At 35.5% G+C, this 144,179-nt stretch overlaps 3 protein-coding genes and 3 long non-coding RNA genes across 9 annotated transcripts in view; 3 read left to right on the top strand and 3 right to left on the bottom strand.

Moving 5' to 3' along the window:
• LOC129923654 (uncharacterized) overlaps positions 1–207 on the bottom strand; it is an 8,100-nt gene extending 7,893 nt beyond the window's left edge. Inside the window, exon 1 of the long non-coding RNA XR_008775648.1 lies at positions 1–207. This exon is cut by the window's left edge and continues 589 nt beyond it. This is a non-coding gene — a long non-coding RNA (uncharacterized LOC129923654).
• A 49,702-nt stretch (positions 208–49,909) lies between these two features.
• LOC129923716 (uncharacterized) lies at positions 49,910–50,989 on the top strand. Its single transcript, XM_056016179.1, has one exon. It carries the CDS (start codon positions 49,910–49,912, stop codon positions 50,987–50,989), a length of 1,080 nt encoding a protein of 359 aa, XP_055872154.1.
• Positions 50,990–52,178: 1,189 nt separating this feature from the next.
• On the top strand, positions 52,179–52,775 carry LOC129923715 (uncharacterized protein K02A2.6-like). Its single transcript, XM_056016178.1, has one exon. It carries the CDS (start codon positions 52,179–52,181, stop codon positions 52,773–52,775), a length of 597 nt encoding a protein of 198 aa, XP_055872153.1.
• A 14,048-nt stretch (positions 52,776–66,823) lies between these two features.
• LOC129923647 (probable phosphorylase b kinase regulatory subunit beta) lies at positions 66,824–84,556 on the bottom strand. The gene is made up of 7 exons (XM_056015657.1): positions 84,395–84,556; positions 77,630–77,782; positions 75,057–75,201; positions 74,515–74,565; positions 74,104–74,265; positions 69,074–69,180; positions 66,824–68,510 (listed from the first exon to the last, which is right to left on the bottom strand). Exons 2-6 carry the CDS (start codon positions 77,664–77,666, stop codon positions 69,177–69,179), a joined length of 399 nt encoding a protein of 132 aa, XP_055871632.1. The 5' UTR covers positions 77,667–77,782; positions 84,395–84,556; the 3' UTR covers positions 66,824–68,510; positions 69,074–69,176.
• A 475-nt stretch (positions 84,557–85,031) lies between these two features.
• Positions 85,032–105,646, top strand: LOC129923651 (uncharacterized). Of its 4 annotated transcripts, none has more exons than XR_008775643.1 (8): positions 85,032–85,154; positions 95,868–96,035; positions 96,812–96,982; positions 97,188–97,333; positions 98,381–98,469; positions 98,787–99,026; positions 104,282–104,413; positions 104,547–105,645. It is a non-coding gene; the product is annotated as an uncharacterized LOC129923651 (long non-coding RNA). The 4 variants fall into 4 exon arrangements; XR_008775642.1 differs by lacking the exon at positions 85,032–85,154 and adding an exon at positions 94,349–94,567 and having other exon boundaries at positions 98,349–98,469; positions 104,547–105,646; XR_008775644.1 differs by lacking the exon at positions 85,032–85,154 and adding an exon at positions 94,349–94,567 and having other exon boundaries at positions 97,188–97,343; positions 104,547–105,646.
• A 1,429-nt stretch (positions 105,647–107,075) lies between these two features.
• Positions 107,076–112,407, bottom strand: LOC129923655 (uncharacterized). The gene is made up of 4 exons (XR_008775649.1): positions 112,359–112,407; positions 111,022–111,324; positions 109,473–110,030; positions 107,076–109,348 (listed from the first exon to the last, which is right to left on the bottom strand). It is a non-coding gene; the product is annotated as an uncharacterized LOC129923655 (long non-coding RNA).
• Between the last annotated feature and the right edge of the window lie 31,772 nt (positions 112,408–144,179).

The raw sequence follows: 144,179 nt of genomic DNA, 5'->3' as shown, positions 1-144,179 counted from the left end.
TCTCACTGTGCATCCCCCTTAAATACGCAGAAGTCCGATTTTAAAGATCCATCCCCCAAAAAAAAGCACAAGCCGATTTCAAATAGCCACTACAAATAACAAACAGGTCGATTCAAAACAGAAACTACGAATAATGTTCATATATGAAAAATGCACAAGTCTATTCAATCAGCCACCCCCAAAAGAGTAGAAGTTGATTCTAAATAACCACAAAAAAAAAAAAAAAAACATAGGTCCGATTCAAAACAGTCATTACAAAAATGTCGATTCCGAAAAAGCAATCACAAAAAAAAAATAAATGGATTACAAACAACAATTAATTTAAGAAATTTCTTGATTCGAAGACAAGCCTTATTAAGTCCTTAATTAAGATCATTCCGGAAATACCAAAAATAAAATACAAAAGCTTTAAAGCAAGCCTGCAGATTATCACTATAGGTTGTTCCAAGATTTCGAATCTGTCAACAACTGTTCTTACTAAGCATCTAGGAGGTAAAAAGAACCTGTGCAAGAAATTTCTTTTTAATAGGTGCGACAATGTAAGAGATTTCTTGGTTTTCGAAGACAAGCTTTATAATTTCCTTATTAAGTTGATTGGGAAATATCAAAAATAAAATACATAGCTTTCATAGCAAGCCTACGGTTTTTCGCAAATGGTGGTCCTAACGTTTTGATTCTTTCGAAACCCGTTCTTAGTAAGCATCTAGGAGTTAAAAGAAACCTGTGTACGAAATTTCACGTAAATAGAAGCGACAGTTTAAGAGATATCTTGATTTTCAAAGACAAGTCTTATAATCTCCTAATATTTATTTATAGTTGATTTGGGAAATACCAATAATAAAATACAAAGCTTTGATAGCAAGCCTGTGGTTTTTCGCAAATTGTGGTCCCAACGTTTTTATTCTATCGAAACCCGTTCTTAGTAAGCATCTAGGAGGTAAAAGGAACATGTGTACTAAATCTCACTTGAATAGAAGCGACAGTTTAAGAGATATCTTGATTTTCGGAGACAAGCCTTATAATTTCCTTATTAAGTTGTTTTGGAAATACCAATAATAAAATACAAAGCTTTGATAGCAAGCCTGTGGTTTTTCGCAAATTGTGGTCCCAACGTTTTTATTCTATCGAAACCCGTTCTTAGTAAGCATCTAGGAGGTAAAAGGAACATGTGTACTAAATCTCACTTGAATAGAAGCGACAGTTTAAGAGATATCTTGATTTTCGGAGACAAGCCTTATAATTTCCTTATTAAGTTGTTTTGGAAATACCAATAATAAAATACAAAGCTTTGATAGCAAGCCTGTGGTTTTTCGCAAATTGTGGTCCCAACGTTTTGATTCTATCGAAACCCGTTCTTAGTAAGCATCTAGGAGGTAAAAGGAACCTGTGTACTAAATCTCACTTGAATAGAAGCGACAGTTTAAGAGATATCTTGATTTTCGTAGACAAGCCTTATAATTTCCTTATTAAGTTGATTTGGGAATACCAATAATAAAATACAAAGCTTTGATAGCAAGCCTGTGGTTTTTCGCAAATTGTGGTCCCAACGTTTTTATTCTATCGAAACCCGTTCTTAGTAAGCATCTAGGAGGTAAAAGGAACCTGTGTACTAAATCTCACTTGAATAGAAGCGACAGTTTAAGAGATATCTTGATTTTCGTAGACAAGCCTTATAATTTCCTTATTAAGTTGTTTTGGAAATACCAATAATAAAATACAAAGCTTTGATAGCAAGCCTGTTGTTTTTCGCAAATTGTGGTCCCAACGTTTTTATTCTATCGAAACCCGTTCTTAATAAGCATCTAGGAGGTAAAAGAAACCTGTGTACGAAATTTCACGTAAATAGAAGCGACAGTTTAAGAGATATCTTGATCTTCGAAGACAAGTCTTATAATCTCCTAATATTTATTTATAGTTGATTTGGGAAATACCAATAATAAAATACAAAGCTTTGATAGCAAGCCTGTGGTTTTTCGCAAATTGTGGTCCCAACGTTTTTATTCTATCGAAACCCGTTCTTAGTAAGCATCTAGGAGGTAAAAGGAACATGTGTACTAAATCTCACTTGAATAGAAGCGACAGTTTAAGAGATATCTTGATTTTCGTAGACAAGCCTTATAATTTCCTTATTAAGTTGTTTTGGAAATACCAATAATAAAATACAAAGCTTTGATAGCAAGCCTGTTGTTTTTCGCAAATTGTGGTCCCAACGTTTTTATTCTATCGAAACCCGTTCTTAATAAGCATCTAGGAGGTAAAAGAAACCTGTGTACGAAATTTCACGTAAATAGAAGCGACAGTTTAAGAGATATCTTGATCTTCGAAGACAAGTCTTATAATCTCCTAATATTTATTTATAGTTGATTTGGGAAATACCAATAATAAAATACAAAGCTTTGATAGCAAGCCTGTGGTTTTTCGCAAATTGTGGTCCCAACGTTTTGATTCTATCGAAACCCGTTCTTAGTAAGCATCTAGGAGGTAAAAGGAACCTGTGTACTAAATCTCACTTGGATAGAAGCGACAGTTTAAGAGATATCTTGATTTTCGGAGACAAGCCTTATAATTTCCTTATTAAGTTGTTTTGGAAATACCAATAATAAAATACAAAGCTTTGATAGCAAGCCTGTGGTTTTTCGCAAATTGTGGTCCCAACGTTTTGATTCTATCGAAACCCGTTCTTAGTAAGCATCTAGGAGGTAAAAGAAACCTGTGTACGAAATTTCAAATAAATAGAAGCGACAGTTTAAGAGATATCTTGATTTTCAAAGACAAGTCTTATAATCTCCTAATATTTATTTATAGTTGATTTGGGAAATACCAATAATAAAATACAAAGCTTTGATAGCAAGCCTGTGGTTTTTCGCAAATTGTGGTCCCAACGTTTTGATTCTATCGAAACCCGTTCTTAGTAAGCATCTAGGAGGTAAAAGGAACCTGTGTACTAAATCTCACTTGAATAGAAGCGACAGTTTAAGAGATATCTTGATTTTCGGAGACAAGCCTTATAATTTCCTTATTAAGTTGATTTGGGAAATACCAATAATAAAATACAAAGCTTTGATAACAAGCCTGTGGTTTTTTGCAAATTGTGGTCCCAACGTTTTTATTCTATCGAAACCCGTTCTTAGTAAGCATCTAGGAGGTAAAAGAAACATGTGTACTAAATTTCACTTGAATAGAAGCGACAGTTTAAGAGATATTTTGATTTTCGGAGACAAGCCTTATAATTTCCTTATTAAGTTGTTTTGGAAATACCAATAATAAAATACAAAGCTTTGATAGCAAGCCTGTGGTTTTTCGCAAATTGTGGTCCCAACGTTTTGATTCTATCGAAACCCGTTCTTAGTAAGCATCTAGGAGGTAAAAGGAACCTGTGTACTAGATTTCACTTGAATAGAAGCGACAGTTTAAGAGATATCTTGATTTTCAAAGACAAGTCTTATAATCTCCTAATATTTATTTATAGCTGATTTGGGAAATACCAATAATAAAATACAAAGCTTTGATAGCAAGCCTGTGGTTTTTCGCAAATTGTGGTCCCAACGTTTTGATTCTATTGAAACCCGTTCTTAGTAAGCATCTAGGAGGTAAAAGGAACCTGTGTACTAAATCTCACTTGAATAGAAGCGACAGTTTAAGAGATATCTTGATTTTCAGAGACAAGCCTTATAATTTCCTTATTAAGTTGATTTGGGAAATACCAACAATAAAATACAAAGCTTTGATAACAAGCCTGTGGTTTTTCGCAAATTGTGGTCCCAACGTTTTTATTCTATCAAAACCCGTTCTTAGTAAGCATCTAGGAGGTAAAAGAAACCTGTGTACTAAATTTCACTTGAATAGAAGCGACAGTTTAAGAGATATCTTGATTTTCGGAGACAAGCCTTATAATTTCCTTATTAAGTTGTTTTGGAAATACCAATAATAAAATACAAAGCTTTGATAGCAAGCCTGGGGTTTTTCGCAAATTGTGGTCCCAACGTTTTGATTCTATCGAAACCCGTTCTTAGTAAGCATCTAGGAGGTAAAAGGAACCTGTGTACTAGATTTCACTTGAATAGAAGCGACAGTTTAAGAGATATCTTGATTTTCAGAGACAAGCCTTATAATTTCCTTATTTTAAGTTGATTTGGGAAATACCAATAATAAAATACAAAGCTTTGATAGCAAGCCTGTTGTTTTTCGCAAATTGTGGTCCCAACGTTTTTATTCTATCGAAACCCGTTCTTAATAAGCATCTAGGAGGTAAAAAGGAACCTGTGTACTAGATTTCACTTGAATAGAAGCGACAGTTTAAGAGATATATTGATTTTCGGAGACAAGCCTTATTATTTCCTTATTAAGTTGATTTGGGAAATACCAATAATAAAATACAAAGCTTTGATAGCAAGCCTGTGGTTTTTCGCAAATTGTGGTCCCAACGTTTTTATTCTATCGAAACCCGTTCTTAGTAAGCATCTAGGAGGTAAAAGAAACCTGTGTACGAAATTTCAAATAAATAGAAGCGACAGTTTAAGAGATATCTTGATTTTCGAAGACAAGTCTTATAATCTCCTAATATTTATTTATAGATCTAGTATCCTATTATTTCCGACATTTGGATATTTCCGGTATTTGGTTTCGCCCTTACCAATATAAACAACCATATTCATATTGGTTTACGTTCGATTGACGACTGCTGATAAAGTTTTCTGTACACTACGTGTGGACTTATTATTCAACTTCTAAATCTATATGTAGGCAAAAAACTTAAAAATAAATAGACCTTGTAGATTTGTAAATCTAGATCTAGAACTTATAAGACCAAGACTTAGCCGGCAAGCTAGGCTGAGAGAGGCCTTATTCCGGGCTATTAAATTAATGTGGCAATTCGATGATCAACTAAACAAATTATCATTTTTTTAGTCCTTGCCATAACTGATGTCTCTCAATCAAAACTTAGAAATAATTAGAAAAGTAAAGCCTATCAAAGCTTGCAATACACATGTGATCTAATTCTAGACTAGATCTATAGATTTATCTAGATTATCAACAGTTCGCTTTCACTTTCAGTGGATCTGATTTCACTACTAGATCTATAAGTATAACTACTACAAGTTGTAGTACAAGATCTGATCTAGATCTATAGGAAAGGCCCATCAGCGAAATGGCATACAAAGCGAACACCTCCCGGTATTTTTTATCCATTCTTATTTATTTCAAAAGTAACTGCAGAACTAATAAAATGGTGTTACAAAGACATTTTTTTACATTTCCCACATATTCACTTTTGTTTTCCCTCAATAAAATAAAGCGTAGCTAAAGGTCAAAGTTGACATGTATGGAAATTTCATTCTCAAAACATTTCCAGATAAACGAGAATAGGTCTGAACTTAAGGCGATTTGAATATTATGCTTCTAAATTGACGAGGAAATAGTTAGCTAGAATAGCTAAGGCTATTCATTCCGTAGAAAAAAAAATATTATGGGGTGTTCGCTCAAAATGACCTTTTTAACTGAAAACCTATTCAGCGAAACCCCTATTATAAGCTTAAAAAGCCATTAATAATAATTTAGTTACTGATTTAATCTGTTTTTCTTTTTGTCTTATCTATTGTTATTGTTTGTAAACTGAAATATTAAAATAATAGGCCTATTTTTAACCTTAACCCAACGTCTTCGATTTCGAAGATTAAGGATGAGTGCATCACTACGTGTTTCACATGACTACGCCCAGTTGCGACCAGCATATTTTCCTGCATTTTCTTTCCGTCTAAAATGTTTGACTCGCAGCTCTCCAACAGTCTCTCAAAGGTCATATGCTGGCAGCTACTTTCCTCTATGCCAGTGAGGGTGAAATGACGCTTCAGTTGATCTTAACAGCGCTTATACCTCTGTTTTGCCCTCCTCCTTTTTTTTTAACTGTCTGGTTAACCTCTTGTTACTAATTAATGAGATAATTATGTGTATAAATGTTTAAAAGAAGTGCAGAATTCATTTTCACTGGGTTACCCCACCATTCTGAGATTAGGTTTTCAGATCTCCAACAGTTTTCCAGGAGAAAATATTCGATTTCAGGATAGGAAAAAACGCGAACTATATATTTAGTAATAAATATAAGAGTTACCATATAATATACATTTATAAAATTACAAGATCTCTCCTGAGCCTTTCGTCTCCATGCCCGAAAACCAAGCTGTTGTAGATCTGTCTCCATACATCATCAATCCATCGCATTCAGGATCTGCCTTTGGGTCAATCAGCTTGTGTGTGTGGGGGGGATCGAGTTGATGGCGCTTAAGTGCACTGAACATAATTTCTTAAAAAAAAAATAGTTGAGTAACGAGAGTTTATGAAATGGAGAGTAGTACGACGTGGAGTAGCCTATAGGAAGGTGGCGTGATAGAATTTTGTAGTTTCTTTATTTCTTTTAAGAAAAAAAATTGATCGCAAGTTTCGTAGGCTATATAGACATCAGTTCCAAGCAGAGAAAGGAGATGTGGAGCACGAAAAAGTGAAAACAAATTTAGGCTTTATGCCACAAGGAGGACAATAGTTATAATGCTTCATGGAAGAAGTTAGATGATAGAACTAATTGAAGCATAATTTCCTATATTTTAACATGCTATTTCGCTATTTTTTACGGCCTTTCGCTCATTATGACTCCCGCGAAAATTGCGTTAGCTGATTATGTCCGACCCATACCGCAAGTTGACTTGAATTATAAATTTAATAGCTGATATGGAAAAAAGAGTCAAATTTAGTTTTATAGCCCAATAGCTGAGGAGTCCGCAGATGTTTTCATTATAAAATTCTAAACTAAAAACTGGCACAAAAGCGTTCGCTATTGGTCCTATCCCATAGATATGTATAGATCTAGATCTAATTTTCTTCTACAAGATGACTAGTCTAGATTCTAGGTCTAGATCTAATTACCACTTTGATATTCACTTTGTAAATAAGACATCAACTACTCAGGTCAAACATTTGTTATTGTTGAAATAGATCTATATAGATCTATAAATAAATGTTAGCACTATTGTAGAAAAAAACAAACATAGAGTCTGTATAGATTTAGATCTAAATCTAAGTGATTTTTTTATCTATTTTTTTTTAAGAAATTATGTTCAGTGCACAGTAGCACCATCAACTCGTTCCCCCCCACACAGGCTGGGCCTGTTCTAATTCTATATACAATAGATACTTAATCTCTGGATATATAATATAAATAAAAAATAAATCACATTTTATTTTTTGTATCGGCAGTCTAGAATATAGAGTTAGATCTAATTTTTGATTTCTAATAAAAATGATGGTAAAAGAAATTATTTCGATACGACTTGAGTCTATTGACATTGCATTTATAAAGCTAGAATTTTTCAGAATCTATAAATAGTAAAACTTTCATTTTCTAAGACTTAAACTCTGTCCAACACAACATTCATCACATTTTATATTTTTCAGATGAAGATGCATAGCGGGCTTCATTATATTGCTTTTGGAACAGAGCCACATACAGATTAATAAAACCAGCTTTTTTGAGTAACAGGAAGGACTTGAAAACTACATATTAAAACAACAAGCAGCAAAGAAGAAAATTTAAGGCAAGTTGTTTTTCTAAATATTTTGATTTATTATTTAAAATGAACTTCATTGTTTCTTTTGTTGTATGCATAATACAGAACAGGCAAATTATGAAAATAATCTTGACTAAAATCTTTCAATCTAGATTAGATTTAGATTTAACTTTTTAGAACCGATTTCCACAGGGGATGGGAATGGGCAGGGTTTAAACCCGGAACCATTGGTAAGTCTGAACAGTCCATCACACAAAATGCATGACCAGGCAGATATCTTGATTTGAATTACTAACTAAGATACTTTATAAAAAACAACAACTAGTTCTTGGCGTCCATTGTTATTCAAACAGTTACATAGTTACAAAAATTGATCTTGAAATAAAATGTTTTTTTTTTTAAAATAAACAAGTTAACTTTAAAGACCTTACGATCTATAAGGCAGATGATGTAAAGGTCACCTGTTTCTGTGGACCACGGTTAACGAGGATGTCTTGGCCAGCACAATGAACAACCACCTTACTTTTCCCCAACTAATGTCAAATACCAATTAAACCTGGTTGGACTCAGAGGTATCCCAAAATTCAAAATACCAGTCTTTAACGAGATTCGAACCTGGTACTGCAGGTTTCACTAAGGGCCTCTTTTGAATGAATAGATCTACAATTTTCATACTAATAGATAAGATAATAATAATTAATGTACAAACAATACTTCAATTCATTTCTTTTATTTCCACAAATAAATGAATGCATATTATGATTTGAATAAATATATCTATATATTAAATTATATAAATATTTCTCATTGGATAGCTTGGATATAATACAGGTACAAAAAAAAAATACACTGTCTCACATTTACACATATTTATATATAATTTAACTACTATAATTATGAATGTACACAAATTATTTTTTTTAACACACATTATTTCAAATATTCTAGGTAAACCAGCCTATTCTTCTTTTTTCTTCTTCATCGTTCTCATTGTTATGTTGGAGTGTTCATATGACTAGACCAATACATGAGATGAACTGCGCAGTGGTTTCCAAATCAGGGAGCTCTCCATATAGTTTTCTTTCTATTGGGGTGATTTGGGGCCAATGTCTTATACGGGCCTCTTGGTAGAGAGAGCAGTTTTGGAGGACGTGGTCGGCATTTTCTGGTGATACTCCACATGGGCAGATTTCACTGGTTCCAATTTTGAGCATCCGGAACATGTGTTGTCGCATTCTGTTGTGTCCGGTCCTGAGTCGAAAGATTAGACGTTGGTCTTGTCGGGATAGCTTATAGTATGCATCATCTTTCTTGTGATTTGGATGGGAGCTCGTCCATTTCTCATTTATTTTATCTACAATTAATTTCTTCATTTCTTCTGGATAGAGTGCAGAGTTTACTTGTGAGTTTGTTCTCCCACTCTTGGCGAGTGTGTCAGCCTTCTCATTTCCTGCTAGTTGTATGTGAGCTGGTATCCATTGAATAACAGTTTTTTTGCTGTTGTGGTTGAGCTTTGTGAGTGCTGTTCAACCAGCCTATGTATTAGCTGATATGTTTAAAATTCATCCCACAACTGCATCTAAGACAGGGGTGGGCAAATGTGGCCCAGCGGAATGTTTTATGCGGCCTGCTGACACCTACAGCAGACATGCCTATAGTCCCGCATTATGCGGAAATGGCCCGCAAAATCATCAAAAAAAGCTCACATGTTCCGCCGTTCCGCATTCACGATTTTTTGTTCCAAGTCTGAATTCCGACACTAAAAAAAAATTGCCATTTTATTATTATTTATTAATAGTGCGAATTGAAAATACTGAGTGCAAAATAAAATATATATATAGGTCTGTGTTTATTGTTTACATTTCATCTACTTCCGGACCCGGTGTGTCCTAAATTTACGAAGAAATGGTTGAAGACTAGATCTACATCTAGTTCTAGACATAGATCTCTAGATCTACTGATCTAGTAGTCTAGGTCTAGATATTAGAATTAGATCTATTCTTAGAATCTAGTAAGTGCTAATTAGCCAAATATTCCATTCAAATCCCTTTCTTTTCACGACAATGGCTCTACTACAGTACTCTACTAGAATTTACTAGATCTAGATCTAGTCTAGATCTATCTATCATCATCTAGACTCTAGACCTAGACAATCTAGGAATCTAGTCTTAGTCTAGACTAGGCTACTAGATAGGTCTAGGTCACTAGACTTCTAGATCTAGAATCTAGACTAGATTTAGATTAGAATGAATAGATTTCAATAGATCTAATCTAGTCTAGATTGTTTTTTAGATTTTAGATGATTTGATAGATTATCATACTTTCATAGATCATGCTAAATAAGGCTATTAGATCTACTTTTCTTATTACATAGTCTAAATTAGTTTCTAGATCTAGAAGTAGGGCTAGCACTAGATCTAGAAATAGACTTAGAAGGTGATAGATTTCTAGATTTCTATGTATCATTATGTAAATTTAGTTCTTAATAAGTCTATTATAGACTATAGATTTAGACATAAATATTTAGATCTCTAATATAATTATTATAATCTGTGTTCTTAGACATAGAGGACTTATTAGATATAGATCTAGACTAGTACTAGTAGACTCTTAAATTATTTTAGATCTAGAACTATATACAAGATCTAGTGTGACTAGAGTAGAGCCCTAGAATTAGAAAAGGATAGATAATCAAGTAGATCTAGAATAATCTAGACTAGATTTCACTAGATCTAGTCAATAGATTTAGACCTAGTAGTAACAAATAAAAATTATTTGTTTTTTTAGTTTTTGTTCTTTAGGAGGGTTTTTGGGCCAAAGTCTTGTTCGGGTCTCTTGATTTAGAATGCACCATTGAAGGACATGGTCAGCATTCTCTGGTGATGGGCAAGTTTCTCTAGTCCCGACATTTAACTTCCAGAACATATATTGTCTCATTCAGTGAACAAGCCTTTTCCTTTGTGGAGACTAAACAAGCATTACTACTGGTCGATTTTGACTGACTGTAATTTGACAGCATTCACAAGGATAGAAACTAGTAAGCTAGTTCCACAGTTCCGGAACATCATGCACGAGTGTAAAAAGTAAAATACTGCACATTAAGTACAACTGTATATTTGTCAGGATATTTTAATGTAAAATGACAACAACAATTTGAAAAAAAAAATCGTAAAATTGGTTTAAATAATTGCTAACTCTTGTTGTAATTCCTTAACGTGAAGTGTGGGGAAAAAAAAGAAACGTGAATATAATACAGTGTAAATATGAATTAAAAGACATTCTACACAGTTAGCTTAGAGTGTCTCTATAAGTTGTATATAAATATGCGGCCCGCCATTCCCAATTTTAAAAATAATGCGGCCCTCGATACAAAAAGGTTGCCCACCCCTGATCTAAGATATTCATGTACTGTTTTGGATGTTATGTATGTCGACATATCCGATTTGATTTTCTGGCCCAATAAGGAGAGTCTCAGGCCCAAAAAATTTATTTGTACTTATGACAGGAAGATGACAGTAATAAATGACTGTTTTGAAATTTTCATTGAGAGACCTAGCAGCGTTAAAGCACAGGCACAAACCTATTCTTCCTATTAGCACAACACAGTAAAATCTGATTGGAACTCATTACTTTCAATAAATGAATTAAAAGTATTTATACTAAGCTTTATAGTTTCTTTGGATTTAATAGCCTTTAAATTTTTATTTTTAGAAGTGATGTTGTTCACAAGAGAATCAAATTTAACTTTTTGTTTTTTAATGAGGTGATATCAATCTCAGAAACCTTAGTTGGCTACACTTTTTTAAGCTCTGATGGATTTATCCAGTAAGATAACAAGCCTGTAACTGTCTTACTCTCTTTTAGCCTGGTGTTGGCTTCCAGCATAAATAAAGTGTCTGCCACATTTCTTCTTCTTCTTCATCGTTCTCATTGTTATGTTGGAGTGTTCATATGACTAGACCAGTACATGAGATGAACTGCGCAGTGGTTTCCAAATCAGGGAGCTCTCCATATAGTTTTCTTTCTATTGGGGTGATTTGGGGCCAATGTCTTATGCAGGCCTCTTGGTAGAGAGAGCAGTTTTGGAGGACGTGGTCGCCATTTTCTGGTGATACTCCACATGGGCAGATTTCACTGGTTCCAATTTTGAGCAGTTTTTTTGCTGTTGTTGTTGAGCTTTGTAAGTGCTGTTCTGAGGTTTTTAATATGAAGGGAATCAGAGTTTTGCAAGCTTTGGAGGGTTGTTTTCACGTCTGTTAGAAAGACAATCTGACTGTGAGGGGAACTTGGATGATTTGCTAACATGGTAGCAGCTAGTGCTAGTGCTTCCCTTTCTGCTCTGTGACTGTCAGAGAACTCTCCAGTTGCAATGGATTTTTCTAGTTTTCCTCCATCTGGCCATTCGATAAGTATTCCAGCTCCTCCATTTGTGGTGGCTTTATGGGATGAGCCATCCGTGTAAACTCTGATCCACTGATTGCTAGGGTAATTGGTATGTAGAAAACAGTTCACTATTTCCTTGAGCTCTGTTGGTCTGTAATCAGATTTTCTTTTTATGTTTTCAATATGGTCCCTTGTAGTAGGAAGAGGGCTTTCGTCCCAGGGTAGAGATTCATTATAGTGTATTGAGGATTCCAGAGTAATTTTTTCAAGTTGGTGTTTCTTTTTTAGGTTTAGAGATTCCTGTATGAAATTGGTCCTTTTGAGACGTTTTTTTGTGCCAGTTTTGTGGATTTTTGTTCTGAGTGGGTGCCTCTCCAAGGTTTCCAATTTAGTGAATTGGGAAAGGATTTTTATTTCTCTTCTTTCATCCAGAGAGATCAGGGCAGCGGTTTCCTCCATAGCTCTTATGGGTGTTGTTTTTATTGCTCCTGTCATTATCCTTTGACCAATATTTTGAACCTTGTCTATTTTTCTTAGGTTGGTTTGGGCTGCTGAGCCCCATGCTTTGGCACCATATTCTAGTACAGGTCTTACATAACTGGTATAGGTCTTTTTCAGGATGTTGTGATTAGCTCCCCAATCTGTGCCAGCTAATTTTTTCAAGAGGGATAGTCTCTGGATGCCTTTTCTCTGTGTTTTATCTATTTGGTTTTTCCAGGTTAGTCTCGGGTCATAGGTGACTCCAAGATAAGTAGGGCTGTCATTTTTATCTAAAGCTTCCAAATCTAATGTTAATTTTATTGTTTGTTGTTTTGTTGACAGTGAGAATATGGTATATGTGGTCTTTTTTGTGTTGATGGACATGCCCCAGTCTTTGGACCAATTATTGAGTTTATCAAGAGCATCTTGTAATCGAAATTTCGATGTTCCTACATATTCTTCTGTGCTAATTATGGCAAGGTCATCTGCATACATGCTGCTTTTAACTTTTCTAGGTAGGGTTTGATTTAGATCGTTTATGAATATTAGGAAAAGTGTTGGGGATAGGACTCCTCCTTGGGGGACGCCATTTTTTATACCCACTGTGTGGCTTCTTTGTCCTTGCATGCAAACTAAGGCTTTTCTATTATTTAGGTATTCCTTTATCCAGTTGTACATTCTTTGGGATATGTGATGCTGGATTAGCTTGAGCAAGAGACCTTGTTCTCAGACTTTGTCAAATGCTTTTTCTAAGTCAACCCACACATTTGTTGTTGGTTTCTATTCTCGAAAGCCGTCTTCTATTTCTTGTGTGATGAAGGCAATTTGATCTTCTGTTGATCTGCCTTTTCTAAAGCCAGCCTGGGCTTCAGTGAGTAGGTTATTTGACTCAAGGATCCATGTCTGCCACATGAGTGCAGGACTCACCAAGTCCAACTATACAAGAACAGTGGGCTGATAGAATAATACCATCTTCTTCTTATATAATACAGACGTTACTTCAAAAAAGAAGATGATTACGTCCTACGCGTCATGCATATTAACCAATGACTTAAATTCTGCCAAGTCCCTGGTTTTCCTGGCTAGCTCAGGTAACCCATTCCATGCTCTAATAGTACTAGGGAAGAAGGAGTATTTGTACAAATTTGTCCTAGCATATGGGACGAGGAATGTGCCTTTATCTTTGTGTCTTTCAGAGTATTTTATTAAATTTTGTTTTTGTATTTGAAGATTATGGTTCAGTGTTTTATGTATGATTGCTGCTTTACTTTTGAGCCTTCTGTCCTGAAGGCTTTCTAAATTTAGTGATTTTACTAAAGGTGTTACTCTAGTGAATATTCGTTTGTTATGAATCTCACTGCTCTATTTTGTGTCTGTTCCAGTTTCTTAATGTTTTCTTGAGTTGAGGGGTCCCAAACGGAGGATGCATATTCTATTATTGGCCTAACCAAGGTTAAATAACATTTTAGTTTTATGTTCTTATTTGATTTATAGAAATTTCTTTTAATAAATCCTAATGCTTTGTTTGATTTTTTTGTAGTTTCATCAATATGTGGATTCCATGATAGTTTTTCATTTATTATAACACCTAGGTATTTTGCGTATTTAGCCTGTGTTACTGGTTTGCCATGAATAAGATAAGGGGAATTAATTTGTTTTAGTTTTTTTGTTACTCTTAACAACTGACATTTTTCTGGGTGGAAAGACATGCTCCAATTTGATTCCCATTTCTGTAATTCATCTAATTCTCTTTGTAAAATATCTGTGTCTTGTGTTGTTTTTATTGTTCTATATATTATGCAATCGTCTGCAAATAATCTGACTTTTGTTCCTGAAGTAATGCAATTTGGTAAATCATTTATGTAAATTAAAAATAGTAGTGGACCCAAGACTGTTCCTTGAGGTACACCTGAGTTTACTGTTATCGGTGTTGATTTAGAGCCATTTATTATTACAGTTTGTTCTCTCCCTATCAGAAAATCTTTAATCCACTGATGCAGTGGACCATTAATGCCGAAATATTTTAATTTTTTAAGCAAACTATGGTGGTGAACTTTGTCAAAAGCCTTAGAAAAATCTAGTAAGATAGCATCTATTTGTTCACTATTATCTTGACTTATTACTATCCAGGGCTGCAGTACATGCTAACCACTGAGAGTGAAGACCTATTAAAAAGAAAAAAAAAATATTTAAAATACCTGTACATATCAAGACATTGGTCTCATATACATGTAAATACCTTTGAATATCAAGATATTAACTATAATATAACAATATTTATTACTTACCTTTGCTAGTGGTTTAAAAGCCATAACATCTTGAACCCAACCATCTAGGAACTGGTTGTAAGCTGCTAAACTCTTGTAAGCCTGTAGACATTTTCAAAAGTAAAAATAGCAATAACATTTTAATAATAGATGTAGAACTCTTGTAATATAAAGAATTGGTTGGACTTCGAAGCATCCTAAAAATATAGAAATTTAAAAATCCTAGTTTACACCAAAAATTCAATTGAGACTAGTGAAGTGCTTCAGCCGCAACAGCCAAAAGGTTTGGGCTAAGGTGTAATTAGCTTCAAATCTTAAAGAGCATTTGAAAGTTGTAAAAGAAACACAGATCTAGGACCATTAGATTTATCAACAAGTTACTAGTCTTGATGAGCCTAGTCCTAAAAAAAACTTTAAAAAGTCTTCAGCCCTAGACTTAGATCTAAACTGGATAGTAAAGTTTTCTTTGGTTTAGATGCTAGATCTGATCTATATAATACTAGTATCTAATAATAAGTAACTATTATCTGTAACTATAGTCCAAATATATCTTGTGCAGAGATGTGTTTAATGAGCGCCTAAAGGCAGCACTGAAAACCTCCCAGATACCCCATCCCCTCCGGTCCACCAATGAGATTGGACCATAGCGCTCTGAGCATGCTATAACTATAAGCATGAAAGTAGTGCTACATAAAAGCTAAATTTATTTATCTTATCAAGTGACCTAGAAGTGAAGACTAGATCTAGCTATATCTATTAGATAAAAATTAAGTTTCATATGCTTAAAATATGCAGCAACAGAGAGATGTAGATTTTAGATGTTATCTAGATTTTCTAGATCTATTCTATAGAGTCTAGATGAGATCTAGAATGATCTACTAAGCCTAAGCATTATGTAGGCTAGACTCTAGATCTAGTCACACTCTAATCTGAGACATCATCCAGATTTTGTATATAATATATCTATGATCTATGTAGCCATAGATCTACATCTAGAATACTAGACCTTGAAGGCTTGAGTAGAGAGTAGATCTCTATCACAATCTATGTAGGCCTACATTATATGTTACAACAATGTTGATCTAGCTCTAGACCAGTGTTTCTCAAACTTTTTTGTCTGCCGGCACAGTAAACAAACTACAAAAAATTTCGCGGCACACCACAAAGAGCAACAGATGTTTTATAATAAAAAGGAAAAAAGATTTTGCCTGTTTTTCAGTATTATGTTTAATGTGAATGTTGTGCCTGTTTTTGAGAGCAAATGCGATCTAATCGAGGCTCCAAAGTCGACAAACAAACTCGCATTTCATCGTCTATTGTAAGAAGTCTCTCTCTTTTCTTAGATTTGATTTCAGTCAGTGATGAAAATCCAAACTCACAAAACCATAAAGATGTAAATGGAAGAATTATTTTTATTGCTTTTAAATTGATTACAGGATATAACTTGTTGATTGAAATCCAAAACACATCCAGGCTTTCTCTGAAAACTTGACTTAAGAATTGCATCGTTTTTTAAATCATTGAGCTGCTCTTCTTCTTTAGTTGTAAAATTTGTAGCTTCATTGTTTCCAAATGGAGAGCTGACCCATTTATATTCATTACTTCAAACTGTTGAGAAGTAATGCTGCAATACTGACTGCAGGTGTTTCAAAGTGTCCAGAATTTCGGGGGTGATTTCTTTATTTGAAGCACATTCATTGTAAGTACGAAAGCAGTCCTTTCGTGATTTTACTTTGCCACAAAGACAATCAATTTTAACCAAATGATTTTAGTTTTGAGGATGCAATGATGATGGTTTCTGAAGGTCCTTGAAGACTTCAATTCAATGAATTTAATTTGTCAAATAAATCAGAGAGAAATGTCACCTTAACCCACCAAATCTCGTCATGAATAGAAAATCCAAAGTCTTTTTTTTTTTTTTTTTTCAGCCTCCAAGAATGAAATCAGCTCAGCCTTGAGTTGGACGACATGCTTTAACACTTTTCCCCTGGAGAGCCAACAAACGTTGGTGTGATACAGGAGACATTAGTAGTCTGAATCCATTGCTTCACAAAGCTCTGAGGAAAGTCAGAATGCAAGCGGTCGAGATTTGAGGAAGTTTACAACTTGAATCACTTGATCCAGAACAGACATCAAATATTTGAAGGCAAGAGCTTCTCTGTGGATCATGCAGTGAACAACTAATACATTTGGATTTTCTTGACGCACAAGAGTGAAGAATCCCTTTCTATTTCCCTGCATGGTAGGACAGCCATCGGTGCAAATGCTGACACAGTTTGTCTTCACTGTACTTTGAATAGCAAAATGTTTTCGTTCACCACTTAAAAATCTTCGCCTTTGGTCGTAGTTGGTAAGTCTTTTCAAAATAAGAATTTGTTGACACATTTTTCATCCTTTATGAACTGAATAAAAGCTAACAACTGGGCTTTGCACTAATGTCAGTGGATTCATCCACTTGAAGGGACCTGATGTTTTCGAAGTATTCCTTCGGTTGCGCTTTTACAGCTGGATGTTTTGTTTCTAAGTGTCTCTTCAATTTGCTTGGAACAAGCGCCTCATTCAACAGAGCTGAATTGCAGATCAGACAGAATGACAATGGAGAATCTTCAGGTCCTGAAGATATGAAACCATATCCGATGTAATCTTCTTTGTACCTTTGTTTGGTTCCATGCTTTTCATTGAACGCTTTCGCAGTTTCATTCTTACCAACGTATTTCTCCATGGATAACAATGACTAAGGCTTAGTAATAATTTGTTATTATTAGCATACACCTACAAAATTTACATGAAACACATCGCTTATTATAATCGTTACCAATTCAAGAACTGCTGAGCGTCTGCTAAGGCGGCCTACATTTGAGTCATTATAATAATATATGTATAGTGGACAACTCCATAACCTGAAGAGCTAACACCCCTTTCTGTCATAATGTAGCGGTCCACTACTATTACTGGTCGTTGCAAGTTGGGATGTCGTCGCAAGGTAAAATAAAAAATTAATAGTACGCAAACCTGTGTAACGCTGCACGTGTGGCATTCTGAAAACTCCTCGGCACACCTGCAAATCTTCGGCGGCACACAGTTTGAGAAACACTGCCCTCGACAATAATAAATATTGACTATTCAATCTGATTCTACATTTATGTCAAACAATATTATGAATGTAGTAGTCTAGATATGCTAACTTAAATAGTTAGAATATAGATCTAGAATCTAGTCTAGATTAGTTATTAGTAGATCTAGATCTAATCTAGGTCTAACAATAAAATTGATTCGGAATACCTTGAACTCATCCTTTGTGATTGTGTAAGCACTTTCAGTAGAACAAGATTATAAGTGAAGAGATCTGGATAAGCACGCTGGACTGTCGTTCGGACTTATCGATGGTCAGGGGTTCAAACCCTGCCCGCTCCCATCCCCCGACGTCCTGCGGGAGGTTTGGACTAGGAAGTAATTATCTTCAACTCTGAAGGAACATCCGAAATAAGTAAAACATTTTACAAAACATGTATTTTTTTATTTTTTTTTATCATGAGGCCCATACAAAATACTGGCCCCCCAACAGTCCTTTAGAATAAAGATTGTATGGAAAGCTGCCTGATCTGAAAAGAATGGAGTTCATCTTCGATAAATATATATATATCTGAACCCTACAATTTATAATGAGAACACAGAGAAAAAAAAAACGCAAACAGTATGTAATATTTAAGTTAAACTTTTGTCACACGTCTCATATTTGTTTATATTGACTTTAATATTCACATTTATTCAAGTAAAATAGCTGTATATTTTATACATTTATCCTTAAAATGTGGTGCACTATTGGCCACTAGTTCAAATGTTTGATGTGTTTAAGGCTATATAAGGTTATAACTATTCCTTTGGCTCACATTGAATTAAAATCATACATTGTAATAATTTGTGTGTCTACATCCTCTTATTGTTTATTTGTGTTTTCAGGTGGTAATTTTATTGTTTACCATGGAGTTGTCTACTTTTCAAATTTTACTGACCAAGTTTGTACAGTGACTGATCCATCTGCAGTTTCCGAACCAGTAACTGATATCTCAAAAAAATATTGCTATACTGATGGTGTCTGTCACCTCAGGTAATCTTTCTCTTTTTCTTTTAAATATGTAAAGAAAATTATATGTATGTATTTTTTTATTTAGAAATGGATACTTTTTGTCTAAGGTGGATACTGTTTGTCTAGGGTGGATACTGTTTGTCTAAGGTTGATGTGTTTGACCATGGTGGATAAAACAGAGCATGATCTTTGCAGAAGATGTAGAACATTTTTCCACCATAGAATCCATACATTGAAATGAAAATGTTCAGATTTTATCCATGATCACCTGTCTGAAGATTAGGAACTAGATATAGGTCTTGAAGTATTACACTTAATGATCTATTTAAACAAATAAAAAGAACTCTACTGTTTAACCACAAATATTAATACAATTCGGAAAGACCTTCACATAATCCTTGTTAATTTTTTATTACCTTTTCAATATGTTTAATTTGTTGATTTTTTCTTGAAAAATGTGTAGTTTTGGATACTGGATAGACAACACTTATACCCACACTCTCATTATAAAGTAATTAGTTTCTACTTTTGGACATTATGACAAATAATATAATCCATTGGCTTTGTGGAGGTATCAAAATGCTCTATAAAAAGGAACTTGATTCAAGAAACACAAGGAAGGGAAAAGAGAAATCTATTATACATAAGTAAGAAGTAATGGGATGGAGTATGCACAGTGGATATTAATTTTAAAAAAAGTATTACAAAAAGTAAAGTTTACCTTTCAGACCTTGCGATCTATGGAGCAAATGATGTCAAGGGAATGTTTCTATGGCCAGTGGTTAATGAGCAGGTCCTCATGTGTCCAGCACAATAACTAACCACCTTAATTTTCCCCACCTAAAGTCAGTTACCCATTAGAGTTGGGGGACTGAGGGGCACCCTAAAAATTCAAAATCCCAATCTTCATTGAGGTTCAAACCCTGGACCCCATTGTTTTCCTATGAGGTACACAAATCATTTAGCCGACAAAAAATCAAAATATTGATATAGAAGCGAAATGAAAAATGACTGAGCTTTTGGCCCATGACTTGAAATGCTAATATCTATGTATACTTCTTTATGTTGGCAGATGATCAACATGATTTGTTCATTGAAAGACACTTGAAGGTGTAAGTTGTAAAAGGTTTTGAAAGACTTGCCAAAGCATGGCATTCTTGACAGGGATAAACATTGGGAGCAGCTCTAGCTGACTCAACTCAGAGGATGACATCACAGTTAATTGACATCTTTCTGTTAACAATGCATGGATTATCTTATCTTCTTCATTCTAGGGGAATTATGCATTGAGTGAAGACATCTTGCTGTAGAAGAGAAGAACAATTCAGATAGTTCACATGATTTACAATATGGCTTTGATTGTCTTATGTTAATGGCTGGTAAAGAACTGAAACATATAGGCTGGAGATCACTTGATAGAAATCAAGGTAGGACTGCACTTTTGCACAGAGTAAAGTTGAAGCATGTAGTTACCAAGTGTAAAATAATATTCAAATTGCTATTAGCTAAACTAGTGAAACCTGTAATTAACATTCTTTTCTTATTTGAAGTCTACTGTTAAATTTCAATTATAACATTAACCCTATCAAGTAATTTACAGGTCATGTTTCTGTCTATCAAGCTATTTACTTCTCATATTTCTATGTATTCTTCCATAAATTTCTATGAATGAATTCACCCTTGAGTGGTATATTTTTGTCTGTATTTGCAAATACATATTTGTGTTGCTTTTTGTATTTCTGACTTGCAACTTCTGAATTGAATCTCCTTTCTTTACACAGAAATCTCTGATCTACATTGTATGAGAAAATCATGAAGTGGTTGTTGTCATTGATCCAGAAACTAAGTTGCAATCTGTCTTGATAAATATATCATACAGATTTGATGGTGGCCTATTCAACCCGAGGCGGCTTAAAGCAAAAACAAAAACAAATGCAGCAGTAATCAGAGACTTGCTATTTGCTGACCACTGTGCCCTAAATGCCTGCTCTGAAAACAATCTGCAGATCATCGTCAGTGACTTCTCAAGAGCATGCTCAGACTTTGGCCTTACCATCAATACGAACAAGACTGAAGTCTTATATCTACCTGCTCCTGGGAAAGCCTACTCGGATCCAAGCATTACTATAAATGGACAGGATATAAATGCAGTGGACAAATTCACATATTTTGGCAGCACACTCTCCAGAAATGGAAAAATCGATAGTGAAATCGACCTGCGTATCGCCAAGGCCAGTGCATCCTACGGCAGACTGTCTACAAATGTCTGGAACAGACGTGGTATCACCACAAACACCAAGCTAGGGGTCTATAGAGCCGTCATCCTCCCTACATTGCTATATGGCTCAGAAACATGGACAGTGTACAGTAAACATGCAAAGAAACTAAACCACTTCCACATGACATGTCTGAGAAAAATACTAAATGTCAAATGGCAAGACAAAATACCAGATACAGAAGTCCTTCGAAGAGCGTGTCTGCAAAGCATCCACACAATCCTGATGCAGTCCCAGCTGCGATGGGCAGGTTACATCTACAGAATGGAAGACCACCGCATCCCTAAACGACTCCTGTATGGCCAACTAAGCGAAGGAAAGCGCTCGCAAGGTGGTCAAAGAAAGCGCTTCGGGGACACCCTCAAAGCTTCTCTGAAGGCGTTCAGCATAGACCCAGGCACCTGGGAGACAGAGGCACATGACAGAGCATCATGGCGTCGCGCTGTGAAAACTGGCGCACAGGTTGCTGGGGAAAAAAGAACAACGCTGGCAGAAGAAAAACGCCAGAAAAGAAAAGCAAGGCCCACGACACTAGCTTCAGCTGGAATAACCTGCCCAGTGTGCGGCCGAACATTCCGGGCTCACATAGGTCTCACCAGCCACATGAGGAGGCATAAAAACCCAGTGCAAAGCCCTCAGCCCCCTGGATGACAAAGTGGTCATCATCGAACCACAATGGACGAACTATAAGTTGCAATCTGTCTTGGTAAGCAGTATTGAAGTTAGGGTGATAGCTTTCTTGGTCACAATAATTTAATTTGAAAATTAAAGTAATTTTTTTTGCTTTAGTAGACAGATTTATAATCATTAAACATTGTTTTAAATGTCTAAAAGATTAATTAAAACTTGTAAAACTGTTGTGAAATTATTTTCACTGTTATCAGTATTTTTTATTCCTAGATTTATCACTGCTTTTAGTTTCCTATATAATCGTTGTGTTACTATTCAAATGTTGTGTAAACATAATTCTTATTACTATTATGCTTTACAAAAAAAGTGAATTATGTTCTTAAAGGCTCACTAAATAGTTTTATTCAACACTTCATACAGTTGGAGAATTTAGGGGAACACTTAGCTTATTTTTTTAGGATGGATTATTTCCTTTTATTTAAATTAAACTATAAAACTAATAAACCATATTCATATTTAATACTTATTTTTAAATATATATCTAGACCTTCATAAAATGCATACAAAAACATGTGAAAAAATTAGGTTGATTAACTTTGATGAAATTGTATACTTGATGATCATATTTTTGTCAATATCAGGAATGATATTTGTCAAATGAATTGTAAAATGTGTTGTGGACTCAAGCCTGTTTTTAGACTTTGACTTTGTTACAACATAATCAGAAAATCCTGCTGCACTTAAATAGACTGAAGGAAACTGAAGTAATGATAGCTTGTATAAATTGTTTGAAATGTTATGGATTCAGACAAACTTGACCAGAGATCATTTAATGGATGATCTGTCAGAAACTAGATCAGTTCAAAGTCCATTGTGATGTTGTAAGGAAAGAATTTCCCTTATGGAGAAGGACTAATAAAATCAAATTGTTTTTTTTTTTCTGCTTTGCTTAATAATTAATTCATGTACTAGTTAATTATTCCAGTAGTTTGTGAAACACCTAGTCAGGCTTTCTGTGGGCAAACAGTTTGGGAAACATTGACATACTATATGAAGCAGATAGTGACTCAAATTATCATATTGACAGCATTTTAACTTTATTTCTGTACAGTTGTAATAGAGTTTTAGAAAAGAACTTTGATACATGGCTCTAGCTTTAGCCATGCATTAATGAATTTAAGTAGTTTTTTTATTTTAGTTGTAGGCAGGGAGTTGATTGGTTGATGTCTCAATATACATGATCATGTATTATGGTCTGGCACTTACGCTGGGTAGGGCATGTATCCCGTATGGAAGATGAACGTATGCCAAAGGCAGTCTTTTTTGGTGAGCTAAAAGGTGGTTGACGTAACAGAGGCGCCCCACGGAAACATTTCAAAGACCAACTTAGGCATCAGCTTTCCTTGGCATCTGAAGGATACAGCTGGAGGTCACTCACGAAGGCCGCGGGATACACATTTGAGACCAAAAAAAAATCCGCTGCCGAGGACAAATGCAGACGGCGAAAAGAAAATCTGAATTAACCACCTGCAAACAATGGTTATGCTTGCCCTGGATGTGGCAAAATATGTAGGTCACTGCTGGGGCTGCGCAGCCATGGGAAATACTGCACTCCTCACTAATCTTTGGACTCCAAGACAAGCCTTATACATGATCATTGTTAAGCTCACTATCAGTTCATTATTTAGAATTTTCTTTAAAAAAAAGCATAAAAAAAAGTTCCCCTTTCAGACCTTATTGTCTATAATAATATAATATTAATAATACATGCTTTGTCCAATACAAGAAAAAATAAATATTAATTGTTTTTTATATTTTTTTTATTTACTGTCAGATGTTTAGTCACTTTGGGAGCAGTGATCTTGAGATTTCGATGCTAGATACTCTCAGATTTGAAAGCCGGTATCTTGGATATTTTCTTAGCTCCTCTAGATCAAGATGGCAAAGAACTTTATAAGGATAGGTCTCCCATCCATCACACAACATTCAAGCACCAATGGGTTTCTTTCAAGGAGTTGAAGATAAGGTTTGAATCAGATTTATCTTTTTACTACCTCTGGCATTTTTTTTATTCGTCTCATGCTAAAAAGTGATAATTTTTTTTTGCAAATTAGAGGACAGAAGGTAATATCAACACTGGCACTGGTGTAGATGAGAGGAGCTGGCAACTGATGCTTTCTGATAGAGACAATTAAACTCTCAAGAAGGCAGTGGAACACACATTTAAGGCCAAAATAAAACCTGTTTTGAAAGACAGGTGCAAAATTCAAAAGGAAACAATTGGATCCTTGAAGGACAACAGCTTTGTCTGCATCAGATGATGAAAAATATGCATGGAGAAAGAGGCTTTGCATAATATTGATGTGTAAAAACAAATGTCACAGATGACAATCTCAGCTCTGCATGGCCTATACAAATGTCTTCCACACATTAGGCTGATTGTTGACAAAGGGCAAAAGATTAGCAGCAAAATCTCAAGTGTGATAATTGAAAAATAGAGTTAGACTTGACTCAAAACATTTTGAAAGGACTTGTAATGACAATATCAATGCAATTTCAGATTAAAACAGAAGGAAAGGCTGGATGAAGACTTGGAGAAAAGTTCATTTTCTAAATAACTTTTTTATGTAAATTTCATTGACTTTCTAGAATTTGAGTTCAATCTATTTAACTGTGTTTATTTTGTGCATAGGTAGTTCCCCTTAACGAAGCTGAGATGAGGCAGTTAAAGCAAAAGGACTGCAATGTTTGTTTCTAGGTAATGTTTTATAGACATAACATTTACCATCCTTTTTATTTATGAAAGTAAAAAAGTTTTTTTCTTTTCTGGAGAGGGGGGGGGGGGGGTTTGTGTAAACTGTGGTAAAAAAAAAAAATAATAAAGTTGCCCTTTCCAATCTTGTAGTCTATAGGTCAGATGATGTAAAGGTTATCTGATTCTGTGTCCTACGGCTAACGAGGGTGTCATGTGGCCAACAAAATGACAAACCACTTTACTTTTTCCCTAACTAATGTCAGGTACCCAATAGAGCTGGGTCTTTACCAGGATTTGAGCCATGGACCCTGGTTCAGAAGCTAAGCGCCTTACTACTCAGCCACCGCACCTCCCTGTTTGTGGTAATCAGGGTTTGAGTTTTGAGTTTAGGCACATGGGCACAATTTAGGCCATGTCGTTCCCAGGCTATTTTATCTTGATAGGCTATAAATATAAGTGTCAAATATGTTTAAATGTGTATAAGATGCATCTCCAGATAAAGGTGCTACAACTGACCAAATTTTTACAAAATTCATATATAAAGATAAACTAAATCATGAATAGTGATGTGCCTTTAGAACTGTTTCATGGGAGAAAAACATCTAAAATCATTTTTTTTTCTGCAGGACCAGACACAAGAGAATTCGACAACATATGTATCAGAAGATCAAAATCAGAAACTGAAATCTGCCCATTTGGAGTGTCACCAGAGAATGCTGACCATCTCCTCCAAAACTGCTCTCTTTACCAAGAGGCTGTACATGACACTGGCCCCAAAACACCTCAATAGAAAGAAAACTATATGGAGAGTTCCCTGATTTGGAAACCACTGCGAAAATAATCTCATATACTGGTCCAGTCATCTGAATGCTCCAATAAAAAAATGAGAAGGAAGAAGAAAGAAGATTGTATGTACCATTTTTGTTTGTTAGAGGATGGGGAGAAAAGTGTTCTTAGAATTCAAACACCAAAAGTATGTGTCTTTATGAATTCAATGTAATTGATACTAGGCTTTTTGGGCTGAAAATAAAATGCAGGAAATTTTATTGGAAGTGCAGAAAAAAAAAAGAGTTTTTAGCCAAAATAAACAATGTATAGCCTGAGAACAAATCAGGTGGAAGAACCAAGGGTAATGCTAGTATACTATAGAAGTAGAATCTTTTTTTTATGCTTGCAACTTCATTGATGCATAAGTGTCACAAACTGCTTGTTAATGTGATATGAAACATAATTTGTTTTTTTTTGGTACACATATAATCACTCTAAAAAAATTATTTCTAAGATAGATAACTGTCTCTAGTAACCTGCTAGTGGACCATGATGAACCTTTTTCTATCTTGCTTTGTATGATATAAACTTTCCTAGTTTTGACTTTAAATTGTCATTCTAGTTGTGTCAGTTATGCTTATAGGCTGTTAGACAAAAATAGTGAAAACAAGAGTACATAACATTTTCTAAAGAAATTTTAAATATTTTGCATTTTTAGGGAAGCAACATGGCTATCAAAAAGCAGAGACGATACAAACCTCATTAGATGGAGAGTTTTATTTTGTTGGTAAAGTCCTTGGTTTTGAGCCAGCAGAGAAACATAGAAAGGTAATTTGTCAACATTTCAGATTTATCACTAAGAGAAAAGCAGAAAAGCTTTGATGGGCAGCATCTCTGTTGACCCAGTGATCCATCAAACTTGTGGAACAAGTGATGGTGAAGATGTTCATTACAGTGCTTATGTCTGGCAACACTGAATGACTTACATTTTTAGTTCATGCTTTTCAAAATTTAGTGATGAAAGCTGAATTGAAGCCTTCATCTCTGGCCAGTAGTTTATTATTGCTTTTGATTAGCACAACTTCCATGCTCCTATAGCAAGCACAGTGCATTCTGGTTCAATAACTTTTGTTGACATATTGGGGGGGGGGGGGGGGGGGGGAAAAGGATATTGGTGAGTCCTTCCTTTAGGCTCTCAGCAAGCACAACGTGGAATCAAATCAAAAATACCTTGTCTACAATGTGATTTCAATTGAAGCTCTCCTCACATACATACTCAAGCAGTTTATAGCTTAGCATTTATAAATTGTATAATGTGTTATGTTTATATGTGTGATTTTTTTTTATGATTTAAAGAAAGAAACTTAAGGATTTTAATTTTTATTCTTTTTGAAATATGTAAGGAATGTTAGTGTATTGTTGGCAACATTGTTGGTGTAAAAATGTACTTTCACTTGGTAGCCAAGAATGCTTATAACTGATATATAATTAATAATAACAATTAATAATAATAATTAACAATAATTTAATACACAAAATGTCCAAAGACACACAATTGTATTAAAAATGTCTGATATTTATGTTGCCAACAATTGCTTTATTGTTTCAATGTTATAGACATTGGAACCTCAGCATTAGGGTCAAATGGTCAGTGCCCCACCAATATTTTTTTTAGATTTATCAATTGGCTATGAACTAAACTGCATTAATTGGAAGCATTTGCTTTCTAAAAAGTAAAATAAAGTCTATTGGCAGATGATGAAGGTCTGTTTCTGTGGCCCATGGTTAACAAGGTTGTCATGTTGCCAGCACAATGACCAACCGCCTTTCCTTTTCCCTAACTTATATTAGGTACCCATTAGAGCTGGGTGGACTCTGAGGTATGCTAAAGATCCCGAAATTAAAATACCTGTCTTCAGAAAATAAAATGTTTAGTTTTTCTTTATGTTACTACAACTTTTTATTTGTTATAACTTTTTTTTCATTGAATATTAACATTTCATGAATTATTACATAACACTTATCATTTTGCAGGGCCGTACACATATATGTAAAATACATGCTAGATCTATGAGTGTAGAGAAAGATATTCGTTATGAGCTGCTGGCTAGATTATGCCCAAACAGTACAGGTATGTATTCACATTATTATGTTTATATTTATGGGGTAATTAACAATGTTAAAAGAAGTGGGATGTGTAGCTGTTTTGGATAAAATCTCTTGGCTCCCTATCAATGGGGCTTGAGCTCAAATCTTACTTGAGCTTAGTTGTGTTTGCTGAGCCTCTAAATGCAGTACAGAAACCTTTTTACTCCAAGTTTCCACTAAAAGAGATTAGACCATGAGCATGTTATAAGCATGAAAGATGCGCTCTATAAAAAAATAATTAAAAAAATAAAGGAATACCTTGTAGTGAATGGAAAGAGCAAGGGTATTTATTTGGTAAAAAATTAAATGACTCCAGATTAATACATTAAAATCCTAAATAAGAACCCTTAAAATGCAAAGTAGTGAAACTTTATTGAAAGCTTATAATCAGCCACTACATAAAACATTCACTAACCCTAACCATATGACAATCAATGACTACAAAACATTTATGGCTGCCTTTTAGCCTTTTAAGCCAACAATCAGTTGCCTGATTGCAAGTTATTAGAGCTATTGAAACTATTTTACCAAGCTGGGTTCAAAGAAGTACTCAAATTTAATGTTGAGATATTACAGTGAGACTTTCCTAATCCTATTTGATGTTGAGATGAGACTTTGCTAGTCATATTTGGTGTTGAGACATTACATTGAGATTTTCCTAGTCATACTTTGATGTTTAGACTTGACTACTTTCTCTTTCTTCCATTCAAGTTTATACTTTCACTCTGCAATCTAATACTTGATACTATTTCTATTATTGACAAATTCATGTATGATAGCAATTACTTCATTTTAATGTACATTAGCTTTAAAAACTGTGTATTCATCATAATGTAGTTACCACAATGATCGTTATTGTTTACAAATTTAATTCTCTCACAAACTATGTTCTTTCCTGTCAACAAACACTCTTAATGTTAATGTCTTCTCATCTACTCTTGATAATGGTATACAGAAGTAAACCTAGATTTCCATTTGAATCAACTTACATTAAAAGAGAAATTCTTCTTCTTCTTCTTCGTTCTCATTGTTATGTTGGAGTGTTCATTTGACTAGTTCCAATTTTGAGCTTGCGTTATATGTGTTGTCGCATTCTGTTGTGTCCAGTCCTGAGTCAAAAGACGTTGGTCTTGTCGGGATAGCTTATAGTAAGCGTCATCTTTCTTATGATTTGGATGAGAGCTCGTCCATTTCTCATTTATTTTATTTACAATTAATTTCTTCATTTCTTCTGGATAGAGTGCAGAGTTTATTTGTGAGTTGGTTCTCCCACTCTTGGCGAGTGTGTCAGCCTTCTCATTTTCTTCTAGTTGTATATGAGCTGGTATCCATTGATAACAGTTTTTTTGCTGTTGTTGTTGAGCTTTGTAAGTGCTGTTCTGAGGTGTTTAATATAAGAGGAATCAGAGTTTTGCAACCTTTGGAGGGTTGTTTTCGCATCGGTTAGAAAGACAATCTGACTTTGTGGGGAACTTGGATGATTTGCTAGCATGGTAGCAGCTAGTGCTAGTGCTTCCCTTTCTGCTCGGTGACTGTCCGAGAGCTCTCCAGTTGCAATGGATTTTTCTAGTTTTCCTCCATCTGGCCATTTGATAAGTATTCCAGCTCCTCCATTTGTGGTGGCTTTATGGGATGAGCCATCCGTGTAAAATCTGATCCACTGATTGCTAGGGTAATTGGTATGTAGAAAACAGTTCACTATTTCCTTGAGCTCTGTTGGTCTGTTAACAGATTTTCTTTTTATGTTTTCAATATGGTCCCTTATAGTAGGAAGAGGGCTTTCGTCCCAGGGTGGAGATTCATTATAGTTTATTGAGGATTCCAGAGTAATTTTTTCAAGTTGGTGTTTCTTTTTTAGGCTTAGAGATTCCTGTATGAAATTGGTCCTTTTGAGATGGTTTTTGTGCCAGTTTTGTGCAGCGGTTTTCTCCATAGCTCTTATGGGTGTTGTTTTCATTGCTCCTGTCATTATCCTTAGACCAATATTTTGAACCTTGTCTATTTTTCTTAGGTTGGTTTGGGCTGCTGAGCCCCCCCATGCCGTGGTTATAAGAGAAATAAATCTGAATAGTATTTATTTAGAATCTTGTCATACTGATTATTTTGATAGTGACTCCATATTGTCTGTGTTTTTATGCTTTTTTTCTAAGTTTTGAATTAATCATTTGTTTGTTAATGCATTGGTTAAAAAACAAAAGAGGTCTATTGTTGTTTTTTTTATTTTTACTTTTTTATTTGCTTTTATCAATAGGAGCGGAAATTTGTAGTGTTGGCACAGAAGCTGGAATGTTTGCTATCAGGGTTCATAGAAAGATGGCTACAGAGAAAGATTTTCTGGAAGCAGTAAATAAAGTCATCAAAGCCTACGCCAAATCTAGTGCAACTCCTTGCTACATGACTTACAATGAAATCAATTGTAGCTTGATAGAAATATCTACTAGAGAATCAGTACAGAACTTGTGTTTACTCACTGATCTGATTTTAACCTTAAGTGAATCATTGTTTGTATTCATGATGTTTTATTTCAACTTATTAAATCATGGTATCTTTCTTATTAAATATGTTGTCAGTGTGTTTTTTACTTTTGTCAGTAATTTGTTACATCTGGATGTTCCTTTGCAATTTAAGATTATTGCATCCCAAACCTCCTGCAGGATAGCTGGGAATGAGTATGGGCATTTCATCTAGTAGGGTAGCTAATAGAATCTGAACATGAATGAACTAGATCAGTGTGCTTGATACTCAGGGCATTAAAAAGTAATGCATGAACAGTACCCAGATGTGGCTTAATATCAATTGATAAAGACACTAGAAAGCATTATGAAAATAATTCTTCAAAAATCAAGTGTACAGAAATAATTTTTTGGGTAAATAGGTTGGCATGTCTTGAGCTTATTTAAAACATAAAAATATATTTTTAAAAATTTAGACAATTAGGTTCCAAACCAAATTGCTGTCATTCAAGTTTGTAAAATTAGGCTTCTAATTACTATTACTATTACAATGGCTGCATTGTATATATAAGTACTTGCTTAAATCAATAAGATTTGAGCATTTCTTGTGTAACTGTTAACAGTTAGTTGAAAATGTAATAATGCTGAAAAACGTGCTGCAAATAGTAACAGAGGATCTAGACATTTAAATATTTATGCTAAATAAATTTTAACTTTGGAATGCTGTGGGTGAGAGGTTAAGTGCTTGTCTTCCAAACTGAGGGGATCTAAGGGTTCAAATGTTGCTGAAGAATGGGATCTTTGATTCTTACGATGCCTGAGCCCCTCCTGCCCGAAGCTTACTGGTTAAGGTGCCAGTTACTCGCCTTTGCCCCTTCTCCTGTTAGTGAGAACAGTTCCGCCGGACTCAATATCTGAGCCACACATGAAGGCCATGAGTTGGACTGGTTGTCAGAGGCTATTCGAGATGCATGCCATTTGGAAGAATTTTATAGGTAGTGGAGTGCTTTCATCCATTACCACTTCCTGCTATGACAACCTTGCTGGCTACCCACCTAGGAGAAGGAAAACTCTGAATTCAAACCTCTGTTGCTTTGCAGCTATACCCAATCATGGAAAAGGCTTCGGGAGTCAACCCTGAGGAAAAATCAGGAGCTGGCGACCCTAAGGCAGTTTGCAGCACCCAGTGCTACACTCTGGCAGAACCTGCGATGCCGCTAACCCCAAACTGTATCGGCACTGCCGTTCCTTTGGATACATCAGCTGCATGGAGAGGGGGGAACTGATGTGTGAGCAACATCGTTCCAACCACAGCTAATGCCCAGGCATTCATCTCACCGAGATGATCCATAGGAGGCCATAGAATGATGCCTGAGAGTCCAACCAAATCTATTGGGCACCAGACAGTAGTTGGGGAAAGTAACGCTAGTTGGTCATTGTGGTACTTTACCTTCTTACAGGGCCATTGTCTATAAATTAAAGTTGCATTGTATAATACGATTTTTACAATAGAGTTGGGTGGCTAATATGATTAAACACAATTAAACTTAAACTATAATTCACAAAAGTGGACTAAACAAGAAGATGGAACATATTAAAACTCTTTTATTGTCTCCCCTACCTAATATTATTTTCTCTAACATTGAACTGGTACTCTTATTTTTAACTTTCTAGGCCATTTAAAGCATGGTAATAAATACAATTTACTGATGTTTCACAAAACCAATGTTTACGTAAACATCTAATTTATACATCTCATGACTTTGACACAAACATATAACAAATAGCAGTATTAACCTGGATTTTAATAGCCAAGATGTAGGTTTTGTTTAATTTTTTATTTGAAAAATATTTCATTACAATATAATTATTCTACAATGCTGTCAGAAAGCAAACATCCCTGTCTACAACATAGTGCCCCCCCCCCCCCCCCCCCCAGGTCAAAACAATTAGGCTTCAAGGAAGTAAGAAAACAAGACTTTATTAGGAATGGAACAGCATTGCTCAAGTCTTGGTAGGGAAGAGAGCCCTTCTGACTATGTCAACAATCCCAACATTCTGTTTCACAAATGGAATGGGGATTGTTGAGTGTGGTAAAGAGAAGGAAGATGGCAGGAGTTCTTGGTGTGCTTAGCGGTCTGCCAATCTCTAGCCCCTGTGTCTGGAGCTTCTGAAGCATTGGAAATAGTAGTGTGATACAGACACCAATTTGGATCTCTTCCAGACAGAACAATCATTTCAGTCAGGATGGTGAGAGGAAGCTTTTGTTATTTTTTGCTGGCCTATAGTTTTACAAGCCTTCAGTTCAACTCTTCAGACAGTTTTGAAAAAAAGCTTCAATGAACTCAAAAACCTTAGACCATGTAAAATTTTATAAAAAAGAAGAATTCCATCAAATCAAATCATAGCTATGTATACAAATTCAGCTTATAACTAAAATTAAAACTAAACAAAAATGTAAAATAAAAAATTAATAAAGTACAAATTTAATGAAACCTCTCTGGTTTTACACAAATACTTTTAAAAGAATCATGATGGAAACTAATGACTTATACATGTGACCAACATCATCTCCCAAAAAATTACATTATTAATTCAATAGATTGCGCACACACAAAATGAAGAAGCAATAAAGTATAGCTCGGGAAGAATCAATTAAAATGCATTTTAGTATCCAATACTTTATGGTTTATATTTTTAATAATAACAAAAAGCTTTACGCAGTTTATAGTTTGTATGATTGTGAAATAGATTAATGTATGAACTTGGTTGTATATAAACTTTTTACATTGTCAATATCTATATGTTACAACATCTAATCACAGAAAAAATATACCAAGACCACATCATAACATCATTATAAGAAAGACAACTACAGTGGTATTTAACATTTAAATCATGTAAAAAAAAAAAAAAAAGGAAAACTCTAACCTTAATAGCTAATAATCAACCTTTGCATAATATACACACTATCCATATGGCTATTTACAACAACAAAAACAATCAAAGCTAGCTTTCCCAGTTCAGTGATAGGATTCCAAGGTTGAGTAAATTAATATTTTAATATATATATAGATTTTTAAAAAAATAATTTTGCTACAAATTTTCAAACATCTTTTTTACTAACATAAAATATAAATTTTCAATGGTACAAAATACTAGACTTACTTAGACTTAGGTCCTCCCGCGCTGTTCGGCGCATTGGGCGGCAAGCTGTCTCCATAAAGATCTGTCACTGGCAATGTCTGAAGCCTCCTCCCACCTGGTGTCCACTGTTCTGAGGTCCTCCATGAAGGTATGTCGCCAAGTAATACAAAGACGTCCCTGTTTGCGCTTTCCTCGTTTTGGCTTCCATGTTATCGCAACTCTTGGTGTGCGTAATTCATTTTGACGTAGAATATAACTTTGCCATCTGCCGGTCCCAAGCCCGGGTGAAAAAGGAGGAGGGTTTGGCATGGGGCTAGTGACCCCACCCTGTAAAACCACTATTGCTACAGAAACGGCAAACTCGACAAAATACTAGACTGGTACAAAATTAAATAAAGTGAAAACAGAAACATTTTCCTAAAAGAGAAATATGATAATTAATGAAATAGTGGATACTTGTACATTCATCTGTCTAGTGGATACTTGAACATTCAACTGTCTGGTGGATACTTGAACATTCATCTGTCTAGTGGATACTTGAACATTCAACTGTCTGGTGGATACTTGAACATTCATCTGTCTAGTGGATACTTGAACATTCAACTGTCTGGTAGATACTTGAACATTCATCTATCTGGTGGATACTTGAACATTCATCTGTCTGGTGGAAACTTGAACATTCATCAGTCAGGTGGATACTTGAACATTCATCTGTGTTATTGCTTTAAAAGTTAATAAATGAAAATTTTGCGCTGAAAAAAATATGATACAAATATGTAAGTTACTAGCTATTTGAATTGTATATAAGTATTAAATACATCTTGACACTATCATAATGATAACCATTCAATATGCCCATTTCTTCCCAGATTCAACAAATTAGAATCTTTCAAAGATAGCAGAAAAAAAAAGGAAAAGTTTTTACAGAAAACTGATTAGATACTTAAGATTAAAAAAAGGACTCCTTATGACAAGGCAATTATTAGTTGTTGAATATAGACTTAGCAAGTTGCAAAATACCATAAAATCTGAAACTCAATTGTTTTTCTAGTTTTTGAGATCTAAACATGACAGTCAGATGGTCATACTGGCAGAGCACACAAAACTAATAGCAGCTCTTCCATTTTTGTAAGCCAGTAATAATAAGGCTTGTCTTAAGAGTCCGAAGATTAGCGAGGAATGCAGTATTTCCCGTGGCTACACAGCCCCAGCTGTGACCTACATATTTTGCCACACCCAGGGCAAGATAGTAAAATATGTCAATAAACAACTTATATAAATGTTTATTCACAAACCTTCTATTTACTCAACTCTCCTTGGCAACTTTGACTTGGTTAGGTCAACATATGAAGGGGCCTTAAAAAAAACAATTTACAACTCATGTTAAAATGTCATTGCATAATTTTATACAAACACTTATATTAGAGTTATTGTTAACTTTACAAATATATTATAGTTACTGTTGATGTGTGTTACAGCTGATTTCATGTCTTATAAGTTATATCCAGAGTCTTGTTATTATTCGTTCATAATAATCAACATGGTGGCAGTGGTAACAAGAACTATATTTAGATTTATATCAGTGATATAAATCTAGTTAAATTAAAAAAAAAAAAAAGATAAAAAGTGTAGATCTAGAATCTAGTAGATTCCAGAGTCTCAGTCTAGAATATTATTGAATATATAGAGAAAGGCTTGGTGACTTGGCAGAATTTAAGTCATTGGTTAATATGCATGACTAAATGCATGACGCGTAGGACGTAATCATCTTCTTTTTTGAAGTAACGTCTGTATTATATAAGATAAGATAAAGGCTCGGGGTTATTCAGTTTTGGTAGATATACTATAGTGAAGTTTTCGTGGAAGATGGCAGAAGGTCTACTTAAACCACCAACAGAGTTAAATGTGACTGAAGGTAATGTCAGTGAAAACTTTCGCCAATGAAGAAGACAAGTGGAACTGTTACTGTTAGCAATAGGAGCTGAAGAAAAACCTAAAATCAGACAAAAAGCAATAATACTACATTGTGCTGGACCTCAGGCCCAAGAGATTTGTGAGTAGTTGCAGTATGATGAGAATGAAGATGTAAATGACCCGCAAATATTACTAAAGAAATTACACGACTATTACAACCCCAGAAAAAATGAAGTTCTGGAAAGTTTCAGATTTTGGAACATAGAAAAGGTGTCATCTTGTGATGTGTTCATTACGCAGCTTAGAGCTCAGGCTGAAAAATGTAATTTTAAAGAAAAGGATAGAATGATTAGAGACAAGATTATATTCGCCGTGGAGAAAAGATTGCAGGAGAGATTACTGAATCACGATGATCTTACCTTGAAGAAGTGCATAGAGATATGCCAAACCTACGAGCAAACTGCAAAAGAATTGGCAGAGATAAATAAGGAAACTGTTGTGAAGATAGATAAGATAGAACAGAAGAAAAATGACAACAGAAACAACCTAATAGATTGCTGGTTTTGTGGAGGCAGACATGCAGTGAACAGAACAGCATGCCCAGCTTGGGGAAAAAATTGCAATAAATGCAAAGGCAAAAATCATTTTGCAGTTAAGTGTAAGACTAAGAATAAAATACATATGCATAATGCAATGGATGAATTTGACCAAGAGGAACAATTAAACTCAATTAATGTGTTAAACATAAATAGGGACAGAATGACAGCACTATTCATGATAAATAGTCAACAAACAAGATTTCAACTGGACACAGGAGCAGATGTCAACATTATATGTAAGAAATATGTTAAAAAGACACAAATTAAGAAGAGTGTTCAAACATTAACAATGTGGAATAATTCCAAATTAAAAACCGAGGGCACTGCTAACTTAATAATAACAAATCCTAAAAACAAAAAGAACTATTTGGTAACATTCACAGTTGTAGAGAACCACTATCAATGCTTATTAGGCCGTAAAACATGCCAAAGTTTAAGTCTGATCACATTAAATGAAGATAGATTCATATCACAAGTAAACACAATGGATTGTCATCTGGGAGATTTAGGTGAAACATCATTAACTATCAATGAGAACATAGCTCCGGTGGTATCACCTTGTCGTAATATACCATTTGCATTTCAAAAGAAAGTGGAAGCAGAAATAGAGACATTAGTAAAAAGGAAAATATTAATTCCTGTAAATGAACCTACAGATTGGGTCAGCCAGATGGCTGTGGTTCAAAAGCCAAATGGGGATTTAAGGATCTGCATTGAACCAAGACATCTAAACACTGCTTTAAAAAGAGAACATTTTAAGTTACCAACTATGGAAGCTGTAATGCCACAGTTCCTAAATGCTAAAATATTTTCTAAATTGGACGTAAAGGAGGCTTACTGGCATGTACGTCTAGATGAAAAGTCTAGTCTACTAACAACCATGATCACACCATATGGGTGGTACAGATGGTCAAGACTTCCTTTTGGACTAAGTGTAAGTGGAGAAATATTCCAGAAGAAGTTAACAGAAGCATTGTTAGGATTAGAAGGATGCATTAATGTGGCTGATGATATCGTGATTGTGGGATGTGGTCAGTCCAAAGAAGAAGCAGAAAAAGATCACTCTGACAAACTGAAGAGATTAAGAGAGAGATGCAAAGAGAAACGCATTAAATCAAATGAAACAAAAACAGTATAGAAACAAGACCAGATAAGTTTCATGGGACACTGCATTAGTGCACAAGGCATAAAGCCTGACACAAAGAAGATCAAAGCTATTCTGGAAATGAAGAAACCAGAAAATAGCCAGGAAGCAAGAAAATTATGTGGAATGGTGCAGTATTTGTCAAAATTTTTGAACAATCTAGCCGAAGTGTCTCAACCATTAAGAGAACTAACAAAGAAAGATTGCAATTTTAGATGGACTGAAAAATGTGAAGAGGCATTCAACAAGATAAAAACAATGATTACCAATACTCCAGTTTTTATATTCTACAACCCTGACAAGAAACTGGAAATACAAGTGGACAGTAGTCAACATGGACTTGGAGCTGTACTAATGCAAGAAGGACAACCAATAGAATTTGCCTCTAGAGCATTGACACCAACTGAAAACAATGGGCTCATTGAAAAAGAACTACTTGCCGTGGTTTTTGGGCTAGAAAGATTTAATCAATATACATTTGGAAGACATGTCATAATAATAAATGATCATAAGCCACTTGCAAACATCTTAAGGAAGCCTCTAAACCAGGCTCCAAGAAGATTACAAAACTTGATGTTAAGGAGCAAACGTTATGATTTCTCATTTCAGTGGGTAGAAGGAAACAGTTTACACATTGCTAACACATTATCACGACTGTGCAATCAAGAAGAGAAGCAAGATGAAGTTTTTAACATATGCCAGACACAAGTTGTGGACATACCGGATCCATTATTAGAAAGAATAAAACAAGAAACAGACTTAGATGACACATTAAATAAATTATCAAAGCAAATTATGAATGGATGGCCTCAAAGAAAACAAGATTTAGACAACATGATAAGTACATATTTTGATTTTGCTGATACTTTGGGACTTAGTAATGGAGTAATTTTGAAAGGAGAAAGAATAGTCATACCTTTCAGTATGCGTCAAGAAATGAAGAAAATCCTGCACACAGCACACATTGCATATGATGGAATGATGAGGAGGCCCCAACAGACGATATTCTGGCCAGGCATGGCTGATGAAATAAAGCAGATGGCAGACATGCACTGCTTGTCAAGAAAGAAAACCTATGAACCAGAGAGAAACACTTATACAACATGATGAAGGAAATGTTCCATGGGAAAAAGTTGGAGCTGACCTGATGGAAGTGGATGGAAGACGGTATCTAATTACTGTTGATTATTACTCTAATTTTACTGAGTATGATTATCTTTCAACAACAACATCACAAGATGTGATTAGAAAATTAAAAGGACAATTGTCGCTGCCTAGTTTTAGTTGTAGGCATGACGACGTGAATGTGTCCGTGTGTTGTAGGTATTGTTCCTTAAGTAGATACTCTCTCATACGCACTATATTTGCAGGTGCGTGCGTATACTAGCGTACTGAACTCTTCAAGCACAAACGTTCCGAAACATTAATAAATGCTCTTGTAGCAGACGATAATTTTATTATACATAAAATATAATTCACAAAATATACTAGCGACTTCAGCCGTCACAAAATATAAACCAATAAATACTGGCTGCTCATGCCATGTAGAATAGGTAATCACATCAATGAAATGTTCACAATATAAGTCCGAAGAAATCTCTCAAGTTAACATAAGATCAAATTCATTAAGGTACATATTACAGACAGAGAAAATCGTACATCCACTCTCTGCTGGAGTTCTTCACTAACTAGTTAACATTGACCCTTATTTTAGAGTCCTTTAACTTATTCACGTGTTCTCAGCACGGAATATTACAATGGGTGACTGAGTGTCACATCATGTCACAGAGGTTCTAAAACTGGACTGTGACATACGCCCCACACTCCAAAAAGATTTTTGACCAAAAATCTTTGACAAGTATATTTTACATCAATATCACTGTACAAATATATATATGAGCTTAGTACCTTATTCCATGAAGTGTTGTAAGTTCACTTCAATTGCTCATATCATCTTATATAATCTTAGTAATTATGTATAACATCATATAAATTACTGAGTCCAAAATGTATAATCATTTATATACTTAATTCACTGAAATATCAGACTAATTGTAATGAAAAGTACCTCCATCAAGTGTTAACAGCTTTATGCATACATTTGTACTGAAAAAATTTGTACATGCAATCACATGCTAATCAATATAAAAAAGGAAAAAAATATATAAGTTATACCACATCCAATGTTTTACTATAATTGTAGATGCACAACATTATCAATGTGTATCATTTGACACACTGAGTAAATTTACTCAAAATGATTACAGAAAAAAATTAATGTTTATTTACAATTGTGATGTGCTGTGTCAAAATATTATTCTAAGTTTTGCCATCATCAAGAAAAATAAAAAAAATTAGAGACATGTCAATCCAGTTCAAGGTTGACCTTGCATAAGACTACTATAAATAGTCTGAGTGTAGTATTGAAGTACAATAGTAAACAAATTTCCATGTTTATAAACATTCATTGTAGTATTCAGGTATGTAAAAAATTTTAGACAATATTTACATTGTTTTGAAAAAAAAATTCAGGTCAACAGTTCAAGTAGTTTACATCTCATTGTTTACATTGCTGTGCATGCTCAGTAGTAAAACAAAATATGTACACACAAAATAAACACATCTGGTATTTGTCATATTACAAGTTGACAATAAAATACAATGAGTAAATAGATGATCTGTTATTGATCATAAGCATAATAGGTCAATAGCAATTGAAGTGTCATGATGACCCAAGAGAAAAATGTAACAATAAAGTGTCATGACCTATTTGAAAAATGTGTAGAATGTTAAGTTGACTTAGTTGACTACTACTACTTGGTTCTAAATGATTTGTACTGGTTATTTACTCTATCAGAATGTCCTGGCTGATGTGTTTAATGTCATTATTATCACTTGCTTCATTTTCATGTATTATGTATCTGGATAAAAAGTCAGCTATTACATTTTCATGTCCTGGAATGCTTTGTAAGTCAAATTTGTAATCTGAGAGAATGAGTGTCCATCTGTTTATCCTGTCATTTTTTAGCTCTTTTCTTTTTAGTGCCAGTAATGGTTTATGATCACACTTAATGCTGAAAAATCTTCCTAACAAGTAATTCTTGAGTTTTACAACTGACCATACAATGGCTAATAATTCTTTTTCAATCACTGAGTATTTTCTTTCTGTTTCAGATAGTGTTCTACTGATGTGTACTATTGGCTTAAAAAATGACTCTCTTTGCTGTAGTAAGCATGCCCCAATACCAGTGTTGGAGGCATCAGTGTATAGTGATATTGTTGATGTTGGGTCAATACTGGCTAATTCTAGTTTCTCATTAATTATTTAAGTTGCTTAATGCTAGTCTACTTTTTTCATCCATACAAATTGTGTTTCCATGCTTCTTTTTAGTAAATTCAACAAGGGGTTCAATTATCTGTGCATAATTTGGAATGAACTTTCTATAAAAGTTGCAAAGTCCTAATAATGATCTCATGTCTTTCTTAGTCCTAGGTTCTTTTATGTTTTTAATCTTTGTTAGGTTTGTTTCAGTGGGTGTGATTTTGTCATTGGTAATGCAATATCCTAAGAATGGGATTTCAGGCTTGGCTAGGTTTAATTTCTTGGGGGCTAATGTCATGTTGTGTGTTCTTAGTCTTGAAAATATTTGCTCTAGTACATGAATGTGTTCCTGTTGTGAGTTGGTGAAAACACAAATGTCATCTACATAAGACAATACATTATTTATGCCTTCTAATAATTTTGACATGCATTTCTGAAATGTGGCTGTACTATTTATTAAGCCGAATGGCATGACATTCCAGACATAGATACCTTCTAGGCCTGGCATAGTGCATTTGAATGCAGTATATTCCTTAGAGTCAGGGTCCATTTTAATCTGCCAGAATCCTCTGTTTAAGTCCATTGTTGTGAATAGGGATGATTTACTTAAAGTTGTAATTATACTGTCAGTGTCTGGTAGGGGTTCTGGGTCTATGATTGTGCATTTGTTTATTTCTCTAAAGTCACAGCAGATTCTTACTCCACTGTCTTTCTTTTTTACAATGACCATGGGTGATGCATATTTACATGTTTCTGATCTCTCTATCTTCCCATCTTTGATTAAGTTGGTCATTTCTGTTCTAACTAGGTCCTCGTATGCTTTGGGGATACTATAGGCTTTTGTCTTAGTTGGTAGTGCTTTGTTGAGTTTTATTGTGTGTTCTATCAGATTGGTACATCCTAGCTTTTGTGTAATTACATCACTATATTTAACTGTCAAATTCTGTAACATATCATTTTCAATATTTGGACTACTGTTGTGTGTGGTGTTTATGGTGCTTGCTATATGTTCTTGTATGTTGTGTTTGGTTTCTACATCAAGTTCAATTATATCTGTGTCAGTTATTTGTCTCTTATCCAATTTAACAAGTTTATCAATATTGAGTTTGCATTCTCTACCATCTTTATCAATGATGTACACTTTGTTATTAATTCTCTCTATAACTTTAAATGGTCCCTCATTCTTATCTTTACAGTGTTTGTTTTCTATCTTAACAAAAATTTGGTCACCTACATTTAGTGTTCTTAGTTTTCTATTTCTGTTTTTTATTTTCCTATGCCTTTCTAGATTTTTGTCCATGTTTATCTCTGCTAGTTTTATTCCTTGTCTAAGCTGTTGTTTGGTCTGAATTATCCAAGGATGGTACTGTTCTATGTTCTCTAAGTTTAACATGTTGTCGGCCCATAACTCTAAAGGTCCTTTAGGTTTTCTGTTAAATACAAGCTCATAGGGGCTGAATTTGGTGGTTTCATGGATGCTAGTGTTGTAGGCAAATATAGCATAGCTAAGAGTCTGGTCCCAGGTACTCATTGAGTCTCTTTCTAGCTTACATATCATCTGTTTTACAGTTCTGTTCCATTTCTCTATGACTCCATTTCCCTGTGGTGAGTAGATAGTGCTATGGACTAGGCGGATGTTAGTCATTTCTGCAAATGCCTGGTTAAGGTGGGACTTAAAGTTTGATGCATTGTCTGACAGTAACTTATTAGGGAATCCAAATTTAAGAAAAAGTGTTTTTAAACAATTACATATGTCAATAGCCTTTATATCTTTTAGAGGAAATGCCTCTGCCCATCTAGTGGACATGTCAATGATACCCAAAATATATTTATTCCCTTTACTGCTGGTAGTTAGGGGTCCCATTATGTCCATGACAATTTTGTCCCAAAAATAGTGAGATTTATATGATTTTTCTAATGGGGCTCTAGTCACTGTTTTTTGTTTGGCACATTCTGTGCAACTGTTTACATAGTTCTTAATGTCCTTTCCCATCTTTGGCCAGAAGAATTTGTTGGCTATCTTAGCATATACTTTTTTTTTTCCTAAGTGTCCTGCTGTGGGGTCATCATGTGCCATATTTAATATTTTAGCTCTTAAAGTTTTAGGGATCAGTATTTGAAGTCTAGTACAGTTTTCTTTCCTGTTATATCTAATGGCTAAGTTGTTAATTTCTATATGGTGGTTATTTAAATTTAAAAATAATGCCTCATGCTTGAATAGGGAATACTTTTGTCTATCTTCCGCCCATTGCATAACTTCTTCTAGTGTTGGATCTTTTACACCTTCTACATTGCCTATTATTAGATCTTGTGCTGGGGTGTCCATGACTATGGCTTCTAGTTCTCCTGTAATCCAGGGTGATTCTATTAGGACTTTAGCGGTTTTGCAAATGTCAAATTTGTGTATGTTTGCATAGGTCACTTTTACTGTATCTTCTAGATACTGTCCTGGTTCAACTAAAGAGGCTTTAACTATGATTGCCGTGGCTCCACTGTCACGAATTGCTCCCACTTCTTTAGAATTGACATAGGATGGGAAGACTTTTATTTTGGACTTATTTGATTGCATATAGGCTACATTTTCCTCTCTATGGGTGTTGGTGTTATTGCCATTGTTGTTTCTATTGTTTCTATTTCCGCTATTGTAGTTATTTGGGTGGTTGTTTGTGTGGTAGTTAAATTGGTCCCTTCTAGATTGTCTGTTGTTTCTATTATAGCTATTGTGTTGGTAACTGTTTGCAAAATTTCTTCTTTCATTGGGACTTGCACTCTGGTGTGGTCTATATGGTCTATTATTGTAATTATTGTTGTGCTTGTAGCTGTTTGGGTTGTAGAAATTAGTGTAGCTTCTGCATCTGTAATTGTTACTGTAGTTTATAGGAGCTTTGCATTGGTTTTTCACGTGGCCTTTTCTCCCACAATTAAAACAAGTCTTGGTGTTAGACCATTTGAATTTATCATTGTTGTTGTTGTTGAATGTTGTTGCTGTGGCTACAAGTTGGTGTAGGTCTCTTTTGTCAATCGTGTGTCCAGGGTGACTGTCTTTAAATAAATTTAGATTCGTTATCAGTTCAGTCTCTGTCTTGATCTTTTTTTCTTTAAGGAAAGTAAATACCAAGTCTGTGACGTTGTTGAGGACATTGTCAATAAGTAGCATGTCTAGGATTTGTGTCGGGTCCTTGATGTCACATTTTGCTAGCTCTAACCATTTTATCATATTAGTCCTCATGTCGAATATTATTCTATTAAAGTCCCCATCTTTTTTCAATTTAGTGTCCCTGAACAGCTTACGATAGAAGTCTGAATTTTTCCAGAAGTGCTCTAGTAATCTAGTCTTTACTGCCACATAGTCTTTCTTTTGGTCTATTGTTAAAGTGGAAATGATGTTGAGGGGTTCTCCCGACAAATTTGCTAGTAGGTGTTTGGTCATGTCCTCATTGTTAAGATTGTAAGTTGAGGCAATATGCTCAAATTGGACTAAATAGTTTTCAAGTGTTTCATCTTTTGGAGTGTATTTATGGAATTTAGAGATGAATGGCTTTGTTGTAGACTGTTGGGTTATAATGTTGGGATTTGTTTTGGCAGCTTCTAGTTCTAGTTCTTTTTGTCTAGTTTCTAGTTCTTTTAATTCTTTCTGATGAGCTCTTTCAGCAACTCTTTCTTCCCTATCTCTAATTTGTTTCTTTTCTTCCCTTTCTTTCCTTTCTATTCTATCTTTTTCTTCCCTTTCTTTCTTTTCTATTCTATCTTTTTCTTCCCTTTCTTTCTTTTCAGCCTTTTCTAATTCTTTTTTGATAAATTCCTTTTTCTCATCCCCTTCTAGTTCCATGACTTTCACTAGCTCTAAAATTTTGTCATAGGAAGACATGTTTAATGCTTTGTGTAGTTAATTAAGTGAGAAAGGAATGTACTGTGTTATACCTATCAATACAATGTGTGTCAATTATTTTACATGTGTGTATTATACAATAATAAGAAATTCAATCAATGGTTATAATGTAATGAAAGAATGTAATGAGAATTGTCAAACAAATGTATAGATCTAGATCAAAATTTACTCATTAGTTACTCAATTATAAACTGTTCAAATTCAGTAGTCATAAATATCAACATATGTTATGCATGTGTGCTGTTGTGCCAAAGTAAAATAGTAAAAAAATGTAAATTAGTAAAAGAAAGAAAAATATATGTACAGTATAAGTAAAAGGACAAACACAAAAACAATATAGAGAACAACACAGTCTGCTTTTAAAGAAATTAATAAAAAGTAGAAATGTGACAAGAGAAATACAGATATATGGATACAGGACTTTTAAACAAACAACAATATAGATACAGATTAAGTACACTGACAGAAATACAAACAAGACTCAACAGCTAAATAAATATTTTCCCACTATATTCTATGACCTCCGTACCAACAAGGAGAGCCTCAAACGCATTGGGCCTTATAGAGGTTAAAGAACAAATAGGATAGACCCTAATAGATCCTATTGTTATGATAGTTCATAAAATAGTCCCTCTCCAGCCACCCTCAAAAGAACACTTAGAAAAATGAAAATGGTTACTCACTAGTGACTATCCTCAATAGTCAACAATACTTAATTGGATACTATAAATTCAACAATACTTAGTTAGATACTTTTAAATTATATCAATGTATAACAAATATATTTAATAATTGATCAAAACTTACAGGGGCTTTCTGGTGTAGTCTGATGTAGATAAGCTCGATACTTTTAGTGTAGATCCATAGTCCAGTTATAATCCAATCATGGAATAAATCAGTGAAATAAGGTGATATATCCAATAGTCCAGTCACAAATATATAATATATCCAATAACGAGCTCAATAATCCAAACAGAATTAATTACACTGGTAGCTAGTGATCCAATAACGGCTTAGTACAAATAGTATGGGCAACGATGACTAAGCTGACAAATAGTATATGTATATATAATCCAAAGTACTTGATCTTTTAGAAGATAATCCAAATAGTATATGTATATATAATCCAAAGTACTTGATCTTTTAGAAGATAATCCAATAGTCTATGACTGACATAATTAGCAATATAAGACAGGAGAAGTTCTTCACAGAAGATGTTATGGAGAAGATTCTCTTTAGTTAGGACGATATGGTGGTATCACGTGCCCCAGTGTACCACAATTTGCTACTGGAACAGTGAACAAATGATTAGGTGAGTCTCAAAAGACGTACACCACGATGAATCGTCGACTTGAATGACGTCGGAATTGATTAGTACAGACAGGTAGCTGTACTCCGGCTTTTCTTCAGTAATTGTTTTCACCCATATTGCGGCTCATCAGGCATGACTGTATTCAGTTTCATACACACTAATTAAATCGACTCTTATGTGTATGAGGATGTTAAGGTAGTAGATCTCTAAGAGTTGAGATGAATGGGCCTTGACCTGTTGACTGTTGTTTATCATCAATCTGCATCAGATCTTGGTTTCTGGTTGCTTCAACTTGATATTGTATTTTAAGTCTAGTTGGCTACATTCCAGATCTAAGATAGCACGCCAAGATCTAGGAATCGATCTGAGATCATGTTGTAACAAGGTCACCTGAGTTGATTTCTTGTTGAAGAAAAGTTTATTAGCCCTCTAAGTTCTGCTCAATTGTTTTCGCCGCCATTATGGAAGAAAATAGTCCTTGTACTTCTACGCCAGATGGAATTTAGATGATCGACGATTTACTTGTTAAAGAGTGTAGGTTCGTTCTGTCATTTAAGACATACTGGCCACCAAATGTCGCCGCCTGGTTTTAGTTGTAGGCGTGACGACGTGCCTGTGTCCGTGTGTTGTAGGTATTGTTCCTTAAGTAGATACTTTCTGATGCGCACTATATTTGCAGGTGCGTGAGTATACTAGCGTACTGAACTCTTCAAGCACAAACGTTCCAAAACATTAATAAACGCTCTTGTAGCAGACGATAATTTTATTATACATATAAAATATGAATCACAAAAGTTACTGGCGACTTCAGCCATCACAAAATATAAACCAATAAATACTGGCTGCTCATGCCATATAGAATAAGTAATCACATCAATGAAATGTTCACAATATAAGTCCGAAGAAATCTCTCAAGTTAACATAAGATCAAATTCATTAAGGTACATATTACAGACAGAGAAAATCGTACATCCACTCTCTGCTGGAGTTCTCCACTAACTGCCTAACATTGACCCTTATTTCAGAGTCCTTTAACTTATTCACATAACCTCGTGCTTGCCCGCACGGAATATTACAATAGGTGACTGAGTGTCACTTCATGTCACAGAGGTTCTAAAACTGGACTGTGACATAAGTTATATCCAGAGTCTTATTATTATTCGTTCATAATAATCAACAGTTACTAGATCCTATCACAAACTTTTACCTGGTAATTTGAGTACTCTTGGGAGTTCAGAGCAGACTGTCTGGCAGTTTCTGTCTTCTTCAAAACAAAAAAAAAACAACGTTTGAACTGTCTTATCCTCACTAAATATTTGTTTACATATTGAAAAAAAAAAACAACAACCATTTTTAGCATACATTACAAGATATAGTAGAGAAGAAAGGTTTGCTGATCAATTAACTTAGGAACTTTAAATGTCAAGCTTAAACTTGGTTCTGACACATAATGATACCTAGACATAGACTCCCAAATAGCTAAGACAGAATGACCAAAAGTGTCTGGCACAGAGAAGCCATCACCATACAAACTTAACTAGAGGTCAGTCTGACTGTTTTCCTCTCAACAATTCTCTATGCTTTGAATCATGGACAGTGTATAGAAGGCATGCCATGAAGCTTAGCTCTAAATGATAGAGCATATGGACACCACACTACGAGAATAGGAGTACAAACTGCAAAGGATAAAAAAAAAATCAGCCTTGAAAGAAGAAAAATAGAAATCCACACAGCCTTACATTTACCCAGTTGCAGCCAAACATTCCAAGCTCATCAGAAAGGCACAAAAAAATGGAATGTGCCACCTAGAGGACAGATGTGTCCTATGAATTATAATGAACGAACTATACATTAAATATGATGTGAGCTGTTAATAGATGTTTTATTTTAGATGATTCAGACAAGAAAGATTGATGCCTATTATAAGCTATCCTGACAAGATCAATGCCTAATCTTTCGACTCAGGACTGGACACAAACAGAATGAGACAACATATGTACCAGAAGCTCAAAATTGGAACCAGTGAAATCTGCGTATGTGGAGTGTTACCAGAGAATGTCCTTCAAAACTGTTCTCTTTACCATGAGGCCTGTACAAGAAACTGACCCCAATACACCCCAATAGAAAGAAAACTATATGGAGAGATCCCTGATTAAAACCACTGTGCAGTTGATATAAAAATATTGGTTAAGTCATCTGAATGCTCCAGCATAAAAATAAGAATGAGGAAGAAGAAGATGATTCAGATGATCCTTCAAAAAGCCAAGGAAGGTTTTGAAAGATTTTTTAGCCTTTAAAAAACAACAACTACTGATCAAATACTTTTACATTAAGGTAGTAAAGTAAAACTAACAAGAAAAATGAGTCTTACCTGAGCTATGTAAAATGATGCCAAAAGATCAGAAAGTCTTACTGTGCTTATAAACTGAAAATCAAACAAATATTTTAAGATAATCTTAAATGTAGCAATTGACTTGATATAAGTATGGGTTGAAGTGACACTAGAGATGTGGGACAGGTTTCATTCAGTAGGCTAGGCTCTATCATTTTCAATTATTCTAAAAATATTTTTTTTTCCTTTTTCAAAACTCATCATGAATTGGACAGGTAAACATCATGGCTCTGTTGAAGCACATTATAAAAGAAACTTATCTGAAATAGGGAGGCTTTGTGCTTAGTTGAAATGCACCTGTACCAGAACAAATAATTTTTAAAACCAATTAAAACATAAATATTTTTTTTAGTACTTTCATAAATATAATCTTTTTTTTAATTTGTAAACATAGTTGGGTTCTTTGGGTAGATTAATTCAAATTGTGGGAGATGTACTATTACTTCAGTTTCTTCTTCTTCTTCTAGCCAGCTTTATTGCTGCTGAGCTGTCAGCTCTTTTGCAGACTGTGCCAAGGAAAAAAAGTGTGCTGTTTTCTTCAGTTGTTCAGCACTGCCGTACAGAGTGTTGGTTATGTTGGGCTGTAGTGGAAGTAGGGTCTGCCTAAGGTGGATTAGGGAGGGGCATTCAAAGAGGATATGGTTTACGGTTTCAAAGGGGTGGGCGCAGTGTCTGCAAAGGGGTAGTTGTGTGGAGTTTATTTTGTTCAGGTGGTAATTTAATAGTGGTGTGTGTCCTGTTCTTAGTTGGAAGATTGTAGATTGTTCTTTGCGGGGGAGGAAGTTAATACTGTCCAGTTTGTTAGGCTTAGTCATTTCTCTGTACATGGCTCTGCCTGTGTTTCCTGATGCCCATTGGTTGAGCCACTCCTCTTTGTGATTGTTGACTAACATTGACGTTAGGGTGAGGTAGTTAACAGGTCTATCTGGTTGTTCCATAGATGAACCTGCCTTTGATAGCTTATCTGCCTTTTCATTTCCCATGATGCCAATGTGTCCAGGGATCCACTGTAGTGTGATATTGATATTTAATTTTGATATCATCTGGTGGATTATCACAATGAGTGTTGTCAACTCCCTTGGGCTGTTTGAGGTGCTGCTATTAAGTGCTTGCAGAGTAGATTGGGAGTCTGTAAAGACAACAATATCTGATGGTGGTTGCACTCCTTCATATAATTTGTTTTCCACTGTCTGAAGTGCTATGGTAATTGTCTCAATTTCGGCTTGGAAGTTTGAGCAGTAATCGCCACAGGGTGCGCTTATCTCAAAGTGTTTATTTTTAGGGAAGACCAGGAAGGCACCAAGACCAGCATTGATGGTAGCTTTGAAAGCCGATCCATCTGTATAAATATGGATAGCTGTTTTTTTTATACCTTTCGATTGTTTCAAGTGTGCCTACTTTGAGCTCCAGTGGATTTGATTCTTTTGTTAAGGTGTTATTTAGTAAAAGTGTTTTGATGGTTGGTTGTTTGTAGTTTAGTCCGGGTGTAATGTTTGAAAACCTGGTAATTTTTTCTCTGTTATTGAGTAGGTGGTGTTTTAGGGCTAGTTCGTCAGTAAGTTGGATCAGAGTCCTTTGCTTTTTTTGGTTGTTTTTCCTATTTCTCTGTGTTAGTAATTTATTTGGATGATCGTCCTTCAACCTTCTGTATCTCTCAATAGCTTCTAATGCTGCTCTGTTGCGCCTTAACTTAAGAGGTTCAATATTGGAGTCTATTTCACAGGCTGCTGTGGGAGTAGTTATCATACCTCCACTAATTAGCCGCAAGGCTTGGTTTTGGATTGTATCTAATGATGATTGATAGGTTTGGTTGGCAGCTACTTGTATAGAGAGACAGTTATCCAGACATATCCAGTGTATAACTGTCTTAAGGTTTTCTTTTCAGCTCCCCAGGATGTTCCTGCTAGGTGTTTTATTATGTTTAATCTTTGTGATGCCTTTTCTTTTAAATCTGCCATAAAGTGTTTTAGAGACAGTCTTTGGTCTAGTTTTACACCAAGATATGTTAGATTGTGATAGTAAGTGTATGTGTTTTGCGTGGCTGGTAGTGCAGTGTGTGTGCCTGTGTATGAAATGACCAGTGGACCTTGAGTGTACATGCTTGAGTGAACAGCAGTGTGTCAGGGACTGTGTGTAAAAGGAAGTCAGAGTATAGAGAACAAGTGGCTGGAGTAAAGAGCATAAATAAGGGCGAATAAAATCATTGTTTATTGAAGCTCGTGTTGTTTTAGTCTATTACATGGTGTCAGATGGACCGACTCCACCCGCCACAACCGCTGGAATTAAATGGCAACGTAGCAGAAAATTAGAAAAGGTTCAAACAATCCTTTCAGATATATTCGATAGCAAGTGGACTGGATACCAAAAGCAGAGAAGTACAGTCTATGACATTACTGCATGTGATCGGCCAAGAAGCAGTGCAAGTCTATAACACTTTCCAATGGACGGACAATGAATGTAATGAATGTGAGATTAGCAAGTCCTTCCATACACTTCACTGCATTCTTAATAAGTTTGAGAAGTACTGTCTACCAAGAAAAAATGTTACCATTGAAAGACATGTTTTTTTCCAGCGTTCTCAACATGAAGGAGAGTCATTTGACAACTTTGTCACTGACATCAAACTCAAGGCAAAGACATGTGAGTTTGATTTGCTTAAAGATTCCCTAATAAAAGATAGGATAGTTGGTGGCATAAGGAATGAGAACACCCGAGCAAGACTTTTGAGAGAACCAGATCTAGACCTTAACAAGGCAGAAAATATATGTCGGGCAGCTGAGGAAACTGAATGGCAGCTTAAGCTCATGAATGAAGAAAGTGGGGTACACGTTGTGAATTCAGCTACCAATAGATTTAAAAGAACAAAAGGAAATGTGAGTTGTAGCTATTGTGGCAAGGAACACAGACCACGTCAGTGCCCAGCTTATGGGGAAACATGTCACAAATGTCATAAAAAAGGTCATTTTTCGTCAGTGTGCAGATCAAAGCCTGTAAGTATAGTGAAGTCAGAAGGTCGAGATGACTCCATTGAGGAAACATTTTTCATCGGCAGTATTGGCTCCCATAGTCTAAGCAACGAATGGAACTCACTCATTACTGTTGAAAACAAACAAGTCACATTCACGTTGGATACTGGAGCACAAGTCAATATTCTCCCATACAGAATCTTCAAGCAATTAAAAAGAAAGAAACTTCTGGAAACAACATCCAAACTTACTACTTACAGTGGAGAAAGATTGAAGGTTGTTGGCAAAGCACACATTAAATGTACTGTTAAAAGTAAAACAGCCATAATAGAATTTCAAATTGTGGAGACATATTCAAAGCCAATTATGGGTCTACCAGGCTGCCAACAAATGAATTTAATCAGAAGAGTTGACTTTATAGAGGACGATACACTCTCAGGCTACGCAGATGTATTTACTGGCTTAGGCTGCATGGAAGAGGAATATAATATACTATAAAGGTCAATTCCAACATTAAACCTGTTGTACATGCAGCAAGGAAAGTCCCAGCGGCACTACGTGAGGAATTACAAAATGAATTGAGAAGAATGGAAGATGAGGGTGTCATTGAAAAAGTAGATCATCCCACTGCATGGGTCAACTCACTTGTTATTGTTGAAAAGAAAGGAGGCGGATTAAGGATATGTCTAGACCCTAGAGACCTCAACAAAGACATTCAAAGAGAACACTATCAATTACCTACTATAGAAGAAATAGCTAGTCGACTAAGTGGCAGTCAAGTGTTCACGGTATTAGATGCCAACTCTGCCTTTTGGCAAATTAAATTAGACAAGAGCTGTACAGATCTAACAACTTTTAACACACCTTTTGGTCTCTACAAGTTCCTTCGTCTACCATTTGGGCTAAACTCTTCTGCAGAAGTATTTGCAAAACGTTTCCACCAAGCTTTCGACGTTATACAAGGGGTTGAGACATACATGGACGAAATACTGATAGCAGGTAGAACAATAGAAGAGCATGATGATAGACTTAGGCAAGTTCTTGACTTAGCAAGAAGGAAAGGAATCAAAATGAAGCCATCTAAATGTAGCCTAAGAGTACGACAAGTCAAGTTTGTAGGACATATCATTACAGATAGTGGTATAAAGCCTGATGACTCAAAGATTGAAGCAATACAATCCATGCCATACCCTACAGATCGCAAGGAACTAGAAAGATTTTTGGGTATGATTAATTATCTTGGTAAATTCTTACAGAACTTGTCAGAAATAACTGCCTCATTAAGAGAGTTACTTAAACAAGACAACGAGTGGATATGGTTGGAACAACATCAGAAGGCTGTTGATTATTTAAAGAGTTTGATCACAACCGCCCCAGTTTTAGCCTTTTATGATGTTTCACAGCCAGTCAAGTTGTCTGTGGATGCTTCACAGGAGGGACTTGGAGCAGTATTAATGCAGAATGAAAGGCCAGTGGCTTACGCCTCAAGATCTCTTACAGACTGTGAAAAACGATATGCACAAATAGAAAAGAAATGCTTGCCATTGTCTTCGGAGTTGAACATTTCCATTACTATGTGTATGGACGTCCAATAAAGGTTGAAACAGATCACAAACCTTTGGAAGCGATTATCAAAAAGCCTTTGGCATCTACACCACCTAGGCTTCAGCGGATGCTTCTTTGACTAATGAAATATGAAATACTGCTGGAATACAAGCCAGGCAAAGAAATGTCTATTCCAGACACACTGTCAAGAGCATCGCTACCAATCAAATATCCCTCAAGTGATGACTGGCAAGTTCATCTGATCGTCAATAGTTTACCCATGTCAGATGAATATATGAACATTTTTCAGCAGGCCACTGCAGATGATGCTGTTTTAAGGCTGTTAAAGAATAATAATATGATAGGCTGGCCAAACAAGAGAGCTGAAATTCCACAAGCATATTCAGGATTTAAAGAAGAACTTAGTGAAAGCAATGGTTTACTTTTTAAAGGAGAAAGATTTATAGTACCAAAAGTATTGCAAAAAGAAATGCTTCAAAGACTGCACCAAGGTCATCTTGGGCGAGATAGATGTCTTGTTACAGCTAAGGAGGTGTTCTTCTGGCCTGGAATGTCTAAGCAGATTATAGACATGGTATCAACATGTGCAGTGTGTAACGAACACCAGAAGTCCCAGCAAAAGGAGCCATTGTTACCACATGATACTCCTGTACTTCCTTGGGAAAAATTGGAGCTGATAATTTTGAGTATCTCAGTAAAAACTATTTGCTACTTGTAGATTACTATAGTAATTTTTTTTAGATAAATCTTATCCCAACACTAAAGGCTTCAGATGTGATCATACATATGAAATCACAATTTGCTCGACATGGTATTCTAAGGGAAGTAATTAGTGACAATGGACCCTCATTTGCTTGTCAAGAATTTCTGAAATAGAAGGATGTTAAGAGACACATGTACAAAATCAAGGGTCATGCCTGATATTTTTGAAATGGACACCCCAGAGACAGTCATTAATGGTCAAACCACACAGCCAGAGAACGTGAGCGATACAAATGTGCAACAGGAACAGACTAACACTACCAATCCGCCGCCTGTAATAACTCGATATGGTAGGCAAGTTCGGCCACCAGTACGTTACCCTGACGCAGATAATTAGATACATGTATATCTTTTTATTATTATGCAATTTGTATATAATTGATGTCTATTTGTAAACCTAGACTGTTGTTGTTTTTTTTACTACACATTTTATAATTTATATTGTTACTATTGATAATATTAACAATTGAACATTCTGTTGTGTTAAACATGTATTCAGTTTACTCATTTGTTTATAGTGAGACAGAAATCATTTGTATAGTCAATTGATATCTCAAAGCTTTTAAGGAGGGAGATGTGATAGTAAGTGTATGTGTTTTGCGTGGCTGGTAGTGCGGTGTGTGTGCCTGTGTATGAAATGACCAGTGGATCTTGAATGTACATGCTTGAGTGAACAGCAGTGTGTCAGGGACTGTGTGTAAAAGGAAGTCAGAGTAGAGAGAACAAGTGGCTGGAGTATAGAGCATAAATAAGGACGAATGAAATCATTGTGTTTATTGAAGCTCGTGTTGTTTTAGTCTATTACAGGATTTTCTTCTTTATTTATTGTCTAAGAGTCTATTTTTAGGATGTAGTTTCTTTTTGCTGTTTTGTTGCTGTGGCTAAAGATTGAATAAACTGGCTTTTCTTTGTTTACTTCAGTTAAAAAAACAGTACTGAGAAACTTGAAACAAAAATGTACAAACTTAAAACAGTGTGTAAATGTAAAGTAAGAACTATTTTTTTAAACTATTTTTTTAAACTCATACCTTTATTTCAGCAGGGCGGTAATACTTTCTATTTTTGTCCTCTATAGCTGTTTTGTACCTATCTCTAGGAAAATGTTTGATACCAAAGTTGCCTTTTAACTTGCGAAGGACCTTCTCAATTGTTTTCATTCTAACATCATCTTCATTTATGGCTAATGCAGGCCAACTTACACTCAATAGAAGAGAGGCATCAGTGTTCTGCGATACAAAAAAAAAAAGTCATTTCGAAAAGTTCAAGGATACAAGAGTATGCAAATATCAAGATCCAGGATTCTTGTCCATTTAAAGTTCACAAGATTAGGTTTTGAGGAATATACATGGCAGCAGAGTAGTCAAGTGCTTGGTTTCCTGATGAAACTGACTAGATCTCACATTATGCCATAAAAGTGCTTTATTTTCAACTAGTCCTGCTACATCTGTAGATTCATTTATTTGCAATGCATATGTACTGCATATTTCTTATTTTCAAAGCAAGTAACAATTTTTTTTTTGGTTCATTAAATGATATGATTTAATAATTGGTATAAGTAATTACCTCCCCCCCCCCCCCAAATAAATGAAAACAACCTAACATAAACATAAAATTGAAATACATGATGCAAAATAGAGCCATGAGATTTATAACAAACAAATATTCACATTTGAGTAACACCATTGGTAAAGTCACTAAATTTAGAAATTTCTGAACTAAAGACTAAAAAGTACAGTAATAAAACATTAAACACTGAACAATAATTTGCAAATACAAAACACACCTAATAATATACTAAGAAAGACACAAAGATAAAAGCACATTTCTTTTTCCATATGCTAGGACAAGTTTGTCCAAGTATTCCTTCCCCGATGTCATTAGAGCATTGAACAGTTTGTCTGAATTAGCCAGGTTAATCATGCAAAATGAAAACCATGTAGTGGACTGTGCAGAAACCTAATAATGGGATATTCAAAATAAATGTCAGTTCCTATTAATCAAACATGAATACAAACTGAATAGAGTAAGATTTGCTGTGGTTGAGAATTGGAGATGTAAGACTAATAGCAGTTGTAGACTGAGTGATCTACAAAAATGAAGTTTCTCTGCTAGGCTGCCTAGTACCTAGTACATACATTCTTTTTTCTTTGGCCTCATATTACAATGGTAAAATGGTTATAAAGAGGTGAATAAAATATGGTTAAATATAGATAAGCTCTTAAGAGGATACAAACAGATCTCTGAACTGGCAACAGCACCAGAGCCCATGTACTATGCTAATATCTTTGACCATCAAGTCCCCAAAAAGAACCTTTCAAGTTAGTTAGGTTATTAGGACTCATTGTTTTGCAATTTGCCAAGAGTCTGCCCACATACTTTTTTTTTTACTTTTGTTATCTTTCCATGGGCATTTTTTTTACAAAGAGGCTTTGTTCTTTGCTTACCTCAGAGTTTGATTCCCAGGGTAAGATTGTTCTGTTCCTGTGGTGAGCATCAATATTAACAAAAATCCCAGACCAGGTGGCTCCATGCTCACCAAATAAGTTGCATTCATTGACTGCCTTAATGCTGCTCTAGCAACGCCAACTGAAATGATGACAAATACAATAATATATTTCTTAAAACATCTTGCATTTCTTGCTTATGATAAGATAAGATTATGTGTTCTATTTCATTAAATTAGATGTTAATGAATAAAAAATTAGATATCCAATATTATATTTATTTTTTGGGGGATATCTGTTTCCATTATCTTTTATACCATTGTTATATCTAGTAAGCATGCATCTCTATTCTTCCATTGTTTAAGTTACCAGCATGTATCTCCATTGTTATAATTATCAGGCTCTCTGTCCTTATTGTTATATTTACCTGGCATGAATCTCTGTGCTTTTATTGTTATATTTCCTCTTTCCCAGGTGTTCTATAAGCTCATAGTCAGGTGTTCTATAAGCTCTCTCCACATAAAAAATTAGATTCTGTATGAAGTTGACTTCATCTGTTGAATGAATCCCCTGAAATAAAAGTAGGAAGAATTCATTCATGCTTTTAAGCATCATTTCTGCAATCATCAAATACAAATTCAACTTATAAATATGATAAGAGCGGCACAACACATTTTTTAAAAAATCAATGTTGCCTTTCATGATACTGTACCATTGTTAATTGGGAGAACTGAAAAAAAAAATCCTTTTCAATAAATACCAAGAATAACAATAAAAAGAAAGATTTTGTTATTGGTTATTTAAATAACAATATGAGTACAAGCAACAAGTACAGGTAATAATGAAAGTGCCATGATGTAGAATATACTGTGTCTGGCAGAGAAGGGGCAAAGTTGAACAACTGGCAACTAAGCCAGGTAATCTTCAGGTAGGAAAGGCTCATTAGCTTGCCATCCACCTGGAAGGAAAAAACAGAATCCAAACTCTGCTGCCTTGCGGCTGTGCCCAACATGGGAATAGCTTTGGTAGTCAAACTGGTTCCCGGTCATTTCATCCCCGGTCACTTCATCCCCGGTCATTTCATCCCCTGGTCACTTCATCCACTGGTCACTTCATCCCCCGGTCACTTCGTCCCCGGTCATTTCATACCCTGGTCACTTCATCCCCGGTCATTTCATCCCCTGATATTTTCATCATCTGATCATTTTTATCTAACAAATTGTAATTTTAAAAATCATGAAATTAGCAATATTTAATGTATTTATTTTTTATTTAAATGACAAAATTGTAAGATGTTAATGTTTAAAAGGAATTGAAGCAAAACTTCTACAGGCGACATGATATCCCGAGGATGGGTGAACTCAGCCTTTATTAGAAAAAAATAAAACCTTATTTCAAGGCTAAAAATGACGCACCCATTTTCAAGAAAGAGCGATTTAAAAATAAAATAAAGTGAAACATGGTCGTACTTTCACCACACCTTGGCCTTTGATGATAAGTTATCAGCGGAACGGTCATAATTATTGTAATCGCACTTCTATCTCTCAAATGATTTTTTACTACTTCCACCAAACCTTGGCCTTCGATCCAGATAATATTATGATATTACAACCCCCACATCCAATAGAAGCGCTATAGCTAAGTACACACCCAGATTTACAATATAATATAAGATTTCTCTTTAAGAATACAAAGTGGAAGAGGAAACACTATAAACACATTAGTAACAAGTCATAAAATGTCAAAAAGCATTCTACATAATCATATTTATATACAAAATATTTAATTGGGGATGAAATGACCGGGGATGAAGTGACCGGGGGATGAAGTGACCAGGGGATGAAGTGACCAGGGGATGAAATGACTGGGGATGAAGTGACCGGGGATGAAATGACCGGGGATGAAGTGACCGGTCACCAGTCAAACCTGTGGAAAAAATCAGGAACTTGTGACTTTTGGGCAGCTTGCAGCACAAATGCTACATCCTGGCAGAAACTGTGAAGTCATTAATACCAAGCAGTATCAGCACCTGTGTTCCCTAGGAAAAAAACAACTTTTTTTGGAGCAAGGGGAACTTATGTGGACAACATTGTTCTGACCATAGCTAATGTCCAGGCCATCCTCTAATTTCCATGAGATGATCCCTAGTTGCAGGTGACTGATAAGGTCATTGTTATTGTGGAAAAAAAAAAGGTTATAGTTCTTTTTCCCTCATTCTTTGACATATTCATAATTGTATAATTAGAAATGGAGGTGCAATGGATGAGCAGTAAGCCCTTGGCCTCTGAGCTGGGTGTCCCAAGTTCGAATCCTGGTAAAGGCTGCAATTTTTAATTTCAGGATCTTTGGGGGCCTTTGAGTCCACGCAGCTCTAATGGGTACCTGACATTGGTTGGGAAAAGTAAAGGCGGTTGGTCATTGTGCTGGCCTCATGACACCCTTGTTAACTGTGGGCCACAGAAAAAGATTACCTTTTCATCATCTGCCCTATAGACTGCAAGGTCTGAAAGGTGAACTATACTTTTTTTTTTTCTATAATTAGAAATGAAAATATTACTTGCTGAAATAGTATTTTTATTTACTGGTATTCCAGGAGATATAGTGCAACTCTGTAATACAATAGAAATATCATTTTTTTATTCTTGAAATATCATTTTTTTTATTCTTGTAAGACACACAAAGGTTCAGTAAGTTCAAGTTCCTATAAAATGTTGTATATCTTGAGCTATGCTAGGTAAGTATATTTGTTACATCTAAAGTGTGCTAAATGAAATAACATCTAAAAATATTAAGAATATTAAGAAACAGTTTCAGGTGAAATAAAATTTTCAAGCGAAATCCTTTAAAACTTTTCCCCATGTCTCTCTATGCTTTAAATAACTAATAACTTTTTCACAACTTCAAGACATTTGTACTGGTGACTGATCATTTCATCCCTGGTCACATCATCCCCAATCAATTCATCCTTGGTCACTTCGTCCCCATTTAAATATTTTTTTCTAGTTGTGTAACTGTGCTGTTAAGGCTTCGCCTTTAAGCCCTTGTTTATCTAATATATAAATATGTTTATTTAGAACACTTTTTGATATTTTGACAGTTATTATAGTGTTCCTTCCACTCTTCATAATTTTTGAGAAGTGAAATAATATATGTAAATAAGTAGATATATTGTAATGCAGGCTTTGTATTTAGTTCTATTGTTTCTGTTTGCTATAGGGATGCCAATATTATCCTGCACATTTTGTGTTAATGTTATGAACAAATGCCAAGGTGTGGTGGAAGTAGGGGAAATCTCTTGAGAGATACAAGTACAATTAGAATAATTATGATCATGCCGCTCTAGGCTGATTACTTATCAAAAGAGGTAAATGTGAAAGTGATGGAAATCTTTTGAGAGATAAAAACAATTAAAATACTTATGATCATGCTGCTGATAACTTTTCTCCTGACGGCCATCTTTTTTTAATTTTATCTTTAATTGTCAATCATTCTTTCTTGAATATGAGCATGCAACTTCAAACCCAGATATAACATTTTATTTTTTCTAATTTCTAATAAATGCTGACTGCAAAAATACATAGCACTGGCTAAGAAATTAAGAATGATGTTGTAATGACACAAGATGCGTAGAAGTTGATGTGAATCGGGTTTTTCCTAAGTAATGTGACGAGTAAGAACAGAGTAGGATGACGAACAAGAAGAATAACGGATAAGACGCCTAGGAGGACGACGCTAGGCTAGCGACGACAGAGGACTGTGCCCTTTTTATTGTTTATTAAATTGTTGAAGTTATCAGCCTGCGTTATTAAGTATATTCTTGATTCATTCTGTTGTTGTGTCATATGGACTCGCATGCACCATTAACATATATATACTCATCAACAAAATAGACCATCAACAGATGTGGCGACCCCGACGGCCAGGGCGTCATTTTGATCTACAATCTAGTTAACTTCGTGTTCTGGATATATCTACACTTGGCGAAGTACACTGGAGAAGTACTGGATTAACATTCGTTTATTTCTACTAGATCTACCCTACGTCTGTGCTAATTATCTGGACTGCAGCTGGATTTTGGCATCTTTGTTCCAGTGGATCTAGACTTTCTATTAGAGAAAATTCGAAACCGTTACCAGCGTCTAGCTTTGTCAGCCAGGTTGGATATTTTTAGATTGAACCTGGATCTATATATAGATCTATATTGACTATATCTATTGTGTCTGAATCCAGAACTATTTCGTCCGTTGAAGTGATCTAGGGCAGTCCGTCGTCAGTATACCTCTACCTATATACCTCAAGAGTGAAGATACCTCATTTAGTCAGGTTTATCTGTTTATTGTGAGTACGGAAAGTCACCTGAGTCTACATATCTAGTATCTACAAGCTGACCGTTGGAGTCACCTTGTCAGGTTTGTTTTTCAAGCTATTGACTGTTGCAGTGTTGCTGAGCTTGCAATCTAATCTACACACGAGTGATGGTATACCCTACTACCACACTGCGTGACCATCTATTCAACTTGTAAAGTTGACTAATTTATATTCATCAAAAGAGAGAGTTGGACTTAGTCATTTTTTTTTACCTCTCTTGAGACAGCACCACCAGCTTGTCTCAGTATTGACTTATGTTCCTGACCTGAAGACAGAAGCCAGCACCATACCAACAGATCATCAAGTGGAACCGGAACCTTGGAACCTGACCAGAGGACTTTATCTGAGAACCGTACCATACTGTGGCAGCACCAGGAGAGATTGGCCTAACTCAGTACTGCCTGTCGAATAGCCTTTGTGGGAGCACACCTTGCCTTGCCTAAGACTAAGATAGTGGGGAACTTGTGTGGAACTGACCGTTGTAGCTCCGTGGACTGAACAAAGGGGATCTAACTAAAGATAAGTTTATTTTTTCTCTCCATTATTATTAAAGTCTATTAGGGACAGTAGATCTTTGTTAAGAGCAGGTTGCCTGATAAGGGCGTCATTATAGGACACATTAGAAAGTGGACCTGCTCCATTTAATAAAGTCTCGATAATTGTTTAGATTGTCTTGTTTTGTTCGTATCCATGTACATTTTTTTTTTTTTTTAGAAGTCAGGTGAAGTTATCTTTATTTGTCTCTTTCAGTGTATACTTCCCCTAAAAAGATTCATCTCAATAGATTTATTTTTTTGTGTCTTATTATGTTTATTTTACATTATTCTAATTATATATTAGTAATTTTATCTTAAGTAGATAAGGTAAGCCACGTTTAATCTAGATTATAAATTCTAGATTGTTTCCAGGTATTAACTAAATTGTTATACCTATGAGAGCCTTAGATCTATTTTATCCTGAAGACAACTGAGTCTAAGGAGTAAGTATTTATATATATAAATCTTTTGTCCTGATTAATCGGTTGACATTATTTTATAGATGTGTTTAAACACAGTCTAATTGGTCAGAATAAAAAAAATTTTTGTCAGTATCACTGGATTGTGATTTACTGTTGGTGGTATAATATTGATTTACCTATTTGAAGTTGTATTGAAGTTGTATTGAATCTAGACTAGTGACTAGAATAGTCCTAGGGGTATTTATTGGCAAGAAGTAAGTCCATTGAATTAAGTATTGAGGTATTGATAAAAGTAAATGATATTTGTTTATGTGGCCTAAAGTAAGTCCACTGAATTAAGGTGATATAAAATTTGGAGTTGTATTCAAGTATTGTGGCTGTGAGTAAGTCCACTGAGGTAATATTTGTTGATATAACATTGAGCAAAGGTATTTAAATATATAAATATTTATATATTACAAGAAGTATTTGAAAGTGAGTTTTTGTGAAAACTAAATTGTGATATTTAGGCCAATAGGGAGGCCATATCAAAACTATATTGAGACATTGTTTAAAATAAAATAAGCATAATGGCAACAGCTCCAAACTTTGATTATATGGAGACTTTTCGCCAGCAAATTATTGCTGAGGCTAAACAATTAGAACTTAAAGGGAAGGACCTAACTAGCTATGTACAGCAAATGGTGACAATAGAGAGAGATAGAATAGATCAGATAAGGGAGAAAGAAAAAGATAGGGAAGCACAATTAATAAAAGAAGAAGCAGATAGGAAATTACAATATGATAGGGAAGCACATTTAATAAAAGAAGAAGCAGATAGGAAATTACAATATGATCTTGAGAAATTGAGAATTGAAGCTGAACAAAATAAACAAAAAGTTAATAGCAATAATACTAATGATAGATCTAATACTAATACTACCAGTGCCCCAGACAATCACATTGAAACAAATAATAGTAATAATCATACATACAACACTAATATTTCAAGTGATAACAACCATAGGTTGAGGAAAAAACTACAACCCTTTCAGGAGGCTAGAGATTGCATTTCAGATTACCTAAAGAGATATGAAATTAAAATGGTTAATTGTAATATAAGGGAGGAAGAGTGGTCTCAAATTTTGTTAGACTTTGTACAAGGGCAAGCTCTTACAATTTGTCAAAACCATAATCATACTGTACAAAATAGCTACCAAATTTTAAAAAAGGAATTGCTGAATGCATATGGACACAATGCCAGCACATTCAGAAAAAAATATTTTGAAAACACATCTTCCAATCAGATAGAACCACAAACCACTATAAATTTGGAAAAAGACTATTTTAATAAATGGCTGGAATTTGAGAAGATTGACAGTACCTTTGAGGGATTAAAATTTTTTTATATTGCTTGATAATTTTGTAGCTAAGTGTGACCCGCAATTACAATCATTTATCAAAGAAAGGAATCCCAAAGTTTTGGATGATGTTACTGAGATAATAAGAACATATAAAAATGCCTATCCCAACAACCTTTTTTCATGTAAAGATAAAAAGAATATTGATCTCATGGGATATACACAGGAAAACAATGAAAGAAGTAGAAATAGAAGTAGGGATAGCCAACATTTTAGATATAGCAATAGTAGAGATAGGTCAAACAACAGGGATGTTACATGTTATAGATGTGGGAAAAAAAGGACATATGGCTATGAGATGCAGGGGAACACAAAACAGGTCAAACAGTAGGAATAATTATAATAGATCAAGTAGTACACATAATTACAATAGGACAGATAGTAGAAATAATTACAGAGCAGACAGTAGGAATAGGTACAGCAATTACAACAACAATTACAATAATAACACATACAATAGGAGTAAAAGCAGGGAATATAAAAATAGAGATTCTGACAGAGTGTTTTTTGTTAGGGAAAATAAAAACAATTTTGCTTTCTACCCAGCTTTTATTAACAATGTTCCAATAAAGGCAATCCGAGATAGTGGCTGTAACACACTCGTGGTTCGGGCTGATCTCATTGAGGCGCAGTATTATAGGGGATATACAAGGAAAGTGGAGTTGGCAGATGGCAGTATAAAGGAATTAAAGTGTTTATTGAGACACCTTTTTACACTGGCCATTGTGAGGGAGTAGCCATGCCTAACATGAGACATGATATGTTAATTGGAAACTTAACAGGTTTGAAGGAATGTTCAAGACAGGAAACTGAAGCATGGGAAAAGAAATATGAAAGGTTACAGCAGAATAGGAATACTAAAACAGAAAATGACATTAGTAATATGGTAATAACCAGATCTAAGGATAAGCCAAAACAAGAAACTTAGGAACTTATTGATATGAATGATGAAATAGTTAATGGTGAAGAAGACAAAGAGAAAGAAGTTGAAATACAAGGTCAAAAACAAGACGAAACGCAAGCAGAAAAACAGAAAGATGGAACTGAAGAAATGAAAACAGAAGAATTGAAAGGAATAAACAAATTGGCTCAAGAACAAAAACAAGATAATATCATTGGGAAAACATATGACAGAACTAGTGACAGGAGAAATAATAACCCAATGGAGAAATATGTCATAGAAGAAGGAATACTATTTAGGAAAACAAAAATAAATGATAGAGAAATAAAACAATTAGTCTTACCACAAAAGTATTGGAAGGATGTCATGATTTTGTCACATGACAGTAATTTAAGTGGACATAGGGGTATAAAGAAATGTTTTAGAAATTTAGAAACTCAAGTATTTTGGCCTAAAATGAAAGGAACTATATCAAAATACATAAGATCATGTGATATGTGTCAAAGAAGGGGACTTAAGGGTAAATTAGGTAAAGCTCCATTACAGTCAATGGATGAACCAAATAAACCATTTCAAAAGATAGCAATAGACATCATAGGACCTTTAACTAAAACAGAACATAATAATAAGTACATATTGACAATAGTAGACATGTTCAGTAGATATCCTGAAGCAGTGGTATTATCCAATATAGACACAGAAAATATTATTAATGCTTTAGATCAAAAGTTCATAGTCAGACATGGGATACCAAAAACATTACTATCAGACAATGCTTCTATGTTTACATCTGAGTTATTTAAAAGATGGACATTAAAATATGGTATTGAACACATTAAATCATTGCCATTCCACCCGGAAGCCAAAGAGCTTTGTGAACGCCTAAACAGTGTTATAAAAAGATCCTTAGCTAAAATTGTAGAAAATAATCAGAAAAACTGGGATCAATATATTAATTTTGTTCTATTTTCTCTTAGAAATAATATTCATAAGGCAACTCAATTTTCACCATATGAGTTAGTACATGGAAGGAAACCTAGGGATGAAATACAAATTTTTAAAGAAAGTTTGATCTTAAATAAAATAGAAAAGGAAAATGACAATGAAACAGCATTAGATTTAAAACAAATATGGGCGGAAGCTTTTGAGAATAACATGAAATATAAAGAAACAGTACATGAGAACTTAAATGAAAAAAGAAAATTAAGAACATTGGAGGTAGGAGACAAGGTATTACTTTTGGTAATTGACTTAAAAAACAAATTAGGAACACAGAGGAAGGGTCCATTTGTTGTTACAAATAAAACAAGTGAAGTAAACTATAAGATTAATATGAATGGAAAAATAAAAACATATCATATAAATAATTTGAAGTTATACAATGAGAGAAATGAAAATCAATTTCAAAATTTGGATACAGAAGTAAACAATGAAAATCAAACTCAAAAGTTAGATACAGAAACTGTGGAAAATGAAAATCAAGTAGATGAATGTTTAATTGTTTTAATCAATGAGGAAACTAATGAAAATGATATTAAAAATATTCCTATACTAGAAACTAAAGATAATCAAACATGGGAAAAACTGAATTTAGAAAATTTATCTCCAGAAAAAACAAAAGACGTAATAAATGTAATCAGTGATTTTAAAGAAATGTTTTCCAGTTTGCCAGGAAAAACAAATATCATAAAGCATGACATAAAATTAACTAGTGACAAACCTATTTTCATGAAGCCTTATAGGATTCCATTACACTTACAGGGAAAAGTTAAAGATGAAATAGACAACTTATTAAAACTAGGAATAATAGAACCATCCAATTCAGCTTATGCTTCACCAATAGTTATAGCAAAGAAAAAGAATGGGGATATAAGGTTATGCATAGATTATAGACAGTTAAATAAGATAACTGAATTTGATCCTTACCCTATGCCTAACATTGATGACATATTACACAAATTGTCCAATGCTAAAGTATTTACAAAATTGGATCTGACAAAAGGATATTGGCAAATTCCTTTAACCAATAGAGCTAAACCTTATACTGCATTTATCACTCCTTATGGAATATTCCAATGGAACTTTATGAGCTTTGGGCTTATAAATGCTCCAGCTACCTTTAATAGGATGATGATGTCGGTTATAGGTCATAGAAAAAATGTAATCTGTTACTTAGATGATATATGCATTTTTCATGAGGATTGGAAAGAACATTTAAAAGGAATTAGGGAGATTTTTGAGTTAATTAAACAAAATGGTCTAACAGTTCAAGCAGAAAAGGTAGAGATAGGCTTAGAAGAAATCACATTTTTAGGACATAGAGTTAAAAATAATACTATCAGTCCCATTGAAGATAATGTAAAGAAGATATTAGAAATAGAAATACCAACAACACAAAAACAGATTAAATCAATACTAGGGATGATAAACTATTATAGAAAATACATACCAAATTTAGCAGAGATAGTTGATCCATTAAACCAGTTATTAAAGAAAGGACAGCCTAGAAAAGTGACTTGTAATAGAAAGTGTGTAGAAGCTATAGAGAAAGTTAAGCATATTTTTTCTACAAATTTGATATTGAGATTACCAGATGTTTCTAAAATATTCTATGTCACTACTGATGCTTCTGGTAGTGCTATAGGAGGTTGTTTGATGCAACAGTATGATAAATTACACCCAATAATTTATGTAAGTAGGAAATTATCTGATACTGAGAAGAGATACAGTGTCATAGAGAAGGAGGCTTTAGCTGTTGTTTGGGTTGTAACTAAGTTGGAAAGCTATTTACTGGGAAACAAATTCATATTGTTATCTGATCACAGGCCTCTTAAGTTTATGCAAGAAAAAAGTATTAAAAATGGTAGATTATACAGGTGGTTTCTAATTTTACAAGAATATAATTTTCAATTAGAGGCTATTAGGGGAGAAATCAATATTGTAGCTGACATGTTGTCAAGAGTTACAGTGAGATAAACTATTGTAAATAATGATTATTCATTTTGATTTGTTTATGCATGTATATATATGTATATGTTCTAGTCAATGGGTATGAATAAGTTGTTTATATATGGATACTATATTTTATTTCCTTTAAAGGAAGATAACTCAGTAAAATATAAATTGGGAATTTTTATTAAATCAAGGGAGATAATTATATATATATATATTTTCCGATAATTAAAGTCAAAGGTGTAAATTAAAGTAAGTATGATCATCTACAGTCAATTTTTTTTTATATATAATCATTATCATTCATTAGTAAAAGGCTAGGTCAGTTTGGAAATGGTAAGTGGAGAGAAAATATACTTATTGGTACCCAACAAAAAGTCAGGTAGAATAATTTGGAAAGCTGTTTTGACACAAATATTACATTTTGTCTGACAGGAAAGGTTTGGTGTGATGTGAGGCGATCAACAATGCACGTATAGCCAATGACAGTATTTACTCTGAAAAACTCTGGACACCAGGAACTGATGAAGATGGGAAACATGATGATGTCCATCAAGATCAAGATATATGTTTGTTTTGTCTTTCCCCAAAATTTTGGCCATGTATATTGTACAGACATGACAGTAGGGATAGTGTTTTAGACTGAAAAAAAAAATTGACAAAATTTTTTTTTTGATAAAGGGGGGAGGAAATATGTAATGACACAAAATGCGTAGAAGTTGATGTGAATCAGGTTTTTCCTAAGTAATGTGACGAGTAAGAACAGAGTAGGATGACGAACAAGAAGAATAACGGACAAGACGCCTAGGAGGACGACGCTAGGCTAGCGACGACAGAGGACTGTGCCCTTTTTATTGTTTATTAAATTGTTGAAGTTATCAGCCTGCGTTATTAAGTATATTCTTGATTCATTCTGTTGTTGTGTCATATGGACTCGCATGCACCATTAACATATATATACTCATCAACAAAATAGACCATCAACAATGTACAGCAATACGAATCAATGGATTGTATTCTGTACCAACTTTCAATAGCCTATCTTATCTTTCAATTAACATGCAAAAACAATTTAGCTCTATAAACGTTAGCTCTTTATCTATAAATGATTTCAATTAACATGCAAAATAATCTTTACATTAGCTCTATATCTATAAATGTTAAATTTGTATATTTTTAATGACATTATATTCTGTTCTTATTTAATGTGTCACACTTTTTGTCTTGTAAATGAAATAAAATGAAATACTGTTAATTTCAACCTTTTTACAATTATTATTTGGTGGATAAGAGGATGAAATGACTAGCAGATGAAATAACCAGGGGATGAAATGAACAGGAGATGAAATGACCAGGGGATGAAGTGACCAAAGATGAAGTGACCAAAGATGAATCGACTGCGATGAAGTGACTGTGAATGAAATGACCGGGAACCATTTGTATCAGTCTCTTGCTGTTCTTAGTGATCTTTAGTTCCTAAAGCTAATTATATTTATTTTCTAAATCTGTGTCATGCATAGTGTAGGAAATATTTAGATATGTAAACAAAGAAATAATCTTGAGACTCACATCCATATTTGTGAATCAGCTGAAAGTGTCAAGGCTCTACATCCATAAAACAATGATTTGACTAATGACTGCATAAGTATAGAGTGGGGGTTAGCGTGATATTGTTATTGTTCAACCATTCCAGTAGATTCCCACCCCTTGTCAACCTGAAATAACTATGAAAAGAAGGTTTTCCATCTGTCATGATCTTTCCCAGGTGAAAAGAAAGGTCATATTGTCTCTCACAACAGTTTTAATCTAGTCAACTAGACTCTCTGAAGTGTCTTTCAGAGTTGCACTAATATTATAGAAGAGCAATGTTAATTTCATTTCATAGTTCTTTAGTATGGGACAATCTTTCACAAATTAATCACAAGCTAAAGATTTGTTTTGTATTATTCTTACACTGTAAAACACTAAACTTATTTTTTTTTGTTGTAGATTTAAGATTTTGGTTGATAATTTTAACATTTAAAGCTATAAGCTTTTCTTTTTTATATCTTATCTTCTTATCTTATACTATACAGACCTTACTTCAAAAATGTTATAAATAGGGATTGTTAGAGGGAAGCACTGATCATGTTGATGACACTTAAAGTATATAAATAATGTTTGCATCAGTCAAAAACACCAGAAGACTTTTTAAAAATGATATTGAATTGCTCATGTTAATTAGTCACTTAATGACTTAAGAAAATTGAAGACTATTTCCTCTCATCCCAAACCTCATGGAGGATGGGAGAGGATTGTGGCAGACAGATTTTAAACCCAGAGCCATCAGTCCAAAGCAGGTGTACAGTTAGCATAATTGTACTATGAAATTGGCTAACTTTGGCAGACTCATTTCATGATTGAAAAAGATTAATTGAGAATTTAAAGAACTAGAAATCATTTATTTGTCTCTCTGAGCATTCTATCAAGTTTTGTTTTTTAATTGTTAATCTACTGTTTAGTTTATGTACTTTTGTTGCAATGCTAAATGTCTTTTGATCCTGAAGTCTCTAAACCTAGTGTTTCACTGACCTAGTTGTTGGCCTCACTGCTGTTTTTTTAAGACTGTTCTAGTATTGGTATGTTTCCTTCAGTTGAGGAATCCAAATCAAAGGTGTTCATTTATTATCTGAAATATAGGTTAAATAGCATTTCTATTTTTGTTCTTATTAAATTGGAAAAACATTGTGGTGGTGTTTTTTTAAAACTCCTGACAAATGGCATACAAAAAAAAAAATCCATTTTGATCAAACAGGTCTTATGTCTGCTTGGTGGCACATGATCTATTATCTACTCAGGGATGTAAGTCATCCTCCATCAGGCATTTATCCTATATGCTCTGTATATTGCTGAATTGTTCACTTGTAAGGTAATTTGTTATGTGTGCAGCATAGTGTGAATGTGGAAAGGTGCAAATTTGTGTTGAAATAGGAAGAGAAGAAACCGAAAAATGGAGTAATTTAATTGACATATTATTGTTTGTTAATCAAGATTAAGAGTCTCATCTGCTCGTAACATAACTAATTTACTGACTCGTTTTAGGATTATTCATTTTTAGATTAGAATCAATGTCCAAGCACTCATGCACTATCCATGTAACTTTTGCTTTTTACATTAGGTTACTAATAGTTTTATCTTTCTACATGGCTGTGTCTTTGGCTACAGATTCCTGATGACCAAGAAACAACTTACTTGCAAATGTTCATATTCTTTGCCTCTGTATGCTGGGTAACCAGTGACAAGATACAATGTAGAGTGCAGGGCATATGCTGGACTTAATTGGATTTGAACTTTTCTACCTTTGAAAAAGAAAAAACAATTGTACTCAAATCTAGTTTAAATTTGATATTTACTTAACACACTAAAATATTCAGACAAAATTATTCATTCAATTTATTATCTTCATTATTGTCAAATAGTTAAGGTTATGTTTGTACGATTTTCTATTTCATGTCAACTGGAAACATTTTAAATTTGAAGTCTACTAGAAAACATTATATGCTTTTTGTTACCATGGAGAAACTTTTTACTTGACATTTAATTGAGAACAATGATGAATGTGCTTTTTATTTAAAGACACATAAGTTAATAATGCTATTTGATTGAGAAATATCTAATGAAAGATAACTTAATAATGCAGCCAACTATTTCTTCTTCTTCTTCATCGTTCTCATTGTTATGTTGGAGTGTTCATATGACTAGACCAATACATGAGATGAACTGCGCAGTGGTTTCCAAATCAGGGAGCTCTCCATATAGTTTTCTTTCTATTGGGGTGATTTGGGGCCAATGTCTTATACGGGCCTCTTGGTAAAGAGAGCAGTTTTGGAGGACGTGGTCGGCATTCTCTGGTGATACTCCACATGGGCAGATTTCACTGGTTCCAATTTTGAGCTTCTGGTGCATGTGTTGTCGCATTCTGTTGTGTCCGGTCCTGAGTCGAAAGATTAGACGTTGGTCTTGTTGAAATAGCTTATAGTAAGCGTCATCTTTCTTGTGATTTGGATGAAAGATCGTCCATTTCTCATTTATTTTGTTTACAATTAATTTCTTCATTTCTTCTGGATAGAGTGCAGAGTTTATTTGAGAGTTAGTTCTCCCACTCTTGGCGAGTGTGTCAGCCTTCTCATTTCCTTCTAGTTGTATATGGGCTGGTATCCATTGAATAACAGTTTTTTTGCTGTTGTTGTTGAGCTTTGTAAGTGCTGTTCTGAGGTTTTTAATATAAGAGGAATAAGAGGAGTTTTGCAAGCTTTGGAGGGTTGTTTTTGCATCGGTTAGCAAGACAATATGACTGTGAGGGGAACTTGGATGATTTGCTAGCATGGTAGCAGCTAGTGCTAGTGCTTCCCTTTCTGCTCTGTGACTGTCAGAGAGCTCTCCAGTTGCAATGGATTTTTCTAGTTTTCCTCCATCTGGCCATTCGATAAGTATTCCAGCTCCTCCATTTGTGGTGGCTTTATGGGATGAGCCATCCGTGTAAACTCTGATCCACTGATTGCTAGGGTAATTGGTATGTAGAAAACAGTTCACTATTTCCTTGAGCTCTGTTGGTCTGTAATCAGATTTTCTTTTTATATTTTCAATATGGTCCCTTATAGTAGGAAGAGGGCTTTCGTCCCAGGGTAGAGATTCGTTATAGTGTATCGAGGATTCCAGAGTTATTTTTTCAAGTTGGTGTTTCTTTTTTAGGTTTAGAGATTCCTGTAAGAAATTGGTCCTTTTGAGACGGTTTTTTGTGCCAGTTTTGTGGATTTTTGTTCTGAGTGGGTGCCTTTCCAAGGTTTCCAATTTAGTGAATTGGGAAAGGATTTTTATCTCTTCTTTCATCCAGAGAGATCAGGGCAGCGGTTTCCTCCATAGCTCTTATGGGTGTTGTTTTGATTGCTCCTGTCATAATCCTTAAACCAATATTTTGAACCTTGTCTATTTTTCTTAGGTTGGTTTGGGCTGCTGAGCCCCATGCTGAGGCACCATATTCTAGTACATGTCTTACATAACTGGTATAGGTCTTTTTCAGGATGTTGTGATTAGCTCCCCAATCTGTGCCAGCTAATTTTTTCAAGAGGGATAGTCTCTGGATGCCTTTACTCTGTGTTTTATCTATTTGGTTTTTCCAGGTTAGTCTAGGGTCATAGGTGACTCCAAGATATGTAGGGCTGTCATTTTTTTCTAAAGCTTCCTTATCTAATGTTAATATTATTGTTTGTTGTTTTGTTGACAGTGAGAATATGGTATATGTTGTCTTTTTTGTGTTAATGGACATGCCCCAGTCTTTGGACCAATTATTGAGTATATCGAGAGCATCCTGTAATCGAAATTTCGATGTTCCTACATATTCTTCTGTGCTAATTAAGGCAAGGTCATCTGCATACATGCTGCTTTTAACTTTTCTTGGTAGGTTTTGATTTAGATCGTTTATGAATATTAGGAACAGTGTTGGGGATAGGACTCCTCCTTGGGGGACGCCATTTTTTATACCCACTGTGTGGCTTCTTTGTCCTTGCATGCAAACTAAGGCTTTTCTATTATTTAGATATTCCTTTATCCAGTTGTACATTCTGTGGGATATGTGATGCTGGATTAGCTTGAGCAAGAGACCTTGTTCCCAGACTTTGTCAAATGCTTTTTCTAAGTCAACCCACACAATTGTTGTTGGTTTCTTTTCTTGAAAGCCGTCTTCTATTTCTTGTGTGATGAAGGCAATTTGATCTTCTGTTGATCTGCCTTTTCTAAAGCCAGCCTGGGCTTCAGTGAGTAGGTTATTTGACTCAAGGATCCATGTCAGCCTTCTATTTATCACTCTTTCCATCAGTTTGCAAGTACAGCTAGTGAGGCTGATGGGACGGTAGCTATCCAGTTTATTTCTTGGTTTGCCGTGCTTTAGTATAGGGATCATAATGGCTTTTTTTCCAGATGTTTGGAATTCTGCCAGATTTCCAGCTAGCATTGAATATTTGTAGCAGTTTTCTTTTGGCTTGAGGACCCAAGTGAAGAAGCATGTCATTAGATATTTTGTCTGGGCCCGGGGCTTGTTTTGGTTTGAGGACTTTTAGGGATTCATCTAGTTCCTTCATTTTAAGATTAGTGGTCATTCCCAAGGAGTAAGCTGGATTGTTTTCTTTAATTTTATCTTGTATTTCTGAGTTTACATCTTTATTTCTACTTTCATTAATTTGTATTTGTCCTACGCTTTGGAAAAACTTAATGAATTCACTTGCTGCTTCTTGGCCTTTCAGGGGTTTGTTGTCCTTTTCTATTACTATAGGAGTTGTTCTGTTTTCTTCCTGGTTGAGACATTTGGCTATACGCCAGAGTTTGTGGCCGTCTCTATCTACGTTTAGTTGTTCTGTTTTTTCATGCCAACTTTTCCTCATGGCGGAAAGGTAATTTTCCCTGAAAACTGCGTTAGCTGCTTTTAGATTTATGTTATTTTCTATACAAGGGTTATTTTCTACTGTGTTTCTGGCTTCAATAGTGGCATTGTGGAGTTGTTGAAGGTGATCAGACCAGTTGGGGATATAATCTTTTCTTGCATCTCTGGGAATTGATTCCTTAGCTGCTAGGAGGATTGCTTTGGAGAAAGCTGAGAATGACTTATTAACCTGATTTGATTTGCAGTTTATTGAAGTTGTGTATAGGTCTGTGACCTTTGAGAATAGGTGCCAGTTGGCTTTTTTGTAGTTCCATCTGGGGATGGTGGAGTTTTCTGATATTTTGAAGGAGGTATTGATACTGATCAATATGGGTCTGTGGTCACTGGTGGCTAGCTGGTCTGCAACTTCTCTGGTGCACTTTTTGGATAAGTTGTCAGTTGCAAAGGCTAGATCTGGAGTGGTTGATGTTAGCCAGGCTCTTGAGAAAAAGGTTGGTTTATCCTCAGGTTTATTAAGCAAGATAAGTCTGTTCTCTGCTTGCCATTCTTCAATTTCTTCTCCCCTGGCATTTAGGTCTGGGTATCCCCAGCTCTGAGAGTGACTATTCATATCTCCTAAGATTAGACAGTCTTCTTGGTCAGGTATTTGTATGTGGTCAATCTCTATTTCCTTGTCTGGTGGGAAGTAGCAGTTAAATAGATTAATATTTCCATCTGGGAGAATTAGCTTAGTTCCCATTATTTCTGATTCTGAGGAGTTGGGCATAGTTATGTCTGTGGTAGGGATGTCATTTTTAATGAGGGTTAGGATTCCTCCTCTGGGTCTGATTTCTCTATCTTGTCTGATGCAGGTGTAGCCTCTAATGGAGAAAAGAAGATTACTGTTCAAATGAGTTTCTTGGATGCAAGCTACATCAATTTCTTTCTCATGCAGAAATATTTTTAGAGCTTCTTTTTTCTTTTGGATGCCCTCTGCGTTCCATTGTAAGATTTTTAGACTTTTGGTCTTGGAATGTTGGCCAGTAGTTTTTACTTTCTTGTCCCTGCTCCTGGCTCCACAGGCAGAGACAGAAGAACCACCAGCTCGCTTGTGTGGGCTCCTTCGAGGCGGAGAGCCGGGCCCCCTACCTGCGCGGCGGGATTCCACAGGCAGGACACCACATCTATTAGAATGGTTACTGAACTCCAACATAGATGAGGTTAGTGTCAATGTGTTATGCGCCAGGAGGCCCATTGACTCCGACTTCAGCCTGCTTTTCTTTCTGGGTGTGCTCCCATAGCCTTTGATCATCCAAGATCATCTGCAAGGCAGCAGGTGTTTATTTTCGGAGTTTTCTCTCCTAGATGAACTGCTATCCCTAGCTAACAAGTTTCATCTACCGGGTTTAGAGTTAGAGCACCCTAAACTCACTTTTTGCAATCATTTCCCTGGATTTCTGAGATGTTTTTAGTAAATATTCTAACCACTGGAATACTTCATCTCATCCTCCATGACTGCAAACCAGTTGGACCATGGCTGTTTATTTGCTATTCACAGCTAACCCTTATATCTAAGGGTCTTTCCCCTATCCGCAACCTGGGGACGCGCTTGGTAGAAGGTGGTAACTCCCCCAAGAGCCAACTATTGATTTGTAGAGAAATTTTATACCACCAATAAATATTTTTTTAGAGCTGCACATGTCTTGGATTTCCAAACTAAGAAAGCATATTGTTAAGTAATTTACGTGCAGACCCTGGGACCCAGGAGTAATCCAAACCTAGTTATTTTATGCACTGACCAAAACAATATGATTTTAATATTGATATGCAATGATATTCTATGCTTGGTTGTAAACAAACTACTCACTTTATCTGCCTGTCATATCCAACATTGCACATGGAAAAGTGTTTGAGATGAACCATAGTCGCTCTAAGACTGAAGGAGGCCAACTTGAATATCCAACATTGCAACATACCTATCATCAGCTTGGCCCAACTAATGATACTGCCCTGGTCATCATCAATCTTTCTGGATAGAAATAATCAAGTAATTAATTATGTGCATACAAAGATACTAATTTTCAATTAGTCATCAAAACTGTACTAATTTTCAAGTCAATATGCACCAATTAAATATTAATTATGACCAAAAAATGGACCCTAACCTTTAAAATAAATCTTTGTAACACAATCTTAAGGTTTAATTTTTTCCAAGTTATTTTGTTAGCTAAAATATTTATTATCATAAACAACTAAACACTCCTGGCATCTGACTTACAGTGAGACATTGACTAACAAAGGATTGCTATCTATTCTGATGAAAATCTGACTGAAATGAAATTATGTTTCATAGTTTAATAAAGAAACTTATTTCTGGGTAGATTTTTGTTTGGTGTTTGAGAACCAATTTATTTGTAACCATTGCAGTATCTTTACTTGGAAGACACTTTGACCAAAAGTAGATACCAGAGGATAATAACTAACTAAAACCAGTTTAGAATTAGGAATTATACACACTTCAAGTCAAAAAAGAAATATACAACCCGGATATTGGAAAAAAAAAGAAACATAATTATAAACTGTTTTAACCCTATACCACATGTATCCCAAATGCTTCAATACCTATTAATATTTTTGACACATAAATCTTTCCTTATGAAACGCTAACAAATGGAGTTAATGCCACCTGAGGTTTTCAATTTAGAAATCTCTATCCCTACTAGTGCTAGGTGAGTTTTTATTAATATAAAAGTGGCAGACTTTGAAAAAAAAAAGGCAGCAGCTAAAAATACCAAACATGAAATGATAAAGCTGAAATACTTATAAACTTGAGCCAGTGACCAAACAGCAACTGCACAGTAAATAGAATCCTGAACATGAGCTATTCTATTTGTATTCTTGTCAGATCCAATAGAAGGAAAAAGACCATTGATAGGACTCTGGTTTCGCAAGATTTGATGTTTTGCTGGTGATACAATAAGATTCAAATTAGGAACATTTGTAATCAATACATACATTTTTGAGATAAAATATATTAAATCATCAAATACTGAATTACAAAATAAATTAACAAAAAGAGTTAAAAAATGATGGGTGAACTGTTACCATGATTGTCCAGAGTTTCATACCCTGCCATCCTAAAGGAGATTTGGGGTAGGATGTAATAATAATGAAGGAATGCCCAAATGTTGTTTTTTTTTAATTGAAAATCATTTTTTATTCTGCTTGAACTATAATATATCATGGGCATTTTTTAATTGTCTTGAGCTTTGCTAATACCAGCAAGTGTTCATTTTGATTTCTTTATTACAGTAGCTTTCTTGTATACACAACTTTTGATATTTTATTAGTTTTTCCTTTCCACTTTGATGTTTGTGCTCTGGACTCTTGATCTGGTTGTTGACTGAATCAATCATGTCCCAATGTAGTCCAATTAACCTAAATTGACTGTATTAGTGATATTGATAACTACTAAATTTAATATTGTCTGTGGCATTTTACGTCTCGAGAGACGATCTTTTCCCTTTGCAACTTCTTGTGTGACTAAAGAGGCCAATCCTTGATACACAGCTGCGATCGCAGGTTGGGCATATATAATCACCAGGCGCCATTGCATTTTCACCCTTCTTTCTGCTTCTGTTGTGTATGACATCTGCAATCTGTGACCCTTCCTTTATGCTCTCTCTCCATGTGGATCTGTCCAGTGCCACCTCTTCCCAGTTGCCAGTGTCGATTTTGAAGAGCTTCATGTCACGTTTGCATACATCCGTATAACGTAAAAGTGGGCGACCAGCGGCTCTCCTGCCTTCTATTAGATCGCCATACAGGATGTCCTGTGGAAGTCGACCTACTGGCATTCTACGAACGTGGCCAAGCCAGCCAAGGCGTCTGCTGCTGATAACAGAGCGGATGTCCTGGCATCCTGCTCTATGTAGCACTTCCTCATTGGTTATCTTATCTTGTCACCTTATTTTAAAGATCCGCCTTAGGCATCGGAGGTGGAAGACATTCAGCTTTTTTTCCTGCCATGAGTAGGTTGACCATGTTTCACTTCCGTACAGCAAGGTGCTCAACACACAGGTCCGGTAGACTAGGGCTTTAGTACTGCTAGTCAGCAATATGTTGTCCCAGACTCTTTTCTGCAACCGTGACATGGTGGCCATTGCCTTGGCTATCCTGTTGTTTATGTCTTTATCCAGTAGAGTGTTGTTGGATATGATGGAGCCAAGGTAACAAAAGTAATCAACAATTTCTAGTGGTTGGCCATTAATGCTTACTTGAGGTGCAGTGTTTGTGTTTTGGACAAGTATCTTAGTCTTGCTTTGACTGATGTTTAAGCCGAACTTCTGGCAAGCAGCAGATAGTTTGTCAACCATGGACTGTAGCTGAATATCAGAATCAGCCACAATAGCTGCATCATCCTGCATCAACAGGAGTTCCCTGACGAGTAGCTTCCTAACCTTGGTTTTTGCCCGCAGCCTTGATACATTAGTTTTCCAGAGGATCTTGTATGGAGAAACACACCTTCGTTTATGTCACTGTACGCATAATGCAGTAGACAGGAGAAGAATATGCCAAACAGAGTAGGTGCGAGCACACATCCCTGCTTGACACCACTGCAAACCTCAAAAGGTGCTGATTGGGCTCCATTGAATTTGACAGTACATTTAGTTTCCTCGTGAAAACACTCAATTAACTTCAGTAGTTTGGGAGGGCAACCTATTTTCCTCAGGAGTTTGAAAAGGCCACTTCTGCTGACCATGTCAAAAGCTTTAGTCAAATCAACAAAAACAATGTAAAGGGGTCTGTCTCTCTCTCTGAATTTCTCCTGCGGTAGTCGTAGAGAAGATATCATGTCTATAGTGGATCTACCGCTCCTGAATCCACACTGAGACTCTGGGTAGACTCTAGAAGCTATCACCTGCAGCCTGGATAGTGCCACTCTAGCAAAGATTTTGCCCACTATACTGAGGAGAAAGATACCCCTATAGTTGTTGCAGTCACTCCGATCCCCTTTGTTCTTGTATATTGTGACTATAGTTGCGTCACGCATGTCCTGTGGGACATGACCTGTTTCCCAACAGCGGCAGATTTAATATTAGAGGAATAGAAAAGTACCAGACATAACGTATTGGCTATGGGTTAGTAGCACTTTTTCATAGCAAAATTTTAGGGGCACAGACAGAAAGACAAGTTAAAAAGTGATTTAGCTAAGAAAAAAAAGTCAAGTTTATAACATATGTATATTTAAAAAAATGCTATTTTTCTCATTGGGCTAGAGCAAACTTTTATTACTAGATTACAGTGATGTTTTGTTAGTGAGTTATGGAGATGTTTTTTTTAATGATTAACGCAACGTTATTGTATGGAGGTTTTGTAAATAAAGAACTTACAGAGCATATAAAAACCATTAAGTTTTATGTTCAGCATATGAGGTTCTTTTTCTTTTGATACTAAATCTCCAATTCATGCATCTGGACATTGTGTCTTCATTTTGTTCCTTTGTTTACTATAAACAACTGTCAATGAATGACTGGTTCAACAATCTGTAGAAAAGAATAAGTCTAATGAAAGGAAATGGCATTTTAATATTCAAGATCATGTCTTAAAACCCTGAAATGTGACTATTAGTTAAAGTAAATACAAATGATATCCATCTTATTCATGGTTGTGTAAACAATGAAATATTAGAATATTAGAAAAAAGAGCTGCATTTATCTTTTTCTCTATTTTTTTAATGAATTTTCTAAACACATGAATGTTGGTAAGGTTCACAGTTTAATCCCCTACAGTTAAAACAAGATAATTAATTCTAAAACTTATTAAAAAACATTTTATCAAAAACAAAATTTCTAAGGAAAAAAAAGTAAATGTTTCCAAATTAAATAATTGATATCTCCATCTCAGTGGTGCTTAAAGTCACAATGTCAAATTTTTTGATGGTATACAAACATAAGAATTCATTTATTTTTACAAACTTCACATGTTGCAACTTAAACATCCACTGTTCATCTTGACCGAGTTATTTAGTGTTTTTATATAAAAGCTGAACCCAGGGACAATTAAACTTGATGAGAAACCAATGTAGTTTCTAAAGAACTAGATTTAATAGAAAGCTGTAACATATATTTGTGAGCTCATTTTTCCTAAACTAAATGTTGTGCTCAGAGGACAAAGATTTTCATCTATTAATGATGTCATCATCATGTTTGTAAATAATATTTTTTTAAGCAGAAAGATGATTAATTTTACACTATTAAGTTAACAGTATTCATAAAATTGAACACAAACAAAATAATTATTAATGAATGAAAGTATTTGTTTAAATCATGTATGCTTTAACACGATTGGGACTCAATGTTGTTAATACTTGTTATATTTGAGTTACATTCCTTTGTAATTGTTAGTTATGTGTCCTTTGTTGCGAACAAGCAGTATGATGTATGAATTAAATGTCTATGTCCCCACCCTTTGTGACAACTGTCAGAACATTTAATCCAATAACTATTTATTGAGTTGAACTATGAGAAAATGAGAATTTCAAAGTGTAAGTAATGCATAGTAAAGAGAAAGTAAAGTTCCTCTTTCAGACCATACAGTCTATAGGCATAGGGCAGATGATGTTAAGATCATCTGTTTCTTTGGCCAATGGTTAACAAGCAGGGTGTCATGTGGCCAGCACAACAACAAACCGCCTTTACTTTCCCCAACTAAAGTCAGATGTCCATTAGAGTAGGGGCACCCTAAAAATCATGAAGCTCAAAATACCAGTTTTCACAGAGATTCAAACCCAGGACCTCAGGTTTGGAAGCCATGCACTTAACCACTCAGCCACCACACCCCCTAAGTAATGCATATTGACATGAAATAATTTAAAGTTGAACAATTATCTCAAGTGTTTGATTACAAAATTAGACAAAAATTAAAGTCTGCTTTTCAAACTATTCAAAACAAATGCAGTCTGGTAGGTGGGGAACAGAAAGTGGTAGCAACTTCATTTTACCACTATTGGTACACACTATAGTCTATGTATCTTATCTTATCTTTTGATAAGAATCTCAACTGCATTTTTAATTGCACATCAAAATTAATCAAATTATGTCTGTAGACATCTAGAGCATTTTTCACCACCTACCACGGTAATTTATTAGCCCCATCACGAACCATGCAAGGATAAATATCTACATCATGCATGGCAGCATGTGTCATGATGATAGATCTATGATTGTAGGTCTACTATCAAATTTAACGAGTAACAACATGATCTGCTATGGCTATATTTAGGCTATATTTTAGATCAATCGAGATTTGAGATGCCAAAACATGGTAATGACCTGGTTTATTATTGATTATTGTGTTATCTCGAACTTCGCTGAGTGCAAAAGAAACGAAGCTGCATCGCATCAGTCGAGAGAAAGAAGAAGAAAGCTAACGTAGGACAGATGCATATGTGGTGGGTTTGGCACAGAAGACAACTAAATTCTAATGATGAAAGGAACTCGTAGGACGATTCCTAACTGTTTATTATACATTTAAGACCTGCCAAAGGCAAACATAAAACATAATAATAATAATGAGCATTAACTAAAAATAATTAATAAGCAGTAAATGGTTAGACCAAGTTGTAGACACAACATCAAAGTCTAAATACTAAATCTTAACAAAAAACGAAAAGAAAATCATATAGTGTAAACCAACCATCTCGTCTTATACAAACACAAGAGAGATATGGAACACCCGAAACATTACAAAAAATAAAAGACATTAACAATTAAATAGAACAACTGGTTCATAAAAGCCAGTATCTACACACTGGTTGTAGAATTAAATTAACAAGATGGACATTTAACTCTTTGACTGCTGTGTTTTTTTTTCATAAAAATGCTACTTTTTAAAAAAAAAATAAGAAAATGTTCCAAACATGGCTAAAACAAAAATTTATTGTTTAAGTACCAATAATGCTATAGTAACATATTTGGTATCAAAGTAAAATAAATGAATGGAGAATGTGAAAATGTAAACATCTTTCTATTTAAATATAAGATACAAATTATAATCTAAATAATATGACACTCAGAAAAAAAAATGGATGCCAACTTTAGAACTTTTGAGACCTAAATTTAGATTTTGTTCTTTGTATTACTGTTGAAACAGCATATTTAGACTATTTACAGCATTTTCAAAAAGAAATCTGATAAAACAGTCAATAAAAGATGATGAATCATTGATTATATTATTATTTTTACCTGTTTTTTTTTAGTCTGAAAAAAAAGTGAAAATTATTGCGCTTTTCATTACTACCAATAACAATAGATACCAGTACTAAATCTATCAACCAAATGCACTCAAATATTATGTACATTTGAATCAATGGGATATAGATCTAGATTTGTCTTCTTTTTATTTGCCTAGAACATCTTTTATTCTAATACTAGACCAGTGCAAGACATAGGCTAGCGAGAGATCAAAGCCTAAATCTCTAACTAGATGAAGGACAATAAAAATCCTAATTCATTTTACCTAAGATATAGACATCTAATAGATCATTATTACTGTTCCTTTGTGATAAATTATGGATTTAGAATAGTTTTATACTTTACTTTTATTTAGTAGTAAACCTTTTGGAGTGCAACTTGAACCAGTATTGTGATGGTGATGATTTTTACCAAAAAGCAATACTAAAAAAAATTGCTAGAAAATATACCAAGAAAAGGCCTAGCATGGTGGATGAATATTGGATTTAGATCTGCCATTTCTGTTGTTTTCATTTATCTTAGGCTTAGTTCTATAGGAATCTACAAAGGTGTAAAGATAAAAGCATAGATCTAGTCAACCTTGATCTACATTCAGGACCTAGCCCTATAGTCTAAGGCTAAGGCCTAAGCAAGGCAATACTAGATCTAAGTCTAAATGCTAATAATGTCCAAGTCTGCTTCATCCTATTGTTACGACCCTATTGGCGGCGCAAAAGGGTTAACTATAGGCTCAGCTGACACACACGTGAATCACTCAGGTCAGCGGGGCCATAGACAAGGGACAGTACTACGATTACACGATTACACGCAAATATGACCAATGTTATGGTCATGTGATCGAAAGCCTGCGTGTACGAGTGACAGTGTGTAGGAAAGCGGCAGTTCAAGACCGGAGAGCGTCGAGACCGGGACTGTTAGTCGGCCATGAAGTCGGTCCTGGTCGAATCCTCATGTGTTGATGTACAAGTCCAGAAAGAGAGACAGTAGAGTTTTGTACGGTGATGTACAGAGTGACATTTTAGTTGTTGTGTTTGATGCCAATTGTCTAGTATTGGCTGTTATCTACTTAATCACTCATTATTAAAGTACCAGATTATTGTTGAGCTCTTGTTGTCAGGTTCTTGATGTGTTGATGTATTGTGTTGAGTTTTAGCAGTGTTTACAGAAGGCCTGCTGATTAGGAGAGGATCGTAACACTGGTGTCAGAAGTGGGATTTCCTATGGCTTCTGTAAAACTGCTAGATGAACTGAATCTGAAAGAACTGAAACAAGAGCTGAAATGGCGAGGACTGAAGTACTACGAAAAGAACAACGAAACTCTTAAAGAACGTCTCCGGCAAGCCCTAGTGGATGAAGAGGAAGATCCGAACACGTACCTCTTTGAACTCAAACCCGATGTTGTAGAGCTCTTGATCACATTTCAAAAACAGATGTTGGCTGGCTTTCAGAATGTGATCAAGGGTGACTCGCAGAAAGAAACAGGTGAAGAAACAAGAGAAGAGACCGAGACCAATAGTTCAACCAACGCTTTTGCTACAGACGTCCATGACGTGAGTGCCTCCATCAGCCAGATAGAACATGACAACGTCGTGTCTTACCTCAAGCCTGTAGCTGAGGACATTAAAGACATCTGTCAATCTGTCAGTGCTGTTGAGAGGAACTCAAATCTTGGTGGCTGCACCCAGATGTTTGGCAAGAACGTTATGTGTCGAGCTCCGCAGGGAGAACGCCAACTCCAAGAAACCCATCGGCAAGGTCTGCACCCAACTGACGTTTGTCCTGCTGACGAGACCATAGTGAGAAGCCCTGGTTCTGGTCAATTAAGTGAACTGGAGCCTGATGCTGAAGATGAGGGTCCTTCGCAAGTGGAGTGCTGCCAACTTGCTCCACTAGTTTGCCCTCCTGACAAGCCTGAAGATGATGTGTGCCACTATTTCCCCTCCTGTGGACCTAATACCCATTCCCAAAACCCATCTCTTGAAAGCCCTATGAAACAACCTGATAGGCCAACGATCTTGGTGACCCCTGTCCTGACATATCCCTTCCCATTTGTTAAGTGGCTGCTCTCAGTAGTGAGCGACCGAAGAAGGCGATGGTTGCTGAATCCAAAGTGGATGGCGATGCAACCACAACGTCTGTGCAACCAGGTGAAGGTCAACTGGAGCAGAAGGAGAAAGAGACATACGCAGTATACAACGCAGATGGCTCCATCGAAATGGCAATATAAGCCCATTGTCGCCCCCACCGATAGACCTCCTCCTGCATCGATTCACCTCCACTGCCCATGTCGTGTGCTAGATTTTGTCCGGGACGGACAAATCTGAGAAGGGGGCAGTGTTACGACCCTATTGGCGGCGCAAAAGGGTTAACTATAGGCTCAGCTGACACACACGTGAATCACTCAGGTCAGCGGGGCCATAGACAAGGGACAGTACTACGATTACACGCAAATATGACCAATGTTATGGTCATGTGATCGAAAGCCTGCGTGTACGAGTGACAGTGTGTAGGAAAGCGGCAGTTCAAGACCGGAGAGCGTCGAGACCGGGACTGTTAGTCGGCCATGAAGTCGGTCCTGGTCGAATCCTCATGTGTTGATGTACAAGTCCAGAAAGAGAGACAGTAGAGTTTTGTACGGTGATGTACAGAGTGACATTTTAGTTGTTGTGTTTGATGCCAATTGTCTAGTATTGGCTGTTATCTACTTAATCACTCATTATTAAAGTACCAGATTATTGTTGAGCTCTTGTTGTCAGGTTCTTGATGTGTTGATGTATTGTGTTGAGTTTTAGCAGTGTTTACAGAAGACCTGATTAAGGGAGAGAACGTAACACTATGCTAAATCTTGATCAAGATCTTCATTATTACAATTCATAGAAGTATAAATAAAACAATAAAGCTTCTTCAGTAGTAAACATTGTGGGTGTGTCTTGGACAAGCATAGCCATGATGTTGTAGATTTTTACAGATAAAGAATACTAAAAAAAAAAAAAGAAAATGGGGAAAAAATGCCCACAGTGGATGATTATTTGATGTAGATCTACCATTTCCTTTCTTTTTATTTACCATAAGCTTAGATTGGCTTAGATCTAGAGATATATCTAGATTGACTAGATCTAGAGTCCAAGTCTATAGATAAAAGTATCATAAAAGCTTAGATCTAGTCAATCTCGATCTACAGACTACACCTGACCTACTGACAATAATAGATTTAGATCTAGTATCTAGATCTATATACTAATAATATAGATTCTAGATATAAAAATATAAATACGCTAAATTTAGACCTACCTGGATCTAATCTATCTATATAATATATCTAGATCAAATTCTTCATTATTACTATTTATTTGTGATAAATTTTAGAATGATTATAAAGTTTCTTCAGTAGTCAACATTGTGGGTGTGTCTTGGAATAGCGTAGTCATGGCGACGTTTTTTTACATTGTAAAAAAAGTAATAAATAAATGTCTAAATAAAGCCGAAAGCTTCTCATTTCTATGTAAACAAAGGATGAAGAACTCTTTTATAAAGTAAAAATAGTTCCACTGTTGTTAGTTAAAAATTTTAATTTAAAAAAATAAAAAATGCAACGAAACAAAGGTAGGGTAAGAACGTCTATTATGGGATATACGTTCCGTGCGTTTAGGGCGGACAGACCATCTATGGGATAGACGCTCCGCACTCATTGAGTTAACATTCTATATGGGATCTAATTCGTATGGTATACTTAAGTCTAAAGGTACCCTAACCCTAACAAATGGAAACATTTACATGCTGGTTTTCTAAAAATAACGATAGTCCAACAACATGGACGAAATCCGGGGGTAGCGATATTCTATGTTAGTATGTAGACTACTAAATAAAATTACAATATAACATAAAAAAGTAAAATGTAATTACCTGCAGCCATACATAAACACATGGTGTAGAACCAGACACAAACAGGGAGTGGAGACGACGTAGGTCCAGTAACATACGGGAGATGCCGGTCGAATCAACAGTGACCATGTTGGTCTGCCTTGTCATGCGCGGACACAAGGGAAGGTGCCATTTAGGGGGAAGGGTCACGTGGATATCGGGGTGGCCGGTGTTTCCTGATAAGATATCCACGCCACTACACATATATAGATCTATACATGCACGAACTGTGTCAAACTCTGCCACTCCAGAATATAAGGCTTAATCAGTCACAAAAAAATTCTGCCCCATCTCAAAACGAAATCAAAGCCAGTGACTCACCTGTCTTCCCGACTCATTGTCTTCCGAGACATGAGTGGCCATATTTAGATTCTAGATCTAGAATCTAATTATAACTTAAAATGCACGTGATTTGTTGGAGACACGGGGAAAAAGTTTGACCTAGATATACGTTTAGTGAAAGCAAACGTGTACCTAGATCTAAATCTAGATCTAGATACTTAATATAGAGCGGCTCATTTTGCTGTTTCAATCAATTAATTTTGTGTGTGTAGGCCTATAAATTAGCGTGCTTCTAAAAAAAAAATAAAAAATTAACGTGCTTCGTATTTTGGATACTTCAAAAATATTGGATTTTTGTTGATATAGATCTAGATCTAGCCGATTCTAGCCATTATACTTTATATGCCTACCTTAATAACATGGATTTTTTGGAACAGTTTGGATTATTTAATACGCAAAGGTAAGGCACTTTTTTTAAAAAGAAGAAAATAGATTACCCGACAAAATGATACTTGATAATCTGATGATGATACTGATAGTACTTTAATTTAGTAACATAATAAATGATAGATGAATAGATCTAAGATTCTAAGAGATGTACCATTAGTTTAGTAAGTTTAGTATTACTAGTATTAGTAATATGAGTATGGCAATGAATCTCAGTGTACACTGACTACGTTGATATGTTCCCATTCCATGTTATCATGATCAGAATACCCCTTCTTTTCTGTGTTTTTTAAAATTATAATAAACGTACCTCATTTTAACGAACAATCTAACACTTTTTTTTTAAAGCCCGTCAGCCTCTCTTAGATTGAAAGTGCATGACCCTCTCTCTCTCTGTTTTGCTCAATGGAACAATTTTTTTTTTACCTGCCATTTTAATTTCTCCCACTCATTAAACTTTTGACTTGATTTGGAAAGATCAGTTTCATATATAATGGGCCTCCGACACATACACGCTCTCATATTTTGGGCCTGTTAATTTTAGTAGCACTTATTTAGGCCTACTTATCTGCTGCTCACCCCCACCACCAACAAAATGTTGGTCCTTCGTACACATTCCCTTTCCCATTTCTTTATTTCACTTGATATTTTGTTTTCTAAATAAAATGTTTGTTAGTAAAATGTTTTACATGTTTCGGATGTTCCTTCAGAGTTGAAGATAGTTTACTTCCTAGTCCAAACCTCCCTCAGGACGAGGGAGATTGGGAGCGGATTTGAACCCTCGACCATCGATAAATCCGAACGACAGTCCAGCGCGCAAACCGCACGACCAGGCAGCCATTCAAAAAGCAATATCAATTCGGTTTTATTCATTGTAATCGTTTATTTGTTCCCGTTTGAATGTAGCGAAATGACAATAGATCTAGATTATTACTCAGCACTGGCTGCCTAAACATCGTTTCCATCCTTACGCAGTGTAACGCAGGATGGTTGGGAATGGAGACAGGCTGGGCTTGAACCGTGACCTCCGTGCCGCTTGAACCCGGAACCAATAAAACCAACAAAAATCTATTCTTTATCCGATAACGTTTATTACTCACAGAGTCGCCTCTTCTGTCTAGAGCAGGCATGTCAAACTCGGCGTTCGGAGGCCGCATACCACTTTGCGTGCGGCCCGCTTAGCCACCTAAAAATTATCGAAATAATGTTAAACTGTTACGCTGGAAAATAAGAGATGACAAGCTACTTGAATTGAAAAATAGTATTTGTTAAACTGAACAACGAGAGTGAGTTGCAGTGAAAGCAATTTAAGCTACAATTTGTCAAATTTAATTGCAAGCCATAGTACAACATTTAGTGAATGTGATTGTATGAAGGAGTGTCGTTAAAGCCGAAGTAATTTGTCCAGAAAAGGTGAAAGCATTCACAGAAATAGCGTTAACTAGGAACACTGTGGCAGATAGAATAAATGACATGTCAGTCAGATTGCCTGAACAATTAAAGATTTTGAATTATTTTTATTGGCTCTCCATGAGTCAACTGATGTAACGGGTGTAGCACAGTTGGTTATATTCATAAGGCCTGTGACAGCGTAAGACGCAATCATCTTCTTTTTTTGAAGTAACGTCTGTATTATATAAGATAAGACAGGAATTTTGAGATACATGAGGTGCTACTTTAGCTCTGTTCTATGCATAACACCACAACAAGCGCGGATGTTTTGAGAAATAACAGGGATTGATATGACAGTACAATTTACTTGCTAGCTAGTCTAACAACGAATGGGGCACCAAACATGAAATGAAATGGTTTCGATGCAAAGTTACTTGCAAAAAAAAAAAAAAGAGAGACTGGTGCTAAGTTTAAATGTCCTCATTTTCAGTGCATCATTCACCAAAAAACATTCATAAGACCGGTTTCAGTCACTCTTAATTTTATTCATGCCCGTAGTTTAAATCATCGCCGATTTTCAATGTTTCTGGATGGCATGGGATACGAATTGGATTGTGTTCTCTACTACACAGAAGTCCACTGGCTCTCATGTCATAAAGTATTGAAGAGATCTTTTTTGCACTGCGTGAGGAAATTGTATAGTTTCTGAACATGAAAGGTGAACCTGTTGAACATTTTCAAACTGACTAATGGGTCACAACTGCGTGTAATCATGTGAAGTGCTTACTAGCAAAATTACGACTGTGGATAAACCAAATATGAAGAGGAAATCGTGTTCACTTCTCAACGTGTCAGGAACTAAACAGATTAAATACGGCTACAACATTTGGTAAATATGTCTTACACCTGGAATCGTTAGTAGATGCTTTCAATGACCGTTTTCGTGACTTCGTTCCGTACGAGCAAGAATTTTCGTTGTTTGTATCTCCATTTTCATTTGATTCTGAAATTGCTGCTGGTAATGTGCAACTAGAGCTGATAGAATAGCAGATTCTTTGTTGAAATCGAAGTATATAGAATTGGCTGTGCCAAACTTTTACAGTTATTTACCCTGAACGGTATGTTGAATTGCGGAAATTTGCAGCCAGAATTCTTGCTGTTTGCAAGCACTTATCTCTGTGAGCAGTTCTTTGCCATAATGAAAGCTACAAAAGCACCTCACCGTTTGAGATTATCTCATCAATATTTGTCATCAGTGATGAAATTATCAGTAAAAAAAAAATTCAACATGACATTAATAAGCTTGTATCCTATAAAAGATGTCAAGCATCAGAACATAGAAAATAATGCGTAATCATATTTTTAATTACCAAATAGTACTACACATTTAGCTGTCTAAGGGACAGGTATGCCATTAATTATTGTATTCCATTGTATTGTTTCTAATTTACATAAAACTAGTAGGCTGTTTTGCTGTTTTGTTTTTGGCTGTGGCCCCTCAGGTCATAGTAAGTTTTATGCGGCCCATACACCTTAACGAGTTTGACATGCTTGGTCTAGAGTCTAGAGGATCTAGTCTATTCAAGTGCTATTTAAGATGTTAACTTTAGTTAGAGTATTCGGTTAAATGTGTACATAAAAGAGCGGGGGTAGATATATAGCCTAATAGAGGAAGACCACAAAGAGGTTTAGTAGCGTTGCAAGGTAGCCTACGAGTGGGCCCAGGTATACGAATATCTTGGTTGTCACCGCCTCCCCCAATAAGACGAATGTAGTGTGTGACAAAAAAATTGAATGTATTGGTGCATTTACCAAAAGACATTTTAATGCAGTAGCAGTGTAGCCCCTTTTTTAAGATAAGGTAAGATAATTTTATTGATCCAATCAAATGTAAATGTAAATTCAGTTTGACTACAATTGACAACCTCAGCGTAACTACTTTACAAAAACAAAATGGATGAAAAATTCGAACAACATTCACTCATGAAACACATACACATTCACAACCAGCGCTTCATGAGTTTGACTTCTATGTACTTTAAAATAAGTAGGGCTAATTATATCAATTACGTTTGTTTCAATTAGGATTCCAGTAATAGTGTCTTTAAAGTCATGTTTGTACAATTTCTTAACAGAATTAAACGACTTAAAAAATGAAATGTTTCAAATGAATAAAGAAATGTTTTATGAGTTCTATTTCCCAGTATACACATTTACATTCCTAAAACACTTCTAGGTGTAAAACTATTAAACATTGCTACAAACTAGTATCTGATTCGACGTTAATTATTTTAACAGTAATTAAATCTAACATTAATCTAATAATATTTATCTGGCCTTCTTAGAAGAAATGTCAGTAACTAGTGCTTTTGTCTGTTTCTCACCAAGTGAAGCCAACCTGCTCTTTGTCATAAAAATTTTTAAATAACTTTTGTTCAATCGAAATGAAACTGGGCTTTTAACGACGAAAACGTTTTGACATTTTTGATGCCCATGAAATCTGTCGCGTATTTCAGAAACAATGACATCAATAGTTCGTTTGGATACGTTGATGTTGAGAGTCTTCTCTCGAATCTTGGAATTTTTTCTTCTTGTAATTAGTGGCAGGCTCATCAAATTGTCTTTTAACCTTCTGCAATTGTGTAAAGCAAAAAAAAAATTATTAACAGCCCAGCTACTTCAGCAGCCTCTTTTTTTTTTTACACTCTGGAAGTCATTTTTTAATAATTTACTTCAGTCAAGAGCCTCTTGAGTTGACTATCTGATGTATGTATTTCTCGCTGCTCGCTATCCAACATTTTTGACACAACATTGATTGCTCTTACAATATTGTACTAGACAATAGGCAGAACAAGATTATAGAATGTTTCTTGTTGTCCTCAAAGTGCTGCAGCTCGTTAAGTACAGTTCTTTATTTATCAAACACAGCTGAAAGTCAGTTAAGATCTTTCAACTATTTGATGTGTAAGTGCTTTTTTAAATTTTATTTTAACTACAGGAAAAAAAAAAGAAAAAAAATTGAGCTTAAAGAACATTGAATTATAAGCAAAGAGGGGGCGCGGTGGCTGAGTGGTTAAGCGCGTGGCTTTCTGGGGTCCTGGGTGTCACGTCACGTGTGTCCATTAACGCACGACGTGTCCAAATAATGTCAACATTGGCAAGAGTGCAATGGGTCAGAAATAAGGGGAAGTAATTATAAAGAAATTTCTTAAAAGGCGCCACGACAAAAGGGGCGCAGACAACTGGTTCGATGACATCGAGGTAACTCCAGCTTCCCATGGCCTCAATGTTGCATGCCGGTGAAAATGTCTGTTTTGGTAGCATTTATGCGAACAACGGGTAGTGAACCTCGCCTCTCTGTTGTAATAGGCCTACTTATTATATTATCCATACGTGCCCCTTCTCTTCATTTGTTGGGGGGGGGGGGGGAGGAGGAAGCGGGGCAACAATCCAAGGTCCCTGGGAATTGGAATGTGTATCTGAATTCTGAATCTCATTGAGCTCACGGTTAGCTAAACTCTTTTATTTAAAATAAACTTGGTTGAGAAGACTGCCCATTCTTTTTAAGTAAATTACCATACAAAGAGAAACTTAAGGCGTTTATTTGTTACAGTGATTGATATTAATGTATTATAGCTTTTAAATAGTGCTATTTTCATGCTTACAGCATGCTCAGATCCCTTTGGTCCAATCTCATTTGTGGACCAGTGGGGGGGGAGGGGGTATCTAGGAGTTGGTCTCGAACCTCGAGCCCCCTTCTAGGTAGCCAAGCCAAGTTCAAGCGCACTTGGCCTCTCGACCACGCTTCCCATATATATATAGTGAATATATATATATATATAGAATATATCTAAAGGCAGCACGGAAAACATCTCCTAGATACCCCCTCCCCCCCCCCACCGGTCCACAAATGAGATTGGACCAAAGGGATCTGAGCATGCTGTAAGCATGAAAGTAGCGCTATATAAAAGCTATAATAATAATATATTCGGATGAATTAATAAAGAGACCAACAACAGCGTTCTAAGACCAGTAGATGACATGTCCAATCACATACTAATTAACATTGGTTTGGTGGAGGTGTCGCATGATCTTGAGTTGGCCCCGCTACGAAGTCCTTCATAAATCACAGACTTTATTACCTTGAACAGTGTAGCGATGCGTTGATTGGAATCAAAATGAAAAAAAAATAGCAGAAAATAAGTAAGATAAAAAGCAACCATTGCTGGAGATGTGTGCAAAAAAATGTAGTAAAATTATATTTTGAAATATTGCCAATAAGAATAATCTTCGTTTAATTTGAACTTTTTAGAATGACATGTAGAGACAATGTTTCATTAGCCTCTTCCTCATAATTTATAAGAATCAGAACTTTCTAAAATGCATTATATAGATATGTAGAATTATTTATTTTTAAATATATTTACATTTATAGGTGGCCCACCTGATTTCTTTAGGTGTCCGCGGACCGCTTAAAAGACTCCTCGGGCCGCTTGTGGCCCGCGGATTGTAATTTGCCCACCCCTGAGCTAGTTTAATCCGACCAGATATTTTGAATAATAATCAACTGGTCCCTCACTACTGTTTAATATGTCTATTACGAATTATTATATGACAATTGTTGACGCAGCGTGGCAAAACAATAATGATTAATAACAGTCCTGTGGTAGAATTATATTTTGCGCATAAGCATTAGATTATTTTACAGACGAATCAATCGTTCTATCAGCATCTCTGCTTTACATCGCCATTTAAAGAAGTAGACTCCACAACACACAGATATCAGCCTTTTTATTAATCGCTCACATTTTATGATTAATTATTACGTTTAACATTGACAGTAGTATTTCGTGTTTGTTACATTGTTTTTCGCACGCCCATCTAACCGTTAGATTATGAATACATATTTGAAGCGTAAGCTGACATTTGAAGAAGAGCAAGAGTGTAATGGAAATAGTGACGTAAGAGAGGCCATACAGCGTAGGGCAAAATGACGTAAATATGCATCTGAATATTGGATTTCTACCGTACAAAGGCAACAGCCGCAATGTGTCATATGTCTCGGTGCGTTATCGAACGAAAGTTTGATATATCAGCAGCTTTAGAAATATACTGTTTGGCCATTCTAAGACTAGTATAATTAGGTCGCCTGCTGTGCAGCGCCCCGGAAGTGGTCGGGGTCTTCTAACACCGTAAGGCTTGTAAGAGTTGCTGAACTGACAAGACCACTGGCTTAGCGTGTTCAATCCATGACCTCCGTGTCGAAGGCGCCGTTCAATTCCGCTTAACCTAGATCAGTGGTTCCCAAACTTTTTTTGTCTCGTAGACCCCTTGCCATGTTTTCTGGTTTTCGGTAGACCCCCTGCTTAACTTATACTGCAATTTTGCTATTCACCAGCAACATTTTTTATAAGTAATTTCTAACAGTTGTAAGTCGAAGGGTAAATACGTAATTTAAAGCTAGCTAGTATATCTTTTATATTGACAAAATTCAAATTAAAATAAACCAAAATAACAATTGATATGTATTACTGGAACCACCAAGCATGTTGGAAACGTGTGTTGTTGTTTGTTGCAGGTTCATCATCCGTTGCTACGGATATTATGTTTTATAAAGGAATTTGTTGTACTATAAAGTAGTCCTTCAAACATTAAATATTAATTAATTGATTAATTAATTGGTCTTAAAGTGTCACAGTAAAAGTTTTCGTAAGGAGCAGTTTCTCGTGTATTTCATATTTCAAGCCTGGCTCAAATATTGGGTTCGCGGAACTATTTTCACAATCTGGAGAAGGGGCGAAGGTGAGAAACTGTCGTCTAAATCAGTAAGCGTTTACACCACTAATGTGCCCTTAAACTGTATTGTTGCTTAAATAAATTCATTTAATACTATCAAATTTAGGTTTGTGTTAAAACAAGTTTTTAAAACTACTTTAACAGTAGGTAAAATCAGTGTTTTATCTTTAATGTTTTCGCTATTAGGCTATAAGTAAACAAATCGTGTAAGACGCTCACAAACCATCATCTTCTCTCTCAGTCTCATGTTGAAGAGAGATGTTGTGAGTCTATTTTGAACTTTTTCTTTGAGAACCTTTTTTTTTTTCAAACCTTTATCTTTTTATCAGGGTGACATCATCTCAAATGATCCTCCAACGTAATTGGTTTCATATCGTCATAAGAAGCCACTTAGGCAACCTCTTGTTTGATAAAGAAGGAATGAATCCCAATTTAAAATAGTCAACGCTGTACAATCTACATTTCTTTTTGAACATTCGGGCGTGTCAATCTTCGTGGTTTTGATTCCGTAGACTGTGGTAATTACGTTTCCAATAAGTTAAACAATCAGTTGTCAACTATTTTAAGTTTCGGAAATTTTCGCTCCAGCCTTGTGTCCTTGACATCAAATGTGACAGTCAACTTTCATCGGCTTTGTGGGCAGTCTTCTTAACCACTCAAGTGGAACCCTGCTCTTAGCATGTGTGTGTTGACCCGACGTTTTAGATTTGCAAAGAAAGTGTGTCGCTAAGGTGCAAAACATTTAACGACAATATGAAACAAAACTTAAAAAAAAAAAAGACAGGTGTCTAGGTTTTTCTTGGTTCAGGCCGCAAGGAAAAGATTTCTAGGTTCATAAATCGGAGATTTGGGGAATTTTTATAGCAACAAGAAAATACGAGCGGCGATATTATGTGCTACCGAGCAATTCACGATAAGAGCCATTTTCCGGCGAATGGGTTAAAGTGTTTGCTGGCAGTTGTGGGGAAAATGTGGCTTGAAGTAAGAATGCAGTTAAAACAATGACAAGGCGAGTTTGAAAAAAAAAAAGGGGGGGGGGGAGGGTATCGCTTTAAAATTGACGAATATAGCATAGCAACTCCGCTCTTGGTATTTGTTCGCGATATATGTCAGGATTCCGTGTAAATATTTTGGCTCACATGACCCCCCGACCAAACTGCTTTGCTGCTAACAGCTAAACAAGAGACCTTGGAGAGGGCCTAATTGTACGGAGGCCATATGTTCCATGAGGAAGACAAAGGATAATGTTGAATTAGTAATGAATGAATGAGGGCAGAAAGATTCCACTGAACATTTAATACGATGACTGTTCAAAGTGAAGAATGATCTGTAAATAATGTGACAAGAGATTGCAACACACATTCATATCATTTATAGTACACGTGCGGGTCGTGCGTATCTCAGTAATACTATCCCTTAATTAACATGAACCCGTATTACGTCGCCTATCGGCCAAGCCCCAACATTGCTAGCTTAGCGATATTTCCACTCTGGCTCTCTGAACCAGCACCTATCAGTACTTGCAAACGGAATGAATTATTTACACAGCGACGAGCCGAGGCGAGCAGTTAAACAACGAAGTTCAGCACCAAGCCCCAAAGACGGGAAAAAGAAGGACGTCATCAAACACACAGCAACCAAGAGGGGTCACCAAATTGCGTGTACACACACACATACACAAGAATTCGTGCTCACAGAATACAGCCTACCCATCAGCGACAAATTGTAGAACTTAGCCGACACAATTAATTAATAATTTACATGCATATGTATTTATCACATCAAATCATCATTAGATTTAATTCCATTTTAATTCTGTGTGGCTCTTACTTCAACAATTTGCACCAGTTATGTCGTCGTGTTGAAATTGTGTAACTTAAGGTCACTATGATCCCGCGGTGGTATGTGTTGTTCACATCTGACAAAGAGAATTGCCAACTCGATATCGGACTTTTTGTTTTCACTTGCAATAACGTCTTGGTCTTAGCTTAGGTTACTACACTCGAGTTGTTCCATTGCAAGTCAAAAGTCTAGGTCAGTGATCAATGCTGGGGGTGAAAATAAAAGTGGGTTCCAGAGAGAGAGAGAAGAAAGGAAAGAGAATGATAGCGATCCGATTCCGATTCAGTGTAACAGATACTGGTATTGACTGCCAAAAATAGGTGGATGGTTGAAATGCGTCCAGTTTATTAGAAGTTTAAAAGGAGAGAATGTTCCGGCATAACTAGACAGTCACAGGTCGGTGTGTAATACTAGTTAAAAGATATTTACACTAATTAATTATTGCATAGGCTAACCAGCTATAAACCTGCCCCCTGTAGTACCTGTAGAATGAAAGTTTTCAGTGATATGTTTTTGGAAAGTAATATTGACTCCTAAATTACGTGGCATTGTTGTGTCCTAGTTGAGTTAGAGAGTATGTTAGCTTTGGTAGATTATATTGTGCATTGTTTTTAGCGACGGTTAAAGGAGTGACAGTGACGTAGTCAGACAGACGAATAACGCAGGAGAATAGGCGAACAAGGAAGAACGATGTGGCGATAGCTTAGAACATGGTTGATTAGAATTAGAGATATTTAAATAACGACGGATAAGTAGACAAGACAGGCATCCCAAGTGTTAATGAATGCATCATTTATAGTAGTAGAAAGTCTTGAGTACGTTCATCTTATTAATTGTAATGTTCTTTGGCTAATGTACAATAGTTGATGAAATAGTAGTGGATTTGCATAACACCCAAGATACTAGCCAGAACAGCATGTGTGGATTCGGAGGAGTCTCTATCTAAGGGGAGGAGGACCACCACTAGGGAGCAAAATATCGATATTTAAAATTAAAAAATCGAACTTTTTTTTATTTCATTATTTGAAAGTTTATCCACATTTAAGTATTATCCTTGAATAAATAAAACACAATGATGATAATAATCCACCATAGCTGGGCCTGTTTTAGATAAGTAGAGTCCCTAGGCGATGTGATTTGGTGGCCCCAAATAAAATAGAGGCTAGTCTCAAACTAAACTTTCCAAAGACAGAGAGATATTACTTTCTTTAGTCTAGTCTTGTAATCGTTCTCATCTCTTAAATGATTTCCACTACCGGTAGCCTACTTCCACCACACCTTGGCCTTTGATGATAAGTTATCAGCGGCATGGTCATAATTATTCTAATCGTTCTCCTCTCTCAAAAGATTTCCACTACTTCCACCACACTTTTGCCTTTGATCATTACGTCATGTATATCCCTTACAACCACAAGAAGCCCTGTAGCTAAGTACACTCCCAGCTGTACAACTCATCAAGAATGTGAAGTGGAAGAGGAAACACTATAAACACATTTATAACATGTCAAAAAAATATTTAAAAGCATTTAAAATAATCATATTTATATATTAGATGAAATGAGGGCTTAAAGCCAAAGTCTTAACTGCACAATTAAACAATGAATAACAAAAAAATATTTAATTAGGGATGAAATTATCGGTCACCATTTTTTGTACCAGTATGTTATTCATTATTTATTATTTCTTTATGTTGCAGATTCCTTAAATAAGCCAACATGTGAGATAAATGGTTGAAGCAATGAAAAGAGGGAAAGGATGGACCCCTGATGGGTATGACTTTGTGGACAGCACACATTTTATTGATGCAAACTTTGATGATATAATGAAAAATCTGAAACCCTCAGCTATTCCTACAATATTTCAGGTGATACTTAATGTAGAAAATGTTAATTTTAGACTTCTATGTGAGTTTGAATTGGTTTTACATTTAACTATTTAAAAAAAATGACTGCTCATGTATCCCAGTATAGTATTTGAAGCAAAGTAGAAATAACAGCAAGTATTTTCAGTATTGTCTAAGTAAATGTTTGACTAGTATAATGAAATAACAACTGACATGAACTGATCTAGACTGACTTTAACTTACAACTGAGTTACTTTTACCTATCCCTTAGTTTGTAAGACCGATGGGGCACCATGCAAGATTTGTAAATCATCTTTCTCCATTCCTCTCTGTCTTTTGCCTTAGTTAGAGCCTCTTTCAATGGAAGTACCGTCCATTCTTTTATGTTGTCCTCCCATCGCTTTCTCTGTCTGCCTCTTCTTCTTTTTCCTGGTACTGTTCTCTGGTCTTTGCAAACCCCTAAGAGGCATTCAATATGGTAAATCAAAATGCACTGTTAGATTTAATATATTATTGTACTTATGTATATTTTATACATTTAGTGATATTGATATTCATATCTTGGACTTCAACTAAACAACAAAATGAATTCCAATTGTATATGTGATATTTTATTTTTTGTCATATTTTCATTATTAATTAAATCACTATCTGTATTTTTTCTGTCAATGCTATAGAATTAGAGATATACTTATGGTATCTGAATGAAAGCTTGCTTATCTAATTTTAATATATACTCCAGAATTTACTGTTATGCCTGAAAGGATTTTGTATTGCTAACAATTATTATTTTTCAGTGTCATAATGATGCAGCTTCCTGGCCAGTTAAAAAGAAGGAAAAATAAAGTCTTAAGGTGAAAGAAGAAATTGTACAATTCAAAGAGACTTCTGATATATTATAAAAAGAAAGTTCAATGTTTATGAGAGGAGTTATAGAAAAGCCAACCTCACCTAAAACAGTTATGATGGTAAATGTAAAATTTACTCGATAGTTTAGTGATAAGAATATATAATAATTAGCATAACAATCATTGATAAATTATTCATGTCCATGTGGCACTCTTTTTGTTTGTTTGGCAATAGTTATAGATAACATTTAGATCAACTGGTCTAAGATGGATTCCAATTTAACATTTAATATATGATTTTTAAAAATATATTTATGCTTTTCAGATTTATCTTTACATCTGTTTGAGGAGCCTACAGGAAATGCAAATTATACAGATGAAAAAATATCCTTCACAATAACATTGCACTTTTACTGTCCTAATGTGTATGAGTTCCTTTCTACCACGTTTAACTTGCCTTCAACCAGAAAAGTAAGAAGATGTATGTGTTGCTCATTAGTATTTGTCTTTTATAATTCTATGATATAATTGGATGATCACCAGGGATGAACAAATGCATGTTGTGATGGATCACCTGGGATGAACAAATGCATGCTGTGATGAATCACCAGGGATGAACAAATGTATGCTGTGATGAATCACCAGGGATGAACATATACTTGTCTAGAATCTCTTGAAACTTGAGGCTCTAGGAAATTATAATAATTATAAGAAGAATTACAATATTAGAGCAAAAGTTTATTTTAGCTCATATTATTAAAAAAGTAAGTTCCCCTTTCAGACCATGATGTCTATAGTGCAAATGATGTAAAGGTCATCTGTTTCTGTGGCCTATGGTTAGCTAAAGTCATGTGACCAGCACAATAGCCGTCATTACTTTTCCCCAACTAATGTCAGATACCCATTAGATCTGGGTTGACTAAGAGGGGCCTTAAAGATCCTGAAAGTAAAAATTTCAGTCTTCTAGGATTTGAACCTGGGACCTGTGTTCATAAGCCAAGTGCTTTACCACTCCCCACTGTGCCTCTCATATTATTAGTTAGGCTTTAAAAATTTCTTCATTGGAACTGAAAACTTGGTGATTCAAAGATATAACTATACTTGTTTACTTGTTTAATTAGTTAATTAAAGTGTTTCAATTTCACTTTGTTTATTATCTTCTGTAGATTATTCATTATTGAGTAGGTCTATTTAGGAAAAAAATCCACTAGATTCAACCAATTCAGTAAAGCATTTCATGACACTTTTAGCTATTAAACAAATCAACTTACTTGCACCTGGTTAAAAACAGAAGTAGGCCACCAATTTCCTTCCTATTGCATGAAGGGCTAAGGATTCTTGGCCAAGGCATAATATTTTAATCATGATGATATGAAGGATTTGAACACAGGTTATTATAATAACAACATTAGTGTAAGTCAAGTTTACTATAGCCAACTTAATGAAATTATGCGAAAAGTATCTTAATCTAGTTATTATTCCATAGGATGTTGGCAAGTTTACCTTCATCTATTTCAGTCATGATTGCCTTTATATGTGGACAAATAAGCCTATACAGTATTTCCAAGAATGAGAACTTTGCAGGGTAGAGTCATTTGACTTACAAGGTGAAGGTTTTTTATATTTAATTATGGATGTTTTTTTTGCAAAGCAAAATAACTTCAGGTTGTATAGACATACTCAAAAGAAAGAAATTTTTTCTGCAAGTGACCTTAAAACTTAAAATAAATAAATTATGGCTTTTATTGGTAGTGTTTTAAGTTAAATACTTTGAAAGCTGATCACTAGTTAAGATGTTTAAGTTTACAAGATGATATATTAAATTAGCTAGATGATATTAAATTTACTAGATTTTACAGGAATTAATTTATTCCCAAATGTACTTAAAAATATTTTATTTGCTGACCAAAGACTTTTTTTTCAGCCTCTTAGAGACCACTGGGACATTGTTCTGGGCTGCCTTTGGTATGGGGAACTCTCAGGCACCAGCTATTAAAGAAGAAACAAATAGCAGTCAGGTTAATGGTGACTCAGAGATAACAGAAAGTGTGCTGCTGAAAGTCATTGTGGTGGTTGGCTACGTTTTGTATGGAGTTTACATTCTTGATGCTGTCGTGGTCCTGATCAACTTGTTCATTGCTATGATGAATTTGAAGACATTTAGGTTTGTTTCATGTTATGTTAATCATTAAGTTAAAACTATTTATATATCCCATTTCATTCAAATACTCTTTACCTATCAATTCATCGGAGAGGACCTTTTTGTAGTTTGTTTTACATGTTAATTAAGGTTTGATGATTATTACATCCTAGTCCAAACCTCCTGCAGGAGGCAGGGTTTGAACATATCAGTAGGACAGTATAGAGTGTATGCTTCATTAATAGAAAATCATCCAAAGTTGTGGGGTGAAAGTCTCTGATGATTAAATATAGCATCATCTATCTATTTCCTTTAGAAGTGTTCAGTGCATTTATGAAAAAAAAAAGATTCCTCTGAACCTTTGCACTGTTATCAGCAGTAGAAATCTTGGCTAGCTTGGACATTTTCATGGAATGCCACAAGGTTGACTTCCTCAAGACATTTTGTATGGTGATCTATTAGAAGTCAGGAGAGCCTTGGGTCACCCACTACTTTTAACTATCTCAACATTTCATCACTACTTCTAACTATCTCAACATCTCAGCACTATTTCTAACTATCTCAACATGCCAACTTTGGATGAAGGAATGATTCCTTGCCAAGGCTGATTTGTTACAAAGCAATATATAAAAATCCAAACCAATCAAAGTGGTAATCAAAACTATGGCTTATGAAACAAATAATAATAATGGCAATGTCATTGCTATATCAGCATAGAAATTCAACACAGGCAAAACAAAGAATGTGATTCCAGAATTGATATGTCGTTCTTAGCTTTGTTCTAAGGCTGTTAGCCACTTGATAAACAAAAATAATATTGTATACATGGACAGATTTTATAACAGTCCCACTGTTTGACACTTTAGCCAATGATTATGGAATATTTGCTGATGGAACTGCAATGGCTTTAAAAAACTGACAAAGTTGAAGAAAAAGCAGAGAAGTCAATCTGAATTGATCTATCATGGCAATAGAGTAAGTCTTATTCTGGATGGAGAAATGACCCATTCATCTGTTCACACCACAATCCAGGCAATATTTTTATTCCATATGCTAGGCCAAATTCCTACAAGTGCTCTTTCTTCCCTAGTTTGAATATAGAATGGGCTGCCTGAATCAGCCATGAAAACCAGTGACTTAGCAGAGTTTAATTCACTAATTAACATGCATGACTAGATTGACACATGAAATGCATAGAACATAATTATATTCTTTTTTGAAGCAACATCAGTAATCTATAAGATATGAAGCCTTGTTAGGATGGACCAAAGAGCCATTCATTTTAGTTTTTCATCCAACACAAATGGGGACCCTAAAAAAGAAGAACTAAAGATGGAATATCTGTGGATGTGCTAAAACCATTGCTCTGTATTGACTTCACCAAATACATGGTTTTGATGTCAACAACCAGGTTTGCAAAAATGGCTCTTTCATCCTTTTCAAAAGAAAAGATAAACTGGGTACTTTATTTTTATAAACAACTCTTGACAAAAAATTGAAACATATTTGGAAAATAAGTAGGCCAATAATTCCACTTTCACATGGATAAGCAATTGTGGAAAGATGATTTTCTATTAAGAACTAGAGAATTGCAACTTAACAGAGAGGACACTGGACTTGGAGAATCGTCATAGACAGCTTTTGAGGATTCTCAAAACTTAGTGACTTTGTTATTAGACCAAAAAGTTTTATCATGCTGGAAATGTTCATGGAAGATGTACTCTGTATTTGATGAGCCGAGAAAGAAATGTGAACAAGACCAAAGGGGAGTAAAGAGAACCAACAGTAGAGATGATGCAGTGATGCAACTGAACAATAGATAATGAGTCCTCTATTTGGGAACCCTCAACTCAAAAAAACATTAAGAAACCAACACAAGATAGAGCAGTGAGATTCCGAAATAACTAATATTCACATTTGATTACAGCTAGACCTCTAGTAAAATTATTAAATTTAGAGATCCTTCAGGACAGAAGACTTCAAAAGTAAAGTAGCAATTATACAAAAAACATTAAACTATAAACTTCAAATACAAAAACAAAACTTAAAAAAATACTTAAAAAGACACAAAGATAAAGGAACATTCCTCATCCCATATGCTAGAAGACATTTATACTCCTTCTTCTCTAGTGCTATTAGCGCATGGAATGGGTTGCCTGAGTCAGCTAGAAAAAATGTGTGAATTGGCAGAGTTTAAGTCATTGATTAACTTGCATGACTAGATTGACCCTTGAGACACCCATAGGATGTAATAATCTTGGATAAGAAGATGAGATACTGCAAAAAGATGGCAATAGACTGGGGGCTGTCAAAGCTCTTAGTTTATTTCATTTGCCAATGAACAGTCTAAGAAAGAGTGAAGGAGTCCAAATCAGTGGAAACACAGACTGAATTAAAAAACATGGGTTTAATTGTTTAGATTAGTTTATATTTGTATCAAACTGGTTGTTATTATTTTGATTTTGTTGAATTTTCTGTTTTAACTTGATGATTTCTCACTTTGATATTGTCTGTAATATTCTTCACCTATCTCTTAGTTTGTTGGGGCATCTTACAAGATTTGTAGATCTTCTTTTGGGGTGTTATTCAGGAAGTCTAACTTGCATCTGGTCACAGCTATGTGATGGGGATGGTTCTGAGGTCCAAGGTTTGAGTCCTCCTTAAGACTTATCTATGCATTACTACAGTTTCTTCACCTTCTTCTCCCTGGGTGCTGCTATTATGTTTGATGTCATGTTTATTTCATCAATAGTCAAAGTAAGAAGTATTTGGGCCTGATATTGATTAGTTCTATACCTACTATTATTTAGTCATAGTAAAAAGTATTTGGACTTAATAGTGTTTAGTTTTGTTTCACTTTCAAATAGAATAGTTACTTATTCAAATTCATTTGTTAAGGTATGGAAGAGTTGAAAAAAACATGTAAATCTTTTTTTTTTTAATGCTTTTGATATAGTGCATATTTTATGCTTAGAGCATACTTATTTTGCTATGGCCCAATCTCCTTTTGTTGACTATTGGAGGAAGGGAACACATGGGAGGTTTACATGCTGTCTTTGGGCTTTCAGAAAACAACTCTGCTCGAGTCAGGATTCAAAATCGAGCCCCCATGGTAAGTGGCTAAGCTGTAGCCAAGCAGTGTAGGCCTGCCTCTCAGCCACACATGCCACAAATTTTGTGAATGAAAATGGGAAAATGGAACCTGCATCTGACAATGTTATTATAGAAACTCTTTTAGAAAATACTTTTTACTATGACTATGGGTGGCTGCCTGGATGTGCAGAATGCACGCTGGACTGTTGTTTGGACTTGTTGATGGTCCTGGATTCATACCTTGCCCTTCCCTATCGTCCTCTGAGATGTTTGGATGAGGAAATAAATATTATCTTCAACTTTGAAGGAACATTTGAAACATGTAAAACATTTTACAAACTATCATCTCTATTTAAAAAATGGCCTCGTTCTTAAATAGGGCACTTGCTAACATTGGATACTGAAGAAGTTACAGTGCTACTACTGCAGCCTTGAGTTCAAATCACAGTATAGAATGCAATTTTTATTTAGGGCTTCAGGATGTTTCCAACCATGAGTTATGGATACGTGGATGGCTGCCTGGTCGTGCGGTTTGCGCGCTGAACTGTCGTTTGGATTTGTCGAGGGTTCAAACCCTGCCCACTCCCATCCCCCGTCGTCCTGCAGGAGGTTTGGACTAGGAAGTAAACTATCTTCAACTCTGAAGGAACATCCGAAACAATGTAAAACATTTTACAAAAACATTAACATCATTTTGGGATATTATCTTTCCTGAACAAAAAATCCTTATTCTATTAATTTTTTACTGTTTGGCTTAAAAGTTTTTAGGATAAGAAGAGCTGAGTCTGAATCTGGGACTATCAAGTTGACCACCATTTCTGAAAGTTAATTTAATTTTTTATTTAACTTACATTGTGATACCATGCAGTGTTAACGTGATGTGAATAGAACTGATGTAGGTCAGTGAGTTCAGCAATACAAACTTAACCAGCAGAAATAACTGGAATATAATGGCAAAGTTCCCCTTTCAGACCTTGCGATCTACAGTGTCAAGGCTCTTTTTCTTCTCTAATATATGTATGTGTACTTCAATGCTGATTACTAAATGTACCCAATTCCTGGCAATAACGACACATATAATGACAGAATAAAGTGTTGAGGAGATGGAGCGTTGAGGAGATGGAGCATTGAGGAGATGGAGTGTTGAGGAGATAGAGTGTTGAGGAGATGGAGTATTGAGATGGAGTGTTGAGGAGATGGAGTATTGAGATGGAGTGTTGAGGAGATGGAGTGTTGAGGAGATGGAGTATTGAGATGAAGTGTTGAGGAGATGGAGTATTGAGATGGAGTGTTGAGGAGATGGAGTATTGAGATGGAGTGTTGAGGAGATGGAGTATTGAGATGGAGTGTTGAGGAGATGAAGTATTGAGATGAAGTGTTAATATGGAGTGTTAAGACAGGGTGTTGAGGAGATGGAGTGTTTAGGAGATGGAGTGTTAAGGAGATGGATTGTGAGATGGAGTGTTGAGGAGATGGAGTGTTGAGATGGAGTGTTGAGGAGATGGAGTATTGAGGAGATGGAGTGTTGAGAGATGGAGTGTTGAGATGGAGTGTTGAGGAGATGGAGTGTTGAGGAGATGGAGCATTGAGGAGATGGAGTGTTGAGATGGAGTGTTGAGGAGATGGAGTGTTGAGAGATGGGCTGTTGAGATGGAGCATTGAGGAGATAGAGCATTGAGGAGATGGAGTGTTGAGGAGATGGAGTATTTAAGGAAACAGGAAACTTGTTCTATTCTAAAGTCACTAAAAGAAAGCCTTTACATTTATTTTGTTTAGTTTTGTAATTATTTTTTCTTTTTTGTTAAAAAAATTTTTACAGAATTTTTTAAATACTCATTTGGGAATCAACTGTGAAATTTATTAACCTGCATATAGGCTAATTGATTCATACTATTTGATATCTATCTTGTAATTTTGCTTTCCTCTGCTATGCTGTTTTTTTTATTTACACATTTTATCTTATATTGTTTGAGATCTATCTGTGATCTATATTATCTTGTTTAAGATCTATCTGATCTAATTTGTGATCTATCTTGTTTGAGATCTAAATGATCTAATTTGTGATCTATATTATCTTTTTATGAGATCATTATTTTCATATTTGAGATCTCTCTTAGCTTTTGCAAATAGAATTTCAAGTGATGATGATATTTATATTAAGCCCTTCTTGCATTTATTTCTTCCAGAATGTCCAAAAGATTAGTCAGCTAAGGAGCCTAAAATGTTAGCCTGTTTACAAATATGAGATCTTCCTTGACTACACAAGTACCTTACAAAAGAAGGCTACTCACTTGTGTTTGGATATGTCAGCTGTTTTGGTAATAAATCAAGTGTTGTTTTTTCTACTATCTCTAATGTTTGTAGGTTCTAAAGTTAGAAAGTGTTGTTTTTTAATGCCACATTGCCTGTCAATTCTGTTTAGTTTTTATTTATTCTTTTTTTTTTATACAGTCCCTGTGGCCCTTTTCAAGCATGACAGATACTATTCTAATCAGCTTTTTTCTCTGGAAATTTTTCAACCACGGAAGCTATGAGGGATATCTGAAATCCATTGCTTACTTGTCTAGAAAGACTTCCATCGATTGAGTGATAAAAGATTAAGTTTACACAACTTTTAGTAGTCACCACATAACACTTAACATTTTGATGCTCAAGACAATACTGTTCATGAATGGTTTATTTTTCTTTATGCTGAGAGTGTCCAAGAAAGATAAGGTCAAAGGTTAATTGGACAAACAATAAACTTTGTCTTTGAATCTGAAATTGTAGAGAGAAAAAACAACAACTTAGTGTTGTTGTTAATTTACCAGGTACCTACTATTCATTTACTTTGACTGTTGACTTTAAGTTAGAAATTAAGGAAAGATTTCTTTGAGCTATATTTGTCAATGACCATAGGCATTAAGAGAGTTGACACCTCATTTTACTTTTCAACAAGATGATGTCTTAAAAAAATTAAGAGCTTTTGATGGAATTCTGTGGTTGAATAACATAAGTAAAGTTAATCACAGGATTCCATCAAAATCATTGCAGTTTGAACATTGTTGGTAGTGTCAATGTTATTAAGTTTTTTAGTTCTTGGTGTTACTACTTTATTCATTTTCTAGTGACCAGGCAGTGTTTTATACCATGAATGAATATCTGTTGTAAGAGGTTTAAGGTATACAACTCAATCAATAATATCTTTGACAATAAAATATTTTGATCAAGTTTATATTTTTGGAACAGAATATGCTAATGTGTTAAATGTACATTTTTCTTTTTTTTTTTTGAATAACAACTGATATTTAGTTTTATCCCTTTGTATCTTTCTACAGTAGATGCAGTGTCATACTAAATAGAAATTTTAAAAAATTATAATAACTTCTAATCAAAAATCAAATTAAAATCAAATATCTAAATGAATCATGCTACTTTGATTCTACACAATCTACAGGACTACCAATGTACATTAGTTTTGAACAAAAAGTTGCTAACTTTAAATAATTGATTAACTCATTTTGATATTTATGTATACCTTGTAATAAAAGTGACATTAATTTTACAATTTCATTTTTTTTAAATTGTAACTGGTCTGTGTTAATTTCTTTTTTTTTTTTCAAATTACTTTGTATTGCCTATATGGGGAAATGGTATTTCTGGTGTTTCTTTGCTCAGCAAAAACAAATCAGGATTTGAACTCAAGCCCCCTTGACAGTGGTTTATGCCAGATATCCAGCATTTCATGCAGTTTGTATGCCAAATTTGATACTCACAGTGCCCCAATGCAGGTAGAAAGAGGAAACCTTGCCTCATTAATGTTTGCTGCTCCAGACTTGCTTCTCTCTATCTCAACTGATCTAGGAAGCACTACAGCTGGGTTTCAGTCCACTGCATTGGCTAGAGAGGATCTCAGTCTCTCAGGCTGCAACTTAAATGAAGTCTGATGTGATTTTATTCTTTAAAAGTTGTATGGATGTCTTTAAGCTACATAACTTATCCTAGTCCAATGTGTTAATTGACATAGTTACCAGGTACTGGTACTAAAAAAATTGCCGCTTTTATCCTCCCCTTCCAGCAACCCTTAGATCTAGTTTTTCTAAAATTCTAGTAGTTCAAGAGTGCTTTTCCATATGTCATTAAAAAGTTATGTTAAAAGTTAACAGGTTTCTTTAGCTAATTGCTCTGTAACAATATTTGTTTTTGAGCAAATTTTTAGCAAATCTCAAACTTTGATCTGATTCTATGGCCTCCTTCAGTCACAAAGCTGATATGGATCATCTCATTTTCCAAACATTAGCTATGAATCATTTTCCTGACATTAGTTGTGGTTGCAATGATGTCACCCACACAGCTATATATTTGAAGGAATGGAATATGCCAATACAGTTTGGGATCAATGGCATTGTAGGCTCTGCCTGGGAGTAGCACTGTTTGCTGCTAACTGAATGGTTGACTCCTGATTTTTCCTCAAAGGCTTTCCCATGTTGGTTTTAGCTGCAGACTTTGCAATCTGTAGGGCAGATGATATAAAGGTCATCTGTTTTTGCGTCCCATGGTCGGCACTATGACCAACTGTCTTTACCTTTCCCTAACAAATGCCAGGAACCCATTAGAACCAGGTGTACTCAAAGGTGCCTAATAGTCCTAAAATTAAAAATCCCAGTCTTCAAACCCTGGACCCATGTTTGGAAGCCAAGTATTTCACCGCTCAGTCACCTCACCTCCAAGTGAATTATATAGAAGCTTTTCACTGTTTGCTCAACTTTCATTCTACAACTAAAGCAAGGTAATTATGTATTGTTAGGGACAGGGGTGATCTCAATGCTGTCTGGAATGATTCAAGAGAATATTAGTATTATGTTAGCATGGCAGGGCCCAAGGTCATGTCTAGCCTGCACTAACAAGAAGTTACAGTTGCCAGAAGGTCTACTGGGTGGGTTGTATCTGTGCACCTCAGTCTGTGACCAAGGGGCTTGATAAAAGAAATCAAGAAAGAGAAGAAATAAAATGATACTTTAATTCAAATGAGCAAAGCAGCAGTTACAAAACACTGCAGATAAAAAAAATTAGGAAAAGATCTAGTACATAAACATTAGAAGTGGCCATCATTTTAAAACAAACTTTAAAAAAACAAACTGCCAATTATTTTGACTTGTTTCAATTAGAAAAATAATGTACCATAATATATAACTATATATATAAAGTAGCTTTACATATAGAAAAAAAAAAACAAATTCTGAAACTTAAAGGCAGTTCAAAGTACAGAATAATTAAAACTGACACACTCTTGACAACAGTACAGGAAACAGCATCGCCCTAACCCATATAATAATAGGCGGAAGTATAAGCATACAGCTTAGCACTAGTCTACAAAAGTAGCAAAAATAAAAATACATAAAAATAGCTCTAGAGCGTCAGTTCACAGTTATAAAAAAATGCTTGCATGACCTGTTAATAAAGTCTAGGTCTACTGTTTGTTTTCTTGGTTTTACATGTGTTCCATCAGAAATAGAGATTACATCCTAGCCCTAACCAGGACTGAGTGTTCATACCAGAGACTATGGATAGTGGATACCCCCATGATCACCATTAGATAAGACAAAGTGAATTAGTATTTGAAAGTTTTAAATAGACTATGGGGATGAACTCAATGCTATAGTGAAGTCTGACAATATTAAATATTAATATAATCTTTATTTATGAAACAATTTCTTATTTATGATTTCAGACTAAAATTTAAAATGCATTCATAGCAACACACAAAAAACATTCATATTAATAATAGCATAGAAAATGTTAACAGTTTTATTTTAAATGTAATATAACATATTATAATTGATCTAAATAATGTCAAGTCACTATTTACACTATAAAAAGCATAGAACAAATTGTGCATGGATGTGACACTAATGAACATTAATATGATAGCACACAAAAGCAGGGGAGATATTAAATTGAATTAAAAGCATAATGTAGCAAGGCTTTGGTGTTGTGACTCCAATAATAATAATGATAATATACCACAGCCACTCCCTCCTCCAAAACAAAAAAGATAAAAACATTAACTGAAACAACAAGAAGATTGAGGGGAAAAAAAGGAATATGAAAAAGAACAATGACTGGACTGAATGACAAGATTTACCTAAATATAGAACAAGATACAAGTCAATTATAGTGATTCAACCCAAATAGTTATTACAAAGTACATCACTTGTACCTATATTAGAAATGATTGTTCTATTCATTGTCATCTGTTAGGTTTTCTGACTTTGCGACCACTTCTTGTAATGTAACCTCTTTTTCTTCTTCTTCTTCTAGCCAGCTTTATTGCTGCTGAGCTGTGAGCTCTTTTGCAGACTGTGCCAAAAAAAATAATTTTGCTGTTTTCTTCAGTTGTTCAGCACTGCCGTACACAGTGTTGGTTATGTTGGGCTGTAGTAGAAGTAGGGTCTGCCTAAGGTGGATTAGGGAGGGGCATTCAAAGAGGATATGGTTTACGGCTTCAAAGGGGTGGGTGCAGTGTCTGCAAAAGAGGAGTTGTGTGGAGTTTATTTTGTTCAGGTGGTAATTTAATAGTGGAGTGTGTCCTGTTCTTAGTTGGAAGGTTGTAGATTGTTCTTTGCAGGGGAGGAAGTTAATACTGTCCAGTTTGTTAGGCGTAGTCATTTCTTTGTACATGGCTCTGCCTGTGTTTCCTGATGCCCATTGTTTGAGCCACTCCTCTTTGTGATTGTTGACTAACATTGACCTTAGGGTGAGGTAGTTAACAGGTCTATCTGGTTGTTCCATAGATGAACCTGCCTTTGATAGCTTATCTGCCTTTTCATTTCCCATGATGACAATGTGTCCAGGGATCCACTGTAGTGTGATATTGATATTTAATTTTGATATCATCTGGTGGATTATCACAATGAGTGTTGTCAACTCTCTTGGGCTGTTTGAGGTGCTGCTGTTAAGTTCTTGCAGAGTAGATTGGGAGTCTGTAAAGACAACAATATCTGATGGTGGTTGCATTCCTTCATATAATTTGTTTTCCACTGTCTGTAGTGCTATGGTAATGTAACATAAAGTAGGTGACCACGGGTACTCAGCCTGAGGTTGGGAGGAGATCTGAATTTGAAGTAGCATTAGGGAAATGTTCGTTTCTTTACAGACGCAGGTTCCCTCACAAAAAAGGCTCTAAATGATGGTAGAAAAGGAAATAATCTCTAATGTATCGAATGTGTCTGTGTCTTTGCCTCTAGGAATTGTTTTCCCTCTCAAGATGTTCACTGTAAAGAGAACAAAAATCAATCAAAACATTTTCATAGTCAGTGAAACACAAAACTTGGCAAATCTTTACTTAGGGGTTTAGTATAAAAAAAAATATTAATTGATATACATAGCTTTGCTTACCTTTTTATTCCATACATCTCTTGATCAATATTTTGGTTTACATTTAATTTTCATGTTGGTCTACATCTTCATCATGTTGGTCTACATCTTCATCATGCTGGTCTACATCTTCATGTTGGTCTACATCTTCATCATGTTGGTCTACATCTTCATGTTGGTCTACATGTACATGTCTACCTTTTCATCATGTTGGTCTACATCTTCATCATGTTGGTCTACATGTACATGTCTACCTTTTCATCATGTTGGTCTACATCTTCATGTTGGTCTACATCTTCATGTTGGTCTACATGTACATGTCTACCTTTTCATCATGTTGGTCTACATCTTCATGTTGGTCTACATCTTCATGTTGGTCTACATCTTCATCATGTTGGTCTACATCTTCATGTTGGTCTACATCTTCATGTTGGTCTACATCTTCATGTTGGTCTACATCTTCATGTTGGTCAAAATCTTCATGTTGGTCTTCATTCTTCATGTTGGTCTTCATTCTACATCATGCTGGTCTACATGTACATGTCTACCTTTTCATCATGTTGGTCTAAAAACTTTTGCCTTGAAAAGGAAAAAAAAATAAAATTCTATTGCTTTTCTTTTCATGTTCAATAAAACTATTCTGATGATGCAGCTTTATGTTTTAACTTAGTATTTTATGAATAAACTTTAAAGAAAAAAAAATACACTCAAGACACCTACTACAGCAGCAAAGAATAACTACCCAAATTAAGTGAAAAAAAATTGTAAGGTTTATTAAGCCTTTAAATTCTAAGGAATTTATTGAAGATTTTCAATTATGCCAAAAAACTATAAATAACTAGCTATTTAGTGTATCTAATGTACAGAATACAGAAAGCTTTAATATTTAGAGTGAAAATTCTGCTATAAAGTTTGTGCTTTTCTAGAAAATAAAATCACAACTTTCTAAGTTCTTTTGCTTGTATTCCAAACTAATTTGTTTTGTTTAGTTGGCAATAGCAATCTTTCCAAATAGCTACAGAGACTGTCTAGATTGTTTTAAAATCTCTAGGTTTATTCTTTTTATATATTCTTTTATTTGATCTCACTTTCTTTATATTGCCTCAGCCAATCTCTATATTTTTTGCTCTTTTTTTTCTATCCTTATGTATTGTATTTCTTTTAGAATGTACTTAAAAATCAAAATGTAAGCAAAGAGCAAATTATCAAGTTTAAAATTCCCACGAGATAAGATCCAAACAAATGAAAATTCAGTTTGATTACAATTATCCTTAGGATTACCACTATAGCAATGACAATATAGATGCAAACAGGAACAACATTCACACACAAAACATATAAACAGACAGTCTTATACAGCCAGTGCTTAATGAACTAAGTTTCTTAGTGATGTGACAAATGACTATGAAACACTGACAGAAAGTAGAGTAAAAGAATAATAAAATCTTTCTGTTCTAGCCTTAATGAAGAGGAGGTGACAACTTTATCCAGATCTGATGTAACTGGTTTAGTGGCTGCAGATTGTCTTCAATAATGCATAAATGAGATCAGATGTTTCAACATTACTTACATATACACTGCACTTGCTTGATATTCTTGTCAAATGTTTGACATGTTTTGAATGTTCCTTGAGAGTTGAAGAGAATCTACTTCCTTGACTAAACGTCCAGCAGAATAAATGGCATCAGGCAAGATATGAGCATCAAGATGACCCCACAACAGTCCAGTGCACATACCACATGACCAGGCAGCCATCCATTCTTTTGAGAAAACAATCCATTCTTATGAGAAGACAAAGTCTTAGTGTAGTGACCTCTCTTGCTTGACTTTTTTCCAGTAACTTGTTGCACAAAATAATTTACAACTGAAATGACTTTAGGAAAAAATGATGAAAATCTAGTAGGAAATTTATGCAAAGTGGAGGAAAAGTTACAAAAATAATACACATTTTGTTAATGTTTTATTTTATGTCAATTCTCTACAATTATATGGAAATTGAAGAGTTGAGTATGAATCAGATAATAATTTACTTCTCCCATTTCACGTTAGTTGTTATTAACACCAGGTTAGAAGTTAGTAGCAACAAAATGATGTAGAAATAGACATGGCTTTATTTAATTTAGTCTTCTTGGTGTTGACAGTCATTGACTTGTAGCATCAAACTGTTGGTAGACAACTAAACTGCTGTGGGCATGGTATATCTTAACTAATGAAACTCCAAATAACTTGAATAACTTCCCTGTGAACAAAACTAAATATAAAATTTATAACATAGACAAAATAACTTGTGATCAAATGAAATCACTGTAGTAGACTTCAGTAATAACATTTCATAACAAAATGTAACTCACTAAAAAAACACAACCTTTTGGTTTTACGTTTTGGAGTCTTCTGCATTTAAGACAAAATGACAACAATGCCACATATTTAGCATCATTCACAACCAATCGCTAACCTCTTCCCACTGTCACCATAGAAACACACACACTCCATAACACTTCTGCTAGTCCAACATTCTTTCACTGAATCAAGCCCCAAGAGACCAATCTTTAGCATTCTTTTTGTCCATATGTAAGACTTTGCAATCACCATTTTCCTAATCTTAACTAGTTACACTTAGCAGACACTGGCAGATATTGGAAATAGGAATAGTGCAAATATTATGACTAATCAAACATTAAAAAACTTAAGTAGATTCCTATTTCTCTACCATGATATCTGCCAACAAAAATAATTGATACATTTGAACCTCAGGAAGAAAAAAATATGAAATATAAAGTTGTATAAAAAAAAAGTCCAAGTTAACAAAACTTTATATATGGATTTAAATTGCAGATATTGACAAGAACCCCCAAAATTTGGAATCTAATTTTGTAGCTTGATATCTGTAAACAAAATGAAACTAACCTTCAGTAAAAAGAAGTGTGATTAAATATGTTGTTAATGAAACTGAAAAAAAAACAAAAAAAAAACAAAGTGGTTCTGGGAGCAATGAACAGGACTTCACAATAATTTTAAAAAATTCTATGGATTATAAAAGAATAATGGTAATTAAAACTAATAAAAAAATAAATATACATAGAGATACATAGAGATATCTTGGTTACAAAATTTGATATATCCTAAAAGTATTATGAAGCCTAATAGTTGCAGCCCCAAAAATTGATAGGACACCTGACGTGTTCACACTGATGACTGGACATGATGTGCCCCAACAGTTGGTAGGAGAGAAAATGTGCCTTACTAAATGATAGGACATTTGAGGTGCCCCAACAGTTAAAAGGACATTTGAGAAACCTAAACATTTATTAGGACACTTGTGGTGCTCCAATAGCTGATAGGACACACATGAGGTGAAAAACAATTTGTATGATGGATGAGGTGGACCAACCATTGATAGGACACTTGAAGTGCCCAACAATTGATAGGATACTTGAAGTGCCCCAACAATTGATAGGAGATTTGAGGTGCCCCAACAGTTAAAAGGGCATTTGAGGTGACCAAACATTTGTTAGAAAGCTTGTGGTGCACCAACACCTGATAGGACACACTTGAGGTACCCAACATATGTATGAGGGAGCCCCAACGATTGATAGGACACTTGAGGTGCCCAACAATTGATATGACCATGAAGGTGCACCAAAAATTGATAGGACACTTGAGATACCCCAGAAATTGATATAACTTTAACATTCAGATATTATCATTAAAAAAAATAGATACAAAGTGAATGGTGTGATGTCATGGATCTTTGAATAAGCAAACCAAGTATGTGTATGTAGTGAAGAATAGAGGTATAGTCAAACTATGAAAGTAATGTAACTGAACTGTGATGCTGGGCAGTGTAGCCCTATGATTAATCAACCAAACACATGTGACACAGGCCTGTGTACTTAAAAAGGACTGATGTAAACAATCCCCATGTAGATTAACAGTGATATGGTTATCTGACTATGGACTGTGTTTTTTAACACAGTTGGGTCAAGCCAGGCTGACACAGTAGAGGACCAGTAGAGTTAAGGAGAGAAAAGTACAAGTTGTGTAAAGCTGTGATATTCAGACTTTGACTGCTGCAAATTGTTAAGTTTTTAATTTTTTTATTTATTATTGATTACACTCAATAAAGTGTCTTGAAGCCCAAGTTATTAAGTTTTTTATTTAGCCATATTATTCTGTAACCATAAGAACTGTAATTGTACATTTTCAGACAGGATAATAGTAAATTTGTGTCAATATATATTATATCTCTCATAAAGTAAAGTCAGTAATTTTGTGCAGTACAAGTATATATATTATATTAAAGTTGGACAGTGATTGTAAATTTTGACACAGGCAGACAATATTTTTATGCCAATGTATATTATATATCTCATCAAGTAATAGTCAGTAATTTTGTGCAGTACAAGTATATTTATTGAAGTTAGTAACTATAAATTTTGACACAGGCAATAAATTTGTGCTGATGTATATTATATATGGCTCCTTTTGTCTCGAAAGGCAATGGATGCGCCCAAATGAGTCACTGGTTTTGGCTTAATCTTGAGGCGGGGCAGAATCTGGTGTGGCTAATCAAGCCAATTCTAGAACGGCAGACTTTGCCACAATTCGTACATGTGTATGCCTCTGATTTAGGGCTAGCAGACAGGGCAGCTTTCTTTTTATCCCTCTTGATTAAAGCCGCTTCAATTCTTTTGTTCTTAGCAAGGGTTGTCCCAGCACGCACAGTCTGTCTCCATGCACTCCGGTCTTTGGCTATGTTTTCCCACATACTTTCGCTGATGCCTGAGGCTCTCATGTCTCGCTTGCAGACATCTCTATATGTTAGTCTTGGGCGGCCCTTGGGTCTGACTCCTTCCACAAGCTCAGCATATAAGATATCTTTCGGGATTCTGCCATCTGGCATGCGGGTGACATGTCCGAGCCAGCATAATCTTCTTTGTGTCAGGAGAGCATACATGCTGTTCATATTGGCCAATCTTAAAACTTCCTGATTGGAGACATGGTCCCTCCAAGAGATGCCCATTATGCGTCTCAGGCAGCGCAAGTGGAAACTATTCAATCTGTGCTCTTGGTACATGTATGTTGACCAGCTCTCACTGCCATAAAGGAGAGTGCTCACAACACAGGCGTTGTAGACAAGGATTTTGGTCGCTGTGGTCAATTTACCATTTTCCCAGACGCGCTTGGAGAGTTTTGCCAATGCTGTGGTAGCTTTTCCTATCCTTTTTATCAGCTCGATGTCTAAGTCTAGGTTACTGACAATTGTTGAACCCAAGTAGGTAAATTCCTGCACCACTGAAAGGGTGTGGTTCCCAATTTGTATTATAGGTATTTCTGCGACGTCTTGTGCCAGGATTTCGGTCTTGGAGAGACTTATAGTAAGGCTAAACTCTTGACAAGCAGCTGCTAAGGCGTTCACTAGCTTCTGTAGACCTCCTTGTGAGTGAGATACGAGTGCCGCGTCATCGGCAAACAGCAGCTCCCTTATCAAGATACGACGCCTTTTCGTTTTGGCTTTAAGACGTGCCAGGTTAAAGAGCCTTCCATCGGATCTGCTATGGATGTATATTCCCTCTTCCAGGGATTTAAAAGCACTGGATAGTACGACTGAGAAGAAGATGCCAAATAGTGTAGGGGCCAGTACACATCCTTGTTTGACACCGCTCTTAATGGAGAATGGCCTGGAGGAAGAACTTTCAAACTGAACGGTGCCCTGCATATTTTCGTGAAAAGCTGACACTAGTTTTCTTAACTTATTTGGGCAGCCGATTCTCTCTAGTACAGCAAACAGACCGCTTCTGCTAACAAGGTCAAAGGCCTTGGTCAAATCAATAAATGCTATGAAGAGGGGCTGCTTTTGTTCTCTGCTCTTCTCCTGTAACTGCCGAAGAGAGAAAATCATATCTGTTGTAGATCTACCTGCCCTAAAGCCACACTGCGACTCTGGATAAACACGATCTGCCAGGATCTGTAATCGCTTTAGTAATACTCTAGCAAAAGCCTTTCCGACTATGCTAAGCAGTGAGATGCCTCTGTAATTGTTACAATCAGAGCGGTCGCCTTTATTTTTATAAATTGTAACAATGTTGGAGTCTTTCAATTCCTGGGGGACCATTCCTTGTTCCCAGCACAAGCTTAGCAGTTCATGGAGTGGTTTGATTAGGGCATGTTTTCCAGCCTGAATTACTTCAGCAGGAATGCCATCTCCTCCGGGTGTTTTCCCATGTGCAAGCATGTCAATGGCAATGCTCAGCTCCTTTACTGAGGGCGTTTCGTCTAATTCCGTCAAAACTGGAAGTGATGGGAAGTTGGAAACAGCATTTGGTGAGATGGCGTTTTCAATCTGGTAGAGTTCTGCATAGTGTTCAACCCATCGTTCCATTTGCAGCGCACGATCGCTGATGATTGAGCCATCTTTTGACTTGAGCGGAGCACACTTGCTGGTGTGAGGTCCAAAGGCTTTTCTCATGCCCTCATATAGTCCTCTTATGTTACCACAGTCGGCACAAGATTGAATATCTTCGCATAGCTCCTGCCAGTATTTGTTAGCACATTGTCTCGCTACTCTTTGGGCATTGTTACGTGCAGCTCTGAGCCTTTTTAAGTTGCTTGGGGTGGGATCCTTCTTGTAGATTAGCATGGCTGCTCTCTTGTTCGTAGTGGCAGTTTCCATTTCTGGTAGACTAGCTTCAAACCAGTCTTCGCTTTTCTTGGTTTTGTTTCCAAAGACCAGTGATGATGTTTGGTAGATTGTATCACGCATAAACGTCCAGCTTTTTTCTACCTCAGTCACAGAGAAGTTTTTAAAAGCTTCCTCTAATTTGTTCTCAAATTCGGTGCAAAGATCAGGATTTTTTGTGCTAGTAGTATTCAGGCGTGATTTTCTTTTTCCCTGTGATGTGTGGATCTTAGTTGGCAGCAGTCTTGTCCGGCAGGACACTAAAGTATGATCAGTATCACAATCCGCGCTTTGGTAGCTACGTGTCAGCAGTATATTTCCAATGTCCTTTTTTCGTGTCAGTATCATATCCAGCTGGTGCCAGTGCCCAGACCTAGGGTGCCTCCATGAGACACAGTGGTGTGGTTTTGTTCTGAAGTATGTGTTGGTAATGCAGAGCTTATGGTATGTGCAGAATTCAAGCAGTCTTTGTCCGTTCTCATTCATCTTTCCGATTCCAAAAAGCCCAAGACAGTCTGACCAGGTAGTGTGATCTGATCCTACTCTGGCATTGAAGTCACCTAGAAGGATCATATGTTCTTTTTGAGGAATGTTTGCAATGGCTTCTTTGAGGTCTTCATAGAACTTGTCTTTGTCCTCCTGAAGCGAGCTTAGTGTGGGGGCATAGGCACTAATTAGAGTGACTTTTCCAGATGCTGTCATCATACTTATGCTTAGTAGCCGTTCCGAGCCACCAACTGGAGGGACTATCATGGGAAGAAGACTGTTCTTGATAGCAAAGCCCACACCATGTATTCGAGTTTCATCCTGTGCTTTCCCTTTCCAAAAGAAAGTGTAGTCAGTCTCGCGGAGCATGCCGTTTTCGGCCAGTCGGGTTTCTTGCAGGCTGCAATGTCGATATGTAGCCTTTTTAGCTCGTTGTTTATAACTGCCGTCTTCCTTGCATCGTCGATATGCCTTAGGTCATCAGTGAGACCAGGACACATTGTCCTGACATTCCAAGTGGCCAGTCGCATGACAGGGATTTTCTTTTTCAGTTTAATTTTTTCTTCTTTTGTTGCTTGGTGCAAGTTTCCAGCCTACTTGTCGTTTTAAACTAAGCTCTAAGCACCCATTACTGCGGTACTGAGGCTTCAGGAGACAACCTCGAGGAGAAATCAGGAGTGAAGCCCCTTAGGCGTTGGGAGTATCAGCTGCGAAATTCCCTCCGGCAGCTTCTGCAACTGAGTTGGTGCCAAATGTAATGCGATGCGTTCCTTTGGATCACATCAGCAAGGTCGAGAGAGGGATCATGACGCATGGGCCACCCATGACCCCTTTATCCAAGGCCCAGGAATGCGCCCCGGAGAGGAAACTCTGGTGCTGCTGCAAAGCGGCTAAAACAACACGGGAGACAACAGTTACGGGTTATAAGTCCAACTTGATTGGCGTAATGTATGGACGCCACGGGTTGTCTCTGACGGTGGGAGAGGTCTTCGCGCCTCACTGATCAGCTACCGCCCGCCTCAACCTGGGCAGCCCCCAGTCAGTTAGGTGCTGATCCGCCACAGCCTGCCTGCTCTAATGGATGTATATTATATATCTCAAGTAATAGTAATTGTGTGTAGTTAAAGTATATATATATACTTATATATATATACATATATATATATATACATTCTATTGAAGTTGGGCAGTGAAAAGAGAAAAGATTAAAAAACAACTCTTCAAAGTGATGAGCTATATCAGTGTTTGTATTGAATGACATTACAGGAAGATAATCAGTATTGAAATATATTACTGATAATTTTGATTTTGATTTTTATATGTTATATATTTAGAAAGCTGGTGACAGTATTGTTCTTGTCAAAATTTGGTATCACTGATATTGTGTCCTTGTTAAATTTTGTCTTTTTTCAATGTGTAATAAATATGATCAGTAATTAATGTTATAGAGGTCGCAAATTTAACACTAGTAGATTTTTGTGTTTAGACCAGACATGCCTACCCCCCAAGACCCAGAATGTGGAACACTCAGGTTGAAAATGTGGAATTTTGGGCCCCAATGTGGAACATAAACGCGTTTATGTTTGTCAGCCATACTGTACGCAATATAAATAAAACTTCAATTATAATTACTTTAATAACAATACTAGTTTGCTTTTATAAATTAGATGTAATTAGTATAATATAATTAAAAGTAAGAAAACCTTTAATTCATAATTATATCCTTTGTTTGAAATCAATAGTTCTAACTCCTATATGATGAATTCTAAAAAAAATCTATTCTAATGACCTAGTTACTACTACTAGAACTAAATCTAAATCTAATTATTTTAATTTCTAATGACTAGATCTAGATTATTCTAGATCTACTTGATTATCTATCCTTTTCTAGGGCTCTACTCTAGTCACTCTAGAAGTTGTCTCTAGTTCTAGATCTAAAATAATTTAAGAGTCTGTCTACTAGTCTAGGAATAGACCTACATCTAATAAGTCCTCTAAGTCTAAGAACACATATTATAATAATTATATCATAGATCTAAATATTTATGTCTAGATCTATGGACTTATTGAGAACTAAATGTATTACACAATCATGATAATGATACATAGACATAGAAATCTAGAGATCTATCACCTTCAAAGTCTATTTCTGTAGATAGATGTAGATTTAGTTAGTATCATCTAGTTATAATATCTAGTAATCTAATCTAGTGCTAGGCCTAGCCCTAGATCCCAATTTAGACTTTGTAAATAATGTAAGTAATAAGTAGATATAATATAGATAGCCTTATTTAGGCCTTAGCATTACTGTGTCTAAGTTAATTATATTATTTAATTATTATCATTTTTAGGTGTAGATCTTTAATAACGTATTTAAAAAAAAATCCTTTTACTTAGAAACCTAAGAAACCAGTTGAGTTAGTGTTACTAACTAGAGTGTCTAGAGTAGACAGTGAATTACTAGTGTTAGAATAGATCTAGATCTAGAGTCGTCTCTATATTGTATTGACAGTATTGTACTACTTACTAGTAACTAGATCTAGATCTAGATATCTAGTCTAGTAGTACAAGACGTCTAGTCTAGAGTCTAGACTAATACTAACTAATAGAGTAGAGCCATTGTCGGGAAAAGAAAGGGATTTGAATAGAACATTTGGCTTATTAGCACTAGATTCTAAGAATAGATCTAGTATCTAGACCTAGAGTACTAGATCTAGATCTATGTTTAGATCTAGCTCAACCATTATTACCATGCCATATCTTCGTAAATTTAGGACACACCGGGTCCGGGAGAAGATGAAATGTAAACAATAAACACAGACCTATATATATTTTATTTTCATTCAGTATTTTCATTTCGCACTATTAATAAATAATGAAAAATCGGCGATTTTTTTTTTGTGTCGGAATTCAGACTTGGCGGAACAAAAAAACGTGAATGCGGAACGGCGGAACATGTGAGCTTTTTTTATGCTTTTGCGGGACGGTTCCGCATAATGCGGGACTGTAGGCATGTCTGTTAGACTATTGTTTTGTTTAATATTGTACACAATTTCTTGGGGTCTTTAAGTCATTGTTATTGATATTTTAAGTATATGTTTCTTGAAAAGTTTCTGTCTTTTTCTTGCTGTTCTTGTTTGTTTTTATATATTGACTAAATCTTGCTTTTGGAAAAAGATGTGCTTTAGGGCAAGAGAGTGAGGTCAATGTGTTGCTTGAATCCTCCTCAATTTAATCAAAGTTTTTAGTGCAAGGACACTCAGTCATCATCATATCATCATTTATGTAATTGTAACATTTTGGTATAAATTTTGTTACATTTTTTTAAAAATTATAATATTTTATTAATTATGTTTTCTCCTTGTTAGGACAATTGAAAAAAAAATGTTGTAAAAACATAATAATTGATTATGACATTGATTATTAGATTGTTGACTATTGACTGTGTTATGTTCATCACAACAGTATTGGCTTGATAATATTGTCAGTGATTGTAAATTATAAAAGATGATAGATATCATAATTATCTATAAAAGAGTACAGAATGCATTGGTACATTTGATAAGTATTAATAGATATATGGCTGGATACATTTAACTAAAAAGATGGTTGCTGACTTGTTTGGTCTTAAAGATGAAGAAAAGAAAGATGTTTTGACGCAAAAAATGAGGAACCTTAAAGTAACTGGTGACAAACATAGTTATTTTCAGACTATCTGTGAAACTTGCAATTACAATGAAGATACTTGTTCTAATATATTCATCTGTAAACTAAGTGGCAAGACTTTGAGTGTTATTAACTCATTAATAGAAGAACAAAGAAAGAAATGCATCCTGTTAAAAGCAATATTATTGGAATCTAGATCACCAAAGAGAAATTTATTATCAACATCAAAGACAAGAATGTAATTCTCCAAAAATATAATGTACCAAGAAATAGATAAGGAATTGGAAATCAGAATAGGTAACAAAGTAATAATGTTAATACAAATGAAGTTCAAGCTACAGTATATAATATTGAAGTAGAACTGGAATTTTTTCCAGCATATGTTAATGGTGTACTAGTAAAATATACCAGTCATTACAAATGATAAACATGTTTAACAAGATACTATGACAGGTATAACTAAGAAAATATGACAGGTATGACTAAGAAAATATGACAGGCTTAACTAAGAAAATATGACAGGTAAAACTAAGAAAATATGACAAGTAAAACTAAGAACTTATGACAGGTAAAACTAAGAAAATATGACAGGCATAACTAAGAAAATATGACAGGTAAAACTAAGAACTTATGATGGGTAAAAATAAAAAATATTATGCTGGCAAAACAACAAGATATCATGTCCAATAGCATTTATTGACTGCCCATGGATAACAGAAAGAATAACAGCTATGGTGATGAAAAATGTTTGTACCCTGATTATTGGAAATATTCACTGTTACCATGTTCATCTTTCAGCTCACAAAAAAAGACTGCTTTGGGCATATGTTCATCACCCATATGAAAATATGTTCCCTGCCCAGAATAACTGTCAGACCAAAAGAAGTCTCTCTATACATAAGACACAGAAGAGAGCACTTGGTTGCATGCAGCTTCAGAGTGAGAACACCAGAAATCACTTACAAAGGCAATGATTACTACTGAATTGATGATATAACTACTCCTGGCTACTCTCTATTTGAATTGATAATTGGATGCAATCCAAAGAGTCCTTTAACAATATTTTTTTTTAAAGTTAATTGGAGGTGATATGTTATTAAAGAATGAATTTGAATTTGTAAATAAAGTAAGAGAAAACAGTTATTTTACTTATAAAGTAAAAAGAGCTAATTCAGATAAGCAATTAAGAAGACAAAGGAACATAAAAAGTTAACACTGCAACTTGAGAAGGCTGAAAGAAGATGAAGTTTTTGTGTGGTAGCATAACTGGAAAAATGAAAAGATCTGGAATGGAACTTTATAATTATAAAAAAAAACAGACAAAGTCAAATATATGATCAATATTCAAGTGGATGAAAATGTTGTTCAGACTTAGGTTTAGTACTATTTTGAATTTATATAAATAATTAACCAAATTTGCATTAGTTCAGGAACAAAAGTAAGATTATTTGCAGACAATTGCATAATATATAGAACAATAAAAACAACTCAAGATACAGAAATTTTTCAAAGAAAAATATATGAATTACAGAAATGGGAATCACATAGTATCATGTCTTTCTACCCAGAAAAATGTCAGTTTAAGAGTAACACAAAAAAAAACCTAAAACAAATTAATTCCATTTATCTCATTGATGGCATTGACTAAAGCTCAGGAATAACCTGCCTAGTGCGCAGCCAAACATAAGGACTCAACAGCCACAATCTTGCACAATCATATACATCTGATGGCTTATTATTTTATCCTTTTTTTTTAAAATTTGTTTTGCAAACGTGCATCAGTTGAATAACTTCAACACGAAGATGGCTAAAGAGTCCAGTCTTCGCTTTTGAAAAGTCCTAAGCTAAACATAGTAATGTCATCAATTAAATGTGTTTTCTCTGCAACTATTTAGTTGGTCTGCAAGTGCAAATGTTGATTAGTGTGCGCTGCATCACGAGCGGCAATATTTCCTTTGATGGACCCGTTCATATGTTCCTTGAGTGTGACTTAATTATTGTTACAAACGTTCAATCGGAATATAATGAAGACGTCTAACACAGTTATACATCCGTATGAATTTCTTTTTAAAGCACTCAAAGAATGATTTCACTGGGAATTGCAAATACATTTTGATCACCACGCTAAGTGCAGAGGTCAAAGACCTGCTAATTATCACACATTTGTTGTTATATTTATTGTTACAAACGTTCAATCGGAATATAAATGAAGACGTCTAACACAGTTATACATCCGTATGAATTTCTTTTTTAAGCACTCAAAGAATGATTTCAATGTGAATTGCAAATACATTTAGATCACCAGATTAAGTGTAGAGTCTCAATGAATGAGAGTGTGATACAAATGACAATCCCTAAGTTCCTGCACAATTATATACATGTAATGGATTAAATCTTTTTTTTTTTACATTTGTTTTGCAAATGTGCATCAGTTGAATATCTGGAGCCAAATAAATAGATGCATCATGAGCGGAAACATTTCCTTTGGTGGAAACGTTCATACTGATTGTTCATTGAATGTGTTAGGGTTAGGATTTTTTGCATGCAATTGTATATCATATCACATGGAATAATAGTTTTTTTTTTCACATTAACTCCCAACATGAAAATATAATGCACATTTTTCCACACCTTAGAAATGAAACAGTATTCAACTTAATATGTCATTATATTGCACATAATCACAAGAAACCATGAATGTTTTTTGTCACACTATCACACACTGAAGAATTGAAACAGTTTATTTAGTTAAAGATCTATATGAAGTCAAGTCAACTTGTTTATGCAATAGTACATCATATCACTGTGAATTGTAGATCCTTTTTTTTTTTGTCCAATTAAGTACTGGGGTGTAAAGACCATGCACATTAACACATAGTTGCATGGCAATTGTACAACAAAATAATATTTAGCTACAATAGTAACTTGAATCATCCCAATCTCCAGTAACTTGAATCATCCCAATCTCCAAGTGGCAAAGTGAAAGTTGATGGTGATTCACAACTTTTCATTTTTGTGTTTGAATTCCATATTTAGAATACATTACTATTGAATTAATCCAAATGACAAAGAATCCAATGCCATTATTTGTTGAAATATATTTACATTTATACAGTTGAAATTATTTCAGAGCAATTCAGTTTTTCTGAAAAATTTAATAGGAACATCCACATATTTTAACTGAAACTAAAATGGTATATCACTAAGTTTAACAAATGAAAATTCAGTTTACTTTCATAACTAGACACTACTAAAACAAATACAATACAGATTTCTTTAACTAGACAGGTGAACTTACAAGTTGTGTGTGAAGTTGTTATGTGTTTGTGAAGTAATTACTGACATCATAATATACAAAACAAATACAGCAACAATGCACATACAACATACAACTAATGCAGGATCATCGCTTTACAAAGAAATAAATGCTGTGAAGTATAAGAATATTTCTTACCTTATTCTGACTATGGCTCCATTTGAAGAAATGGCAGATGAACTTTAGATAAAACATGTTGATCATTTGTAGATCGGTAGAATCTTTTCACAGTGAGAGAGATGTTTAATGTTCCTTCTGTAGCCTTGAAATGTTCATCCTTTTTCCTTGACCTCATGTTTAATAGACCATTTAGTCCCTAGTTGATTTGAGAAAAACTCACTGTTTAACAGATATATATCACATCTAAATGCATTACCATATAATGCAGTAATAATAATAATAATAATAATAATTTTATTTATAAAGCGCTGTTAACAAACAAAATGTAGGCTCAAGGCGCTGTAACAACATTACAAACAAAAACACGAGAGCTAAAATGACAGTTAATCTAAAAAAGTTTTAAACAGATAGGTCTTAATGTTCTTCTTAAAAGTTCCAAACCTTTGGTCCGTGAACTGAAAAAGCATGCAGACCGTAGCTTTTGAGGGAGAAACGTGGCACTACTAAAAGCGTTGAGTCCATTGAGCACAGGGCTCTCTGCGGGACATATGGAGTAATCAGTTTGCTAAGGTACAAGGGCATCTCATTGTTATATATACACTGATGACAAAGTGTGGTGACCTTGTAATCGATTCTTGCTTTCACGGGAAGCCAATGGAGCGTGCGCAAGAGCGTAGTAGCAGAATCTTGTCTAGTTTTTTTAAGGTCTATTCGAGCGGCGTTGTTCTGTATACGTTGCAGCTTGGCTATTTTGTCATCAGGTATACCTGCTAGCACGGCGTTGCAGTAGTCAAGGCGGGAGAGTATGAATGCCACAGCTAGCGTTTTTGTTGACTCTGTTGTTAAATATGGTCGGATCTGGCCTAATCTGCGCAGCTGCAGATAAAGACCTTTGCAGAGCTGACTTATGTGTGGGTCGAAAGAGAGTGTTGAGTCGAAGAAAACTCCAAGATTCGGCACTACATGGACAAAAGGAACGTGGCAGTTCGTGATAAAGAGAGAATCTGTGCTTTCAACTTTTGAGACATTGTTCCTAGTGCCAATCTTAATTATTTCTGTCTTGTCTTCCTTCATCTTGAGTTTATTTTCAACCATCCAATCGCTCACCCTTGCAACGGTACTACTGATTTTCTCTGCCAGATGCGACACCTCTGAGGGTACTGATGCATCGTTTAACTGTGAGTCATCGGCAAAGAAATGATATAAGATGACGGTTGGCCATATGACACCGCTGAGTGGATATGTGTACATAGTGAACAGTACTGGGCCTAGAACTGATCCTTGGGGTATTGATAAAATAGTGCAACTAAATATTTTTTTCAAACAATTAATTTAAAAAATTTAAATCTAATGCAAACAAATAAATAAAAAACTTGAAAAACATAGCTAGTTTAAAAATACTTCAAATATCTTTAGTATAAGTACAAGTTTTAAAAATACCTAATTTCCCAAGTTGGCCTTATAAGCTGCTATATCTAGACTTTTCTTTAAAAAAGAAAACATTTTCAGAAAAAAAAACACTATACAGATCTGGTTTTTGTTTTGTGCTTTCATTCTAAACTAGCTCTGATTGTCTGAAAGTTTAAGAAACTATTGCTAGGGTCCTAAAACATACAACAGAATTAGGCACATAGTGTAAAAACAATGTATTGTAAAGAAGAAGCTCTTGGGTTATAGAGTAGAAAAATATTTATTACCTTGATCTGTAGGTCAGTAGATAAACTTATGGCAATCAAGGCATCAGGGGAGAATCAGTGCACAATGATTGAGCCACTAACCCACAGATCAGCAACATGTAGTGTCTGTCTTTAAAAACAACAACCCTGAAATGTTGAAGCAAATTTACAAATTGAAAGAAAAATGTCAATAATATATATATATAAAAAAAAAAGGAAACAGAGTAATTGCCCTTGCCCATGTGTATACATTTTTCTCCGTAATTATTTTCCACATTCTGACAGAATTGTTAATGTTTCGATTCCACCCTGTTATGATTAAAATTCAATAACATTTTTGTTTGTAATCAGAAAACGTTACATTTTGGTGTAGAATTATAGGATAATGCATGCTCTTTTTATATAATACAGTATACTTTCTAAAAACAAAAATATATATATAATAAATTGTCAACCTTACAAATCAGAGGGCAAGTTATTATGAAAGTGTATGCACTATTCAAACATTCTTACAGTAAATGTGAAGCAGCTCTTGCGTGATTAAGTAAGTACACCACTTTATAAAAGTTTACATTTTCGTCCTAATTGATTCCCTTTAGAAGAAAATGTATCTTATAAACCTAAAACTAGAGCAATATCTAAAAATTTGCTGACCAAACAACCCATGGTTAACCATTGACCATAGAAACAGTTGAGCTTAACACTATCTGACCTATGATCAGATGGTCTGAAACGAGTACTCTAAAACTCTAGACATTGTGTTTTTATAATAGATTTTTTATGTTATAAAATTTTTTTTATTTTTTTATTTTGCTAAAAGATATTTGACTGGTACACTAGAATTCAACTCACCTATTGTTCTTAGAGAATTACCTAAGTAACCTTGGACACAAACTTAATCTCCTTGGCCTTGGGCTGACATATCCAGACTCCTGAAGTGATTGAAGTACAGTAAAGTACTACCATTTGCAAGAAAGGTGTACACACTGTTTGGCAGAGTGACTTGGCAATGCTGATAGCTGGTACCCAGAAAACAGTTTAGATCACATTATCTTATTTGATTGACCTAAATTTTAAACTAATAAATGCCTTTTAACATTATATTAGTTATGATAATGCATTGTCCAAGGCTTAGTAATGCATCAAATAAACTTGATCACTATAACAAGAAGGTTGTTTAGCAAACTAAATACCTATAGCTTTTATTATTTTTTTCTATAGTAAAATTTGTGTTGTGAATGAAAATAAAACTTTGTACTCACTGTGTAGCCATCTTCAAAGTGAGAGAGATGAACTAGACACACCAAACATTAATATGTAGGTTATGGATGAGTGACACCATCTTTAAAATGTAGGTTATGGATGAGTGACACCATCTTTAAAATGTAGGTTATGGATGAGTGACACCATCTTTAAAATGTAGGTTATGGATGAGTGACACCATCTTTAAAATGTAGGTTATGGATGAGTGACACCATCTTTAATATGTAGCTTATGGATGAGTGACACCATCTTTAAAATGTAGGTTATGGATGAGTGACACCATCTTTAATATGTAGGTTATGGATGAGTGACACCATCTTTAAAATGTAGGTTGTGGATGAGTGACACCATCTTTAATACGTAGGTTATGGATGAGTGACACCATCTTTAATATGTAGCTTATGAATGAGTGACACCATCTTTAATACAAAGGTTATGGATGTGTAGGCACCATCTTTAATACGTAGGTTATGGATGAGTGACACCATCTTTAATACGTAGGTTATGGATAAGTGACACCATCTTTAATATGTAGGTTATGGATGAGTGACACCTTCTTTAAAATGTAGGTTGTGGATGAGTGGCACCATCTTTAAAATGTAGGTTGTGGATGAGTGACACCATCTTTAAAATGTAGGTTATGGATGAGTGACACCATCTTTAAAATGTAGGTTGTGGATGAGTGACACCATCTTTAAAATGTAGGTTATGGATGAGTGACACCATCTTTAAAATGTAGGTTGTGGATGAGTGACACCATCTTTAATATGTAGCTTATGGATGAGTGACACCATCTTTAATATGTAGCTTATGGATGAGTGACACCATCTTTAATATGTAGCTTATGGATGAATGACACCATCTTTAATACAAAGGCTATGGATGAGTGACACCATCTTTAATACAAAGGTTAGGAATGTGTAGGCACCATCTTTAATACAAAGGTTAGGAATGTGTAGGCACCATCTTTTATACGTAGGTTATGGATGAGTGACACCACCTTTAATACGTAGGTTATGGATAAGTGACACCACCTTTAATACGTAGGTTATGGATAAGTGACACCACCTTTAATACGTAGGTTATGGATAAGTGGCACCATCTTTAAAATGTAGGTTGTGGATGAGTGACACCATCTTTAAAATGTAGGTTGTCGATGAGTGGCACCATCTTTAATACGTAGGTTATGGATGAGTGACACCAGCTTTAATATGTAGGTTATGGATGAGTGACACCACCTTTAATACGTAGGTTATGGATAAGTGACACCATCTTTAATACGTAGGTTATGGATAAGTGACACCACCTTTAATACGTAGGTTATGGATAAGTGGCACCATCTTTAAAATGTAGGTTGTGGATGAGTGACACCATCTTTAAAATGTAGGTTGTCGATGAGTGACACCAGCTTTAATATGTAGGTTATGGATGAGTGACATCATCTTTAAAATGTAGGTTATGGGTGAGTGACACCATCTTTAATATGTAGGTTGTGGATGAGTGACACCATCTTTAATACGTAGGTTGTGGATGAGTGACACCATCTTTAATACATAGGTTATGGATGAGTGACACCATCTTAAATACAAAGGTTATGGATGAGTGACACCATCTTTAAAATGTAGGTTATGGGTGAGTGACACCATCTTTAATACGTAGGTTGTGGATGAGTGACACCATCTTTAATACGTAGGTTGTGGATGAGTGACACCATCTTTAATACATAGGTTATGGATGAGTGACACCATCTTAAATACAAAGGTTATGGATGAGTGACACCATCTTAAATACAAAGGTTGTGGATGAGTGACACCATCTTTAATACATAGGTTATGGATGAGTGACACCATCTTAAATACAAAGGTTGTGGATGAGTGACACCATCTTTAATACGTAGGTTATGGATGAGTGACACCATCTTAAATACAAAGGTTATGGATGAGTGACACCATCTTTAATACAAATGTTATGAATGTGTAGCCTGCAGTATTTCACATGACTATGCAGACCAAGTTGTCAATGCATATTTTGCCACAAATGAACAACTTAAGACCTAAAATCTAAACTAAGTAACTAGTTATGTTATTAAGGCAGCATTTTTCTTTTCACAAATAGTTAGGAACAACTTAAGACCTAAAATCTTAACTAAGTAACTAGATTTTACTAGATCTAGTTATGTTATTAAGGCTGCATTTTTCTTTTCACAAATAGTTACGCTTTACAGTATCTTTTTTTTTGGTTTACACATTTATCATTAAGATCTAGATCTAGAATGTTGTTTGTAAGCTATACAAGATCTAGCTAGACTAGATCTAGATATAATCTAAATTATTCTAAATCTACAGGTCAGCAAGCCTAACAAGGAATGAAAAAGAAATGCCCAAGTTTTGCATAATCTCTGAGCTGGTTTAAGTTTAAGCCCAAAAGCTGATTATTCAACTAGATCTAGATCTATAGTTACAATGGCAACAACGCCCCTAAAGGATTACATTTTTGATAAGTTGTGCTGACAGCTATTTCTAGGACTAGATCTAAGCCAATCTTATCTAGAGCTAGTCTAGATCTAGAGTTCTAGAGTCTTGATGATTAATAATAATAGATCTAGATCTAATCTAGATTCTAATGAGACTAATCACTAAATCAGTAATGTAAAGAGGTCCTATGACTATGTAGTCATGATAAATCTAGTTTACTGTAATGTAATAGACTCTAATAGAGTTAGATCTAGAGTTCTAGATCTATTCTATAACTAGTATAACTATACTAGAGTTACTAGTAATTTAATAGTGTAGCCTACTAGATCTATTATCATCTATAAATAATAGTTAATAGGCATTAATTAACTCATTGAGAGCGGAGCGTCTATCCCATAGACGGTCTGTCTGCCCTAAACGCACGGAACACGTCTATCCCATAGACTATAGACGTTCTTACCCTACCTTTGTTTCGTTGCATTTTTAAATTAAAAATTTTAACTAACAACAGTGGAACTATTTTTACTTTATAAAAGAGTTCTTCATCCTTTGTTTACATAGAAATTAGAAGCTTTTGGCTTTATTTAGACATTTATGTATTACTTTTTTTTACAATGTAAAAAAACGTCGCCATGACTACGCTAGTCCAAGACACACCCACAATGTTGACTACTGAAGAAACTTTATAATTATTCTAAAAATTATCACAAATAAATAGTAATAATGAAGAATTTGATGTATAGATTAGATTCAGGTAGGTCTAAATTTAGCGTATCAATTTCTATATGATTATATCTAGATTCTATATTATTAGTATTTAGATCTAAATCTATTATTGTCAGTAGGCTAGGTGTAGTCTGTAGATGGAGATTGACTAGATTCACTAGATCTAAGCTTTTATCTCTAGACTTGGACTCTAGATCTAGATATATCTTTAGATCTAAGCTTCTGGTAAATAAAAAGAAAGGAAATGGTAGATCTACATCAAAAAATCATCCACTGTGGGCATTTTTTCCCCATTTTCTTTTTTTTTTTTTTTAGTATTGTTTATCTGTAAAAATCTACAACATCATGGCTATGCTTGTCCAAGACACACCCACAATGTTTACTACTGAAGAAGCTTTATTATTGTTTTATTTATACTTCTATGAATTGTAATAATGAAGATCTTGATCAAGATTTAGCATAGGATGAAGCAGACTTGGACATTATTAGCATTTAGATTTAGATCTAGATCAAGTATTGCCTTATACGCTTAGGCTTAGGCCTTAGCCTTGGGCTAGGTCTTGAATGTAGATCAAGGTTGACTAGATCTATGCTTTTATCTTTACACCTTTGTAGATTCCTATAGATCTAACCCTTAGATAAATGAAAACAACAGAAATGGCAGATCTAAATCCAATATTCATCCACCATGCTGGGCCTTTTCTTGGTATATTTTCTAGCAATTTTTTTTAGTATTGTTTTTTGGTAAAAATCATCACCATCACTATACTGGTTCAAGTTACACTCCAAAAGGTTTACTACTAAATAAAAGTAAAATATAAAACTATTCTAAATCCATAATTTATCACAAAGGAACAGTAATAATGATCTATTCGATGTCTAAATCTTAGGTAAATTGAATTAGGATTTTTATTGTCCTTCATCTAGTTAGAGATTTAGGCTTTGATCTCTCGCTAGCCTATGTCTTGCACTGGTCTAGTATTAGAATGAAAGATGTTCTATGCAAATAAAAAGAAGACAAATCTAGATCTATATCCCATTGATTCAAATGTACATAATATTTGAGTGCATTTGGTTGATAGATTTAGTACTGGTATCTATTGTTATTGGTAGTAATGAAAAGCGCAATAATTTTCACTTTTTTTCTGACTAAAAAACCAGGTAAAAATAATAATATAATCAATGATTCATCATCTTTTATTGACTGTTTTATCACAATTCTTTTTGAAAATGCTGTAAATAGTCTAAATATGCTGTTTCAACAGTAATACAAAGAACAAAATCTAAATTTAGGTCTCAAAAGTTCTAAAGTTGGCATCCATTTTTTTTCTGAGTGTCATATTATTTAGATTATAATTTGTATCTTATATTTAAACCGTATAAACGAATATAGATATTAAAAAAAGAGATGAAAGCTAAGCCTAAACTAGAAGATGTTCAAATATAAGAATATTTGTGATTCAGTTCTAATGTGTGGCTCTCAAGCATAAAATTTAGGAAAGTAGGCCTACACTGGAGTCACAGTGGAAATAACACGCAAAAAATTTACCCCACAACTAAAAAAATTCCAGTTTCATTGAACAGTGGTCTTATTTCTGCCAGATCTCTACAAATGTTTTTTTTTTTTTTAATTTTTTCAAGTTGTGAAATCCACCGTAAAACATACAACGCTCAAATATTAATTGTATAGAGGCTTTTGTGTAAAGAAAGATACATAGATTACCATGACCATGATGTCCACTTTTGTCTTCGGGAACCGATAATAAATGAGCGCTCGGTATTAATTTGGGATAGACATAGTTTCGAGCTACATCATTAAGTGTATGTATGAAGAATGATCTATTTCAACTAGAGCGACTACTTTTATGTCCACATAGACTTCGCAAATGTCATCATTAAATTAAATACTTATTTCAGCTACACTAGAGTGAGACTAGATGCAACTCTAAGGCTTTTACATAAAACCAGTGAAGTGAATTGATATCAACTGTATTAATAGATAATGATAACATATGTCTCCCCATTTTCTACACTGATGTTTAAGTGAATTATCGCTAGGTACCAATTTATGATCAAAGAAATATTTATAGAGACAAAGTCAAGTGACGTAAGTTTTAACTTCTAATGTAATAAAGTAAGCATTAAGTGAATAGGAAACTATGAAAAAAAATAATCAGTTGGGAAAGTGAGAAGCAGATAAGCTAACGGAATAATCTATTATATCATGACATGAAACTATATGAGACAACTAAAGAATTGAAAAGATTGAAACTCACACTGGGTTTTGTATCCGAATCAATCAGGAATAAAAAAGGGAAAGCGACGATGCGATGTTCACTGTTGGATAGCTTGATAATAAACTGCCCTAACTAAAACGTGGACACGTGACTTAAGACAAACAAACCAATCATGCAAATCTGTCGTGGGTTATCCAAATGTGTGTGATTTGACCATTTGAGTGAGGGTTACATGAAAAAACAGCAGGGGGGGGGTGATAGGCTCGTGTGGAGTTTTTGATCTTCCATCGAGCGCCTCCCCAGGTGGCGGATAGGGGAATGCCCTCCAGATATGGTGGGTACCGGGGAAATAAAATACCCGGGGTGGACCAAAATCAAACCTGCTGCCTTGCAGGAAGTGGAGGGATCCACAAAGGCTAGGGCACCTTACCCGAAAATAAAGGCAGCTATCCAGAGAGCTGAAAGGGGCAGCCCCCCAGATGGTTATGCACAGGGCTAACAACTCTGTCATATAAAAAATACTGTTACGAAAGCTAATACACACAAGAAAACCCGGACAGATCTCAATGGAAAACGACCTAGGCCTGGAAAAGGACATGATTTTTGTTTTGCGACATGGAACGTGCTAAGCCTTTATAGAGCAGGTGCGCTAGCCCAACTTACTGAAGTGTTAAAGAAATATAGGATACCCCTTGTAGCCCTACAGGAAATCAGGTGGAAAGACTCGGACATTCTCAGACAGGCAAAAACCAAAAGGCAGGCGACTCAAAGGCAGACCCCGAATGCGATGGATAGATGACGTGGAAGCAGATCTGAAGCAGCTTGGGGTTAGGGCGTGGAGACGAAAGGCCCAGGAGAGATCTGAATGGAAGGATGTGTTAAAGCAGGCCAGAGCCCTCCATGGGCTGTAGCGCCACTGGGATGGATGGATGGGGGTGATAGGAAGGGATGGGTGGATGTTGCCAGTCTAGCATGTGGCGAGAGAGTTACGCAACATGTCCATCTGTCTTATATGGCCTGCGTGCTCATGATGTATTGTATGTATTGAGTATGTAAACCTACATTTATTACTTAAAAAGATTCATGTATCTTCAACTGTATAGCTTTTAAAAAGAAACATTTTAGATATATAGATAGACAGAGATGAGGTAGAGAGATAAAGGATAGATGGATAGAGAGATAAATAGATAGATAAATAGAGAGAGAGAGAGATAAGCTAGACAGAGAGAGGATAGATAGGTAGAGAGAGGGATAGATAGAGAGAGAGATAAGTTAGACAGAGAGAGGATAGGTAGAGAGAGGGATAGATAGAGATAAGTTAGACAGAGAGAGGATAGATAGGTAGAGAGAGAGATAGAGAAAGGATAGATAGATAGAGAGGGATAGATAGAGAGATAAGTTAGACAGAGAGAGGATAAATAAATGGTAGAGAGAGGGATAGATAGATAGAGAGAGATAAGTTAGAGAGAGAGAGGATAGATAGGTAGAGAGAGAGAGAGGGATAGATAAAGGATAGATAGATAGAGAGGGATAGATAGAGAGAGAGAGATAAGTTAGACAGAGAGAGGATAGATAAATGGATGCATAGAAAGAGAGATACGTAGATTTTGTTTATTTATCTAGCTAATTATTAGAATAATTAAATAAAAAGTGTGTTTATTTAAATAAGCTATATAAAAATCCCATTTGTATAGTTATTTGAAACATTTTCACCATTTCCTATTTATTTGCTACGCGTGCTTTACTGCCCCGTCGGCGTTGTGTCTTACCATAACCAACGCATAGGATCTCTGTTCTCCGGCGCAATAGTTCTTCTCACGTCTGCTATCAAACTCGCTAGACGGTCGGCCATAAAACACGGACATATTGACTCCCCCCCCCCCCCCTTCAAATAAAAAGTGGGGTCAATTAGCCTGGTAAGCGGATGGTATCAGCATCATACTTACTTCTATTCGGTGCTTTTTTTTTTTTCTAAAGAAATAGGTGCCGGTACTCACTAATAAATTAATAATAAACGTTAAAATACAAGAGAAGTAATATTTTTTCCCAAAATTGAAAAAGGTGCCGGTACGCCGTATATACATTCTATTTACATACATGCGAATGTTTGCTCTTTCCCTACGGCTATGTGGCTATCGTCCTCTAATCTTGTCCACTTTTTTAACATATCTATGCCATCCAGTAATTAAGGTCAATCCTCTTAATACCTACGTCGTTCCTTTCCTCCATTTCTCCCCATTGGACAGTTTGGCACATGACATAGCGCTAGACAGAATGGAGCCCCCCCCCCACCTACCAACCCCGACCCACCCTCACAGACACCTAAGTAATAATCTCATTTGTAAGTGATACATTTTGTTCAACAGGCCTGTTTGTAACTTTGTTTTGTTACAGAACTATAATTCAAGGTTCTAAACAAAAAAAAAAATGTGGGAGGAGAAATTAAGTGGACCAATTAGATTATACTCTAAATTTTTTTCATTTTTAGGATTCAAGCATAAATTGTGAGTGATAGTCCCAAATGCATTAATACAATAGAAAATATCAGATTGAGTAAAGGTTGCAAATAGGCGACTATATAAAGAATATTAAGGTTCAGAACTCATCTCAATTTTTACTCTTATACTGAATAATTTTGTATAAATTCTAAATTTTCCAAAAGAAAGTTTTTCTTAAAATAATTATGATAAATTCATATGCAATTACATAAACTCTGAGCGCCCTCTCATTCAGAGGGCTAGAGTGGGGAGGGCAGAAGATGAAATCACCCTCCCATCCCACTGAATTCGCCAAGATACCAGAAGGGTAGCGATATAATATGAAAATTATATACTAATTCCCTACCCCACCAAATCGGCCAACATACTACAGGGCGAGTGGGGGGGGGGCGCAAGTACCTCCCCCACCCCTGGATCCGTCAATACCTTCCATCCCCTGATAAGATGTGACCAACACAATTCACATTCTCATTTACGTTTCCCCTACACATTTCCAATTAATTTCCAATATATATTAGAGTTTTATAAACAGTTACAGATATCAGTTAGTGCTTTAAAAAAAAAACATTCTGTACACTCGGGAAGGAGCCAAGCAGAAAATGGAAGAGAGATAGGAAGCAATAGCGGCCATAGGGTGTAGCTAATGGGGCAAGCACCCCAGGCCCTACGTCTGAAGGGGGGGGGGGGGGCCGCGATCGGAGATTTTATTGTCACAAACGTGATCACTACATATTTTCAGCCTAAGTGTTTTATAGGCTACTGTGCATAGACACGTTTAACCAAGCTACGACATTAATCCGAGAGTGGGTACATGGCAAGTGGTTGAAATCCTGGGATGGCTCCAACAAAGCCCGTGGAGTCTGGCAACATTTGCGTCGCCCGGACCGCGACGATCCATGGTGGAGGCTAAAAAGGTCGAAACAATCTATCATTGCGCAGTGTAAAACGGGGCAATGCCCTGTTGGTGCTTACTTTGCCAGGTTCCGGCCAAATTTTGATGCCCGTTGCCGACACTGTGGAGAGTCGGTGGAGACAGTGGCGCGTCTCTTGCAAGAGTGTATGCAGCTCCGAGAGCTGCGGGATAGTTTGACTGCAGTCACTTAACCTGTATGGGAGCTTGAAGGTACTACGCCTAACAGAAGAGTTTCTCTCCAAGGCTCTACGGGAGGACTAATCCTTCCAGTCTTGTTACCAATTGGGGTTCATCTCAGGTGCATAGACATCGAATGTTCAGACTCTTGTGTGGCATGACTTCCACATGGAGATCACAGATTTTTCTGCATCGTAGAAGCCCATTAGAGTGTATCTTGCTATCAACTTCTACGAGAAGTTCAGATGACTCGTGCAACTTTGATACACTCTTGGGCTCTCCAGCTACTGCCTTAAATGCATTGTAGATGAGAAAAGGTCTCATCTTTGTTAGGCTTTTCCCCTCTTCTGTACACCTGGCCACCAGAAATGATGGCTTGATAGAGTTTCTTGTGCCCTCCTTCTTTCTTTCTTCCATTCTTCATTTCTTGCCCAGACATAAATCTGGGGCAAGTAGTTTTTTTTTCTGTTGTCCATAGACAATTGTGGCTGTTCATCACTTGTGCTCCCCACCCGCCATCGAGTCCAACAAGGGTCGAGCCATTCGGGTGTCCAGAATGAACCCACCAGGGCTATACCGGTGCTTTACCGAGTCAGCTGCTGCATCCGACATGTGTCCGATACATTTGCTCCATGATTGACCCTTTAGGTCGATGACCTATGCTGGTAGCTCAGCGCGACCAGCCGATTGACTCAGAGCGGGCCATCTAGGCTACAGGACTAGAGGAACTTTGAGCAAAAAAAAAGCTTATCCTCCGATTTTTGAGGTGAACGCCGAAACAATTCCAAGACCGCAGTTGTGGACTCATCACTTTTAGCTGTACGAGGTCACCCTGATTGACCTTTATGCACATCACACACTGTTCCGTGAATTTCAAATTTGTTTCGTAGACGTGTAATTGTTAACCTTGAAGGTGGTTCTGTACCATACTCACGTCTCCACTGTCTTCGAACCGCACCAACATTCTCAAACTTTCAATACCACTTTATTATCTGCTTCCGCTCTTCAAAACTCAAACGCACGTCCGCCATGTTGCAGTTACTTCCTTGCCACTCCGGTACTGTGTGTGGTACAGAACCACCTTCACAATTATTTTTCTAATTAGACATTAAGCTTCCCATGTGCTGAAATTTAGCATTGTAGAACGGGAAATAAATTATCTATGACAGTTCAAAGTGTGTATACATTTTTTTGACGCACTCTGTCTGTAGTTTACCCTTACGGCTCAGACCCCCCCCCACACACACACCTGTCTCGATACTAAAAAACTGTTGTGCATTCTTCTGTTTTAATACAGCAACTAGACTGACTGTAAAGGTGTCGTAGGATCTGGACGATTTTTTGGGATGCCGTATTCTCTAGCTATTTTCCATACTGATTCTCGGTGGACACTATCAAACGCTTTCTTAAAGTCTACGAAACTGATCGTTAGCCATTATTGGTTCTCAATACTTTGTTCTATGATATTTCGTAGAACGAAGATCTGCTCTGCACATGTTCTGCCTCTTTGGAAGCCTGCTTGTTCTTCTCTGAGCCTCTCATCTACAGACTGATGAAGCCGATAAAGGCACTTTTCTTATTCCATATGCTTGGACAAAAGTATTCAAATGCCCCGTCTTTCACCGTGACTGAGCAGGGCCTGAGATATCTGCGTTTCACCACCAATATACCCAGCAAATTCAGTTGATTCATAATGCTCTTGCTCGTATTTTTTTTATTTATTTATTCCAAATCAACGTTTTGACTCGTACGAAGTTGAAGAACTTTCTAATATTCAAACCTTTTATAGTGCAAAGAATTGCAAGCCTATTATTAGATGTACATGGTTGACCATCATCATCTCATCTCTGCCTGTGGTCCCTTATGGGACATAGGCCACCAGCCAGCTTCTTCAAGGCGTCTCGGTTCTGGGCGTGTCTCTCCAACTGTCCCCACGTCTTGCCCATCTGCTTGACATCGAGTATGATGGTAGTCAGTCTGTTGTAAATATTATCTTCCTCTTCACTGTCATCCAAGAAACGTACAAGATTTACCAACAGAGATGTCTGCAAGTGAACTTTGACGACTACAGGTATAAACAAATAGTTTGAGAACATCGCGCAGGATGGACAACAGAACAAACTGAGCGTGCTGGTACGAACCTCGCTGATAGCGAAAGAAATGAAGTTGCCATAAAGAAGGGGATGCACAAGAAAGCAGCCCTGTTAGATAGCCCTGAAACAGGAGCATTCAGATACACGAACAGTGGCTAACTTTGCCACTTCGGAATCGGCTTACTTAGTAAGATCCGATTGTTCGTGGACTCAAAAAGAAACACAAACTAGTTTTTCATGTGAGTACATTATTTACATCCTTTGTCTTTCAAGACAGAAGTAGACAGACGGCAACCTCGCCATGGTGAACAAAATGTCCATTTCTAGCTTACTCGTAATATAAAAATCCAGTTATGGATTTACGGCAGTGCGTCAACCCTGTGCCTATATTTCCGCAAACCTAAAAATATACAAAATACACATTTTTTGCTTGCATATTTAATAATTATAATTATTTTTAAAGTAGAAAAATAAGATTACATACTCTAAAAAAAAAAAAACGAGGGCAGAAAAAAATGTATTTAAATACATATTTAAAATAAACAAAACAGTTAACACACGATTAGATTTATAATATTATTTTTTTAGCAAAGATACGTAGGTCTATAATTAATTAATAATATATTAATTAAAATTCCCCAATTAAAAACATAAAATACCATCTAAACATTAATACTTATTCCAAGAATAATTTGTAAAAAAAAATCTAAATCTATATTACATAGATCTACGATTTAACGTACTAAAAGAGGAGAGAGAGAGAGAGAGAGGGCAGTGACCGGGCGCGCTCTGCGCGCGAGCAGGTGAGGTCACGTCAGTACGTTATCATACGTGCGGATAGACAGCTGCCAAATAATTGACCTGAAAAACTAGGGTCCTTCGATGTAAAGTTTTACCCTACTAACCAGTGGTCGCCAAACTCGTCATCCAAATGAGAGATATATAAACAATACAAAATTGAAGTTTGATCAGAGTTAGCAGCCCTGAAGACATTTTTATTGCAATAATTAGGTTTAAAAGTACAATCTCGCGCCAACCGCTACCTTTAGGTTAAGGGGCCTAAAACTTAGTATTATACCAGGGCCGGATTTACCTAGCCTATAGGCAACACATTTTAGGATTAGGGTTAGCCGTCCCTAACCCTCAAAAGCTACGGTCTGCGGGCTTTTTCTGTGCACGGCCTAAAAATTTGGAACTCACTTCCCATTGATCTCAGACAACCTGCTTCGGTACACTACATTCAAGAAGAACATTAAGACCTATATATCTGTTTAAAACTTTTTTAGATTAGTTTGTCATTTTATGTTTGTAATGTTATCACAGCGCCTTGAGCCTACATTTTTTTGTTTGTTAATTAACAGCGCTTTATAAATAAAATTACTATTATTATATAGAGCCCCAAAACATATTTAGCAATCACATAATCAGGACTTGGCCGGCTAGTGTTTAATTTGTGTTGTTTTATTCTCTGCGCACTACGCGGCACATCCGAGCAACAGTGTCTCTTTGCCTGTGTGCTGTTGTCAAAGACTGTGTTTACGTCATCTCTTAGCGTCCTTGGCTACCGATGGACGATTGTTCAGCGTGGCACAGAGGCTGTTTGTGGTATTGTACATTTGTTGCCCCTTTCAACTAGGAACGAGATCTACCTTAAAGGTGTGAGCTAATGATTCGACCAGGTTCAATATTTTGCTGAGTGATTCTCTAGACTTGCCAAGGTGTGTTGAATTTATGTTGGCCGTGTAGATTGGAAGTTGTGTGAAGAGATAATAATAAATGTAGCTTTTATATAGTGCTACCTTCATGCTTGTAAACACAACCCTACTCGAGTCGGGTGTCGAACTTAGAGCCCCCTTCATATGTAGCCAAGCCAAGATAAGTTCAAGCGTACTTAGCCTCTCGACCACGCTTCCCAGATGTGACGACATATTCGATGGTTAAATCACACTTATAAACATGTCGTACGCAAAGTGTTGCGTAATAACATGTCTTATGTCACTCAATTTTTGTAAAATGTTTTACATGTTTCGGATGTTCCTTCAGAGTAGAAGATAATTTACTTCCTAGTCCAAACCTTAGCCAGGAAGACGGGAGCGGGCGGGGTTTGAACACGGGACCATCGAGAAGTGCGAACGACAGTCCAGCGCGCATACCGCACGACCAGGCAGCCATCCTCGTAAATAATCCCCCATCGTAAATTATCATTCCATCAAATATTGACTATGTTCGTTATCTGTGCACAGTGAATAGTGAATACTCATGAAGATTTTTAAAAAATTCTATTTCTCTCTCTCTCCCCCCCCCCCTCTCCCTCTCTCGGGCGTAACAAAGATCCCCCCCCCCCGGCGCTATAAAGGTCAAATGAGGCGCCATTTTGATCGAGCTGACAGAGAAAAACAACTGCCAAAAAAGAACACATTTGATTGGAGTAGCACAATGATCAAAATCACTCAGAAGGCTAAAAAGTAAAGTAGCAATAATACATAACACTAGCTGTACCATAATTTACAAACACGAAAGGTCATCTGTCGTCATCGAGAAGTACATAGAAGTCTAACTTATACAGCGCTGGTTGTTAGTGTGTATGTGTTCCGTGTGTGAATGGTGTTCGTATTTGCATCTATATTGTTAATGTTACAGTAGTTGCTCTTCATTTGTTCTGTGGGAAAAAAAAGAGGGCGCGGGTCAACACCTACGAAATAGAGACGGAGGTCGGTCTGCACGACTGGTTTAAAGTCCCCGAGATTGTGGGCGCCTAGCTGGATCTGAAGAGTTCAAGGTCAGGTCTAAACTTGTATCAACTGCATGTTATAATAAAAGGATAAAATAACTAATACAACAAAAGAAATCTTTTTTTTTTAAACTGAATATGCCTAACTACTCAATGGTTACCAACATGCGTTCTCTCCCTTGTTTTTTTAGTATAAAAAAAAAATAAGTATCCTTTCAGACCTCACCATTTATAGGTCAAATGATGTAAAGGCCATCTGTTTTCAGGGCCGGATTTAAGGGAGATCATGCCGGGCTACAGCCTCTATAAAAAATAAAAATAAAACCGAATTATGACGGGTCCGTACGTTTTTATTTTTTATTTTTTTTGTCAAACATTTTATTCGCATTTTTACCACCTACACTTTAAATCTTACGTCGGCTGGCAACATTGTCGTGATTAAGAAGTGCCCGCTTGTCGCATGCTCATGAGTCATTAATAATAATAATATGTACAAGTAGCTCCGAATTAACGGCAGTGCGACTACCAAAAGCCTTACTATGTACAAACTCTAGACTATGGGCCTACACTTTTTTAAACTAAAATATGCGTTTTAAAAATGGTTTTTAAAATGAGATTAAATGTAAAAGTAGGCCTACTATTTCTTTCTTCTAAAATATGGCATCCTTTTGGATATAAAAGTACCGGTAGTTATTTATATTAATCATAAGTGGATCTTTTTAAAGGTTTTCGAAAAAGTGTAGGTGCCTTAACAAAATCCAGCCCCGGGGCCTCCACATATTTTAAATCCGGCCCTGTCTATTTCAATAGCCGACGCTTAACGATAGTGCCATGTGGCCAGCACAGCGACCAACCTCCCCACCAGGTACTCATTAGAGTAGTGTAGACACAGGCGTCATAATTATCCCGAACTTAAAAATACCACTCTTTAGAAATTCTTGCTGAGAACCCTTGGAAGCCAAGTGCTTCACCACACAAGTACTTATCCCCCCTTGGAGTTTTTAGAGCGGATAAAACAAAATGGAGTTGGGGGTGGTAGCTCATAGCGCACCCACCCACGTTCCCCTGTGTCCACCAACTGACATTTATACTGTTACGAATTGTCCAGTTCGGTTGACTCATCGAACAGCTCCGTGTTAGTCTCACATTTCGTCCCGCGCCACAGACGTCTGCCAGTCTACCATCACAACCGTCTATGGCAGGGGTTCTCAACCTGTGGGTCGCGACACTCCATAGGGGGGGGGGTCGATCGACGATTTGCCAGGGGGTCGCCTAAGACCATCGAAAATATGGATTGTTATTGTCTACTCTTCCATTGCTGTATGTGTGTGTTGGAAGGGGGGGGGTCGCATCAGAGTGGGAGATTGTAAAAAGGGGTCGCCGAGCATAGAAGATTGAGAACCGCTGGTTTATGACTTAATCTTCTCTGCTTGCGATTTTTTTTTCTGGTTGCGTTACATCGAAGAAGGCGCAAGTCACGGAGAGTTCATAAGGCTGTCTTTCCCGAGCGGGTCCTTCGCGATCAGTGCAGAAGTCGGCTCAGTGCAAAACATCATGATTTAATATAGACCACGGCGACTCGTGCCAATAAGTTAATGGTCTGACCCAGTGCTTTTTATTTTTGTAAAAAGAAAATAGATGCCGGCACTCAGTGATGGATTGCCTTACTTTTAACTATTTATAAATTAATAATAAACGTTAAAATACAAGAAAAGCAATTTTTGCTCACATTGAAAAAGGTGCCGGTACGCCGTAGCAGTGAATACTGTCAAAAAAAAAAGTAATGGTCATACCATATCGCCCCCTTTCCCAAAATAAACTATTCCAAATCAAATCAAAATAAACTATTCCAAATCAAATAATCTTTTACCTACAATCACTGACTGGAATATCGTTAATTACCAACACTGATTCATTGCTACACTACTGATTACCTACAATTGTGTAATCGTCCTCTTTTTTGAAGCAACGTCTGTATTAGATAAGATAAGAAAGATACGAATTATCGATTGGTACATTACCCAGTAGGCTATTTACAATCATTGATTGTAAAGCCATAAATTATGAGCCGATTTTTTTTAAAAATCTATTATAAACTTGTTATGTTGTCTCTGATTAGATATTCTAACCCCCCCCCCCCCCCCACCCTTAGCGGCGAGACTAAAACTTGACACCCAGACATGACAGGTAGTAAGAGTTGTCTGCGTGGATGTGCAGACGTCTGGTGGCCTTATTTTTTTCCCTACGTGTACTAGCACAAGGTCAAGGTTATAAATGGTTGGAGGATTCGTTGCATACTTGGTGTTGCTTTGCAAGAGACATGGAATCTTTCCAACCCAATAATATTACGATACCGCTACTACAAGAATTGTAAAAAAAATTCAGATTTTTAAATATATCTATATTTCCCGGTGTTGAAAAACTGAAAACTAAATTTCTAATATGTAGCTTATTGTTATAACAATTAGATCTATAATCTCTAAATAAAGTGGATCTTGTTGCGCAACCTTATATTATCTTACATTTCAATATCTCAATCAAAACTAAAGTGTGCACGACCGATATTGAACTACTATGTAACAGTCTCAGGCTATACTACCTGCCGAGAGAGTTTACACAATTTTACATCATTATTGTGTAAATAAAACCCACAGCCAACACAGAGAAAGCAGCAAAACATATAACCGGTACTAAACATTGTACATATACTTAGGACAAATAGTTCTGATGCTGTCCGACTAGTTATGGGAGATTTCAATCATCTATCGTTAGCTCAACACTTGCCAACATAAAGTCAATATGTCAATTGTCCCACAAGGCACGATAAAACCTTGGACATGTGTTATAGCAACATAAAAATGGCCTACACATCTCGATTGTTATTTCCCCTCGGAGAGTCGGACCACACTTACACCCGTGTACAAACCGGTTTTAAAAACAACAAAACCCGAAGTACAGTCCATCCAGTCATGGTCTGACGACGCTGTTTTACAGCCACAAGGTTGTCTGGAGCAAACAGATAGGGATATGTTTGTAAACAACTGCCCAGACAGATGAACTTACCACAACTGTTAATTCGTACATCCAGTTCTGTGAAAAAATAATTATATCAAAGAAGAAAATTAAAACATTCAGTAATAATAGACCATGGATGACATTAAAATAAACATTCAAGTCTATTTATAAAGCGCTGGTTATGCATGTGTATGTGTTTTTCGTGTGTGAATGTTGTTCGTATGTGCATCTATATTGTTATTGTACAGTAGTTACGCTGAGGGTGTCAATTGTATCAAACTGAATTTCCATTTGATTGGATCAATAAAGTTATCTTACATATTACAAACGTTACTTCAAAAAGGAAAATAATTACGTCATATCACGTGTCAATCTAGTACAAAGCGTCTGCAGTCAACCCCGCAACGTGTCATACAGCCCAAAAGTATCTCCGTGCTTCAACACAGCCATCGCGTGTGTCCATTAGCGCACGAGTTTCTCGTCAAAATAATGCCAACATTGGCAAGACTGCACTGGGTCGGAAATAAGGAAATTAATTCAAGAGATTATAATAGGTTAATGAAGGCCTGCTACCACTGTAAAAAAAAAAATATTATGGCAGACAGAGAAAGCGATTAGAAAACAACAAAAAGAATGGACGTGCCTGTCTTTGGAAGAG

Source organism: Biomphalaria glabrata, chromosome 17 (genome assembly GCF_947242115.1).
Source record: "Biomphalaria glabrata chromosome 17, xgBioGlab47.1, whole genome shotgun sequence".
NCBI lineage: Eukaryota > Metazoa > Mollusca > Gastropoda > Planorbidae > Biomphalaria > Biomphalaria glabrata.
This window is presented reverse-complemented; position numbering and strand designations above follow the sequence as displayed.

What these genes read in the sequence shown, in the direction of transcription:
- LOC129923716 (XM_056016179.1), top strand. Translation starts at nt 49,910, where the DNA reads ATGACATTACTGCATGTGATCGGCCAAGAAGCAGTGCAAGTCTATAAC.
- LOC129923715 (XM_056016178.1), top strand. Translation starts at nt 52,179, where the DNA reads ATGAAATATGAAATACTGCTGGAATACAAGCCAGGCAAAGAAATGTCT.
- LOC129923647 (XM_056015657.1), bottom strand. Translation starts at nt 77,666, where the DNA reads ATGCTGAACATAAAACTTAATGGTTTTTATATGCTCT. An exon ending in TAATGGTTTTTATATGCTCT is followed by an intron (nt 75,202 to 77,629) that starts GTAAGTTCTTTA and finishes TTGTATCACCAG; the next exon opens with CAAAACATCAAATCTTGCGA. An exon ending in TCACTGGCTCAAGTTTATAA is followed by an intron (nt 74,566 to 75,056) that starts GTATTTCAGCTT and finishes ATTTCATTTCAG; the next exon opens with TCAGATTTTCATCAGAATAG.